This window comes from Bubalus kerabau, chromosome 2 (assembly GCF_029407905.1).
Source record: "Bubalus kerabau isolate K-KA32 ecotype Philippines breed swamp buffalo chromosome 2, PCC_UOA_SB_1v2, whole genome shotgun sequence".
NCBI lineage: Eukaryota > Metazoa > Chordata > Mammalia > Artiodactyla > Bovidae > Bubalus > Bubalus kerabau.
Genome location: NC_073625.1, coordinates 110,652,257 through 110,787,500, shown reverse-complemented (window position 1 = coordinate 110,787,500; position 135,244 = coordinate 110,652,257). Strand labels below are relative to the sequence as shown.

The window sequence follows — 135,244 nt, the reverse complement described above, 5'->3', positions numbered from 1 at the left end:
ACCACCCTGTTTGTTTAACCTATATGCTGAGCATATCATGAGAAAAGCTGGGCTGGATGAGTTACAATTTGGAATCAAGATAGGTGGGAGAAACATGAAAAACCTCAGACATGTGGATCATACCACTCTAATGGCAGAAAGCGAAGAGGAACTAAAGAGCCTCTCGATAAGGGTGAAGGAGGAATGTGAAAGAGCCAGCTTAAAACTAAATATTAAAAAAACTAAGATCATGGTGTCTGGCCCCATTACTTCATGGCAAATAGAAGGGGAAAGGGGGAAAGTTGTGACAGATTTCCTCTTCTTGGGCTCTAAAAATCCCTGTGGATGGTGCAGTCATGAAACAAGAGGCGATTGCTTCTTGGCAGGAAAGCTATGACAAACCTAGACAGTGCTTTGAAAAGCAGAGACGTAATGTCTCTGCCGATAAAGGTTTGTATAGTCAAGGCTTATTTATGGTCTTCCCAGTGGTCATGTACGGTTGTGAGAGCTGGATGGTAAAGAAGACAGAACACCAAAGAATTGATGCCTTCAAACTGTGGTGCTGGAGAAGACTTCTGAAAGTCCCTTGAACAGCAAGGAGATCAAACCAGTCAATCTTAGGTGAAATCAACGCTGGATATTCCTTGGAAGGACTGGTGATGAAGCTGAAGCTCCAGTATTTTGGTCATCTGATAAGAACAGCTGACTCATTGGACAAGTCCCTGATGCTGGGAAAGACTGAGGACAGAAGGAGAAGAGGGCATCAGAGGACGAGATGGCTGGATGGCATCACCTATGCAATGGACATGAACTTGGGCAAACTTTGGGAGATGGTGATGGACAGGGAGGCCTGGTATGCTGCAATCCATGGGGTCACAAAGAGTCAGACATGACTGGGCGACTGAACAACAACAACTCTGCATATAGGCACTTCCCAGGTGGCGCTAATGATAAAGAACCCGCCTGCCAAGGTAGGAAACTTAAGAGATGCAGGTTTGATCCCTGGGTGAGGACAATCCCCTGGAGGGCATGGCAACCCACTCCAGTATTCTTGCCTGGAGAGTCCCCATGGACAGTGGAGCTGGCAGGCTACAGTTAATAGGGTTGCAAAGAGTTGGACATGAGTGAAGTGACTTAGCACCCATGCACACTGCATATAAGTTAAATAAGCAAGGTGACAATATAGAGCCTTAATGAACTCCTTTCTCAATTTTGAACCAGTCTGTTGTTCCATATCTGGTTCTAACTGTTGCCTCCTGGCCTGTATATAGGTTTTTCAGGAGGCAGGTAACATGATCTGGTATTTCCATGTCTTTCAGAATTTTCCAGTTTGTTGTAATCCACACAGTCAAAGGGTTTAGCGTAGCAAATGAAACAGAAATAGATGCTTTTCTGGAATTCCCTTGCTTTTTCTATGATCCAGCGGATGTTGGCAATTTGATCTCTGGTTCGTCTGCCTTTTCAAATTCCAGCTTGTACATATGTAAGTTCTTGGTTCAGGTACTGCTGAAGCCTAGTTTGAAGGATTTTAAGTATTACCTTGCTAGCATGTGCAATAAGTGCAATTGTATGGTAGTTTGAACATTCTTCAGCATTGTCCTTCTTTGGGATTGGAATGAAAATTGACCTCTTTCAGTCCTGTGGCCACTGCTGAGTTTTCCAAATTTGCTGGCATATTGAGTGCAGCACTTTAATGGCATCATCTTTTAGGATTTGAAATAGGTCAGTTGGAATTCCGTCACCTCCAGTAGTTTTGTTCATAGTAATGCTCCCTACAGCCCACTTGACTTCACATTCCAGGATGTCTGGCTCTAGGTGAGTGACCACACTATCGCGGTTATTTGGGTCATTAAGACCTTTTTTTGTATAGTTCTTCTGTGTATTCTTGCCACTTCTTAATCTCTTCTGCTTCTCTCAGGTTCTTGCCATTTCTGTCCTTCACTGTGCCCATTCTTACATGAGATGTTCCCTTGGTATCTCAAATTTTCTTGAAGAGATCTCTAAAAGAATTCCTTAGAAGAAATGGAGTAGCCTTCATAGTCTACAAAAGAGTCTAAAAATGCAGTACTTGGGTGCAATCTCAAAAATTACCAAATGATCTTGGTTCATTTCCAAGGCAAATCATTCAACATCACAGTAGTCCAAGTCTATGCCCCAACCTCTGATGCCAAAAAACCTGAAGTTGAATGGTTTTATGAAGACCGACAAGACCTTCTAGAACTAACACCAAAAAACGATGTCCTTTTCATCATAGAGGATTGGAATGCAAAAGTAGGAAATCAAGAGATACCTGGAGTAACAGGCAAGTTTGGCCTTGGAGTACAAAATGAAGCAACGCAAAGGCTAACAGAGTTTTGTCAAGAGAATACACTGGTCACAGCATACACCCTCTTCTAACAATACAAGAGATGACTCCACACATGGGCATAACCAGATGGTCAATACCAAAATCAGATTGATTATATTCTCTTCAGCTGAAGATAGAGAAGTTCTATACAGTCAGCAAAAACAAGACCTGGAGCTGACTGTGGCTCAGATTATCAGCTCCTTATTGCAAAATTCAGGCTTAAATTGAAGAAAGTAGAGAAAACCACTAGGTCATTCAGGTACGACCTAAATCAACTCCCTTACAGTTATACAGTGGAAGTGACAGATTCAAGGGATTAGATCTGATAGACATAGTGCGTGAAGAACTATGCATGGAGGTTGGTAACACAGTACAGGAGGGCAGTGACCAAAATCATCTCCGAGAAAAACAAACGGCAAGAAGGCAACAACGTGGTTGTCAGAAGAAGCCTTACAAATAGCTGAGAAAAGAAGAGAAGCGAGAAGCAAAGGAGAAAAGGCAAGTATACCCAACGGAATGCAGAGTTCCAGAGAATAGGAAGGCGAGATAAGGAAGCCTTCTTAAGTGAACAACGCAAAGAAACAGAGGAAAATAATAGACTGGGAAAGACTAGAAGATCTCCTCCTTTGTGGGTCCTCCAGGTCGCTGCACTCTCGTCTCACTTCTCTGCTCTTGGACCAAAGAGACGTCCTCACATTAATACCTTCATTTTGACTCTTCTGCACAGCGCCTTTAAAAAAAAAAAAAAAATCTCCCCTTTCCCCTCTCTTCCCCCAATTGTGGAAGAGAGGCAGGACTTCCTGTTCTCTTCAGAGCGACTGCCGGAAGTGAATGCGCGCAAATCGGCTTCGCCAAGTTTGGAGAGTTCAGGCTGTCTGTGCTAGTTGCTGTTTTTGGGCACGAAAAATGCCAGGTCTGGTGGCCGCAAGCCCTGCCTCATCTGAGTCGCAGGAGAAGAAGCCGCTGAAGCCCTGCTGCGCCTGCCCGGAGACCAAGAAGGCGCGCGATGCGTGGTTAGTGCGCAGTCGGGGATGGGGCGGCCGGAGGCTCCGCGTCTGGCGTTCAGGCACTTGTGCCCTGCCTGGGGCTGGTGTTGGTCCTCGCTTAGGCGTGTGGTGCTCTTGAAGATTATAGAGTCCTATAGGCTTCGCTGTTGGCTGTCTGTAGACTGAGCCCTTACCCTTTAGCTCACCCTTGGGAAACAGATGAAGGGATTGGAAAGAGGTCAGGTTGACTCGAGTTTGCTTCGTCCACTCATTCCTTCCTACAAAGGGTTTCTGAACGTGGAAATGTTATGGGTCAAGCACTGCCTTAGGTTCAAAAACGTAGAAATGGGTAAAGATGCTGCTTGATTTAAAGGAACTTAAAGTTAATGATTGCTGTGTGAGGTTTGACAGTATCAAAGAGTACAATCTCTGGTGATTTCTCCCAAAATTTAGACATAGTAAGACACAGGGTACATTTCTGAACACTACAGAAAACCCTCTTATCCCCACGTCTTTTAGCTAGATGATTTAAAAATCAACCAGGCTATGACATAAATGACATTACAGTATTCAGAATAGTACAACTGGATTACCAGCAACTCGCATTCTTGTTTTTATTGTATACAGCCTCTGTTGTGAAACAAATATCTGAAGCAATCTTCAGATAATGTGAGTGTTACACCTCTCCCTCCAGTCCCTTTTTGTCCTCACATAGAAAGTAAAGAGAGCAAAAGTGACATTAACACTTAAGTATTTTGCAAGTAATACTGTGAAGGGAGAATTGAAGACTACAGTGGGATACTGTGCTTCCACAGTTAAAAACAGTAGGTGCTTATTGAACCTTCAGATAGTATTACATCATAATTAAGAGCCTGGGATCCAGTTTCAGTTTGAGTCCTGGTTCACCAACCAGCTTTGTGACCTTGAGCAAATTAACATCTCTGCCTCATGTCTGTAAAATGGGCCCAAGGTTTCTGCCTTCAGGATTACTGTGCTATAAGTCATATTTGGTGCCTAGCATAGTATTTTCAGTATTTAATAAATGATCAGGGTGAGCTAGCTGTAGCTATTATTTTCATAAGGAGCTTGCTATCCCATGCAGACAGCCATTAAAGCTAGTGAAAGATAAATTGTATTTAGAAGGAAGGAGAACCTACCTTTTTTAAAGATAACTTCTGCATCAGTTACCTTTGACCCCTATGGCGGCTCCCCAGATATCTAGAGTCAGGAGTCAGTTTTTTCATATAATTGATTTTTTTCGTGGTCCCAGTCTTTACTTTGTAATTTTACAAGTGAAAAGTTCTTTGATCATCATGAGTGGGGCTCCTCAGGCCGCCCTTGGCAGCCAGATGTTTTTTGCTGTTTGTGTTGGGTGTCTTGTGGCTAGAAGTAAATTTATTTAGAGGTATTTGAATATAGGGCGGAATCAAAAATGTAATTCCTCTGTGATAGGCAAAAAATTAAGCTCTTCTTTCTGTACATTTAACATTAACTTTTTACTCAGTTTATTTCATTACAGAGCAGTATTATTCCTTGGCTATTGTCTAGGGTCAATATTTAATATGCATAATTATTTCTTCTAATCAGATTCCTCTACCCCCCAAAACTAGTTATCTGTGGAACATTTTCATGGGCAAGGAAGTATCACAAGAGCCAGTAAAAACAACTTTGGTATAAAACCATTTGGTATAATACCGTTTTTAAAACTCCAGCTGTATCCTGTCAGATCCATGTTCTGCCTCACTCCTCATCACTTAGCTTACTTACCGCTAAATGTGCTTAATGCCTACTTTATTAACAAGTACATTTTGATTTATAGCATAATTGAGAAAGGAGAAGAGCAATGTGGACACCTAATTGAAGCCCACAAGGAGTGCATGAGAGCCCTGGGATTTAAGATATGAAATGGTGAGCATGGTACTTTCTTATTGGGAAGGTAATACATAGGCTGATTGCTTCCAATTTGTGTATTGCTTTACAGGTTTAGCAATCATTCGGCAGCATTCTTGGGGCTTCCCTCATAGTTCAGTGGGTAAAGAATCTGCCTGCAATGCAGGAGACCCAGGTTCAATTCCTGGGTCAGGAAGCTCCTCTGGAGAAGGAAATGGATTCTCACCTGGAGAATCGCATGGACAGAGGAGCCTGGTGGGCTACAGTCCATGGGATCCCAAGAGTCAGACACAACTTAGCAACTAAACCACCACTTGTCTGAAAGGTAGCTCACCTGGTTAATCTAACATGCCTAAGTATAACTAGAAAAATAGCTTTTCAGTTTCTAGTGTACAGAGTAAATGATGCTAATAAATTGAGAAATATGGGACTTCCCTGGTGGTCCAGTGGTTAAGACTTCCAGCTTCCACTGCAGGGTCCCTGGGCTCCATCTCTGGTTGGTCAGGATCCTGCATGCTGCATGTTGCCACCAGAAAAAAAGAAATTGAGAGGTGTTTTATGGATTTGGGAAGGGGAGAATTAAGCTTTCAAGTAAGGGCTTGACAAAAGCTTTTAGAGTTATGTTAGAGATAGGAGAATCATGGCTTAGGAAGTTCAGAATATCCAGACAAAATTCGGTTGTCTGATTAAAAGGGAAATATTCTCTGTTTTTTGTTTCTAATCTTGTGAGTTTTTAGGAAGAGCTTTTTTAAAAAAATCAATTTATATATTATAATTGGAGGCTAATTACTTTACAATATTGTGGTGGTTTTTCCCATTCATTAACATGAATCAGCCATGGGTGTACATGTGTCCCCGTGTCCTGAACGCCTCCGCCTTTCCCTCCCCATCCCATCCCTCTGGGTTATCCTAGTGCACTGGCTTTGAGTGCCCTGTTTCATGCATCAAACCTGGACTGGCGATCTGTTTCACATATGGTAATATACATGTTTCAATGCTATTCTCTCAAGTCATCCCACCCTCACCTTCTCCCACAGAGTCCAAAAGTCTGTTCTTTATATCTGTGTCTCTTTTGCTGTCTCACAGGGCCATTGTTTCCATCTTTCTAAAGTCCATATATATGCGTTAATATACTGTATTGGTGTTTTTCTTTCTGACTTAGGAAGAGCTTTTAAATATGGAGTAGGCCGCACATGGAAGCATTGCTTTCTGCAAAACAGAAATGGAATTGTTGCTGTTTCTTTCGTACCATGCTTTATTCTAATAAAACTAAAACCTTGGTTTTTTGTGTTTTTTGGCTGTGCTGGGTCTTCATTGCTGCATGGGCTTTTCTCTAGTTGCAGAGACTAGGGGTGCTCTCTAGTTGGGGTATGCCAACTTCTTATTGCGGAGGCTTCTCTTGCAGAGCACAGGCTCTAGGGCGCTCAGGCTTCACGTGGTCTCGGTAGTCGTGCCTTGCAGGCTCTAGAGCGCTGGTTCAGTAGTCATGGCGCATGGGCAGATTTGCCACGCGGCCTATGGGATCTTCCCAGATCAGGGTCAAACCCAAGTCTCCTGCATTGGCAGGTGGATTCTTTACCACTGAGCCACCTGGGGAAGCCCCTCTGGACATACCAAGTGTTCAATAGAAGATTCTTGATTAAATGAATGAATAAATGAGGAAACTAAGGCCCATATGTATGAAGTGACTACCTCTAGGCAGGGTCAGACCTGTAACCTCTCTCTCTAGACAGATTTCCTCTGCTTGGTGCCCTTACTCCCCCATAAGATCCACACCATACCACCATTTTAATAATAGCTGAGATAAAGCCAAAGCTACATACCACTATAAAAGTAATAGAAAGCCTGGCTTCTTTCCCTTTCACCTGTTTCCTGCCTCTTTGGAATTTTACATGTGACCAGCCTTCCTCATTGAGCTGTGAAAAAGAAGGGATAAGGAACCAGCTGATAAGAAGTATCACCAAGAGGTGGAAAACAGTCTAGACTGAAAGTCCTGAGGCTAAAGTTTGGTTCTCCTGTTCTTTAGCTTAGAGTGTGTTTTACTTGAACTAAATATATGTTCATTAAGATACTAATCTAATCATATCTGAGTTTTACTTTTTTGTTTGTAAAAAGAGAACCATAATATATTTTGTGATTTTTATGTATGGTATTATGAACCTGTGTATACAAGATACACATAAGTGACTTTTTAGAAATCTCATGGTGAATCATTTTGTAAAATAAGTAAATATGGTTGTGGGGAGCTTAAAAAGTATAACTTTTTAAAAATATACTATTTTTAAAAAGTATAACTTGATTACTTCAAAGACATGGAATCTCAACATTTGTACATGATTTCCTTGTCCCTTTCTTTCTAGTCAGTTGTGTAAGCTTAAGGTTAAGCCTGCCTTGATAAAAAGGATGATTTTTTTTTAAATGCTAATTTTAGGAGCATCAGAAGTTTCGCTTGGACTTCATGTGGATCTCAAAGGTGATACAGTTATTGCTATAAGTAGCATATATTCACAAGGACAAAAAGACATCATGGTTTTCTTTTTTATTGGGATGGAGAATGAGAGTGATTCCCATGGCTTCGTTTGTGTATAAAATAAAATGCAAGAGCTTTGGACTTAGAAAACAGTTGAACCAGTTGTGTTATTGAGCAAGTCCTTAATTTTCTGAGCCTTAGTTTTCTCATGTGTAAAGGAGAGAGAACAGTACATGACCAAACTACTTCTTAGAGTCATTGTGATAATTAAATGATATGTGTGTGAATAGGCTTTGTAAACTGTCAAAGAGAAACCAGATAGCCATATCTTGGAATTGTGGATAGCAGACATTCTATTGAGATCTGTTTAATATATGTCATGATTATGTAGTTTTGAATCCTGGTTATGAAAAGAATCTGAATCCACGTAGGGCCTTTCTTAGGATTGAGAATATGTTTTTTATTTTCAGCATAATACTACTTTTGGAAAAGGAACAGGTGTTTGGATCTACTTTGGTTCCAGGTACCCTATTTCCCTATCCCCCATGGGGAAATGGAGGGACTATGAAGTAAAAAAAAAAAAAAGGCTTGCTCAAGTTAGGAATGGATAGGTGGTGGGATTAAAACTAGAATCTTGATCTTGTTTTGTTTTGGCTGCTCTGGGCCTGCTGTGTGCAGGCTTTCCCCAGTTGCTCAGAGCAGGGGCTCCTCCTCTTCGTGGTGCCCGGGCTTCTTATTGTGATGGCTTCTTTTGTGAAGCACAGCTCAGTAGTTGTGGCTCTAGGGCCCTAGAGCATGGGCTCAGTAGTTGTGGAGTATGGGCTTAGTTGTCCCAAGGCATGTGGAATCTTCCTGGACCAGGGATCAGATCTGTGTCCCCTGCATTGGCAGGCAGATTCTTTACCACTAGACCACCAAGGAAGTCCAAATCTAGGTCTTTTTCACTCTCCAGATTGAGAGTACTTTATACTTCACTGCTTGCACTTAATGAGATTTTACTGCCAACGTATTCGTTTTTAGGTTTACCTAAAACTTTATTTTGAATGCTAGTTACAAAGACCTTTTGTTGAAATACAGAGGTGGATATAACTCAGCAACTGGGTCAGTAACTGGGTAAAATTCAACACTACTATCTGCTCTGTTATAAGATAAACTTAACTAAATTGGTGTCTCTTACACCATTAGACCACATTTTTCTGAAGATAGCTTCAAAGGAAAAATATTTTGCGATCTCAGATCTTCCCAGTAATGATCATGAAAGTTCCTTAATTCAAAAACCTTAGTAGATTTTATTTTCTAAATAAGATCTTAATTGTACCTTGAATCCAGAAAATTGAACTTAATGTGAAAGTAAGTACATTCAACCAGAAGTGTACCTTATAATCATCTGAGGAATGTTTTCCAAAATTCACAAGCTTGAGCCCTGATCTTCACCTGTTAACTGAAGCTCCTATATAATTTTCAGATGTTCCTCTCTAACTACCACTGGCTTAAGCTGAAGAAGTAGTAGGGATAATACTAAATATAAATTGTCTAAAGATTTAATAGCAGCAAAAACAGAGACTTGAAAACTACTCCTAAGAAAAAATAGGGTGTGGTTGTGGTGATTCTAGACATTTACAACTGCTTTTTTCTTTTTCTTTGGCTGCGCTAGGACTTGGTTGCTGTGTGAGGAATTTCTCTAGTTGCGGCATGCAAGGGCTGCTCACTGGTTGGGGTACACAGGCGTCTCATTGCGGTGGCTTCTCTTGGGGAGTGCCGGCGCTAGCACACGGGTTTCAGGAGTTGCAGCATTCAGGCTTTAGAGTGCCGGCTCAGTAGCTTTGGTGCACGGGCTTAGTTGCTCCATGGCATGTGGAATCTTCCCACACCAGGGATCCAGCCCATGTCCTCTACATTTGGCAGGTGGATTCCTATCCGCTGGGCCACCAGGGAAGTCCATGACTGCTGCTTTTACTGAAAGAGAAACTAGAGGAACCTAAAACCTGCTTAGAAATGGCAGCTGGCATCTTTCTGCATTTAAGACCCAGGAGGCACCTAGAGAACACAGTTTGGGGGCTAAAATCTTTGAAATAAATTAAAGGACCAGCACTGAGTGGTGGTGATACTCAGTATTTAAAGTTTGATTGACCTTAATATTTGGTTAACATATGCTTAAAATATGCTGATTTCACACACACAAAACAAACTCAGGGACAACTGATGATGTCTGAAAATATGATCCTGAGAATCAAGGAAGAGGGTCATTTTTGCTCTTTGAACATTTATTTATTCAATAGATATCTGTCTTCTGTCAAGGACTTTATACTCAGAGGCTTTCAGTGGGTAGCCCCCCTGATGATGAGAAGCTGATAACAAAAGAGGTAGCAATACTATACAGACTGCTGTCTCCTGAAATGATGAGTGACTTCATTTTTGCATACGTTTACACCTATTCTTCCTCTGAGCCTTTTAGAAAAGAGAGAATTTATATATTTATATTGTTGATAAGGCTTATCTTTTCTAAACCAAATGCAGGAATAGCTAGCTAGGTGAGGGAAGCACTTGAATTAGACTTGACGATTCGGCCAGTCCAATTACTTAGCTACCTTGTTAGCATTGTTCCTCTCTTCTGGGATAGGAGTGGGGGTGCAGAGACACCTGCTATGACCAGCAGCCCTATCCTCTGCTGCTCTCCCTTTTTGATCTTTCCAGATTCGTTTCAAAAGTGTTACCCTTACTTTGCCCTTGGGTTTGAGTGAGTAACTTTCCACAGGAAATGCCTTGTTTACAGAGCTGACTTGCCTTCCACTTCGTGGATCTTTGCCAAACATACTTGAGTCAGCAAGGAGGGGGGGTGCAAGTCTCTTCTCTTGAATATCTATAAAAATAAACCTCTTTGGGGAAGATGTTTTTGAGAAAATAAATGAACGTATAGTTTTTACTTCAACAAAGACTTTAAAGATTAAACCTTGTAATGAATTAAACAGTTTCCGTGATGTTTTTAAAGTTAAGCAAAACTAAAATTGTAAAGTGTGGATCTTTTGTGACTGGTTTAGAGTAATTGTGGCAGCTAGTTAATAGTCCTTGGCTGAAGCATATATTTCTAGCATCTTAATTCCTGACTCCATAGGTCTGGCATGATGTTTGAAATTTTAAACTTTCTAAAATACATTTTTTATCTGCAGGTGGTCTGCTCTGGGAGTGAATAGTTCCTGAAAAATGAAGAAGATTCAGTAACTTTGGGAGTTCCTTGCTGAAAATTGATAAATAAAAAATTATTTATAATTTATTAAAAAAAAAATCCCTGGTTAAAAGTCTTCAGGTGTGTTTCTTTTTATATTCCTCACATCCTCAAGTGGTATTTATTTTTCTTAAGGAATATCTATGGGTTTCTCATTTGTGGATTCAAACAAGCTTGGATCAAAAATATTGGGGGGTGGGGCGGGGGAATTCCAGAAAGTTGCAAAAAATAAAACATGAGTTTGTCATTTTTTTCAACTATTTACATAGTATTTACAACTGTTTACATTGTATTTACAACTATTTGCACAATATTTACATTTTATTAGGTATTATAAATAATCTAGAGATGTGTGTAGGAGGATGTGCTTAAGTTATATAGAAATACTACATCATTTTGTATAAGGGACTTGAGCAAACACAGGTTCTGATATCCACAGGAGGGTCCTGGAACCAATTGCCCCAGATCCTGAGGGACCGACTGTAGTATAAACAAATCCTATAACAAATTTCTTATGTTCTTGTCATTCTGGGAACTTTGGATATTTTTTGTCAAGAGAAAGCAGATACTGATCTTACCTAACGAAATCACAAAGATTAGTTATATAGACGTATTCAATTTATAATTGATCTGGTAGTCAAACCATCTCATTCAAGGTTTTGTTTTTTATTTTAACTTTTTAAAAGGTAAGAATTGGACAAATCTTCAGTCTTAATATTTTAAGTCATTATTGTTCTTTAGTAATTCTCTCTTTTGTGAAAGTAACTTGTTTAGATTTTGGACCACATCAGGGTGCGTTGGCTTGAAAGATCTCAACTGTTTGGCATAATTAAGTGTACATTTTTTACATTTTAGAATAGACTAGGATCATAAGTTTAATGCCTAGGGGCCAAACAGTTATCTCTTATTAATTGTAAGTTGGCCCAGGTCAGAGGCTGGATTTTTACAAATAAGTCACTAATGAAATAGCTCAGTCCTACACTGTAGAGATACAGAATATATGTTCTATTCACTATGTTTTATAGTTCTAACATATAGAACATAGTGAATAGAACATAAAGTGTGGATCACTATAGCAGCCCTGTGGTCCTATTAGCTGCTTTTGAGCAAATGAGGCAGTTGGTCATACTCTGTCTTTGAATTTTAAATCTTTTTTTTTTTTTTTAATTTTATTTTATTTTTAAACTTTACATAACTGTATTAGTTTTGCCAAATATCAAAATGAATCTGCCACAGGTATACATGTGTTCCCCATCCTGAACCCTCCTCCCTCCTCCCTCCCCATTCCATCCCTCTGGGTCGTCCCAGTGCACCAGCCCCTAGCATCCAGTATCGTGCATCGAACCTGGACTGGCAACTCATTTCATACATGATATTTTACATGTTTCAACAAAAGATACTGTGAAAACTAATGAGAATATGTAGGGTTCATGTGTCATATGATTGGAAGATTGCTTCTTAAAAAGGAACTGAACTAAATTGTTCCTAAGGATCCTTTCCTAGTTAAGGCATGGCTCTGGGGCTTCCCTGGCAGGCCAGTGGTTAAGACCCCACACTTCCAATGCAGGGGGTGCAGGTTCAATCTCTGGTGGGGTAACCAGAATCCCACATGCTGTACAGCTGGGGGAAGAAAAAAGCATAGCTTTGAAGTGTGACAGGCTTAAGTTCAACAGATGGCTACATGACCTCAAACAAGTCAGCCTCTTTGGGTCTGTTTTTCTCATCTGAAAGAAAAAATTGGGGATAGTAGTAATACAAGATTGAGTACTCATTAAAGTGGGGGTACATAAAGCATTTGGCGCAATATCTAGCATTTAATGTTACTGACATTCTCTGTATTCATGTTTTTACTTTAACATTCGCTTGGATATAGAGTTTTATTTAAGTGGACATTGTGTAGATTTCAGAGCATTCTTCTAGGGTGAAGAATAGAATCTTGGACTCCTAAGGGAGATGATGTGAATCAACTTCCCACCAATATAGATAGCTGGCAGATAGTTATCCATATTCTGCTTGAATATGTCCTGGAACTACAAAAAGAACAAGAAAATTCCTAACCTTATCTCCCAATGTTAATTTTTGCTGTTCCAAATTTTTCTTAATGCTTTTAATATATTTTTTAAAAACAAAAAATTTAGGTCATGTTTCTATGCTACTTTTCTTTTTTTGACTGTGCCGGGTCTTGTTGCAGCACACAGGATCTAGTTCGCTGACAAGAGATCAAACCCTTGTCCCCTGCACTGGAAGCATAGAGTCGTCGCCACTGGACCACCAGCAAGGTCCTTATGCTACATATTTTTAATGCAATCATAGTATTAACTTTTCTCCATAATTTATCACCTGTGAGTATAGTTCTGCAATATGGTTTCTATTAGCTATGTACAAATTACTCCAGGGCTTACCATAATTTAAACGGTTCTCTATCTGTACATTCATTTCATTAAACGTTTAATAGAATGCCTGTTGTATGTTAGATACCATTCTAGGAACTGGGTCTCAGTATTGAACAGGATACATACCAGATACCTAAATTATTTCTGATTTTAAAAATGTTTTGTTTTGTTGGTTTTGTGGAAACATAAGGAAGAAAGAAATCAGCTGAAATGCCACCAGTCTACAATAGACCACTTCTTGGTGACCTTGCCATTTATCTCTTTTTGCATGTATGCTTTTTTTTTTTTCCATTGGCTACTCCATTATAACACTACAATGGACGTTTCCAAAGGAAAGTACAAGTGTCATTTAACCAAAGATGGGCCAGAGGCTTTGGATGAGTCCTGCCTGACTGATCTCTAGAAAGGGGGTGCCCATTTGTACCTTAGTACTGAGGGTGACCTCTTAGCAAGATTAATTTTTTCAACCTTTGTCAATTTGATATGCTTACCTGATTGGTAAAGGAATTGAACGACCCTTCTTGACATCTGCCATACTTAAAAGTACATCTCACAGGACTGCCCATCATTCCCTAGTGCTTAAGCCTTCCCAAAGATTATGTGTAGCATTTTGTTACTAATAATAGTAACATGTTACCACAGTAATTTGAAAAAATGAAGAACTTAGCTTCCTAATAGGTTGTCACCATGTTCTGACATACCTCTTGGCTAAGCTCCTGCTAGTCATGATACTTCCCAAATTCTCAATACAGATACATTCATGCTATTCTCTAAAATTAGTTCCCTTTGTCTAACCTTGAAACATTTGACTTGAAGGTTAATGAGAACAGGACCATATACCTGTGCAAGGTCTGTTTTAGGATAATTATACAGGTCTGATGTGAGGAGAAACTATAATCCCCATTGCACAGGTGAGTACAGGCAGGCAGGTTAAAGAAATGGTTCTGGTCAAATATTTGGTGACCTGGGATGTGAGTCTTTGTCATTAGAGTTCAAGCCCAAAAACTCAATGCTCTTTCCTGTACCAGTTAACTAATAAAAAAAATAATGTATTCATAGTCATAAATTCATTTATTCATTCAGTACATATTTATTGAAGGCCTGTTACGTGCAAAGAACTGCCCTAAATGTTGAGTATGTGAATATGTGAATCATATGTATCCCTTGTTCTCGAAATGAGAGGATGCTTGAGTCAACATTTACTGAGGACATACTAAACACCAACTGTGTGCTAAGTAATGAACAAAGATTAGTAAGACATGGACTCTGCTCTCAAAAAGCTTATATTCTGGTGGATATATGTATATAAACTATAAAAATAAAAAGTTGAATATTCAGTGCTATGATAAATATTCCAAGATGTTTTCCTAAAAAGAGTACATGTGTGAATGTACCCAGTGTTTCTTTAGCTGTGATAAACTGCTAGATGGTGGTTCTGTGTTGATGATGGTGCTTTTGACAGTTAAGTTATACAAAATCTTCATCAAGGAAAATACACAACTGGAAGTCCAGGGTTAGGGCAAACTCTAGATGCAGTGATATCAGAGGCTCAGTGATGCCATCCAAGAATCAAGTTATCAATATTTTTCACCTCAGAGCTCTCCAGGAATTGATGAAGCTAATCATGTGTTTTCTTGTTTAAGTCCGGCAGAGGAGACAGAAACTATTCCTAAGGCATTGAAGTACCCTGCACCCCTACCTTTTTGACCTGATTGAGCCAAATTAGGTTTTGTGCAAGACTCCATGGACTGTAGCCTGCCAGGCTCTCCTGTCCATGGGATTTCCCAGGCAAGAATACTGGAGTGGGTTACCATTTCCTACTCCAGGGGATCTTCCTGACCCAGGGATCAAACCCGTGTCCCTTGCATCTCCTGGCAAGGGGATTCTTTACCATCTGTGCCATCTGGAGAGAGTATAATGATGATTGTCAACAGAACGCCTTATGCTGATTGGTTTAAACCAGGATCCCCTCCTTGGATCCATGTGTAGTTTAGATATCAGAACAAAACTGGAATTCTGTTATAAGGAGGAAGAGGTAAATGGTAAATAGATGTTGAACAGATGACTAACTTTGCACCAAATCATCTTGTTTATTAACCAACAAATTGTTCTAATGGTCAAATTGAGTTTAGAGGAGCATTTCTTCTCAGTTTACTCAAACTTTTAAGAGAAAGTTACTGATAGCACAGAACAAGTCATCTGATACTCAGTTTTCATAGAATATAGGAGTTGTTTAACAACTACTGGCTGAAGAGCAGTCCTAAGGAGATCCTTGCATGTGTGCATGCTAAGTTACTTCTGTCGTGTCCAACTCTTTGCAACCCTATGGACTGTAGCCCACCAGACTCCTCTCCATGGGATTCTCCAGGTGAGACTACTGGAGTAGGTTGCCATGCCCTCCTCCAGGGAATCTTCCTGACCCAGGGATCAAACCCACATCTCTTATGTCTCCGGCATTGGCAGATGGGTTCTTTACCACTAGTGCCACCTGGAAAGCCCATGGAGATCTTTAGGGAGATCTGCATCTGAGTGTATTCAACTGCAAGTACTAGAATACCCAAATAGAATGGCTTAAGTAATACATGTAATTTGTTTCCTGTTATAAAGTCTGGCAGTTGAAAGTTTCAGATTTGATACAATGCTCAGTGATACTTTGAAGAACCAAGGCTTGTTCTATTTTTCTCCTCTCTAACCTTCTCATCCTTAGGCCTATCCTATCTCATGGCTATGGTAGCGTCAAGCATTACACCATCATATAGCTGTATTCAAGCCAGAATTAAAGGTAACAGGCATCCTTACTGGCTCTATCAGGGAAAATACTTTTCCTTGGATGCTCCCACGTTCACAACCTCGTGTCTCATTGGTCACATGCCCACTCTTAAACCAGTTGCAGTAGAGAGGAATGGGATAGTGTGCTTGGCTTTGACCAGTCTTATTTCAGGCCCTGGCAACCCAGAGAGAAGCTCACCTGTCTTCATATATTGTCCAAGAAAATCAGAGTACCACAGATTGGGGGGAAAGGGGAAATGGGATAAGAAAGCAGTAGTGTCTGCCTGAGATCAGCTCAGCAGTATGTGTCCAATGCCTAAAATCACGCCTGTGTTCTATTTTAATAACTATATTAGCCAAGCGTTCATCTCAAACCCAATGTTTCTCAAACTATGTGAGGCGAAGGACTACAATTTTTTCCAATTCATAGGCTAATAAGTTTTCTGTCAAATTGTATAAAAATGTCTAACTTCTCTCAATTTCTGTCCATATCTCATCATGGACCAGTAACACGTCTCAGAGCAGCCGTGGTCTATGACCACTCTTGGAGAGGTGGTTCAGCTGGCTCACTTCATAATCTGGCCCCAGCTTGCTTCTGCCTCATGTCCTGTGCTCCCTTTGATTCACCTGTAACAAACTGTTCTCCATTACCAGAATACACCATGTATTTTCATTTTACTTCTGGATTTGACTTCACATTCTGTTCTCCCTTCCTGGCAGGCCCTTCCCTAGCTGGGGGAACACCTACTGAGCGTGTTTTTAGACCAGCTTAAATGTCACCTTCCCTGTGCTGTTTTTCCTGAATTCTTTGCTCCACCCATCAGTGAGTGCTTCCTTGAACCCCATCCTGTCTCACGGCTATGGTTGCATCAAGCATTACATATCACACTACTCAAACCAGGATGAAAGGTAGCAGGCCTCCTTACTGTCTCCACAAAGGAATGTACTTTTCCCAGAAGCTCCCTGACACGTGCCCTCTTATGTCTCATTGGCCACATACCTAATAAGTGTATTTGGGGGGTTGTACTTTTTTCTGGATCAGTCTCCCTCACTAGACCAAAAGTTCCTTGAAGGTGATCATTGTCTTACTCATCTTCTATCCCCAGTTCCCGGCACACTTACTTTGTACTAAGTAAATGCCTATTGAATAGAATTGATGCAAACTTCTGTGTCTTTCCTTTTATTCTCCCCAAATATTTTCTACGGTGTATTTGTAGGTTTCCATGTAAGAACATACCATTTTGGTACACACTTTTTTCTCTCTTCTTCTATCAAACCTAGTTTTAAAAATAAACAAGATACAGCTTTCCATTGTATTCCCATTATAGGTCCCTTCCCATAGACATCACCGTCACGATCACTGCAGGAGGCGGCATGTGGGGTTTATGCCACCCCAGTGGCATCCTCAAACCCCTGTAACAATGAATGAGCCTACACGTGGACATCTATAAACTTCCAAAAATAGCCGGCAAGGTGGTACAGCACAGAGAACATACAATTTAGAATCACAGTGACCTAAGCTTTAGCCTCTTTTCACATACTATCTCTATCACCTTGGGAATGTTCCTTAACCTTATTGAGTTCATTTCTTCCATTTAAAAAAAAAAGGTATCATGGGGAAATAATACCTGCTTGCTATATGTTAGTACCTTCTGCTCAGGTGAACACATTTGTGAATTGACAAAGAAGCTGGGCTGAGAGCAACAGTCAGTGGGTCTCCTGTCTCTTTAAGGGGTCAGGGCCAGCCACTGGTCAGGCTGACTGAGAAAGATGACCTGCTTTGAAATTCTATCTTGGGCAGAGCCTTGGTTGCTTCTGATTTCCTTGTTCACAGCTGGCAGAGACAGCCACTTTGACAGCTCAGGGGGGTGCATGACTAAGGTGGAGGGATGAGCAACTGTTGCTTGTTAAAGGGGTGGCTTGGCCGGGAGGCAGGCAGGTGACAGAAAAGCAGCATATGGAAATCCCCAACTCCACTACTCAAATGATATCACAGATCCAAATCATTGCTGTGGGAAAGGCTGGGGGTTGGGCTGGTGCGGCAGGGCACTGGAGGGGGAGTCCTTCTCCAGGCACTCTCTTTTTTCCTTTACCACTGATTTCCCACCTCAACTTTAGAAAAAAGGGAATAAGATGCACATTTGTTTGTCAGGCGATTGTAATTAAATAAGAAAAAGAACCAGCTTTTGACATGCTGTGCATTTTCACACCTCTCTGCCTATGAGTCTGCTGTTCTTACCAGTGGAAATCCTCTTCTCCGTCTATCTGGCTAATTCAGTCCTGGCCCCCAAATTCCTTGTTAGCCCTTGTGTCTTTCTTTCTTGATGCCATCTTCCTCTTAGGCTGCCACCTCTCCTTAACTCAACTCAGTTACTGTACTTCCCACACTGAATCGCCATTGTCTTCTGAGGCAGCTCTTGCTTGATAAGAGAGCTCGCTCTTGGGAAACTTTGATTCTCTTCAACGCTCGGTTCATAGCAGGCACTCAATGTGCGTTAAGCTGAAAATTTCCACTCCTCAGCATATCTGACAATTCCTAACTTCTCACTAATTTTAGTTAGGTTACCAGCAGTATAATAAAGGCCTCTATGGAGGGAATGCTTGAATAATTCTAGAAGGTTACCAGGTACCCCTCCACTTCCTCCATCCCTGCCCGCAGACCTCAGGGGCTATAGGAGTAACGGTAGTAAGGAAACAGAAGCAGGGAGTCATTCGGAGGCCAGAGGGACATTCCTTAGTTTAGTGTTTGCATATTCACAGATTTTAACTTGGTGACCCAAAGCAGACCACAGGGTCATCCAGAAGTTCCTGGACAACCTCAGACTTCCTGGGGGCAGTAGAGTTAGGAGTCATGGATCTAGTCTTGAATTTCCACTTCCTGGGCACACTACTTGGGACACAGCTGTAAGTCTGATAGACGAGATCAAATCCTGTCTCTGTCACTACGTGTGGGAATTTGTTACCTCTCTAAACCTCAGTTTCTTTCAGATCTAGGAGGACGACAATATTTATTTGGAATAAAATTGTGTGACGACTAAGTCATGTGCGTCTAGAATAACTAATCTAAATCTGGCACTTTGTAGGTGTTTAATAAGTGATGCTTATTATCATTTGTCAGTATTGGAGTGGGTGGGATGATGGTCTGAGCAATGTATCACCATTGTATAAACTATTACTAGATCCAGATACATGCAGAAGAAAGTCAGAATTCAAAAGTTGCTTTGTATAGCTATTTTTGTTTAATGAATGTCAAATAAATGCCTACGGATATTTCCAATATGACTTCATAAAGGCCTTCGAGGGGCTTTCCATTTCTCACTGTTAGGATTTTTTTCTGATAATAGTCCCCTACTTTCCAACCTTGATGTGTCCTCCTACCTCAGGAGAGCCCCGAGCCCTCCCCAGAGGGGGCTCTGGACAGTGTCCTACCTGAGGTGTGACAGTAAATTCTGTGCTCGCTTTCCCTTTGTCCACCCCCTTTGCCCCCTTCCTCTGACTTGCCTCTCTTGCCCAGGCCTTATCTTGTCCTCTGGGGAGGTATGTTAAGTGCTCTGCCAGCCTGCCTGTATGCCTGGCCTGTTTTTTCTCACTGCCAGTACCTCTTGGATTCCAATTCCAAACATGGTATCCGTCTGGGGTCACCCTTTCTTCCGGTGCCAAGAGAGACGCATTCCAAATGGAGCACAAATGTGCCTCCCATGCTGGGCGCTCTTCATTCTGTTTGGGAACAACAGGGAGCAGGATGTGGCTGCTTTATTATCCCTCACTGCTGAAGCTTTCAGCCCCATAGCCCTATCTCTTTCTCAGGAAGATTTAGGTTTCCTGCCAATGCCAAGAGTCCAATGTGAAGACTGTTCTAAGAAACCTGGAGCTGAGGACACTCACCAGAGCTTTGCCAGGAGGGCCAGAGCCTTGCTGAGGGAAAGAGAAAGAAAAGTTTTCAGTTCTCCATGAAGTATATGATGTTTTGCTATTCATTCCCAAAGCTGCTGGAAGCATTCCTCCCAAGAAAGGTGGAGTTGGCAGGGAGAAGCCAGAGGTGAGACGACAGTTGGGAGGACAGATTGACCCATTTCCTGAATTTCCCATGTGGGGACAGTCTTAGAGCCTGACAGGCTTTGAGACCCGAAGATGAGCAGCAACCGCAGCATGGAGGGTCAGCTCCTCTGGCACGGGCCACTGTGCATCGCCTGGAGGCAGGACCTGGAAGGGGCTATCTTCCACCTGGCCAACTGCTTCCTACTCCTGGGCTTCATGGGCGGCAGCGGGGTGTATGGGTGCTTCTACCTTTTTGGCTTCCTGGGCACAGGCTACCTGTGCTGTGTGCTATGGGGCTGGTTCGGTGCCTGCGGCCTGGACATTGTTCTCTGGAGCGTCCTGCTGGCCATGGCCTGCGTGGTCCAGCTGGCACACCTGGTGTACCGCCTGCGTGAGGACACCCTCCCCGAGGAGCTGGAGCTGCTCTACAAGACGCTGTGCCTGCCCCTGCAGGTGCCCCTGCCAGCGTACAAGGAGATCGTGCACTGCTGCGAGGAGCAGGTCTTGACTCTGGCCACGGAGCAGACCTATGCCGTGGAGGGCGAGACGCCCATTGACCGCCTGTCCCTGCTGCTCTCTGGCCGGTAAGCCACTCTGTCACTACCCAGCATTTCTTCCCCACGCCCATGCTTCTCGTTTCCCAGTGCCTCCCTTTCCATTTCGTATCTCTTCCATTGAGGAAGGATGTGGTGACTCAAACAAACCAAAATAGATTTTTCTAAGCATATACTTGCTTCCCCTTTCTTAATATTTTTCATGAGGAAACTAGCTCATGGTTGGCAGGAAGAATTGTGAATATAGTTGCTGCTGCGAAGTGTGGGGTGAATGTTTCTTGACCCTGGCTCTGAAATGACCACACCATGCCAGCATGTCATGCCTAAACTGCAGCAATATCTCTGTAAGCTTTGAAAAACTGAACATTTCAGCAAGATTAATTAGTTTCTTCCATATGCATTCAACCTTTGCTAAGTGCCAACTATGTGTAAGGAACAGTGCCAAAACAGGAGATTTTTTTGTAACCCCTGCTCCCGCCAGGACATCAGAGAAATTATGGGATATCTGTACAGATTCTATGGTAAAGCCATATATACCCAGGTATGGTGCAGGAGTGGGCTTCCCTGATGGCTCAGTGGTAAAGAACCTGCCTGCCAATGAAGTAGATGTAGATTTGATCCTTGGGTCGCGAAGATCCCCTGGAGAAGAAAATGGTTGCCCACTCCAATATTCTTGCCTGGGGAATTACATGGACAGAGGAGCCTGGCAGGCTACAGTTCATGCGGTTGTAAGAGAGTCAGACACACCTTAGTGACAACGACAACAATAACAACAATGAGGTTACCCTTGTCCACATTTCCATTCCAGATCGTTCTATTGAGATTCCTACAGACCAGGAATAAAGTGCTATAAATCTGAGGGCCAGACAGTGAGGGGAGAGTAGCGATGCCCATGTGTGTCTCTTTGAGGATATGGTGGAGACACCTGGCGGACACGTTTTAAGGAGGCTGACAGTCAGACCTTAGCAAAATGGGCTTTGTCTGGATTAGCCTGCATGTGAATGTTGGCCATTGACTGATCTCTTCTGAACAAATACTATGTAGCTCTGTGCTGCACATTTGGTAGGAAGTTGTGAATTCTTTGCAATATTGCCCTAGTGGGACTTGTATGTGGGAGCTAAGCATCTGACAGTAAGCATCTTCACCTGGGATATACTTGGACTGGGCTCTGTGGAAAACAAACAGAGTATTTAAAAACTTTGTCCTTAATTTCCTCTTTCCTCCTTTTTTGAGACCAGAAGAATGTGGTGATTCAAAGAAAAGAAAAGGGGAAAAGAAAAAAACTAGATAAGATTGCCAGTGGGGAAAAGACTTTGACATTGATGATGATGGTACTACCGCAACTACTGCTACTAGTAATGTTGACACCAGGCATTTATGGATTAATGTATAGAATCAAAGTATAATGTATACACGTTTTAATTTTGTTTGGACACTGAGGTCCTGGGTTGAATGAGCTATGAGGTTTTGTGATGTTTCATTTCATTTATGGTTGAAGCAACTTAGCAGCAGCAGAAGTATAAATAAATGAAATTATTTGTAAACAAATACACATGTAGATACAAATATATTACGACTATTGCCAAAATGTTTGCCACCTACAATTTCATGCTTAAAATAAGGACAGTTTAGGAAACATGCTCATTCATGAGACCCATGATATTGTTTGCATCTCCTAGAATCTCTGGTCAAAGGAGGGGATTAAGACAGGTAGGAGAAACACCCCCTGCACTGTATGGTGCTCATTTATAGAAGGACATAATAATTATTAGATGGCTCAGGTATCTTTTATATGATAGATTTATCATGAACTTGTAGACTGTGTTCCTGTGAAGAGGAAAGAGAGGCTTGGCCCCTCAGTGTGGTTTTTCGTAGTATGCACTGTGCTTAGTCACTCAGTTGTGTCCAACTCTTTGTGACCCCCTGGACTGTAGCCTGCCAGGCTCCTCTATCCACGGGGATTCTCCAGACAAGAATACTGGAGTGGGTTGCATGCCCTCCTTCAGGTTGCATCCCCAACCAGGGATCAAACCTCGGTCTGCTGCATTGCAGGCACATTCTTTACCAGCTGAGCAACCCGTGAAGCCCTTTTCCTAGTATGTGTGTGTGTGTGTTAGTTGCTTAGTTGTGTTCGACTCTTTGCAACCCCATAGACTGTAGCCCACCAGGCCCCTCCACCCGTGGGATTCTCCAGGCAAGAACACTGGAGTGGTTTGCCATTTCCTTCTCCAAAAGGAACTATAGGAAGAAAGAAAGTGAAGTTGCTCAATCATGTCCAACTCTTTGCGACCTCATGGACTGTAGCCTACCAGGCTCCTCCATCCATGGAATTTTCCAGGCAAGAGTCCTGGAGTGGGTTGCCATTTCCTAGTATACTTAGCATCAAAAATTCAAGTTAAAAATTTCAATATTTTTCTTGCTTTTCAAGATTTGAAGTAAGAGTTTTGTTTTGATATCTTTCAACATCATCCTGGCTCAACTTGGCTAAGTTGGAGCTGAGGAAAGGACTTCTAGTCTATAACCAGCCTCTGACTTTAAAGGAGAATCATCGTCATCTTTGGCTGGTGAGGTACCAAACACCTTGAAGCAGCAGAATATAACTCCATGCTGAGAAGTGGGGGCTTCTGATGGAGACCTCCCCAGCTCACATGCATACCTCATCCGGAGCCCTTTGCTACAACCTCAGACGTCCTTTTTGTTTTACTTTCATAATGCAATCAGTCCCTTTCAAGACTCAGAAAGGCAAAGTGACTTCTTCAAAGTCCATCACCCTGTTAAGCTGTGCTTACTGTTGGAGAGTTTCTCTCATATACAGTCCCAAGCATGAACTCCCACATGCACAGCCCCCTGAAGAGGCAGCCAGCTCTCCAACTTGTTCATGGAGGAGGAAATTACCTGTTGTCAGGAGATCAGGAGGAAGAAGAGACTCAAATGATAAAGGATATAGTATGCAATGTGAATGGCCTCAGGGAGCCAAGCAGGCTCATTAGATGTTGTTGTTTTAGTCGCTAAGTCATGTCCAACTCTTTTGCAACCCCATGGATTGTAGCCTGCTCTGGATCCTCCATGGATTATAGGTTCCTCTGTCCATGGGATTTCCCAGGCAAGAATACTGGAGTGGGTTGCCATTTTCTTCTCCAGGAGATCTTCCCAATCCAGGGATTAAAACTGCAAAATCTAAGGAAAACAAAACAAAACACCAAGGGATTGAACCCACATCTCCTGCATTGGCAGGTGGATTCTTTGCCACCTGGAAACCCCTCATTAGATGTTACTCACACTGTAAAGTCTTGTCCCTCCTCAGTGGCTTGCTTGGGTGGCCAGATTCCTTGCATGGAAAGAGGATGAAGGATGGGAGGATCTGATGTGTATGGCAGCAGCTTCATTCTCCCCGGTTGTCTTTCTTCCTTTGTTCGAGAAGCTTTTCCTTGAGGTTTTGGTCCCCTTTATGGTGATACAGTGAGTTCACTTGTTTGATCTTTCCATACCTCTTCCTTTCTTTTCTCCCTTCCTTCCTCCTTCCCCATTTCCAAAAATATTTATTAAGAGAGCTAAAGACTAGGGATCTCTTGTTAAAAAATGAAAAATATTTTCCTTGTACTCATGGAATTTACAGTCTATCAAAAGAGTCACAAATTCATGTCTCTAGTCACTAATTCCAAGGAGCAAGGCAAAGTGCAATGAGAGCATATAAGCAGTGGACCTAAATTTTCTGGAGGGCCAGATGAGGCTTCCCAGAGGAAGGAATGTGTAGGCTGAGGCCTGAGGAGAAGGTGCGGATTGGGAAGAGAGGCAGCTGGAGGGAACAGAATGTGAAGCCCATGAGGTAGGAGCACATGGCACTTCATTTTCTCTTGCACCCTTTCATTACTGAGGGAAGTTCTGGTGGCTAGCTACACATTTTGATGGGTCTTGTAGAAGCAAGAGTGTTTCTGCTATCAGAGAGTGTAGGCTGACACCACATTCTTAGCTTGGTTTGAGACCTACATCCCTTTCTGTTTTCCATCTCTAAGTTGTCAGATAATACATAAAGTTTGTTAATTGATAGTGGTCTTTGGTAATTTGCACACATACATATATATCTAGGCATTCACTGGGAGCAAGACATGGAGTGCTGATATCCCCTTGGCCAGAACTTAATCACATGGCTGTACTCAGCGGCAAGGGAAGTAGAGAAACATAGTTTAGCTGGGCAGTCATGAGTCCTGGCTAAAAAAGTTCCAGTACTATAGAGGAAGGGGAAAATCTGATATTGGAAATCAGAATTCCATACTGGATTTCTCAGATCCTCATTTGCATTCTGATCTGCTTCTCAATATCCTATACATCCTTCAGAAATCAGCTGAAATGTCATCTTTGAGAAGTCTGCCACTTGGAGAGAACTACGTTCTCTCTCCTCTAGTCTCCTGTCTCACAATAGCACATGTTGACTTACAGCTAGTTATTTATGTGCCTGTAACTTCCACTGAATCGTGAAATCCTGAAAGGTAAGGATCAGATTATTGGGTCTTCCCTGGTGGTCCAGCAGTTGCCACGCAGTGCAGCTAAAGAGTAAAAAAGAAAAAAAAAGGACCAGATCATCTCCAGGTTCCAGACTTCCAGGAACACAGAAGGTTCTCCATACATATTTTTTTAGACAATTAAGCTCCAGAAAAAGTGGAACAATAGCTCCTTCCAACTGGACAGGATGTACCTTAGAAAGTTTGTGGATCTGCCCCCTTTGTTCAATAAACACTGTCTTTCCCAGTACAACTGACTTTAGAAGAGAGGTTGAAACCGAGACTCTGGGTTTTCTAGGTAAAAGAGGAAAAAGCCCGTTCTGGATCCTAGTCATTTTCCACTCCTTTAACATGTAATTTAAACTCTGGAGCAGCTCTGGGTAACCACTTCTCTTTTCCCACACAGTCTCTTCTCTCCCTTTGCCAGGGTCCGTGTGAGCCAGGACGGGCAGTTTCTGCACTACATCTTTCCTTACCAGTTCATGGACTCTCCCGAGTGGGAATCGCTGCATCCCTCTGAGGAGGGGGTGTTTCAGGTAATAGGGAGCCCCATGGCAGCACTGCCGCAGCCCATCCCACTGCAACCCAGCAACATCCGTGCTTCCATCTTTGCTCTCTTTTGTCAGACCTTTGAACTACTGCCAATATGATGCTTGAGGTGGGAGCACTCTCCTCCAGTGGAAAAAGTGCCTGGCAGAGGAGGGGTAGGGTAGGGAGGTGCTGATCCCTGCAAGGGGGGCCATGTCACTCCTATGCTTAAAATTCTTCCAGAAGACCCCACTGACCACAGGATAAAAGCCCTCACTCCTTAGAGAGTGACTTAAGACCTTTAGTGACATCCTGGAGCCACATCTCCAGCCCTTTGCTTACACTTCCTGCTCACACCAGCCATGCTGAATTACTAGTACTTCCCCAAACATACTACCCTGTTTTACACGGCCGTGCCTTGCCCCCCTATTGTCACCTCTATCTGAAACGCACTTCCCTCATCAAGAGGAGGCTATGGCATCTCACTTCCTTTGAAGCCTGCCCAGACTGACCTCACCAGCTTCCACCCCCACACATTGCTTGCATGCCTCTTCTATTCCTTTCACTATGCTGACTGCGCACATGTACGATTTGGTTTTCTTTCTGTCTTTTGCATAGTAAATTCCTTGACGTAGAAATCTGGGCTTTTCCTCTCCATCTCCAGGCTCCAAAGGGCAATACTTGGTACACAGTAGTAGGTGTTCAGTAAAGTTTCACTGAGCTGCCTCGCCAGTAGGCCATTGGTGTCTCAGAGTGCTCCAGAGGGCATCACACACAGCCTAAGGTCAGGGCCTGGCTGCTCGAGCCCTCCTCTCTTCTCTGTCAATCCTTCAGATTTCAGTTACCTTTGTAGTTCTCACTTACTGTATGGCTAGCACGTGACAGGCAGTACCTATTTTACTGCCTTATTGATTCTCACAACAGTCCTCTGGATTGAATATTGTTATTAACCTGTTTAACAGATGAGGAAACTAAGGCTCAGAAACCTCAAGTAATTTGCCCCAAGCTCTTCATCTAGAAAGTGGCAAAACCGAGTTGCCTGACACCACTATTCTGTTCTTTTTTAAAATGGGGGGTTGCCAGGAGAGTGGAGGTTACACATGTACACCATTATAGGGACTCCGCTGTCCAGATAGTTGGCCAGTACTGGGTTCCCTCTGTCTCCTATCAGTTCTATCAGGAAGTTCCTCAGGCGAGCATTTATGCCAGCCCCAAAATAGACACATGCCAGGCGGTGCCACCTGGCTGGGCCTGCTTCCGCCCCACCCTGACTCTTGGCTCTGTGAGGACAGGGCCTGAGGGGTGATCCTAATCCCACTGCCTGGACCATCAGACACAGGGCCCCCTCTGAACATGTGCCTCCCCCAACACACACACACATCCTCTCCAAGCGGCTCAGCAGTCACCTTTGAGAACTCCCTCAGAGCCACAAGAACCTTCAGGAGGGCTGAGTCAGGTCCTGAGCCAGCCAGACCAGGCTCTGTTTCTGACACTGAAACCGAGAAACAGGTGGTGGATAAGCCGGGTGTCCTCCCCTTAGTTATGCTTGAAAGGAAGGGCTATGACCCCAGATAGCCTCTCAGCATCTGAGAGGGATGTAGGGACCGTCACATTTCTTCCATTTGTATTTTTAGTATGCACCTCCATTGGGAGCCTTAAGATCCCCACACTTGCTTTTGGCTCTGTGAAGTCCCATTTCCTCTTTGCAAATGTCAAGTGTTGTCTCCGGCTGTAGTTCATCTTGTCCTTGCCTTTGCATTTGCATAGTCTTTGTTGACTAATAGAGAATCCACAGTGATCAAATCATAATTCTTACTGAGTCTGGCACAAGAGATCAACATTCCATCACACCTCTCAAGAATTCAATTAAGAATTTATTGACTGTTAAACACTGAGACCCTCTTATCAGTCACCGAGAACATAGCATGGGAACGATCACATGGAAATCAGCATTATTTCTCTAATTAGCATCATGTTTTACTGGACTCAAGGTCTCTTTATGTACATCATCTCATTTAATCCATTCAACCAGCTTCAAAGGTGAAGGTTAAAGAAAAACCTGGTCAAACCAGTCAATCCATTGGTTTCTGAAGATATTTAGGGAGGATTTTATACTGGGCACGAGAAAACAACATCAAGTTATTTTGCAACAAACAAGATTAGTAGTTTTTACCTGATTCATTCACTCATTTCAGTAATATTTATTGAGCTGTTACAGTAACCTGGACACTACATGGTTTGTTTTTGTTTGGTTTTATTTTTGGCCACATCACATGGAATGTGGGATCTTAGTTCCCTGACCAGGAATTGAACTCATGGTTCCTGAATCCATGCCCCCTGCAGTGAAGTATCGAGTCTTAACCTCTGGATTGCTAGGGAATTCCCACCTGGGCACTATTAAAGGTGCTCAGAGTGTATTGGTCAACAGAACAGATGAAAGTCCCTGCCTTCATGCAATTCACATTCTAGTAGGTGAGACAAAAAATTAGCCATAGAAATTATGAATAAGTAAATTATGTAATATGTTAAAAATAATAAATTATAGTAAAAAAAATAGAATAGTATAAGGGAGAGATACAATTGACCCCTGAACAACACAGGAGGTAGGGGTACTTTCACACAGTAGAAAATCCATGTATGCTGCTAAGTCACTTCAGTCGTGTCCGACTCTGTGTGACCCCATAGACAGCAGCCCACAAGGCTCCCCCGTCCCTGGGATTCTCCAGGCAAGAATACTGGAGTGGGTTGCCGTTTCCTTCTCCAATGCATGAAAGTGAAAAGTGAAAGTCAAGTTGCTCAGTCGTAGCCAACTCTTAGCAACCCCATGGACTGCAGCCTACCAGGCTTCTCCATCCATAGGATTTTCCAGGCAAAAGTACTGGAGTGGGGTGCCATTGCCTTCTCCGAAATCCATGTATAACAATGGAGTATTACTCAGCCATTAAAAAGAATACATTTGAATCAGTTCTAATGAGGTGGATGAAACTGGAGCCTATTACACAGAGTGAAGTAAGCCAGAAAGAAAAACACCAATACAGTATACTAACGCATATATATGGAATTTAAAAGATGGTAACAATAACGCTGTATACAAGACAGCAAAAGAGACACTGATGTATAGAACAGTCTTTTGGACTCTGTGGGAGAGGGAGAGGGTGGGATGATTTGGGAGAATGGCATTGAAATATGTATAATATCATATATGAAATGAGTCGCCAGTCCAGGTTCAATGCACGATACTGGATGCTTGGGGCTGGTGCACTGGGACGACCCAGAGGGATGGTATGGGGAGGGAGGAGGGTTCGGGATGGGGAACACATGTATACCTGTGGCAGATTCATTTTGATATATGGCAAAACCAATACAATATTGTAAAATTAAATAAAATAAAATTTAAAAAAAGTAAAAAGTAAAAAAAGAGCGACACTACAAAAAAAGAAAGAAAGAAAATCCACGTATAATTTATAGTGAAAGTCGCTCAGTAGTGTCTGACTCTTTGAGACCACATGGACCATACAGTCCATGGACTTCTCCAGGCCAGAATACTGGAGTGGGTAGCCCTTCCCTTCTCCGGGACTCGAACCGGGGTCTCCTGCATTGCAGGCAGATTCTTTACCAGCTGAGCTACTAGGGAAGCCCATAATTTATAGTCCAACCTCCAAATATACGGTTCCCCCAGATCTGGGGTTCCACATCCTCAGACTTAACCAATCGGCCAATTGTGTAGCACTTCAGGTATTTACTATTGAAAAAAAAAATCCCCATTTAAATGGATCCACACAGTTCAAACCTGTGTTGCTCAAGGGTCAACTGTAGTTGCAATTGTAATTGGGGATTTCATGGAAGTCTTTGTTGAACTGCTGACATTTGAGAAAAGACCTGAGGTGATCGGCAGCGTGAGCTCTGAGAGCATCTGGGGGAATAGCATATTAGAGGGAAGAGCCAGTGCAAAAGCTGGGTGTGAGAGAGACCAGCATGTTTGAGGTCCAGAAAGAAGGTCAATGAGTCTGGAACAGGGAGAGGGAGGGGGATGAAGAGCAGGAGAGGAAGTCAGAGAGGTGGTAAGGAGACATGTCATCTAGGGCCCGAGTGTATATTTTCTAAATACAGCCAAAAGGATTTCCTAACACGTTGGATGTAGTATGTGAGAGAAAGAGGATCAAGAAAACTTCTAAGACTTCTGACCTGAGAAACGGAAGGATGGAGCTGCTATCAAATGCGATAAGGAAGGCTGCAGATAGTATTGGCTTTGGGAGAAGAGAGGGAAGTCCAGTTTGGGAGGTATTAGATTTGCGTCATCTATGGACATTTAAATACAGGCACTGCATAGGCAGTTGCATACTTGAGTCTGGAATTAAGGAACAAGGTCTGAGCTTGAGACTGAGTCATTAGCCTACAGATGATATTTAAAGCTGTTACATTGGACAAGATCACCAGTGAGTGTAGACAGAAAAGGGATTCAAGAATCCATTAACCCTGAGGTACTCTAGTGTTTAGAAGTTGAAGAGGGTAACAAGCAGCAAAAGAAGCTGAAAGGGACTAATCAGGAGGTTATACCAGGAGAGTGTGGCGTTCTGGGAGCCAAGTGAAGAATATCAAAGAGGAGGGACTGAATGCCGTCAAAACTGATCATCAGACTCAGCAATGTAGAAGTCATAGGCGACCTTGCCAGGAACAGTTTGTAGACCACTGGGGCAAAGTCTTGCTGGCTGAAGAGAGAGAGTGCAAGGAGAGGAATTGGTAACAGCCAAGTATAGACAACTTTTTCATGGAGTTTTGCTGAAAAGGAGAGCAAATCAATGGAGTGATAGCTAACCAAGGAACTAAAGTGAAGAAAAAAAGATTTTGATTTTAAAATTTTGATTTAAGATGGAAGAAGTGACAGTGTATTTGCAAGAATGCCCACAGTCTTTTCTGTTCAGCATTGAGGACACTTCTTGCGTCCTCATTAGCTCTCAGGCATACCCACTTCATGTGCAGCACCCTGATTTCTTGTTTGGGAATTGTTACTAAGTGCATTGAAAGTACAGGTTACAGTAGATGTGACAACTACTTGTTGAGTCAGATTAGTAACAGATGGATTGTGAGGACCAGTATTCTCATGAGGCAACAAGTCTGGAGAGATTAAGCAATTTATCTGATGTCACACAGCTGGTAAAGCTGGAACTTGAAACTCGCTTCTGGTCTTGATGAGGCAATTTAGGCCCTGACTTGACTGCTGACGACTGAGGGGTCGGGGAGGGAGAGGAGGAAATGAAAGAAGGGAACAGAAGAGGGGTACTGCAGATGGGAAGGGGAGGAGGGGAGCAGAGGGGCTGTTTTGGAGGCAATGAAATGAAAGGATTATATATATGATCTCTGATAAAGAACCCCACCTTTAATGAGACAACCCACATAAAGCACTTAACACGATGACTGGCACATGGTCACTCTCAGTAAATGTTAGCTGCTGTCCTCTTTCTCATTTCCACTGTCTCCATTCGTGAATCTTCATCTTAAGCTCTGCCAACCTGCTCACTTTTAAAGTACTTAGGACAGGGTATAAAGGATTGTGTGATTCTACGCACTTTTCCTTTACTATCCTAAGAATGTTTGCATTTGAAACCTATCTTTACCACTCATCATTGTTTTAACAAGATTTTTCAAGCACCTGCTCTGTGCTGCGCACACATTACTGACCCTGCAAGTGTGACTTAGCTGTGTATCATGGGCACATAGCCGAGTACACAGAAATTACTAGATGTCTATATAAATGGAGAGTGGGGTATCCTTCTACTTGATGTTCTTATGAGTGCCTCTTGGGACTTCCCTGGTGGTCCAGGGGCTAAGACTCTGTGCTCTTGAGGCAGGGGGCATGGGTTCTATCTCTGGTTAGGAAACTAAGATACCGTAAGCTGCAAGGCACCTCACCCCCCAAAAAAAAGAGTTCCTTTTCCTCTGTGCCCCTTTTCTGAATTTAGTCATCAGATCCATTTGGTTACTTGTAGGGCCCAAGTCAAGTGCAGCTCATGGGCCTGAAGACCAGGCCAGCATTCTGTCCGCTTGATGCAGCCTGGAATGCCTGATCAGAGGCTCTCTTCTCACTGAAATTCTTCCCAATTCTTCTTTGTGTCCCAACTCCAATATATTATCTTTTATCCTTAAAAACTGTCATCAGCATCCTGACCTTTCTTCTGAGCACCAAGAGGCCCCTTTTCTCTCCTGTGATCACAACAGGCTCAGAACCTTCTGCAGCCATTAGTGGGATCAGCCATGGAACATAGTGTATGAGAGCTGAAGAGACTGGAGGTGGACTGTGAGGTTCCAGAAGGTGATCTCAGGGCTCTTCACAAGACCAGCCCCCCACTCCATCCCTCCCACCATATCAGTGCACACAATAAAAGTCATTCATTGCATCTCTTCAAGGCAAGGCCCTGGAGAGGTACTTCCACAGCCTCTTCAGGAAAAGTGCAAAGTGCAGCGGTTTGCCAAGTAAACTGTATATATCTCTGTACTAAGCTTGGACACGTTTTTAAGTTTCAACCTTCACTTTCTGTCCCTGACCCCTCTCAGGTCACTCTGACAGCTGAGACTGAATGTAGCTACATTTCCTGGCCCCGGAAAAATCTCCACCTCCTTCTGACCAAAGAGCGATACATCTCTCGCCTCTTCTCGGTCCTGCTGGGCTATGACATCTCAGAGAAGCTCTACGCTCTCAATGACAAGCTCTTTGCTAAGTTCGGACTACGCTTTGACATCCGTCTCCCCAGCCTCTACCACGTCCTGGGTTCTGCTGCCCCGGATGCAGGACCAGAGTCTGAGAAGGATGACAAGGAAGCCTGTGAGCCAGCGGCATCCCCTCCTCAGGCCCTGGACACGTCTGTCCAGCAAACACCCCCTAGCTCCCCACCTCCACTGGTCACCAGCTCTCCTGCACCTCCTCCCTGGGTCAGAATGTCCAGGCCCGACAGCGGCGTCCTGGGTGAGGACTCCACCAGTCTGGTTCTGGAGGATTTTGAGGAGGTGTCGGGATCAGAATCATTCATGGATTATAAGAGTGATGGGGAGTACATGAGGTGAGGGGAGAACTAACATGGGCACAGCCACCCGGCTTGGGATCCTGTGTAAGTACTCAGAAGGCAGTTGCTGCAGTCTTGCCAATAGCTGGCCTTAACTTGGTTTATAAGGGCAAAAAATAATTTCATGGAGCCTGTTCTCTCAGAGGACTCCCAGAAAGTGGCATTAACCCAACCCTGCAGATAGCAACTCACTCCTGTTGCATGAAAGGCATGAGGGTTTTTTTAAAAAAACTCATCCCTTATTAATTGTAATTGCTTTCAAAAGTGGTCTGGCTGGCTGACATTTGATCAAGCGGATAGGTTGCTAATTATTTTTTTTTCAAAGTTGTGCTAATAACCAAGGTCACATTTAAGGCCAAAGGGTATTTTATTATGGCATGTATTTTAAAGAATACTTTAAAAAGCTGGCATGGCTCAAATTCCTAGTGATTCTTCTTGGCATATAGTCAGCTCCAGAAAGCAGTCATTATTTAGCCTGGATTGGACAGGCACTTCTGTTAAAATCGCCCCCATTTCAAAGAGGCTTGTGATTGGAGGCTAATGACACTGGGAGGAAAATGTGCCCACCTTGCTATCCTCTGGCCCAGTGGAGTGTTACTCAGGCACGGGACTGGACACTGCTGAGTGAATGTTACTACGATAGAGTGACTTTCCTAGACAATCATAACTGTGGGAGGTAGAGTGGGCGTGAATCTGACGTAGGAGAGTGTGTGTACAGCTCGGGAGAGTGTACATAAAAGGCTGTGCTGAGCAGTTCTGGGAAACTGTCTTCATGTTCCCTCTGACTGCTCTCATAATGCGGTGACATTTTCCTCTAGGACTCCACCCAACCATGGTGCAGGCCTGGCTTTTCCTGAGGAAAATACCACTGTTCTCAATTTGGAAGGCATTTCCAAGGTCAGGGAGGGGTGGTTAAGAGATTAATCATTCTTTAGGAAACACTGTTTTCCCAAGAAACTATTTCAGGTAGGAAGGCATCTAGGGTACTTTGAGGTTAAGTGAGTGAATGTTTGTACATTTTGAAAAGCAAATCATATAAATGATGAAAGAGGCAAGAGAGGTGAGTGCTAAAAGATGAGCTATTTGGTTTCACGGATATGGAATTAATAATCTATGGCATCAGTCCTTAGAAGCAGCATCTAGCAGATCACTTTCTTGACCTCCTCCACTTGTGTTGTTCTCCCCCGTTGTCCCTCCCCGCAGCTGACAGTCGCCTCCCTACTAGCCTACCCCCACCAGGGCTTGTGAATTCTGTCCCGTGAGCCCCGCTCTTTGTCCCCATTCCTACCCACCTGCACACACTCTGAACTTATACAGCTCCCTGTGTTCTCATGTTCTGCCTGCTTCTCTTTTCCTGGCTCTATTTGTTCTCCTCTTTTTCCCCTCCTTCCGATTTCTGCTCAGTCCTTGGCTTCCTCCGTGTGCTGCTTTTAAGAAGAAAAAGGCCCATTTCTGCTGCTTCTCCATTAATTTCCCCTCTCTACTTTTCCTCCACGTTGACCCCATTTGACTGTTTATGTATTTATCTCACTGTTGCCTTCTTCCTATCTCCTCCACTTCCTGCCTTGCTCTAGCTCTTCTTCCTAAACTGCCCTATATGCCCAACTTAATTTTTAATCCTGACTCTTCCAAAATCAGTACCTCTCCCTCTGCCTATGAAGAAAACCATTCAAGTAAGGATGTGAAAATTCTCTCTGATGGCTACACATTTCATGCATGAGTTTTCCCAAATGTTAACAGGCAGGTAGTGTTTTAGACAAGAGACCTGCCCCGGGAGCCCAAAGTCCCGGTTGCTATGTCTGGCTCTACTACTGTTTGCAAAGCACACAATCTCACTGAACCTTACTTTCTTCACATGAATGTGTTGACCCAGCTGGGCCCCCCAAGGCCCTCCTGGGTTTATGTGAGAAGGAAAAGGATGAACTGTTCAGAGGAAGAAAATGAATCAGGCAGGCCACCTTATAATGGACACAAGCCCCCGGACATCAGTGTGTCTCCAGCAAGAACTCGCTGCTGTATTTCACTCTGATTTCTCTTGTAGTCGACTTGGAGCTGTCCTCCTCTCTGCTGGGTACCAGGGTCCTGCTTGACTATGAGTAATCTCCATTCCGTACCTGTGAAGAATCTCACCTACCATGTGAGAGGCATGGTAGGTGAGATGTTCACTTGCAAGGTGGTCCCACCTCTGTCTCTCAGGTCCTCTACCTTTAATACTATTAAAAAAAGGCTTCTTCCCAAATTCAGCCTTTTCTGAGGTTCACAGTGAGAAAACTGCTAATATAACTCACTTTCTTTATACTTACTAGTATTTGGAGTATAAAGAGAGAAGGTATTAGAATCGTCTTTGGTTTAAGTAATAGAGAGAAAGGAAAAAACTGTGTTAACTGAGCGCTGAAGAATTGCTGTTTTTGAACTGTGGTGTTGGAGAAGACTCTTGAGAGTCCCTTGGACTGCAAGGAGATCCAACCAGTCCATCCTGAAAGAAATCAGTCCTGGGTGTTCATTGGGAGGTCTGATGTTGAAGCTGAAACTCCAGTACTTTGGCCACCTGATGAGAAGAGCTGACTCATTTGAAAAGACTCTGATGCTGGGAAAGATTGAGGGCAGGAGGAGAAGGGGACGACAGAGGATGAGATGGTTGGATGGCATCACCGACTCGATGGACATGAGTTTGGGTGGACTCCAGGAGTTGGTGATGGACAGGGAGGCCTGGTGTGCTGCGGTTCATGGAGTCACAAAGAGTTGGACACAACTGAGCGACTGAACTGAACTGAACTTCTACGGAGTTTTCAGAACAATTTGAAAATGTGATCAAATTGACCAAATTTCAGACAGCTTTAGTTTGTGATAATGGGATAATTTAGCCCAGAGACATTTTTCCCAAATTGTATTTTGGGATGTTTGGTTTGACTTCTCATCAAACTCCTTTTATGGTTATTACCGTAATGAATAAGCATAGTGCCTCGAGACTGATAGCAATTTACTTCTTTGCTTTCCAAAGCAGGGCACAATTCACCATCCAGTCCCTGGCTGTTCCGCAACCAAAACTGTAAGCTCATTGCTATTCATCCTGATCCAGAACTTAAGGGTCGTGAAGCTGAGTGGATTCTGCATTGTTGGGAATGACATAGCTTCATCACCCTGGCAGCAGTGCTTGTGCCTCACACCAAGACAGTTTAAAACCAACTGAAAACAGTCAGTGTTTCTACTGGAGCATTGTTTGTTTGTTTGTTTTGAAGAGCACAGTTTTCAGCCTGGTGGTACCCAGAACTGAGCCCAAACTGGCTGTTACTTTTTTAACATGCAAAGCAGTACTGTACGATAATGTATGCATGCAGGGTCTCACAATTAGACCTCACATTAACCCTGCCTTCACTAGAATCTTTCCCGTTAATTCTATGAACACACTCCACAATGTTTCATTTGATGTCTTACAGGAGATGCTCAATGAATACATCTCTGAAGTGGTCAGTTAAGTCAAGCTACTGAGTCTATTATCACAAATTAGCTGAAAGCTGTCTAAAATTTGGCCAGTTTAGCTTATGTTTTCAAATTGTTCTGAAGACTCTGTAGTTTGAAAGTAAAGACTGTATATTGCTTCCTTTTAATTATTTAAATAAATAAAGAAATGAGAAACACATTACAACATGGAGACTAATTGTGGTCAAGGAAAGAGGCCAGGACCAGGACATATTACCAAAGGCCAAAGAACCAATTCAACAAACATTCACTGAGTATCCACTATGTATTTCAGGCACTGTGCCAGGTAATCATATTAAGAGTGATCATGAGTAACAAATGAAAGACTGGAAGATGCTTAATCTGCAAGAGATGGACAAGAGTAATATCTTCAAATTTTGAAAAGATATCTTCACCTTAATTCGGTGACGTTCTTGAGGACAAAGATGAATTAAGGGCTGAAAGCTGTAAGGAGAATGGATTGCCTCAAGAAGTAGTAAGTTACTCGTTACTAGAAGAATTCAAATAGTAATCAGAAGAAATCTCAGAGGTTTTTTTAAGGTGATTCATGCTCCTAGAGAAGAATGCCTTATGTTATTGCTATTAAGGTGCCTTCTAACTCTGTGATGCTATGACTCAATGATTCTAAGATGTGAATCTTGTCCTGCCACATAATTACCTTCAAGAGCAGTTCCCTAGCTGCGGAACAGGGCTAATAGTCTCATAGATAATTAACACCTACTAGTAAGTAAATGGGATTCCCTGATAGCTCAGTTGGTAAAGAATCTGACTGCAATGCAGGAGACCCCAGTTTGATTCCTGGGTCCGGAAGAACCTCTGGAGAAGGTGGCTCAGCTGGTAAAGAATCTGCCTGTAATGCGAGAGACCTGGGTTCGATCCCTGAGTTGGGAAGATCTCCTGGAGAAGGGAAAGGCTACCCATTCCAGTATTCTGGCCTGGAGAATTCCATGTACCATATAGTCCATGGGGTCACAAAGAGTCAGACATGACTGAGCAACTTTCACTATTCAGCACTATTCAGAAGTAAGTAAATAGGTAGCCTCTGTTGATGTTGTCAGGTTGCTTGAGGAGTAATTGAGATAAAATATACAAAGGCAATTTGTTAAGGTGTAAAGCCCTAGTTTAATGTATAACATATTTTAAAATTCTATTCTGTGTACAGTTATTTTCAAATTCCTCCCCTTCTCTCTCACTTTCACTTCCCTCCCCAAGCCCTCCCCCTACTCCTTCTGAGACACATGATTTCCCCTTATTTCCTCCAGTCTGGTTTCCTAAGGGAGGTAATAACTGACAGGATCCCCTGACAACAAAAGGAACAGCAAAAAGTTGGAGGTCCAAAGAAAACACACACTAGCTCCTTGGCCCCTGAATAGCTAAGGGACGGTCAGACCTTCATCTGTTTTATTTGTCCAGGGGAGGCAGATCACCATCACACTATATTCAGGTCCCTTCCCTCAGAAGTCCCTATGGTGCTTGGTTAGCTGTCAGTGTTGTTAAATAGCACGTTTCTCCCAGAACCATTGGAACACCTCCTGGGGCAGAAGACTTGCCCTTGATGGTGGCCTGGCAGGAGCTGCCTGGGGTCTCCAGGTCTGGGTCTCTGGATAGAAGCTCTGCTTAACCTGCCAAGGTTCCATGTTCAAGTAGTTAAGTTAGAGGCAGCAGTTCCCTCCCCACTTAGGACCACAACAGCCTGTATTTGTTTTTCTTCTATTTGGTCTCATTTACCTACTTCTTGCTTTGTAAAAATAAAACACAAGGGTTTTATAAAACTCACTGGTTTTCTATGTGGATTTTTAAACTCATTCCATAGTGTTAGATAGGAAGCAACCGAAGTTGATCTCTTGGTCTCTTCTCCTATAAAATGAGAGAATTGAACTATATAACTTCAAAACTGACTCACCCTAATATTACAGAAGAAAATGATTCAACGATTCAACTGCTCCTATTGTGTTAAACATTGCATGCAGTTAAAATATTGGGAACTTGTAGAGGAAAAAAAGACCTGAACAGAACCCTCTGAAGTTATGTGAGCTATCCCAAGCCACAGTGCTGAAATCCTTCCTCTGTTTTTCCACAGCTTCCAGAACTCCTCTCCGGAGCTACTCTGAAGTTATGTCCAGGGGACAGGCGCCCTTGGCTCCAACCCAGACTCCTGAACTGTAAGGGTCAATGGACCATCCTTTACTCTGGCCACGTTAATCCTCACAGGATGGTCACTCGTGTGCACACCCCTCTCCTCACCCACTGGAAGGCCCGCAGGCAAGGCTGGAGCAGACACAGGATGCCAGCACTGCAACCACGCCAAGGCGCCTGGGTGACTTTTAGAAATTTACCTTCATCAGCCTTCCTTCCAAGAGAAGTCATCAAAAAATGCCAAAGCACAGATTCTATCCTTTACTAACTGCAGAATTTCAGGCAAGTCACATAGCCTCTCTGAGCATCATCTGTAAAGGGGTGATTATAAAACCCACTTCACAGGGTTGTAAGGATTCCATGAGTAGATTTCAATAAATCACCTAGGACATGCTGTGGCACCTAGTAGGCACTCAATAAATCACTCATTTCCTTTCCTTATGTTGTTTCCTTAACTTTCTGAAAGGATCAATGAAGTTAGCTATCCAAGCAGTTTTCAGTGTTTTTGTCTTGTTTTATTGAAAATATTTTTCTCAGTTAAGGTTCAACTTAGGTAAGTAGAAATTTTAGAATCTAGTTTGCCCTTAATCTTTTACATTCAACTTACAAGTCTTTCCCTTTATTTATGACCCTAATATTAAACAGTAGTTTTTAGAAGTAGTTTTACAAATCTCTTTTATTAAATTTCCTTAAACATTTTAAAGTAGACTTACAAATTTAACATATTCTGTTTTATTTTTTCCCCTAAATGCTTAGACGTCTATTCTGGTTACCTATTGCTGTGCAACATTCATCCCTAAAAGCAGTGAGTTAAAATCGCAATGATAATTTGTTTTGCTCACAAAAGTGGGGCTTGCTTGGGCTCAACTGGGCTGTCCCCACTCAGAGTTTCTTGTGCTGTTACATCGAGACAGTGGCTACAGCCAGGATCACCTCAAAGGCTTCTTGACCCATGTGTCCGGGGCCCAGGCTGGGAAGACTCAAACAGTTGAGGGCTGGGACAGCTGGGGATCCTCGGGCAATCCTTGCTCTTTCAAAATTTTGTTTATTTTGTTGCTGTATAATACTCTGTTGTAGGGCTTTCCTGATAGCTCAGCTGGTAAAGAATCTGCCTACAATGCAGGAGACCCTGGTTCCATTCCTGGGTTGGGAAGATCTGCTGGAGAAGGGATAGGCTACCCACTCCAGTGTTCTTGGGCTTCCCTTGTGGATCAGCTGGTAAAGAATCCGCCTGCTATGCAGGAGACCTAGGTTTGATCCCTGGGTTGGGAAGATCCCCTGGAGAAAGGAAAGGCTACCCACTCCAGTATTCTGGCCTGGAGAAATCCATGGACTATATAGTCCATGGGGTCACAAAGAGTTGGACACAACTGAGCAACTTTCACTTCACTTCACTCTGTTGTGTGAATATACCACAATCTATTTATCCATTCCACTACTGATGGGTGTTAGGGTAGTTTCTAGCTTGGGGCAATTAGGAATAGTGCTACTATGAACGTTCTTCACCTTATCTTTCGGTGCACATACATACACATTTGGTGGTATATGCTGGAATTACTGAGGCATATGTTCAACTATAGTAGATACTGCCAAACACCTCCCAGGTGATTGCACCAATTAATCTTCCCACTAACAGTTTATGAGTGTTCTGGTTGTTTCACATCCTCCCCAATAGTTGGCATCGTCTTTTTTTTTTTTTTTTTTTTAGCTACTTGGGTGTATGTAGCAGCATATCATTCTGGCTTTAACTTTTATTTTCCTGGTGAATGATAAGGGTGAGTATCTTTTCATGTTTTTCTTAGCCATGTGGATATCCTCTCTTGTGAAGTGTCTACTCCAGTTCTTGTCCATTTCTCTGTATGCTTTTCTCATTGACTTTAAGGAATTCTTTAAATATTCAAGTTAAAAGCCCTTTGTTGCTTAGATATTCAAGTGTATTCTTCCAATTTTTTTCTCTAAATAACGTCTTTTGATGAAAATAAGTTCTTAATTTCAATGTAGTAATTTATCAGTCTTTTCCTCCATCATTAATGCTTTCTGTGTCATGTTTAAGAAAACTTTTCCTGCCTTGGATTTATTTTTCTTTGTTACCTTCTAAATGTTTTATTGTTTTACATTTCACAGTTAGGTCTACAAGCAACCTGCATTTGATTTTTGTGTATGGTATAAAATAAGCATCAAATTTGTTATTGCCTTGTGGATATCCAATAGGCAGCAGTGCTTACTGAGTGGCTTATCCTACCTATACTCGTGTTCAGTGTCCTCTTTGCCATAAATCAAGTATCCATGTATTTGTAGGTCTCTATCTGGATCTTCTATTCTGTTCCATTAGTTTATTTTCCTACCTGTTGACAATACCATCTGGTTAATTATTGCAGCTTTATGTTTTGATATCTGGTGGTCTTCATTCTTATTCAAGTCTTGGTTATTCCCTTTGCATTTCCATATAAATTTTAGAACCAGCTTGTTATTAATAATTTCCACAAAAATATAGCTCTGCTTGAATTTTATTAGAATTACATTCACACTGTGGATTAGGTTGGTAAAGAGTTAATATCTTTATAATGATTTTTCAATATATGAGCATAGTATGCTTCATTAAAAATTTTTTTTCTTAATAGTGTTCTGTGGTTTTCCATACAAATATTCTTGCAAAAATTTTGTTACATTTATTTCTAGGTATTTGTTCAATTTAGTGCTATTTTTTTTATTATTTAATATTTATTATTTAATATTTTTACTTTCTTTTATCACTGGTATACAGAAATATAATGGATTTTTGTATCTTCAACCTCCATCCAGAGATCCTGATGAATCCATTTATCAATTCTAATTACCAATCCATGGAGTCTTCCAGATTTTCCATAGATACATTTGTGTCATTTGTAAATAATGACAGTTTTATTTCTTCCTTCTTGACCTCTACTTTCTTCCTCCACACTCCTCCCACTCTTCCTCCTTTCTTTTGGTGCCTTGCTGCACTGGGTTGGACCTCAAGTGCAGGGATGAACAGCAGGGATGAACAGCAAGGATGATGAGGACATTCTTCTCTCATACCTGACTGTAAGGAAAATACTTTCAGTATTTCACCATTAAGTATGACATATGCTATTGGGTTTTTATAGTATTCTGTCAGATTAAAGAAGTTCTAGTCTTAATTTTTAAAATCATGAATGAGTATGGAATTTTATCAAGTGATTTTTCTACATTGCTGCTGCTACTGCTGCTAAGTCGCTTCAGTCATGTCCGACCCTGTGCGACCCCATAGATGGCAGCCCACCAGGCTCCCCCATCCCTGGGATTCTCCAGGCAAGAATACTGGAGTGGGTTGCCATTTCCTCCTCCAATGCATGAAAGTGAGAAGTGAAAGTGAAGTCGCTCAGTTGTGTCTGACTCTTAGCGACCCCATGGACTGCAGCCTACCAGGCTCCTCCATCCATGGGATTCTCCAGGCAAGAGTACTGGAGTGGGGTGCCATTGCCTTCTCCTTTTCTGCATTAGTCAAGTTTATTTTTCTCTATTCTGTTAACAAACTCCAGATAAGTGAATGCTAAAACAAACTTGCATCCCTGGAACAAATCCAATTTTATTAGGATGTATTTTCCTCTTTATGTATATAGAACTTGGTTTATAAATACTTTGTTTAGGAGTTTTGCATCTATGAACCTTGTCAGGTTTTAATATCAAGGTTATGCTGACTCTGTGAAAGGAGTTGGGAAACATTTTCTCTCTCTCTTTCTCCTTGTCCTTTGAAAGAGATCTTTAAACCAGAACACGTGTTATAACTCTTTGTTCTCTCCCTATTCAGTTGCCCAGGCCCCAAACCTTGGAGTCTTTCCATCAGTTTTGTTAGGTTTTTTTGGCTGTGCTGCACAGATTGCAGGATCTTAGTTCCCCAGCCAGAGATTGAATCCTGGCCCCTGGTAGTGAATGCACTGAGTCCTAACTACTGGATTGCCAGGTAATTCTCTTGTCTTGTTAGTTCTTTCTTCAAAATATATCCCCAATTCAACTCACCATAGCCACTGCTACCACAAAATTCAAGCTACCATTATTTCATGGCTAGATGAACTTTAATAGATTTATAACTGGCTCCTGATTTCCGTCTGTCCTCCCCATAATCAGTTCTACACAAAGTGATCATATCAATGTATGTACGATGTCTTCACTCTCTTCCTAAAAATTTCAAATGACTTCCTAGAATAAAATCTAAACTTTTTACCATGTGTTATTAGTCAGAATCAGTCTATTATGACTTAATATCATACAGATTTATTGCTCTTAAAGTCTGCTGAGAATATGTATGACTCATCAGGGCAACTGTCTTCATATTGCAATTCAGTGATTCAACCTACTTAGACCTTCTGGCTCTGTCCATTGAATAAAGAAGCGGCTTGACGTTTCTGTACTGGCTCTTTGATGCTTTGGCCCCAAAAAGACACAAGTCCCTCTGCCCTCAGTCCATTGACTAGAGCTAGTCACATGGACCTACTTAATAATTAACTCTGTGCTTTGCTGATTAAAGGAACTGTGAAATATGGGAAAGCAAAAGAAATACCTGATGAATGCTACACTTTTAGCCACTTATGACCCATAAGGCCCCACCTGCCTGCCTGTCTCTCCAGCCATGCTTCTTTCCACTCTCTTTCTCACTCATGTTTCAGCCACAGTAGAGTTTTGGGTGCTCCTCACGCACATCCAGCTCCTTTCTACATGAGGATCTTTGCGGTTTTTCTTTCTCTCTGCAATGCTTTCAATCATAGATTCTCCTGGCTACTACTTCTGGTCATCCAGTTCTCAGCTCAATGTCATCATCCCAGCTAAGACCCCTGCCTCACCTCACCATAACCTTCTGTCCTCTTGCCTTGTCATCTTCAGAGCCCTATTTCCTCTTGCCTCACCTTTTAGGATTCCAATTATGTGCTTTGTAGAACATTTCAGTGTGTTCTATAGAGCTCTTCTTTTCTCATTTTTTTTCCTAAAATTATCCTGTGCATTTATTTTCTTTCCTGTTGGATTTATGTCTCTTCCATGTACATTTCACAATAGAAGCCTCTTGTAAGTCCTACAAATCCAACCGCTCTCTTGCCAATCCTTGATGGTTGTTTTAGGCAGTGAATGAGGCAATAAACAAACAACAGAAAAGCTCATTGTACACTGTAAATTGAGACTAAAACATGTCACCTGGAGGGTAGGGCCACCCCCTGCAAGCTGGGGGCCTGCCCAGGTAGGGCTATAGTTACACACATGTGGTACATAACAGAGGTTCCTCGGGATGGAGACCTCTTTAAAAAAAAAAAATTGTGACTGCGCTGGGTCTTCATTGCTTCTGCATGGGCTTTCTCTAATTGTGGCAAGTGGAGGCTACTCTTCACTCCTATGTGCAGGCTTCTCATTGTGGTGGCTTCTCTTGTTGCAGAGCACAGGCTCTAAGTGCACAGGCTTCAGCCATTCTGGTGCACAGACTTGTGGCATGTGGAATCTTCCCAGACCAGGGATTGAACCCATGTCTTTTGCATTGGCAGGCAGGTTCTTATCCACTATGCTACCAGGGAAGTCCTGGGGACCTCTTTTAATGTGTGTTTGTTTTTGAAAGGATCAGACTTGAATGTCATAGAAGTTGTGTTTTTATTATCTAATGTCATATGTAATGGCAAAAGACATTTGCATTCCAATAAGGGTTATAGATAAATTTATAGACTGAAAAAATTAACCAAAATAGTATCTTTATCTGTTTGAAACAGTGTTGCATACATGTATGTACAAAGCATTGTATTTATTCAGTCTCCATAAAATTATTGACATGATATAGATTTATGAACCTCTTACAATAAGCCCATACTAGAGATCCACACGTGTAAAAATAATCTCTGGATTACAACTTCATATACTCAGGAATAAAGCCTGACATACTCAGATTTGCTCTAAGGAGAGGATAGTAAGTATTCTTTTATCCCATTAACACTTACTAAATATCCACTGCTGTCAAACACTATTCTTGATACCACCTGCTTTACTGGATGAATCACTCATGGTCTCTGCCCTGAAGGAGCTCCAGATCTAGAAAAGAAGATACATGAGCTTTAGGCACCCTCCCCCATCTCTACCATAGCCTTACTAAGTCAAGCTCCCTGGGCCTGACTCCTTTGACGATTAATCTTCCCAGAAGATTCCTCAGTCCCTTGTATAAATAGGCTTCCTGTGACTCATAACTAGTGAAGGTGTTTTAATTGTTTGGTCTCGCTGTGTATCAAGGTGAAGCTAGAGCCCTGATACATATACAAATAAACACTATGCCAGTCCTTTGTGGAAAGCCTTAACATGAGTGGTTGAAACCACGACAAGAGCTGTTAACAGTTCAGCAGGTGTCACTTCCCATTTCTGGGATTGGGAAGGGTTCACAGCAAAGTTGATTTTAAGCTATGTCTTAAAAGCTAGAGAAAGGAAGGCAAAACAGAAGCAATTCGGGTAAAGGGTGCATGTAAGTCAAAGTCTGTGGGCTGGTGGTACAAGGAAGGCATGCTTGCAGAAGAGAAGCAATAGCTCCCAGTGACTGGCTGTGGAGTCCGAACTCCGCAAGGCAGTGGGACGTGAACCTGGACATGGTATTTTCAAAGCAGCATGGAGGGAGGTTGCGTTCAGTGCACACCATGGGGTCTGGCAGAGTGTAGCTGTTTCTCCAATATTCATGTTCTGAGGGACTTGAGAAAACAAAGCCAGGAGAATAGTCAAGGCCGCTGAAATGGTCACTGGGTTGTGAGGTACTGTTAGCAAATGCATGTCTGTGTGCTTGATACACAGCGAGACCAAACAATTAAAAAAAAAAGTTGGAGTTTGGAGTAGAGAAAGGTTTATTGAAGGGCCATACAAAGAGATGACGGTTGGATCATGCCTTAAAACCCCTAAACTCCCAGAAAGCTTTCAGCAAAGCCCTTTTCTAGGAAAGGTGAGGGGATGTGGTTAGTTGTTGCAAACTTCTTGGTGTCTGATCATTTGTTCTTGAGGTCAGGTCACAGTCAGATAATGATGTTTCTGTAAATCTCCACCAAACAAACATTACTTTCTGTTTTGACTAGAAAGAACAAGATCCCAAGGTTCAGCTTTTACCCTCTGAAGTCCAGGCCCTGGCTAAAAGCAGCAGGTCTCTGCAGGGCTAGTTACCTTGCTGGGAGCATTGGTCCAGCACCCAGTCTGGGTCCTCATGCCTGTTCCCAGGCCTGGCTGATGAGGCAGATCTCAGCTGGCAGCACCCTCAGGGCCAGGTCCCAGACCCTGCCCAGCCATCATCTCTGAGGAAACAAGGCACCCGGGTCCCAGCGAGTCCTCAGGCTTTTCATTTAAACTGGAGAGAATTACTTGCATAGGATCACTAGGAATATATATTGTAGCAAATACCAATCAGGTTAATTCCTAGCTCACAACAATGGCCCTTCTTTGAGAAGGGCAACCACAGAGGTGGAGCTGAAGTAATGATGTGCAGTGTCCTTGCAACTTAACCCTGGCCTCTGGCCACCTCCTAGCGGTAGACAGCTGATCTCAGCTATACCAATTTTTGAAACTTGGAGAGACTGATGTTGGTTGAAGCTGTTACCTTAATAGCAGTATCCTTATACTCCAGGTGCTGAGGCCTCCATAGACTGTGACCCATGGAGACTGTTGTCACCATTAGGTAATGGAGCTGGGTCTGGGCCTGGCCAGTGGCGACTATGGCGAGGGATCTAGAGCTCTGTAGAACACAGACCTCAGCCTGTTCCTGGGTCCCCCAGCTAAACCCACCCACCTAAGGCCTGGAGGGCTGCAGAGAAAAGGCTGAGAGCTACCTCCCACCACACTCTTTGCAGGGAGAGAACCACTGCAAGGCTGACTGTTGGTGGAGTGGGATCCCTAACTGTGGCACTAAGGGTCTCCCAATATTAGTCTCGAGCTAATAGCTGCACACCTGCTCCGCCCCTATTACAGTACCGGGGCCAGAGAATGTGATGGCCATGGGAAGAGATACCTGTGAGAGACCCTGGGGAGAACTTTCTGGGAGGGGAGTCGAGTCCACCTTAGAGATTCTGGGCCTTCTTCCCTGAATATTCTGAACACTCTGGTTTCCTGTAGATGCCCTCACAAATCCTGATGACTGAAGAAATGTGAGTAATGCCCTCAGCAGTTTCATTTCTAATTGTCATTGAATTTATACACTTACACGTGTCTTCTACTCAGAAATTTCCCTGGAGATCATGGGATTTTATTTCACTTTTGGTTCACTTCTCTGACGTGAGCCTTCCCACGAGCCCTCCTCTGCACAGCACATGATTGCCACTGTCAACGGACAGATGCTTAATGGCCTGGAATTGCCCTCTGTCGGCCCTGAACCCTATGCATCCCACATGGCTGGTGCAAACATCCCCTCCCTGCCCACTCTCCCACCATTTCCCTCCAGCTCTGTTAGTATCAGTCCCCACAGGACTTGAAGATCCTGTGGGGTTGCCTTGTTCAGCCCTCCTCTCTCCCTAGGCTTCCTCTGGAGGCACCAAAGGGCCATGCAGACTCTGACCTATGGCCATGGTCTCGCGGTGCACTGGTGTTTAAGTGGCACCAATTGGAGCTTTGTTAAGTTCAGCTGCTACTCATTTAAGCTTGGGTCAGATAAAACTCTTGGGATTTTAGCACTTCTAGTTCTGCTTTCCAGTTTCCTTTTGCTTCTGTCCACTATTCAAGCCAGAACACTTTCTCTTTGACTCATGTGTGGCTGAGGATGGAGGTCCTTTCTGTTTGGTGTCTTGGGGCTCAGGCCGGTGTCCCCATCTCCTGCCCTGGACAACTTGGCCTTCATCCTCCTCCCTGAAGTGTCTGAGAGGAAAACATTGGCGACTTCTCCATTCTCCAGTTTGGTTTCTTCTCTTCTGTGTTTCTTGTAACTTTTACTGAGCACAAGGTCTGTGTGCCTGCTGCACAGTGAGGCCAAATATACCAAAATGCCAGAATTTGGAGCAAATAAAGGTTTGTTGCAGGGCCCCGCAAGGAGATGGGTGGCTTATATCTTAAAAACCCCAAACTCCCCCAAAGCTTTCAGCAAAGCCCTTTTTCTAGGAAAGGAGAGGGAGGGGCATGGTTAGTTGTAGACTTGCGTCTTTGTACCCTGCCTGGGTCAGGAAGATCCCCTGGAGAAGGAAATGGCAACCCACTCCAGTACTCTTGCCTGGAAAATTCCATGGATGGAGGAGCCTGGTGGGGTACCGTCCATGGGGTCCCAAAGAGTCGGACATGACTGAGCAACTTCACTTTCACTTTTCACTTTATTTGTGTCAGATCCTTTATTCTGGAGATCAGTTACGGTCAGTTAATGATGTTCTTGTAAAACTCCACCAAACAGTCTGTTCTGAAAGGAAGGGCAAGGTCCCAAGACTCAAAGTTCACCTTCCAAGGTTCAGGCCCTGGCTAAGAGGAGGTGGGGGTGGGGGTGGGGGAGGTCGGGGGGGGTGGTCCCTGCACTGGCCGGTTACCCTGCCCAGGAACGTTAGTCCAGCACCCAGTCGGGGTCCTCCTCCCAGTGCTGAAGAAGCAGATCTCAACTGGTGGCTCCCTCAGGGCCAGGTCCCCAGACCCTGCCCAGCCATCATCGCTGAGGGAGCCAGGCGTCCAGGACCCAAATAGCCCTCAGCCTCCTCAGGCCACCCAAATAGCAGTTAGGGGGCCAGATCCCGCAGACTGCAGTCCATGCAGATGGCCGCTGATATTAGGTCACAGAGGCAGGAATGGGGGTGAGGTTCACTACTACCTCAAGGCCTGGGACCAGCCAGTGGAGGGCTCTAGAGCCCTGCAGGACACAGCTCCAAACCTGTTCCGCAGACCCCTCAGCTCACCCGATGGCCTAAGGCCGGGTGAGCTGGAGGGCCCCAGAGAGGCCAGGACCCACCTCTTACCTCACTTTCCTTTGGACAACCACCACCCCTCTGACCACTGGCAGAGCAGTGCTACTAACGGTTGCTCGCTCTGGGGAGGGATCTACTGCGACTCCGACCAGTGACCAAGTGGCACCGCTAACGGTTGCTCATTGACAGTTGCCGGTTGAGGGTGCAGTCTACTGCGGGTACCGACCAATGGCTAAGCGGGACTACTAATCACCGCTGGAATCTTCTGGCTTAGTGGTCTCACAGCAACCGTTGCCTGGTAACAGGTTGCTGGGTAAGGCCAGCCACAACAGCTGCGCGCTAGGGGCTGTGCACTGCCCCACTGTATTAGGTAACTTGATTCCTCACTATTCTCGGCTCCCCTCCTGTTTCTTTCCTTTCCCCCCTTCCTAATTGATTTCAACGTCTGTTTCCTTAGTCACAAACATAAACATTAGGAAAACAAAACAAAACAAGCACCCTGTTTATACTGTTATTTTATCTAACCTAGTAAACTCCACTTTAATGCAACTAAATATGGATATATATTTGAGAAGGCCTTTATTTTGTGGGTGTGTGAGCATGTGAGTCCAGCTTCCAGCCTGGGATCCTCAGGCCAAGCTAAAGAAGCAGCCCCTAGCAGAGTCTCAGACATCAGAGCTGCCAAGGGATGGTTTAGCCCTGGAAACCCTGAGATCCAGTGAGGAATTATGGAAACCCTAGCCCTTTTCCTTCATCATCCTGCTTCCACTATGTCTAATGCATGCTTCTTTGTTTGCAGTGATCGCACTTATTTGTTTGTTTAGAGCAATGATTACTTGTTTAGATCAATGATTCCCAAATCTGACTGCATATTAAAATAAACCGAGAAGTTTTTAAAAAACACCAATGCCATAGACAAAACAAGACAGCCCCAAGAGTTGTTAATTGTTGAAGCTGGATAGCAGGTATATGGAAATTCATTATTCTATATTTCTAATTTTATATGTGTTTGAAGTGTCTCATAACAAAAATGTTTGAAATATAAATATATAAAACAATATAAAACTGGGCCTATAGCAAACCAGTTACAATTGAATTTCGAGGGCCCCTGGGCTTAGTTAGAATCTGTAGTTCTAAATGCTTCCCAGGGGTTCTGAGGGTTGAGATGGGGCCATGGGGACATGAAGAGGATTGAAGGGATTATAGTAGCTGCCTCTGGACTGTGAGCTTAGGTGAAATGTCAGATGACTTCCCCTAAAGTATTTATTCCTGATTTAGATAATTGATCAAACATTCCTAGAATGGTGACTAAAGGTAACTCATGTATCACACTGTTTAGCTGAAGTGTTTTTTTAACTATTTTTAATTGTTTATTTTTATTTTTGGCTGTTGTGGGTCTTCACTGCTGCACGGGCTTTTCTCTAGTTGTGGCGAGTGGGACTACTCCCTAGCTGTGGTGCCCGGGTTTCTCATTGCAGTGGCTTCTCTTGATGAGGAACATGGGCTCTAGGGCACGTGGGCTTCAGTAGTTGCAGCTCATGGGCTCTAGAGCACAGGCCCAACAGTTGTGGTGCATGGGCTTGGTTGCTCCGCAGTACGTTGGATCCTTCCAGATCAGGATTGAACTCGTGTCTCCTACACTGGTAGGCGGATTCTTTACCAGAGCCCCCAGGGAAGCCCTAGCTGAAGTATTTTAAAGTAAATTATAGACCACCAACACTGGCACATGATGGCACTTATGAGCTAATGAGTGAGTGTCTGAAGAGAATAGTCCTTTCCATTTTATTTGTATTTGCATTCTCAGCGTCTAGCACATGGCCAGACATTTTGTCATTATAAGTAAATGTTAATTTTTTTTTAAGAAGATGAGAATGACATAAGTAGACATTGGGTTAAGACACCGTGTTAATGTAGGGGCAAGAATATGAAGCTCTGGGGCTGGATTGCCTGGTTTCAGATTTCAGCTCTGCCATTTAACCTGTTCATTCACTGTCTAGTAACTTTACTGCTCGGCCCCTTACCTTGTTCATATGTTAAATAGTAAAAAAAAAAAAAAAAAAAAAGAACCTATATCATATGCTTGTTGTAAGAGTTTAAGTATATATACTTAAACATGCCTGGGACATAGTAAGCATTCAGTTATGTTGTAGTTCTTAAGAAGAAGATTGCCCTCAGAATGGTGCCTGGTACATGGTACATCATTGGCTTATAGTAAACGTTTGCTGAATGAGTGAATATTCTGATTTTGTGATTATTTGTCTCCAGTTTTACCCATTTCACTGTACTCTCCAGTGAAACTGCTGTACGAAATACAGCAGAGGGTAACTTCTGAATTGAAGGTTGGGTTGAGAGTCAAAGGAAGTAATCCTGAGGTTGTGTAGTTTCAGTTTCAAGCCCAAACCAGGAGGGCTGAGTGAACACTGTGGGAGTTTTAAAGTTGAGAGGCCTGGTGATTGCAAGAGAGAAGGGATGTTTCTAGTTAAGTCAGTCTGATCCCAGTGCCTTGAAGAGGGGTACCATATATGAGGCTGCTCTTCATAGGGTATTTACCTAGATTTCTTCCCACCTCTCCACCTTCCAGCTCTGTCTAAACTAAGAATCTGTACTGGCTTAGGCCTGGATAAATGTTAGAGATCCACAGCTTCAAGGCAGCAGCAAGGATTTACTTCCGGTAAACAGTGTCCCTTGTTTATCTTCAAAATGTTATTAAAGCTCACACTCACATGTGATGAAGAGCCATTTAAATTTATCAAAACCCAATAGAAATGCCCAAGTTTGGAAGTACAATATAAATGGGAGAATTGCTATGCTTTCCTCTAGTGGCTAACAGTGTTGGGAAATTCCCTTAATCTTTTTGGATCTTGGTTTCCTCCTCTGACACTCTGTGGCTTGATGACTAATGTGAAAGGTTATTTAAAGAACATAATAATAATAATTATATTGAATCAACTCATCAGGGGCTAAGGATTTCTTTTGCTAAAGAGTAAGAAAGAAATCAAGGAAAAGAGATAAGAATTTAGCCACAAAGTTCCAAAAGTCTAGGTTAAGAAGTTAAGTGAAAGTGAAATGTGAAGTCGCTCAGTCGTGTCCAACTCTTTGCGACCCCATGGATGGTAGCCTACCAGGCTCTTCCCTTCATGGGATTCTCCAGGCAAGAGTACTGGAGTGGGTTGCCATTTCCTTCTCCAGGGTGTCTTCCCGACCCAGGGATTGAACCGGGGTCTCCCGCATTCCAGGCAGATGCTTTAACCTCTGAGCCACCAGAGAAGCCATGAAGCCCTTATTCTAAGGACATCAGTGAAAATTATGGAGCAGGAGACTGGTAAGTTTAAAAAGAGTTTGTAGGGTTATCTGGCCCAGGTAAATAGAATGGACTAGAGGAGAAAGAAGCTGGGGGAAAAGAGACTAGTTTGAGTTTGGTGTCAGATCCAGGTTCTTACCACATATCTGAGGGAACAGACAGGAGGGGACAGGTAACAGACAATTTTTTAAGAAACAGATTTTTTTTTTTTTTAATTTTAGCAAGCGCTCTGATGTTCTGAGTCAAAGATGACTCAGGCCTCAAGCCTGGAGATTGGATGATGGTGGTGGCTATTACACTAAGAGGAAGAATAACTTGGGGGAGATGTTGATTTGATTTTGCATGAATTGAGTTTGGGTTGCTGTCAATATACTGAATGGCCACAAAAATTAAACAGTATGGTTTCATAAATAAGAGGGTAAATACTGAGGATCAGGGAGGATTTTAAGGCCTTCAAACAGGCATGGAAAGACTCAGGTACAGCAATGTTCCCATCACCTCTAAACTCTCCTCTAGAAGGAGGAAGCCATGTCTTCTGGAGAAGAGGCAGGACTGAGATGATCACCACTGAGCTTGGGTGTGCTCAAAAGTGAGGTCAGAGGTGTGTTTAAGGCTAGGGAAAGCAGTACGTCACTTTCAGAATGTCACTTCAGTTCATTTCAGTTCAGTTCAGTCGCTCAGTCGTGTCCGACTCTTTGCAACCCCATGAATCGCAGCACGCCAGGCCTCCCTGTCCATCACCAACTCCCGGAGTTCACCCAAACTCATGTCCATCGAGTCAGTGATGCCATCCAGCCATCTCATCCTCTGTCGTCCCCTTCTCCTCCTGCCCCCAATCCCTCCCAGCATCAGAGTCTTTTCCAATGAGTCAACTCTTCACATGAGGTGGCCAAAGTACTGGAGTTTCAGCTTTAGCAGCATTCCTTCCAAAGAAATCCCAGGGCTCATCTCCTTCAGAATGGACTGGTTGGATCTCCTTGCAGTCCAAGGGACTCTCAGGAGTCTTCTCCAATACCACAGTTCAAAAGCATCAATTCTTCGGCACTCAGCCTTCTTCACAGTCCAACTCTCACATCCATACATGACCACAGGAAAAACCATAGCCTTGACTAGACGAACCTTTGTTGGCAAAGTAATCTCTCTGCTTTTGAATATGCTATCTAGGTTGGTCATAACTTTCCTTCCAAGGAGTAAGCGTCTTTTAATTTCATGGCTGCAGTCACCATCTGCAGTGATTTTGGAGCCCAGAAAAATAAAGTCTGACACTGTTTCCACTGTTTCCCCATCTATTTCCTGAACACTCAACAAGGAAATCAAGGACTGGATGAGAATGCAGCAATTTGGGAAGAGTTGTGTTTATATGCTGTGTCCTTTATATGCACAACCAGAGCTTTCCTCTGCAGAGATTTTTAAAGGTTAAAGTGTAACAATGGCAGGTGAAATTTTAAAACAAGTTGAATAAATGAAGGCCATGCCTAAAACTTATGAAAAGACACCAACCTTTAGAGTCAAGCCTCTCTGTGCCTTATCCTCTCTCTTTGTCTATATCCTTAGAGCATTATCTTTAATTAAAAGAGCTTTTATTGCATGCTTACGATGTGGAAGACACAGAGAAAGAGAAAACATAGCCTGATCAACATGGAATAAGCTATTCATCACCACTGCAAGGCTGCACAGATACCAACTGCAATGACCTGTGAGTGGCCAGGCTTCCCAGAGGAGCGAGCTGGAAGTGGACCCAGAACGACTGGCAGAGTCTGAATGGAGCTAGCAGCAGCTGCAAAGGCTTGGAGAAGGTCTTGTCCACAGTATCTTTTAGGGGATACTGGCTTAAGCACACTCGGGGAAATGGCAAGTAATTTTAGTTAAATAGAATGGGGCCAGATTGAGGAGATCTTTCTTTAGAGACATTGGTTAAGACATCTAAGTACTAGAAACCAACTGAGCAAGTTTATATGTACAACCGTATAATGTGGTGGTTAGAGCCCAGATGACAGAGTCAGACAGCTTGGTGTGAACCCTGAACCTAGTTGTCTAACCATTGGAAGGTTGTTTAAGTTTCCTGTCCCTCAGTTTTCTTATATGTAAAATGAAGTAATACATACAATTGTTGGGAGGATTATATAAGATAATTTATAAAAAGGGATTAGAATGCTAAATGCTCAGGAAGTTTTAGCTTTTCATTTTCTCTTTCATAACTTTTAATATTAGTTGAATTTTGGGACTTCCCTGGTGGTCCAGTGACTAAGACTCCATGTTCCCAATGCACAAGGCTTGGTCAGAGAAGTAGATCCCATATGCTGCATTGAAGATCAAAGATCCCACATACCTAAGACCTAGCACAGCCAAATAAATATTTTTTAAAATTAGTTGAATTTTATAATCATAAAAACAATAGCCTTCATTTTTAAAAGTTCATCGCAGCTCACCTACAGGAAATTTCACTGCTCTGAGGACTACTGTGTCTAAATGAATGTCATTTTTAAAAGGATAAAATTTCAGGCCCCTATTCTTCTGAAGGAAAGAGCATTATTTCAATTTCTTGGATGGCCAACTGGTTGGCCAACTTGGAAAGTGTTGAATACCACATGGTAACTCCAGAGGAGAAATTTGGGTTACTGATCTTAGGTGAAGCAATTACTTAAATAAGTAGTTGAAAAGAAGCTATTTCTTTCAACCATTGTCAGAATGTATATGAATTGATATGACAGTTTTGGAAAGTAATCCAGCACTACTAAGCTTTTTCTGTATCTGTTGACCCAGCTATTCTCACCAAAGAAATATATCTTATAGAAATAAATTTACAAAATACTTATTTCAGCATCATTTGTAATTGAAGAAAACTGGAAACAGCCTTAATATTCATCCCAAGAAAGTGGCTGGCTAAATTATAGTATGACCATGCTCTGGAATATATATATTCAGGGAATAAATTAAGTCTATGTATGGCCCAGGAGGAATATTCATGATATATTGTGAATAACAAAGGAAAATTACAGAATGATGTATGTGCTATGATTTCATCTTTGTTTAAAAACAAGCCCAAACAAAAAAAGTCCAACAATCGTGTGTGTATATATTTGTATTGATGTGGAAAGATGTATAGGACATACATCAAGCTATTGACACTCATTACCTTGGGGTCATGGAAACCATAAAGTGTGTCTACAATCTGACTTGTCAAAATGAACATGTATTGGTTTGGGGTGAACGTAACAGGGAGACCAAGGTTGAAAAGAAATCATTCAACTGCTTTAAATCAACCACAGTATTCAGACCTTGAATTATAATCTTGCTTTAGAAAGACTTCACTGGGTAACTGGGGTCTTTATTCAGTGATCACTAGATAATCCCAAAGAGAAGGTTAGAAGATGGTGGGTACATATATTCTCTCCAGTAACCAGAAAGCAGAGACTCTAAAATTAGAGATCAGGAAATTTGATGTTGATTCCCAGCAAAGAATAATTCACTAAAAAGTTTGCTGGGATGTATTTAGATAATAAAATAGTAATTATTAGGAGCCTGCATTTCCAGGAATTAAGTCATGGTAAAGTTAAATTAATCATATTTTATCAGGGTATTGTTGTATATATAATGAATTGAAACTTTTCTCATAATATGTAAGTACCAAGGTAAACATGAGTTAGAAATATATACGAAAGTCCAGAGTATTGATTGATCTTAATTACATTTGATTAAGATCAATCAATTTGTTGATTGCAATTTGTTATCTGTGCTTCCCTGGTGGTTCAGTTGGTAAAGGATCTGCCTGCAATGAAGGAGACCTGAGTTCAAACCCTGGGTTGGAAAGATCTCCTGGAGAAAGGAATGGCAACCCACTCCAGTATTCTTTCCTGGAGAATTCCATGGACAGGTGAGCCTAGGGAGCTACAGTTCATGGGGTCGCAAAGAATCAGAGACAACTGAGCAACTAACACAGAAGTAGGTCTCTACCCTTGGCCTCCTTAAAAGTTCTTAGCTATAGATATAGAAAATGAGTCTACAAAAAACATCATATATATCTACATATAGATATAGATTTAAATGACATAAAGCTTAGAGGGAGTGCTAAGTATTCCTTAAGATAAGATTAGGATGTGAAAAATTTCTGATGGGTTGGAGAGACTACAATAATAATATGTGAAGGAATTGTGTTACATGGAAAGTTCATTCAGGTTCAAAAAATTAACTCCACAAGAAAGCAAGCAATCTGGATCAATACAGATTTTTAAACTCTGAAGAACTATAGGTAACCCTAAAGCAACTCTTGGGTGACGCAATGAAGGATTAACAAAGAACAAATGAACCATGTGCCTCTGGTGTACCGTTGGGGGAAGAAGCCTAGTAAATGGAGCCCACTCTGGGGACTGCAGTACAAATTGAACATACTCAGAATAGTAGCCAGAGAGAAGAAGCCTCCAGAATTAATGTTTTTAGTGTCACATAAGTATAGGGGCCGATTCCTGAATTAAATAAAGGTCTGTATAATCAAAGTTATGGTTTTTCCAGTGGTCAAGTATGGATGTGAGAGTTGTACCATAAAGAAGGCTGAGTGCCAAGAATTGATGCTTTTGAACTGTGGTGTTGGAGAAGATGCTTGAGAGTCCCTTGGACTGCAAGGAGATCAAACCAGCCAATCCTAAATGAAATCAACCCTGAATATCCATTGGAAGGACTGATGCTGAAGCTGAAACTCCAATACTTTGGGCATCTGATTCGAAGAGCTGATTCATTGGAAAAGACCCCAATGCTGGGAAAGAGTCAAGGCAAAAGGAGAAGGGGGCGAAAGAGGATAAAATGGTTAGATAAGCATCACTGACTCAATGGACATGAATTTGAGCGAACTCTGGGAGACAGTGAAGGACAGGGAAGCCTGGCATGCTGTAGTTCACGGGGTCACAGAGTTGGATCCAACTTAGCAACTGAACAACAACAGTCTCTGTTCATGAAACCCCATCTCAGCGGGAGTTGGGGGTGACATGGGTGTGAATGAGAGACCCACACTCTGCCTTTGCCCTGCCATCAGGCAAGTTCTGTTACCGCTCCCCTTTTCTTAACTCCACACACATCCCACAGACGTAAAGGCAGGCTTCCTAGAGCATAGGCAGCGCAGCACATAGACCCAGCGTGAAATAACATCAGATCTCATGGTGAATTTGCTGGTCGTGCTCTAAATTTCTTTCAGTCCACTGACTGTATACACAGAAGAAAGTCTCTGTTTGGTGTTGATAAGTTTTTGACATTTCTCTCACACTTGCTAATTTTTTCTTTTTAATAAGAATAAAGCAGGCCTGGGGCATAGAGCCTTCAGCAAGCCACAGGAGCTAGTTGGAGTTTTTAAACACTGTTATGTTCTCGTATTTATTTTTATAAGGGAAACTGGCTTTCCATGTATGGTAATGATCTAGTTTCTATGGGGAGCAAAATAAAATGTGAGAGTCTAACAGTGCTTTAAAGTAAGAGAACAGGAAATTACAGCCTCATTCAGTTCAGGGTAGGTCTGTCTCTAGGGAGGTTTTTTTTTTTTCCCCTCCCTAAAACCTTATTTAATACACATGCAAAAAAGGATAGTCTTGTAAAACCTTTTTAAAATTAGAAATCAAGTTCCCTGTGATCACTTCTGGCCTTTACATTTCTAGGTTCAGCACAGGGCATTCGGGACGGTCCCTAAATTCAGCTTTCCATTCAGCCACACTGGCGTTTGCTCTGCTTTCTGCCTCCACCCTTTCCTCTAGGGAGGTTCTTGCTGGGAACCTGGATGGAGTTAAAAAAGGGAAGGATAAAAGGAAAGAAGGGTTTGGGTTTTGAGGGGAAAAAAAAACCTCTTAAGTCCATATATTGAAGATTTTTCAAGTTGTTCTACTGACTGGGGTGGACAGTGCTGAAAACAGAGTGTGTCTGTGAGCATTCACACTGTGTCACCTGGGCTTTGAACAAGGGCTGAAGCTCTCCCTCCTGATGACCTAGGTGACTCAGCCCGGATGCAGCTGCAGCCTGCTGCTTGCATCATTTGCCCAGCCTCTATTGTGGAGAGTGAATTGGCAAGTCAGCAGTTTCCTTTCAAAGCCCGTTTATTTAGGTTTTTTTTTTTCTTTTTGTCTCAAACACTGTATGTATGCCCACATTCTTCGCAGCATTATTCACAATAGCCAAAAGGTGGAAGCAATCCAAGTGTCCACTGATGGATGAAACAATAAACAAAATGTGGTTTATACACACAATAAAATATTATTCACCCTTGAGAAGGAAGCAAATTCTGACACATGCTGCAATATGGATGAACCAAGGAAACATAAGTAAAACAGGCCAGATACAAAGGTATAAACAGTGTATGATTGCATCAGGTATTCTAGAAGAGTAGAATTCATAGAGATAAACATTAGAATGGTAGTTACCAGCATTTGAGGGGAGCGGCAAATGGGGAGTTGTTGGTTAATGGGGACAAAGTTTCTGTCCTGGATGACGAAAAATTTCTGGAGATGGATAGTGGTAATGGCTGCACAACAATGAGGATGTGCTTAATACTACTTAAATTATACACTTAAAAATGGTCAAAATTATTGTTAAGACTTAAGCCAAACCCCGGTGGCTCAGTGGTTAAGAATCCGCCTGCCAGTGCAGGAGCCGCTGAAGGTGCAGTTCTGATCCCTGAGTTGGGAAGATCCCCTGCTCCTCCCACTCCGGTATTCTTGCCTGGAGAATCCCATGGACAAAGGAGCCTGGAGGGCTACAGTCCAGGGGGCCTCAAAGAGTTGAACAGCGACTGAGCACACACACAACACAGGCAAAACCATTCAGTGCAGAGGAATCCAGGAGTACCTGGCTATGGAGAAGGTAGTGAAGGTGTGCTCCATGTCTCTCTGTTCCCACAGCCATCCCAGCCATTCCTACCTTCTCTGCTGTGTTTTATACCCCACATCAACGCGCCTCTTGCCTTCCAGCTTCTGGCTGGAGTCACTCAGTGGGCGCACCAACAGGAGAATGAGGGAAGAAAGAAGACTGAGGATGGAGAATCTGTTTACTCGGTTCCCTCTCTGCAGGATTGCTGCCCCCTCTCTGTCCCTTGACCAGAGGTCCTGCAGATCTCTCTGTCTCCAGACTCTGGTGCTTCCTCCTCTGGCCTCTTCAGACACAGAGCACAGCAGCTCCCACTGCCCTCAGCCCCAGGGAACTTGCACTGTCCCTCGTGATTTCCTCACTTCCTGCCAACACCTTTGTAAACAGTCCTCTTAATAAACTCTCAAATCCGTTTCTTGTTGGCCTATGGCTTGATACGAGGTTATTTATAAAGATCAAAGTTTTAGAAACACTGACCCAAAGAAAATCCACCTATATTCCCCAAAGATTGCTCTGAGCTACCGAAACCTCCCAGATACTCAGAGAAGGCAATGGTAAGGGATGGTGAATGGTGTCATCTTCCTCCCCATCCTCCATTCCCTCTCTTATACCAAGTACTTCTTTTCAGTTGCTATTTTAATGCAGAGTATTCAGCATCTAATGTTTTCTCCAATCCTGTAGATTGTAAATCACATTTTTGTACATAACAGAATTTCATTCCAATAAAACAATTGAATGATTCAGATATTCCATAGTTTTATTTGAAAAAAAAAAAAAGTATTTCTCCTGTATATGTTTCTACTGAATCCTAGGTACAGTTGTCCAAGCATATGGGGCAATTGCAGTTAAGCATGAATAGGAAGGTTGAAATGATATCTTTGTAAAACTCTTTCAACTGACAATGGAGATAAAGCTCTGTAAAATGAGGCCCCTCTCTCCCCTCTAAGGTGGCTATTTATGGAGAAAGTAAACAAGACTTCTGCATTCTTTCTTAGTCTTAAATGGTTTAGAATAAGTTGAATGCCCATCATACCCCACTCCCAATCCAGGGGGCTGTATCCTGCCCATATACTATATACAGGTTATTTTCAGGTCATGAGACACAGTCTCACTTGCTTGTAAATTCACTGGCTCAGGTAAGCAGACCATCTTTTTGCTGCAAGAGAAGAGAAACAAGAGGGTGTGTGCTCAGGGCAGGTTCCTGGCTGGCCGGGAGAGAAGGTTCAGAATTGTGCGACCTTGTGTTTCACTGGTGTCAGGTCTACAATCATCTATGGGACGATTACTACAGGAGTCCACACCTGTCCTCCAAGGGCCAGGTGTGGTAAGACATACTCCAAATGCCTGCTAGAGGTGGTGCAAAGGGGATAGGAATTCCAGATTCACACCCATGACTGTGACCGGCAGAGGCTGAAGAAGAGGAAATATGCAATGAGCAATCTTTGTTTCAAAAAAATTTTACAGAGAAACTAAATAGAACAGATACATAAAACATATAGATAAAATGGAGTTTCTTATATTAAAGTGGGAATGGGGAATTAAAGTCCACCCTCTTTGGCTTCTTAGCATCCCAACCCAAGATGGCCCTGCAGGAGGTTCAGGACACCCTGGGTGTCTGTCATCTCCCCATCAAGGAAGCTTTTACCCTCATGATAAAACTGCACCTCAACAAGTGTCACATCTGAGGTCAGCCTTGGTCCTGGTGGCTGTGTTTGGGGTGGGGTGGATCTGGGGCTTACTTGTCATTGACAGGAAGAGGAGCAGTGCAGAACCTCCCGATGATGGTCGTCTGGTCTTTTTTCCAAACCCGGTGGGAAGCCTGAAGCTTGAGTTTCACCTGGTTTATCTGGCACTGAGGGCTGGGGTGAGCTAGGACTCCTTTCCCGACACGCTGGTGTCTAGGTCTGGAAGGGAAAGGGAAAGTAACTTACTGTCACATGTTTGACCTTGGCTTCCCCTTGGCTCCCATGGGCTCTGTGGGTAGCCTGGTCAGTTAGTTCCTGGGAGGTGGGCACACAGTCCTCTGCATCATCCTTACCAGCATCTCGCCCACAACCCACAGCTTTGAACATGAAGCAAAAAATAGGTGTTGATTTTGGAAAGTAAACAGGTGGACCCTGCAGCAAAGCAATAGGTCCTGGATTCACACATCAGGGTAAGGGTCCCAGTTAGTGATGATCTAAATTCAGGTTAGTGAAGATATTTACTCTCGGGTCCATCTAGCTGGAAGCAGAGGTCTCTTCTAGGATGTTGAGTTCCAAGAATTTTGCATGAAGACTACTCTTTCTATTCAGACTGAGTATGAATGTGTGAAAGTGTGAAAGTAAAGTCGCTCAGTCATGTCTGACTCTTTGCGACCCCGTGGACTGTAGCCAACCACGCTCCTCTGTCCATGGGATTTTCCAGCAAAGAGTAATAGGCCTTGAGGCCGATCAGAGCTGGGGTGGAGTCCAGGTGTGGTCTCCTTCCGGCTGCGGCTTTGGTGTCACCCAGCCCTAGGTCTGAGCCTCAGCCCCTGCTCCCTGTGCCCTGCCCTGAGCTGCCCCTCAGGGGCAGGCTCCTCTGGGCTCAGAAAGAGAGGCTGTGAGAAAGAGGGAGCTCCCGAGGGCGCTGCTTTGCCCTCAGAATGCCATCGGGTGTTGTCTAAGCCGAGCATGGTTTCCCTTTCCTTTTTGGCCTCTGTGTGCTAAGGAAATGTCTTGTGTGTGTACTTTCTAACCCAGGGTTAGTCATATAGTTTGTTTTGTCCTTTTGAGGAAGATCCCATAAAACTTTGTATAAAAGCTATTCCATTTTTTTTCTTTCGATTTCAAAAGTGTTTATTTCAGAGGAAAAATAACAAAACTGTTCACTTTAAGAGGCTGCTTGGATGGAAAGCTTGGAAACTAGAAGGACTATAAGGGACACTGTGAGTGGTGGCCTGGGGACTTAACCTGGGTCCATTTTCTAATTGGAAGGAAATCTTGGGGTTTCACAAATTTATAAAAAGTAGGGGAAAGACCACACATAAACCCCCTTCCCTTCTTTTCAATTTCTGTTCTGCAAGAGGAAACAAAACCCAAGGAATTGAAGTAATCATGTTCTTCAAAACAGTAATGCAAGTCTCTTTGGGGAGAAGAAGAAGAAATCTTGGGATATCCATTCCAATTACTCAGGAAGCTTCTCAAAGTGTAGGAGGTGAGGCCATGCCTGGAGATTCTACTGTGACTGGTCTGGGGCGGGGCTTACTGTCAGCAGTCTTTAAAGCCCTCCAGGTGAATCTAACAATCAGCCAGAGTCATTATCATGATTCCTGCAAGTATTGGCTCATCTACCCAACAGAGAGGTGGGCTGGAGAGGTGATAGAAACACACTTGTAGAAGTTAACATGACCTTGAACTGATCTAATGGAAATTACTCAGCTATAATCTGCAGGGCTTACGTGGGCACCCAGGGCTGTGTGGGGTCCTGACTGCCTGCTGTCTTGTGCTGTGTGGCCTGGGAGAGGTGGAACCCTGCCTGGTGGCAGAGTGTTTGGTAGTCCAGACGTGCACTCCTCCAAGAGGAAACTCATCTTCCCTGACAGCACAGTTAATGTGCATCCCTGAAGCCCGAGAAGTGTTTCCAAACCCAGATCTGATCCTGTCACTCTCCTGTTTAAAATTTCCAGCAGCTCTCCAAACTGCTCTCAGGATAAAACCCCAAGTCCCTCCCCTGTCCTCCAGGGGTGGCACGGTCTGGCCCTGACTAACCCCACCCCCCACCGACCCCAGCCCAGCCTTTTGTCCCCATGCCTGATACCACTGCTCCCAGGGTCACATCTCATGAACCCATGGTCTAGGGGGAAGGATCCTCCAAACCTTTGAGAACTCTACTCAAACATTATTTCTCCACACTTAGCCAGGCTCCATCTTCTTTGTTCTCATAGCTCCTGTCACTGCTGACAATTGTGCATTTGCACGTATAGGCACTAATCACACCCCTGTTTGCACTGCACCCCTCCTGCTGGAAGCTACATTCCTCAGGCTCCCAGGCATGAGTGGGAGGCTACTTCAGGCAGTGATTCTGAGCTCCTGCCAATCACTTACCCTTCCCACCCTGCATCCCTACTCGGTTCTCCCAACACCACCTGGCTTTGTCCCTGTAGCCCTGGAGTGAGAGTGCCTCCTATTGCTGAGCTCTGCATTGCTTCCCCATCCTTTGTTGGGTCTTCAGTTCTCCCAACATATTCGTAATTAGCTCCTTGTGTTAAATTCCTTCTGTTGGACTGCCTGGCTTGGGCTCTAATTTCCAGACTGAACCCTGAGGCAGAGATGTATCTGGTTAGTCTGCCTCCTGCTGCTTGTGAGTAACTAATCAATGGCTTTTTAAAGAAACATGCACCATGGCTGAGGTGCTGTCCCCTACTCTTGCCTGGAAAATCCCATGGACGGAGGAGCCTGGTAGGCTGCAGTCCATGGGGTCGCTAAGAGTCGGGCATGACTGAGCGACTTCACTTTCACTTTTCACTTTCATCCATTGGAGAAGGAAATGGCAACCCACTCCAGTGTTGTTGCCTGGAGAATTCCAGGGACAGAGGAGCCTAGTGGGCTGCCGTCTATGGGGTCGCACAGAGTCGGACACGACTGAAGTGACTTAGTAGCAGCAGCAGCAGCCAGGCTTGCAGCTCCCTACAGTTGAGGCTCTCTGCCCTCTCGCCTCAAGCCTGGTCCCACCAGCTGCTTGGCTCAAGTGTGACTCCACAAAGGAAGGAAATCAGCCCCAGTTCCAGGGACTGGCACCACTGGGCATCAACCCCGCTGGCCCTCACCTGGCACTCCCTGGCTAAGTTACCCTCTGCTTGGGAGTCTGCTCTGGTAACCCCCTCTGATAGCCCCCCTCCCCACTCCCCCATCCCTCTGCCCAGGAATAGGGGCTTCCCAGGTTCTCACCAGCCCTGCCTGGGCCAATGGCCGAGGTCCTCCTACTTGCTGGCATCTCTGATGCCCCTGCCTGGATTCCTGACACAACGTCCTGTCAGGGGCCTAGTCCCCACATTCTCACCCCTCTGTTGGGATGTTCCCTTACTACTGCCTGCCTGCTATTGTCTGAATACACTCTGCTTGGGCCCAGTACTCATCCTGAACCTGGAACAGTTGCCTGGCATGTGTCTGCGGGTCCATCTGTGGTAGGTGGCACTCTCACCCCAACCCCTGGCCCAGTTGGCCCCACCCACCCATCAGTGACCACACAGAGCATGTCCTGGGATGTCTGTGCATGTATGTAAACAGGAGAGAAACCAGCCACGCAGGACACTTACGTACATGGTGATCTTGACCGAGGAGGTGACATCGCTGCTAAGGAAAGTGGCTGTGATGCAGGTGGCCTTGTTTCTTGGCTCCTGCAGGTGAAACTCCACGAGGCTGTGATGCACTGGGAAACCAAAGCAGAGCAGACAACAGGGCCAGATGTCGGTGGGTGCAATGCATAAAAAATCCCAGAGAGCAGCTCAGCAGTTAGAAATCTCACTCTAACACTTAGCAGCTGTGTGACTGGGCACAGTCAATCACAGGTTCTCAGCTTCCTCAAGTCTAAATTGTGTTCAGCTGCTCAGCTGTGCTCTACCCTTTGAGACCCCATGGATTGCAGCACACCAGGCTTCCCTGTCCTTCAATCTCCTGGAGTTTGCTTAAATTCTTGTCCTTTGAGTCGGTGATGCTATCTTAACTATGTCATCCTCTGTTGCCAAGTGTAAATTGGGATAACAAAATTACATACCTCACAGTTCTGAATGAGAATTAAATGAGTTAATACATATAAAGTCCTTAGACAGTGTCTGTGCCTAGGAATCATTCAATACGTGATAGTTTTTATTATTACTTGTACTCCTAGAATGTGCCTCTCCCCTCTGTTTGGCAACATTATCCTGATGGTGTGATTCTGAAAACCAAACAGTGTCTATCTTATACTAAATAATTAACTCATAAAATATAGCAGCACCCCTCCCCACTAGCATGCACACAGTGTCAGGAAATACACCATGTGTGCAGGAGACGACTGTGGCCCTCCCTGTGGTGGCTGGGGGCCTGTGTGCCATCTCCTCCCTACTGGGCAGCACTGAAACTGGGGCTCTCAAAGCTGGTATTGTCCGCACAGACTGGGTGAGCAGCCTGGTTCATGGTGATACCCCTTGTCTGCGGTCCCTCTGTCAAGAGAGGTTAAGAAGGATTGCAGCTTCCCCAACACCCTAGCCCTTCCTCAATAAGGGGTAAGCCCATCTGGTGGCACCTGGCTGTGACTTTGGTCTCTGAGCATTTTCACAGACTCCTTTGGTGGTTGGGACATAGCTAGAGAGGTAGTCCTTCACCTCTCCCCCACCTGTACTTTTTCATTTGTTATGTTTTATGGGTGAATATTGGGAGGATTTAGGGAGACAGCCCAAGTTGAAGTAATGATGTGATCCATATAGGGGTTAGCAACTGGACTCCTGCCAAGAACCCACAAGAAGACAGGAGAGCACTGCACTCTGCCCCTCCACAGAGGAGAACATCAGCTGCCACGTCCCCCCTGTCTCTCTTTCTTGGTTGTTTACTGTGGATGCAGAGTGTTATGTTGATGGGCAAGGGCTGAACAGGAGTGGATAATCACAATGTGGAAAAAAAAAAGTCTACCTTACATAGCTCTAGGAATCTAATTCTCTGTGCTGAGTTGGATATATCACTTTACCAGCAGGTATCAGTGATCAAGACAGTTTCCTAAGGTTCTGCTTATCTCTTCTCTGATTACTCTGGAAGCCTAGGAGGGCCAGGTCTGCTAACATTGGTGGATGGGAACTGGTAGTGGAATTCCTACCTGCTCTGGGTGTGACAAGGGCACATGAGCCCTGGATGGTTTGCCAGGAGAACTGGATCCAAGGTGAGGCCCTGCCGCTTACCAGTTGTGTTGTCTTGCCTAAGTCACCAAACCTCTCTGTGCCTCACTTCCTTCATGTGGAATCAGTAACCCCCAACATCACCTCATAGTACACTGTGAGGAACGGGGTGATGGAGGGAAAACACTTTGGGTGAAATGTTGCTCTACAAGAGGAAAATAGTATCTTTGGAAAAATGATTTTGTGGGAGCAGATTCTCTGTCCATGCTGGCACCTTCCTGGCAGAAGCCAAGGGTGACAACTGCCCCAGTGAGCAGTGCTGAGGCCGAGGTAGGTCAAGAGTGCTGGGCAGTGGGAGCTCGGTGCCACAGTGACCTGGGAGTGGGTGAGATGGATGTCAGGTGGGGTACCAGGTGGGCGACCCATACCCTCCCACCAACTCTGATGCTCAGAATGGAAGGCTCAGAGGATGCAGGCCCCTCTGAGGTCTTTGAACAGACATAACCATACTTCTGGGGCAATGGGGAGGGGATCTCACGACAAATATGAAACAGAAAAAGTCTGGTTCAGTGAATTCCCCTCAGTAGGGATCTAAAAATGCCTTCAACCTTCAGGTGTGCCTCAGGCTCCCTGGCTGTCTAGAAGGGGAGGAGGCACCACAAAGCTGCCCTGGAGAAATGGGAAGTCGGGTCCCTGTAGCCCTGCCTCTGACCCAGACAAAGCATCCTGCCTCAGGCTGACCTCTGAGCGGCGGCAAGGACCCAAGAGTAACTGAGAAAGATGACAGAAAAGAGCAGGTTCTCGGAAGAGGGGGCAGAGATACGAGTGTGGAGGCAAGCGATGATGGCGTGGAAAGGGTAAAGATTTTGAAGTCAGAAGACCGGAGTTGAATCCTGACTTCTTCACCCTCCCATGGAGCCTTGGGCACATCACTGCTCGGGGCTGGGTTGTCAGAGGAGAGGATGGATGTGAAAAGCCCACAGCTGACCCACTTTATTCTTAAAAAGTAGCCATGAATTCTCTCGAATGAAGTTACAAACACCCTCATCTCAGCTTCCAAATTCTCCCATTGTCAGAGGGAAGGGAATTATTCTTACTGAATCCAGTCACTGTGCAGTGTTTGCCTCTGTAGTATGTATTTTATTTTATCCTCACAATTAATTCTTTGAAATAAGGACTGTTTTCCACATAAGTATGTAGAAGTTCAGAAAGATTAAGGAACTTGCTGCTCCTGACCACACAGCAGGTAAACGGAGAATTCGAGAACAATTCAGGTTTGGGTGACCACAGAGCCTGAACTTCAGGCTCTACCAGGAAGGTATGGCCACAAAGATCCCTCCAACAACCAGCCAGACACCAGTGATCAAAAAATCATTTAGAATTAGGGTGGTCATATCATTTCCCACCCAAACCAGCATACTTCTATTCTGAACACACAATAAAGCAGACAGGACTCCAGGATAAAAAAAAAATTAGGAAGTATAGCCAACCTAGATAAGATGCAAATACCATAGGAAGGAGGATGGTTCGGCCCTTAATTTATGTTATAGATTCTAAGACACCCTTTTCTCTCACATTAGTCATCATTCACGATCACCAGCATCTTAGCTTCAGTGAAATGCAGTGGTTAGGAGCCATAGTAAACAGATGAAATATATATGTGAGGGTTCAGTATTCCTCATGAACCCTGACGTAGGAGGGCTGCTAGAGTGGAGACACGCCGGGTGGGCAATGAGGAGGGGGAAATGTGTGCAGGAAGAAGAAACCCAAAAGGTTCTCCCAAATACCACCCTAGAGGGAGAGCCCACACTGGAGGGCAGGATTCCATGGTGGGGTGGGAGGAATGAAGGTCAGTATACTGACTGAAAGATAAGATGCCCCCAGGTTCTTATCCATAGAGCAATGATTTGGGCTGGCTTTGATGAGTTTGGGTTCTATCTAAGCCCAGGAGATGCTGCCCTCCACCTCTCACTTTCCATGACCTTTTTGCCCCCGTTCTTCACTTCCCACTTTGGCTGCCACACTGGGCTGGACATAGCCCAAGATGGAGCCCTGGACTCAGCAGGTCAGCAAACTGGCAGAGCTGAGCAGGGCGTTCCTCCCTACTCACCACAATACGGAGCCATGGAAGTGGTCAGCAGGTAGACCTTCACCTCCTTGGGAAGTGGCTCTATCTTGACACCACCTTGTTCCACCAGCCCTGGAGATAAAGAAGCAAAGACAGCAGGGCCCTGAGGAGGCCATTTCAGGGTTCAGTGGCACCCAGCCTTTCAGTGATTAATTCATACACCCGTTCATTCTATAAACAACTGTGGTGAGTCCTGGAATACAGCAACTCCATCCAGACAGGGATAAACACACAAGCAGACAGCAAATACATTCTTCAGATTATCTGGCCCACTCCCAAGGGGTATGTATACGAAATTATGAAATGATGTCTCCAACTTGCAAAACAATCTATATGACAGTTCTTTTAGTGGTATTTGTATCCTGTGCATTGGAGCAGGAAGTGTTTGAGCTTAAGAAAATGGTTGATAAGTTGGAGAAGGGCTTTCCAAGCAGAAAGTATAGTCTGGGCAAAGGGATATTGGGTGAGGAAACATGAAAAATATTCTTGGAAGTATGAGTAGTTAGCATCCCTGAGGTGTTTAGGAAAAAGGGAAAATCTCGTGGGAGATGAGGCTGAGCAGAGAGTGTAAAGGGATTGTTAACCATCTGGTCCGTCACATGCGTGGGAAACAGTGACATATGCCTGATGAGCAGGAAGTAATGTTGTGTTGCTTTATTATGGGAAACCACACCTACTTTAACATTTTGTCAAGCTGATATTCATTTCATTCATATAAGCAATGGCAGGATGCTGCAGTTCTGAGTGGCAGCTGGGGGGTGGGAAGTGGGAGAGTGAAGGAGGGGGAGGAACCACACATTACCCAGGAGTTTTTCTTGGAACCCTTCAGGCTGGATAACCCCAGGATATTCACAACAATGATCTGCACAGGGTGAGCTGAGGCTGGATCCCTCAGCCTTCCCGAGCCATTCTCTCCAGACTAGCCTGGATCCTCCAGGAATGTGTCCACGTCAATCAGCAATTAGGAACCCCTCCAGCTGGCACATGGCCTCACACCTCTAAGGCAGGCAATGTGTGCCAGTCTTAGGGATTTCCCCATAGCACTTGGATTTCAAGCCTATCAGGAACTGGAGAACGGCTGGCCTAGCACGGAAGACCATGGTGCACAAAGACTATGGTGTGCATCAGGTGCAAGAATGGGTGCAGGGGATCTGGACCACACTGATGCTTCTGGAGAGCATCCTGAGGTGGACTTGCGGGTCAGAGTCTCGGTGTGTGTGAAGGGTGTGCACAGAGTGCATACGGCATCAGGAAGCACTACAGAGGGCGGGGGGTGGGACACAGCAAGCTAAAGGCCACCTTCAAGGTGAGAACACCTTCTAGCTGAATTTTGAACATTACTTAAAATTTCTTTATCCCACTCGAATGGACTTTTTGACCATGGGAGATCAGGACTTGAAGAGGTGACAAGGCTTGAACTCTCCCCAAGTTGTCAGAGGGAGTCAAAAGAGGAGCATTTACCGATTCTTGGACAGGAAAGAAGAAAAGGGTTGAAACAATCCAGACACTGTCCAGCAAGGAAGTCCTTGTAGTTTGTACAAGGGAAGGCCACCAGTGGACAGGAGTTCTCCAGGGCGCTGATGTAGAGGTGTACAGCCCTCATATGATCGCAGATCAGATAACTGTAGCCTGAACAAGGCCAAAAGACACAACCAAGGTTTCAGTTCAAGACACATGGAAACTCCCTCCATGCTACTTACTGTAACTCTATTACAGGCTATAAATACATGGGATATCCCCCCGAGCCACATTTTTGAAATATTGATGAACATGGTTACTATACTCTCGTTTTTCTTTTTAATTTTTTTTGAATCGATTCTTTTTTTTTCTTTTAACTAAGCTTAATTTACCAATAAAATTGCTTACTTAGAGACCCATTCTTCCATGATCATGCAGATTCTCTTTTGGAAAATCGGAGCATATGAAGAGTTGGCGATCCTGACCCTACTTCTCAAAATGGATATTGGTCTGCACATTTTTGCCTTCTTCAGCATCACCCACACAACCAATTTTATTCAACCTCCTTAAACCCAATCCAATAAAGAGACAATCGAGGGAGTCAGCAGCAGCTCATGGTCCATCTATGAAAGCCAACCCAATGACTGACACATTGAATCTGCCAAATGTCCCAACACAACAAGCACTTGGTTTCTCGTTATTATTGTTGCTGACTATTTTAAAATTTGTGATAATTCACACTGAATGAATTTGCTGGGGCTAGGAGGTCCGTAGTGAGCCATAACTCCAGCATTTAAGGTCTTCATACTCTCCCTTCACCTTGTGACCCCCTCACCGGGACCAGAACCAAGCCTGAGCCGTGTGCGGATTTTCCCTTCCCCCATAGTTGGGACACTGTCCGTGGCCAACCCCCTTCTAGCTACAACAGGGAGCTGGAAGACACAAACTAAACCCTTCTCAAATTGTGTTATGAAGAAAAAAATTGAAAGTGACCAACTAAAATGCAAAGAAATTTTCAAAAGCCATTAAAATCAAACCATCCAATCTGATCAGAATTGCTGAAAAAATTATGAATTATTAAAAGAAACATGATTTGGAAAGTCAGTGAATTTGATAAGTTGGATTAGTGGTTACTCAACATGATTGTCAAAAGAATCTTTAAAATGATAAAATTTTGGTAAAGCAGGGAAAGGTTAAAAACATAGTATTCAGAAATCAAAAAAAAAAAAAGAAAGAAATCAAAACTCCCGTATGACATGTTGATAGGTTAGCTGCATTCATGAGAAGAATATAAGAAGACTAAACCACCCTTAATGCTTAGCTTTTGATAAATTTAAAATTGTTTAAAATTATGCTAAGAACATAATCAATACATCCAAAAAGAACATTCCAGAAGAGAAAACTTAGAAGAGAAGATATGTATATTCATTGAATATATTCAAGAAGATTATCTTGAAAGCAATTTTGGAGAACTTAAATTTAGTTAGCTTGGGGAAATGGTCGTGCAGTGAATTGAACCTTCAGCTAGCTAGCCTTGGGTGCATCAGCCTGGTTCTGACACAACGTGGCACTGCGAAGGATGTAGCTAGTGTGGACTCTGCCACAAAGTGGGCCAGGAAGAAGAGAGGTCATTGGTTGAGGGATGGTGGATGATGGTAGGGCCTAAGACGTAGGGAGGGAACCTAAATATGGAGCAGTCTTTTCATTTCAGGCAGTCCTCCCCTAGAACTCCTTGTCTCCATAGACATCCATTCAATAAGTGCTGAGTAAGCTTGATGGGACATAGCAAGGACACTGTCAGGAAGACTCCTGTGGCTCACACTGGCTGACTCAACACGAAACCTGTTGATAAAGTCCAGTCTCTGGAGCAGCCAAACACTGAGTATTTCTGGCTTTCTGACCTGCATAAATGGAAGTGGGACAGCCAGGCTGGTCTTGGCCCCCATTGATGAAGTAGTCCACGTGTCCGACAGGAATCCGAATGCCCAAATCTGCAAGAAGGCAGAACTTTGTTACCGTCTTCCTTCAGGGGCCATTTTCCAGGTCCCCATAGCAGGGTTTACTGGCCACAGAGCCTGAAGTCTGACCTTGGGCACCCACCCCTTCTCTGTGCTGAATGGGGACCCACTTATTCCTAAATGCTAGAAGATGACAGATCTAACTAGCCCTTAGATGGTTTTCTAAGAGGTTTTGTCATGCTGAAAGGAAGCTAAGAATAAATTCATAAGAAGATACTCATAAAAAAAAAAGAAGATACTCATATTTGCCTAATAAAATCAAGAAAAATATCCCTTAAGTTTTTATGAATCAGTAAATGTTATAACAAGCTTGGTAAATTTCCTTGTTGAGTAGTTTCTATTTTAAGTAACAGTTCAGATATATATGTGTGAGACCACATTTCCAGTCTCTTACATGCTTTTGTGCTTCTGTGACTGAGAAGAAATATAATCTGACTACAAAGAGATGAGTCTGTGCCGTAGTGGCCTTTATCCCATCAGTGTGGCGATATCTGACCCCTCAAAATCAGTCCAATTCAGCTGCCAAAAACCATGACTTTCTCCGTCATATTATCTGTCACAATTGTAAGCAGTGGAGTGTGTGTTACTGTTTAAACGTCATCTATCCAGGGTTTAAGTGATGACCTAGAATGCCTCCTTGCCCATCATCTGTCAGGTCAGTTCTACCTTCATAATATATTTTGAATCCTTCTGCTTCTCTCCATCTCTACTCCCACCACCTTTGCTTCAGCCACTATTGCCCCCTCATCCAGGCCACCACTGCAAACACCTTCCAGAGGGCCTTCCTTTACTGCCCACCTCCAGTCCATGCTCTGCCCAGCAGAATCATCTTTTAAAGGAATTCAAATCGCTGCCCTATTCTCATTGATCAGAGAATAAGATGTAAACTCCCCGCCATGTCCAGTCTGGTCCTGCTCCATTTTCTCATCACATGACTCACTGCGTGCTAGCTACATGGTTCTCCTTCCCGCCCTCACCCACCATAAGGCTTTCGTTTTGGCTGTCCTCCCCATCTATAATGGTCTTCTCCCAGCTCTTTCCAGTGCTGGCTCTTTCTCATCCATGAAATCTCACCTCAGACATCACCTCCTTGGACAGATTTTCCTCAATAATCCTATCTGAAGTAGACCCCACACCCCCTGCCAAGTCACATATGCTTCTCCCATATCCCTCATTATCATAATCATGAAGTAGAATTATCTTGTCTATTGACTTGTATGTAAGCTCCACTAAGGCAGGGCCTTTACCCGTCTTCTCCCTACTCTACGGTACCTAGCCTATGTTAGTACCAAATACTTATTTATTGAACAAATCAGTGAACAAATGTTTTCCCTATTAGCCTGCAAGTTCCATGTGGTGCCCTGTGTATTGCAGTATTCTTAGTGCCTGCTACATAGATCAATCAAGACTAACTGAATAAATGGAAGTTATTTTTTTATCAAAGAAAGAAAAACTTCTTCTTTTATCATATCAGGTAGTGGCTACAACTTTGAAGGGGACTGAGAGGCCTAGGACAAGTAAATAGGGACCAATGGGTCACCTATTTAGCAAATTTAGGAACATAAAGGGCTAACATTGTTAATTAATATGGTTAATTAACTTAATAACTAAGCAGAGGGCTATGGACTTTGTTTTCTTATCTGTGAAATGGAGGTGGAAGAGAGGGTTGCGTTATATGACTACATGAACTTCTTCTAGAATCATGAATCTGTGAGTTTAGATGCTAAAAAGGCTTCTAGCCAAATGAGACATGGTTGTTTCTCAGTTGAATTGCAAACTCTCGTGGTCAGAGACAGATGTAATTTCTTCTTGTACCCAACACCCTGAGCACAGGGCCTGGCACTAGACCCTGTGGGCATTTGACATTGAGTAGAAATGAGGAGAAGGCAATGGCACCCCACTCCAGTACTCTTGCCTGGAATATCCCATGGACGGAGGAGCCTGGTGGGCTGCAGTCCATGGGGTCGCTAAGAGTCAGACACGACTGAAGCAACTTAGCAGCAGCAGCAGAAATGAGGAGGAGTGCCTGCTGGTTATGACAGATTCAGAACTGGGGGTTCTTGCCTGTGCCTGTCATTATTGGAGGCGGCAATTCTCACTCTTCACTGGACTGAGGGCTGGCCTCATCTCCTGGGAAGGATAGAAGTTCTGACAGGCTTGAGCATCTGCCCCAGGAGTGGAATGCCCCAGTGTCCCCGGGGCAAGGCATGTTCACCCTGAAAAAGCAGCCTGACTTTCCCGTGTACCTGCCAGGCAGAAGTGCCCTCCAAACACTACCTCAGATGTGGCTTAGTGTTGAATCAGAGTGAGACTCATGACTAAACAGTTTTGGTCCACAAATGAGAATCCTCTGTCTCATGCTGGCTAAAAATAAAATCATTTCATCTCAGTCCCAGAGCAAGATAGGGCTGGAAGAGACTTTGGAGATCATGCTGATAAACTCCTCACTGCAATAGAAACTCAGAGGGGAAGAAGTCTCCTCCTAGGGCCACTCTGATAAATGCCCGCCTCTTAGCCTCTGCCCTGTGCTCATTCCCCCCCGCCCCCCAGGCTCACTGTCTGTGTCTGTGTGGATGGCTTCCACGAAGAGGGCATCCCCAGGGTCCAGACGCTCCTCCAGGCTGGCTCTGGTGTACTCTGGTCCAGCGGGGTCCAGGCCTGCAAGGACAGACATGTGAGGGGCCCTGTCATCTCAGCCACAAGAACTCTCGTGGATCCACTGCACACCTACATGGGCAACCCTTATAGTTCAGATCAGAATCCCCCAACAAGGACCCAAAGGTGAGAGAACTAGCTCAGGACTACCTTTCCCAGGGAACCCTAATCTGTTGAGTAGAGAGAACTCTAACTTCTTCATGACCCAGCTCCTCTGGCTCTGAAATGAACTTGCTAACCCCGACCATTTGGTAAGGGTTAATGTCAGTAATATCTATCCTCATGTAGTAATAACAATGGCTGTAATGTTTTGAGTAGTTACTATGTGCCAGGCCTTGTGCTGGGCAACTTCACACATTCTAGTCCTTACAACGTGTGTGCATGCATGCTAAGTTGCTTCTGTTGTGTCTAACTTATTGTGATCCCATGGACTGTAGCCTGTCAGGCTCCTCTGTCCATGGGATTCTCTAGGCAAAAATACTGGAATGAGTTGCCAAGCCCTCCTCCAAAGGTATCTTCCTGATACAGGAATCAAACCCACATCTCTTACATCTCCTGCATTGGCAGGAGGGTTCGTTACCTCTAATGCCACCTGGGAAGCCCCTTTACAATGATAGAGTGAAGTAAATATTACTCTCTCCTAGCCTTACCTTGGATCCCTCCCTATTCCACCCCAAAAGCAGACTGTGAGACAAGTACGTAAAGTGCAAGTAGCTTATTTGGGAGAAAATCACCAAAAGCATGGACTTCCCAGCTGGTGCTAGTGGTAAAGAACTTGCCTGTAAATGCAGGAGACGTAAGAATCACAGGTTCAATCCCTGGATAGGGAAGGTCTCCTGGAGAAGGGAATGGCAACCCACTCCAGTATTCTTGCTGGGATAATCCCATTGACAGAGGAGTCTGGCGGGCTACAGTCCACGGGGTCACAAAGAGTCAGACATGACTGAAGCCACTTAGCATGCACACACAGGAAGGATCATGAAGGAGTGGAAAAAAGTCAGAGAATGAAAGACAATTTAAATGAATAGACTATCACTTTGAGTCTCATCCCACTGGGGTCCCCCTGCAGGACTCTGCAAAACACAACTCAGAATTGTCCCACTGAAGTGCCAGGAAGCCAGAGTATTTACCATACAGCTCTGGCTCCTTACTGATTGAGGGTAGTTCCTGAAGCATAAAATTCCGGCACTGTGCAACTATTTAGAAACACTGTGTAAAGGTGATTTCCACAGTGGCCAAGGAGATAGGAGCTGTTACAACCCATTTTAGAGTTGTAGAAACTGAGGCTCAGAAAGAAATAGGTGGCCTCTAACACTGACACTAGAGATCATGCAATAACAACACAATACCATCTTATCCAAAATGGCCACAATAGGTAAATTTTAGTGGTGATCAATGACTTGATCATAAGAACAAAGGCCCAACACACTTCCCTCTGCCTGCCTTAGCAAACGCTCTTCCAGGCATGTTCTCTCTCTCTAAACCAGAGAATGGTCAGGGAAGAATGTTACCTGTGATCCGTCCCAGCTGTCCATTGTAGAAATGTCCTACCATGCCCCCTACGTGGGCCCCCAGGCTGATGCCGATGATGTGGATTGAGGACTCGGACACACCCAGCGCCTAGAACAGGCATTTACAGTGAGTTACATTTGGGCCACCCCAGCCCCTGACCTTACAGGGGTAACAATTTTCTCCGAGGCCTCAGAAGCAGAGGGTCTTGGGCACGACATACCAGCCACACATGCTCTGGGGAGAAAGTGCAGAATCTCACCGTGTTAATCACTTGCCCTCTCCCTGGGCTCCCCACCTGGACAACCCATTCACTTTCCTTTTGGTGCCCAAGGTGTGTGAGACATGACCACAGCCATTTCCTCCTGAAAGCATAGAAGGGCCAGCTATCGGCACCCGCTATGTAAGGTGCAGTGGCGCATCTCACAGAGGAGCAGCAAGAGGCTCAGAGAGGTTCAAAGCCCCCCTGAGGTCAGCACAGTAAGTGGTAAAGGTGAGATCTGAACCAAAGACCCACAGACTACCGGTGGCTCTGCTTCCTCTCTAAAGCTCCTCCTCATGTGTTCTTTCTTTCTTTCTGAGCTCTCGCTCCCCCATAAGCAGCCAGAGCTCGCCCTAAGCTCGTCTACACCTACCAGGAGTTTACGGAGGAAACGAGAGATCTCGAGTCCCAGCTTAATCACATTTTCCACGGCTGAGAAATAGGCAGCTGTGGAGCCATACACCCAGTCCACAGCAATCACGTTAGCATCTGCTGCCCGCAGAAGGGCACCGATGAATCTATCAATCCAGGAAGGCTTTGTTCCTAAAGCCCTAGATGTGGGGCCAAGAAAGGATAGGAAAATTATTTTCCAAGTCAGTATTCATCATCATGGAAATTACATTGACGTTTCTATAAACAGAACAAATCCAGAGGAAAAAAGTCATGTGTGTGTGTGTGTGGTGGGGGTGGAGGGGAGGATGAGCACTAAATCCTGCAGCGCTTTGAGCATAAGGAGGACATAATCCTGAAGTTAGCAGGGCTCCTGCTTGCACATGTGGAGCCTGTGGGTAAACTGTAAAGAGGTTCCTTTGTTCCAGGTGGATGTAGACTTGGGCCAGGGCTCAGAGCTCAGGTCAGAGTTCAGCCCCACTGGCCTCAGTCAGGTACCCTTGTGCAATGCATAAATCACATGGACCATATGTGCTGACCCTGCTTGTGTCACTCATGGGAAAGAAAAGACAGCTTTGTGTATTACAGTTCAAGATTTGCAATCTTAATTCTCACTCTATAATACAGACACCTTCCTTGGGGATGTTCCCATTTACTTGCTCATGCATTCACTCTTCATGCAACAAATGGACCAGGCAATGTGTTAGGTGCTTTCTGAGAAATAAAGAAAAATGAGATATATTTTTATTATTCTAGAACTTAGAGTATAATAGGACTTTTCTAGGAAAAGAAGAAGAGGAAAAATTTCAGAAAGCTTTCCTAAGAGATTAGGAATGGGAAAGAAGTCTTCTCCATGGCACAGAGCTTGCTCATGTGGACCCAGGAGCCCAGCCCGGGTGTACACCAGGGAATATGGCCTGGGGGCATCTGGAACAGACAGCATAGCAAGGCTTCAGAGCGCTCCAGTCCATCAGCTATCTCCAGGTCGCAGGTGTCTCTGTTTGGGCCTCTGATGGTGGCAGAATGCAGGATTTGCCAGAGGCGAGACTTTGGCCCAAGAGTGGGAAGGAATGCCTAAGGGAGGATGTGGCTGGGACCCTGGGATCAGGGGTTTGAGAGGCAGGGAGAACCCAGCCAGAGATGAGGAAGCAATTATCCTTTGTGCAGTGCCTCACTGTCCACCTCTTCACTGGGTCTCCCCCCAGTTTCAGTTGTTCTAGCTACTGTTTCACCATATTCTCTCCCTTTCTCTTCCCAGCAACTTTTTACTGTTTTTGGCATTGTCAGTGAATTTTGGAGAGAAGATGTTGGAAGGAAGGATGGTGATTGATTTGGGAGTCAGAGACTATATATTACAACAAAAGTTGGACTGTGGATCATCAAAGAAATTGAAGTGTGTAGTACCTGAGAAACACTAATCTCTGGGAATGATGGAAGTTTCTTGGGTTGTAAAACCCAGGTAGAAGTGAAGAAGAGGAAATAAAACCCTGGATAAAAACACCATAATGTTACCCCTGAACAATTGCACAAAGCCTGTGACCTCATTGGCTGAAATGAATCATGCAACCCACACTTGAGGGAGGAAAGGATCACTGAGACCATTTTTACAACCTCCCTTTTATTCAGGCATGGAAATCGAGGCTTCATGTGCTACTTATCCAGAGTCATTCTTATTTACTGTTTGAGAGTATATAGATGAGACTTAGCAGAGGAATAACATATGTGACCAATAAGAAAGAGCAACACATTGTGTGTTCGTGTTGCTATGAGACCTCTTCAAGGCCAGCAGAAGGTGAGCAAGGGGACCTGTGACAGGCAGTGAATCCATTTCTCCTCTTGCTCCCCACTAACTTCCTGTGGCATGAGGGTCATTTTCTAGTTCCTAGCAGAGGTGATCCTACTGGTTGGTTGGCTCCCACCTGAATCCATGGATAACTAGCTTGGTTCCTAGAGTGACATTGAAACCAGAGTTTTGGATGTCACTACTTTCTTCCACTAGCTGCCCACAGCTGGGATCCGAAGGAGTGAAGAGGAGAAACTGGACTTTGAGATTGGTGCCTCGGAGGAGATTGGCATTCTGGAAGTCAGTGCAATTCGTCTGTGGGGTAGGAGGTGCATCCCCTAGAAGAAAAAACAAATAAAACCCAAGAAACTTCAAAGGTGAGGTCATCTGTTCTTAAAAAGAAGAAAAGTGCTTTTGAAAGGAAGAAAGAAAGAAACAGGGGCTTTCAGGGATTGATCATAAATCAGCAAGTGTAATGACTTATTTATTAAAGGCATCACTTCTAGAACCAAAATCTGTGACTATTTTTCACAGATTTTTTTCTTATCTTGTGTAAAGATAAGATACCAGAGAAGAATAAAATATTGCTCAACTAAAGAAGATTAAAGGCCATGGTGAAATGGATATTGTCATGAGCTAAATTGAGTCCCCTTCCCCCCATAAATTCATGTGTTGAACTAACTAATCCTTAAAACCTCAGAATGTGACTGTATTTGGAGACAGAGTCCCTACAGAGGTAATTACACTGAATGAAGCCATTGCGTGTGTGCTCAGTCATGTCCAACATGGACTGTAGCTCGCCAGGCTCCTCTGACCATGGAATTTTCCAGGCAAGAATACTGGAGTGGGCTGCCATTTCCTTCTCCAGGGGATCTTCCTGACCCAGGGTTGGAACTGGCGTCTCCTGCCAGGCAGATTCTTTACCACTGAGCCACCTGGGAAGGCCATGAAACCAATAGGGTGGGCCCTTATCTGATATGACTGATGTCCTTAGGTGAAGAGGCAATTTGGTCACAAAGAAGAAAGATGACCTGAAGACATGTGGAGTAGACAGCCATCTCCAAGCCAATCAGAGAGGCCTGGAATGGATCCTTCGCTCAGAACCCTCAGGAGGAACAAACCCCACCACCACCTTAATCTCAGACTTGCAGCCTCCAGAAGTGTGAGAGGATAACTTCTGTTGTTTAAGCCACCTGTCTCTGGCACTTTCTTACAACAGTCCTGGATAAATAATACAGTTTTCTGAAAAGAACCCTGGGCTATAAAATAAGCAGTTGCCCTGGGGACTAGGCTTATTCTGGTCTGTTCATCCCATCCCAGAGTGATCACTTCTCACTAATCACCTTTTGTCCTTAGGAGCAGTCCGGAGCCACTCCAGAACCTGCAGTGCCCAGCACGTGGCTGCCCAGATGATAGAGAAAGCCTTTAATGCCTTGTATTGTATTGTATTGTATTGGACTTCCGACAGATACCTTTAAATAGGATATTTTATAGTCAAGGTCACTGAAGGGCCTTCTACAGTACTGAACTGAAATGGCAGCATACTGTAACTCCTGCATCCCAGGGAGCTGAAAATCTGACCTATCTTTAAGACCCAAGAGCCCGCTCTCGTGCCTGTGATAAAGAGGGGGACCTCCAACGCCCAGCTGTCTTACAGAAAGAGATTGGCAGGAGCCGCAGTGCATGTACTGATGCCCACAGGGCCCCAGTCCTGGTGCTGTTAGCAGTGACCTCACATTCCTACCACAGGACAAAGCCATGTGCAACATCAGAAGGCAGGTCTAGGTTGCAAACTGATTTGCACAGCCCTCTTCACAAGGAAGACAGCTCTCTCAGGTTTCTGGAATAGTTCTCTGCCTTCAGAGGTAACTGGGGAGCATGTACAGAAGGCCTGTGGATCTGCAGTGCACTGGGCATTGGTACTGTGAGCAGAATGTGGACGCCCCACCTTACAGCATGCCAGCAGTAGTTTCCTCACCTCTGCATCTGAGCCCCACCCAGGCCTGGTCCCCGAGTCCCCTTGCATCTCCCTTCTCACCAGCCAGATCTCGGACACCCCTGCAGTGAAGCCCACTCGGACAGTGCAGGCCCCCAGGCTCCTCTGCCTGTGGCAACTTGTGCTCCTATGACCCAAGATAGACTTGTCATGACTTGACCACCTCATCTGCCTCCCCTACTTTTGGAAGAAAAGATGAAAAGCCTCCTCTTGAACGGGAGACCTGAACCACATACATGACTGCATTGCTCTATTGGTCATGTAGTAAACATAGTTTGTCACAGAGCAAGGCCCAATAAGCATCACAGAATCAATATATTCCAGACAATGTTATCTAAATAAGCAGCAATAAAAATTAGAAATCAATAACAAAATTATTTAAAGATACATTTGGAAATTTTAAGTTTAATTCCCTTTTAAGTAATGAATGAGTTGAATAATCACAATAGAAATTAGAGAATATTAAAAGCTAAAGACAATAAAACCAATACAATATTAAAACTTGAGTTAAAGTAGCTAAAACAGTACTAGGCTGATAGCTATTAATGTAACCTTAAATGCAAATATGAGAGGGAAATGGGGAAAGATACAGATCATGTAAGTTAATCTTGTAAGTCAGAAAATTGAGAAAGAATACTACAGTAATTCCAAATAAAATGTAGGGAAATAAATACAAAGGAAGTAATTAAAATTAAAGAAAACAATGAATAAGAATGTCATCAAGAGCAATTCAGCCCATGCAGTTGCTCAGGTCCACCTTCCTGGAGAGATCTGACACTTTGCTGTCTCCTACCCCCAGACAAATGGTAAGTCAATCCTCAGAACAAAATATTCAGAATTAAACCATTCTCACTACCTACACTGCTGCCACTTTGGTTTAAACCACCATCATTTCTCAAAATTATGTGGCCTGCAATGCTTTTCCTGCCTTCATCCTCTTCAGCCTATTTGCAGCACAGTTGCCTGGAAAATCCCATGGATGGAGGAGCCTGGTAGGCTGCAGTCCATGGGGTCGCTAAGAGTCAGAGACGACCGAGCGTCTTCACTTTCACTTTTCACTTTCATGCATTGGAGAGGGAAATGGCAACCCACTCCAGTGTTCTTGCCTGGAGAATCCCAGGGACAGGGGAGCCTAGTGGGCTGCCGTCTCTGGGGTCACACAGAGTCAGACACAGCTGAAGCAACTTAGCAGCAGCGGCGGCAGCAGCTAGAAAAGTAAACTAAATCATGTCACATCTCTGTGTAAAAGCCACCAAGGCATTTCACTCAGAATAAAATCCAAAGTCCTAACAGTGGAAGAAAGCCCTAAATATCTAGACCATCCTCCTGAGGAGCCTTCTCCTGCCCCACTATTGCTTCCTCTTCCAGCCACTGTCCTCCTAGCTCTTCCTCACTCTACACAGGTTCCTGTTGGAGGTTCTATGCGCTGGGCATTCGTTCTGCCTGGCATGTCTTTCTCCAGACATCCACGTGGCTAATTCCCACTTCTGCTTTAAGTCTTTGCTTGTCAAATGTCATCTCCTTTCCTCTAACCCCCATTTAAATTGCCATCTGCCTATGTTCCTGAAACAAATGGCTCAGCTGGTAGAGAATCTGTCTACATACAGGAGACACAGGAGACGCAGGTTTGAGCCCTGAGTCAGAAAGATCCCTTGGAGGAGGAAATTGCATCCCACTCCAGTATTCTTGCCTGAAAAATCCCACGTACAGAGGAGCTTGGTGGGCTGCAGTCCATGGGGTCACAAAGAGTCAGACATGACTGAACAGAACACACAAACTAAGTGCCTCACCTCCATTCTCTGAATCTTCTTTATCCTGATTTATTTTTATAGCAATTATCACCTAATCAAGTTTTTATTTACCAGCTTATTATTAAATGTATTGCTTATTAATTTTCCCACATTAGAAGATACGTTCAAAGAAGGAAGAGATTTTATCTATTTTGTTCACTCTACTGCCTAGAATAGTACTTGCCACACGCAATAAATACCAAAAAGTAGTTCTTTGAACAGGATAATAAACTAGATGTTCTTAAAAAAATAAGATGTACTTTTGATGCTGCTGCTGCTGCTAAGTCACTTCAGTTGTGTCCGACTCTGTGCAACCCTATAGACGGCAGCCCACCAGGCTCCTCTGTCCCTGGGATTCTCCAGGCAAGAATATTAGTGTGGGTTGCCAACTCCTTCTCCAAAGTATGCATGCATGCTAAGTCGCTTCAGTCATGTCCGACTCTGTGTGACCCCATAGATGGCAGCCCACCAGGCTCCTCCATCCACAGCACTCTCTATAAGACATAGTAAAAAGAGGGAAGTCACAAATAAATAATATAGAGAATTAAAAGGGGATGTAAACACAGCAAATTTTTTTAAACCACAAAGGAGCGTATTTACACCCATCCAACAGTTTAAAAATACAGATGTTTTCCTAAATTGATAATTTCCTAGAAAAGTAGCTTACTAAAACTTAGTTAAGAAAGAAAAAACAGAAAACCAAATCTAAAGCTACAGCATAAAGGAATTGAAACTGTAGTTTTAAATCTATTCATCAAAAAACTATATTAGGACAGATTTCACATAGAAATTCCACCAACAGGTCAATTCCTATCTTACTATTTCAGAGAATAGAAAAGGAGAGAAAGAATCCAAACTCATTCTATGAAAATAGCCAAAATGTCAAAACTGGACAAATAAAGAAGGAGAAAGGAAAACTAAAGGCCAGTTTCACTATTGTACATAGACATAAAAACCCTAGATAAAATATCAAATCCTAGATAAAATATCAAAATATAACCTTGACCCATGTATAACAAGAACTAAAAATACATCATGGCCAAGCAGTGTTTAGTCTAAGAAATGAAAAGATGGCTTAACATTAGAAAATGTACTAATGTAATTCACATGTGAACACATTAAAGAAAAAAAAAAATATGCTCAACTCAATAGATGTAGGGGGAAAAATAATAAAATTTAGTACCCAATACTCCTTAACATAAGAAAGGAAGGCTATCTACCAAAATCCTATAGCAATGATTATACTCACTGGTGAAATGTTAGAAGCATTCCATTTGGAACTGGGAACATGAGAATGTATGCTATCAGGGCTTCTATTAAATATTGGACTGGAAGTTCTAGTCCTAGCTAGTAAAACAAGATAATAAAATAGGATAAAAGTTATGATGTTTGAAAAAGGGGAGAAAAATTGCCAATATTTGCAGATGATAGAATGAAACTATTCAGGGACTTCCCTGGTGGTCCAGTGGCTAAGACTCCACACTCCCAGTGTAGGGGGCTGGGTTCAATCCCTGGTGTGGGAACTGTATCCCATATGTCACAATTAAGAGTTCACATGCCACAGCTGAGACTCAGCACAGTGAAATAAATTAATAAAAATAATTTTTTTTTTAAGGAATGAAACTGTCCATCATTCAAGACTATGGAGCATGGCCCAATGAATCATGCTTAGATACCCTCTCCCTGCATGCACCAAAGTGTAGTCACAGATGAATACCCAAAAGAGACAGAGAGAAAGAGACATATCTCAAATGTAAAAATAATATCTCCACGAACAAGAACAGAATTGCAAAATGGTTCTGGGTTTCAGGTCTGGGAGAAGGCAATGTTTGTAAGCATTCAGGTTTGTGAGGTTTGAGGGGTCCAAAGTGCTCTGGCAGGTGTAGAGAAGACCCATCTGTGGCCAGCAATGGAGAGAAGGACTCCCCAGCCCGGGAAAGGAAACTAAACCCAACACACACAGAAACTTTTTACTGGGGCAATAGCTTTATTGAGGAAGATAGATGGAAAGACAAAGCCTTACTAACAGAAGCTGAAACAACCCCGCTCCCACCCCCAAAGGAGAGAGGGCAAAGATGGGAGCTCAGGAAGGAAGACACAGAGACGAAGAGAGACTGAAAATTAAAATTAAACTAATCTATTGTGTTAGAAGTCAAGGTAATAGTTACTTTTGGAGCAGTTGTGATAAAGATGGGATACAGGGAATGGATTTTAAGAAACGGGTGATGTTTTCTTTCTTGATCTGGATGATCATTCTAAAAACTCATTAATATGTGTTTTAATAATCTGTATTTTTTTGTATATATGTTGTACTTCAATAACAAATTTATTTTTAAAAAAGCTTGCAAACAAATATATAAAGACATCAAACATTTACAAAGATTGTCAATGAGTGAATCATTGATTCAATCCAGGTGAAATAAAGTTTAAAAAATTGTTGACAAAGGTTTAAAATGAGTAAGCTGAGATTATATACAAGGATAAACATAAAAACAGAGCATAGGAAATTATTGAATAAAATAGGCATAAGTGATAAGATATACAGTAAAAAAAAAAAGCTAATTAGAAATTGGAAATGAAAAGGTCATTGAAATAAAAATATAATCAGTGCACTATTGTCTAGTACAGAAGAAGTCAAAGAAGCTTTTTAATATGAAAGTGCAGTTAAAAAGTACAGGCAACACATGGAGAGGCTCCATCATTTATCTAGGGCTGTTCTCTAAGGCAAGAGGATGGGAAAAGAAGCTGTGCTGCAAATAATTTTTTATAACTAAAAAGATATATGATTTCTCTAATCAAAAGTTATACTCAGGGCAATGAGCAAGATTAAAAAAAAATGCATCTATACTAGACAGGTGATAGTAAAACTGCAGAACATTAGGTATAACAGATATTCTTAAACATTCCCAGACAAATGCATTGGAAAACTTAACAGCAATGAAAAATATAATTTCCTGAAACTGAATCAGAAAGAAATAAAAATCCTAATAAACCTATTAGAACCAAAAAAAAAAAATTGAATTGGTAATCAAGAGTCTTCTCTCACCATAAATTGTGCTAGAGCCAGATGGTTTTATTTGAAAAGTCCACAAAACCTATAAATCATAAATAACCTTTATCTTATATTGGGTTGGCCAAAAGTTCATTTGGATTTTTCTGGAGGCTAGAATAAAAAAACCCAAAGAACTTTTGGCCAACCCAATATAAAACTGTTTCATAGAACAAACTTATTTCCTGCAGTTATAATCATCTTGGAAAAGGAAATGGCAACCCACTCCAGTATTCTTGCCTGGAAAATCCCATGGAGAGAGGAGCCTGATGGGTTATCGTCTACAGGGTTGCAAAGAGTCAGATATGACTGAAGCAACTTACTAGCAGCACCATCACGACCAAAGAAAGGCGATAAAAGAAAAGAAAATGATAGATAAGTTTCTTTTATGAATAAACATACAAAATAATAAATATATGCAAAAATTAAAATAAATGTTGGCAAATAAAATTCAACATCATATTTAAAAATACCCCATGGGAATAGGAAAAAAATACCCCATGACTAAAAGATTTGCCCCTGGTGATCTTCATTTAAATACATAGAGTTTAGAAGAAAATATGAAAGATTATAAGAAGATTGCTTAAACAAGACATCAGAGACACAAATTGTAATAAGAAATAAAAATTAAGGCAATAATGTTATACTGCTTTTCCTATGAGATTGACAATACGAGAAACATTTGATAACGTTAACAAAGTGTTGGTGGAGAGATGGGGAAACAAACATGCCCACATACTAATCAACAGTTATAACTTCCTTACAAGGCACTTTTTCTCACATTCATCAAAAAGGTATAAGATATACATCCTTTTAGATCTAGTGTTAAACAGCCACACAATACAAGATACATGATCACTTTATACACACACACACACTCACACACACAAATATATGACTGAGTTAGGAAAAAAGCACACATATAGCTGGCTTCCCTGGTGGCTCAGATGGTGAAGAATCCACCTGCAGTGCAGGGGATCTGGGTTCTATCTCTGGGTCGGGAAGATCCCCTGGAGAAGAAACTGTATTCTTTCTTGGAGAATCCCATAGACAGTCCATAGGGTTGCAAAAAGTCAGACACAACTGAGTGATTAACACACACACACACACACACATACACACACATAAAAGTAAGTAGACCTTTTCAACATCACCCATTGAGGCAGGGAAGGGGTAAGCAGTGCTGCAAGGGTGGTATCAATCATGGAAGCTTTCCTGGAAGATGTGAAGAGCAGAAAAGGTAGTATGAGCAACTGCAGGCAGAAGGCAGACAGACATGTTGTAAAGCTGGGGAATGAGAACTAAATGTCCTGTGGAGGTGACAGAAAAGCAGTCAGCTGTTGAGGGCAGGGGAAAGGGAGCTTCCTAAGGGTGATGCCACTGCTGGTCAGAGAAGGGGATCTTCACTCTTCCCGGAATGTCTACGCCATAGGAGAGTTTAGATTTGCTATATTAAGCAAGGGAGAGTGGTGGGTGGGGTTTTCACATCGGAGGGAAATTGTACTAAAGGTTGCAGGCCATCTGTGGCTTAACAGACTAATTATCATAGTCCTACCAGGTGGGATAACAAACCTGAACTTGAGTTGGGTCAGCAAGATTAGAAAAAACCTCTAACAATCTCAATGAAAAAACCATTGTTAGTTTGGAAAATTTTGATTTTAAAATTAAATACATCTTGGAACAGTGAATATGTATAGTGCGAAAATGAATTATATTTTGGAGTTAATTGCACTTATTTCCTTAAACTCTTCTTGTCTTGCGCAAGGTGAAAAGGAGTAATGTAGATTTTAGAAAAATGAGTAAAACAGCTTGAAGAAGTTTAGTTTTTATGACTTAAGGACGTGCCATCATTCCCCTTATGATTGAAGGTTTTTTCCTCCCTCTTTTAAATTCATCTCAGGAGAGGACTTACAGGGGACCTTCCAAAGGTTAGTGCTGCATAAATAGATGGCATGAAAAAAGCAGAATTATTGACTGAAAGAAGTTTCACCCAAGGACCCGTTCCCCAACTTACCTGTACTTCCAACACTGAGCCACAAAAGGAGGCCCCACAACCAGAAACATCTCTCCCAGAAGTCTGGGGGCATCACTGAGCTAGACGTCTCAGAGCTGGGGTAGAACTGACCTCTAATGACAAAGAGATCGCATAACCCAGCCTCTCGCCAAACACCCTCTTGGGTCTCACTAATCATTAACTGGCGTCATGACCTGTAAAAGAAAACTTTCCCTCTTTGTTTAACTTACCCAGTTTTTCTGTTTCTTCTCAATGAAAATAAATAGTTTTTTTTTTTTGTTTTGTTTTTTTTTTAAGGCAAGGGACATTGAAACACACTATCCTTCCTCTCTGAACCAAACATCATCAGGAAACAATTTCCTGCACCTCTCCCACTTCCCATTATAAAATGTTAGTAAGACCCAAGGCAGAAGTCTTTCATCTCTAAGCAATCACAAACCCTCATTGTCCTGGAGTCATCTGTGGATATGTTTATTCCCCTAGAAGGACTCTGAACAGCTTGAGGGCAAAGACCTTCTGTTTTCATTTTTCAGTCCCCAGTGCCCAGCACGGAGCTGAGTCAACAATATGTGTTTAGTGTACATTTACCAGAAAGAATGAAAGAAGATGAAACTGGCCTCGTAGAGTACTATCCTTAACAGAATCTTGAGGCCAAAAGTAAGTCCAACTTTTAAGAAGAGATGTTCAGCTTCTTAAATTCACAGATAAAGGAACCAAGAAATAGAGAATGAAAATGCCCTATGGAGAGGAGATGGTGCTGCTGGAAGTGGCAGAGCTGGCCTGGAACCAGGGTGTTTCCAGTGTACTGCTTGGCCTCTTCATCCAGAGGAGCAGCAGAAACCACAGAGTGCTCGCTCTGGACAGCTCAGGGAAATGGGAGGCACGGTGCTTGCACAGCACTGCTGAAACTGCAGCTCGCTGCTCTGAGGCTGAGAACCCGCCAACAGGGCAGCACGGAACGATCTGGACCACAGTTCTGTGAGGGGACTACTATCTACCTATAACTTCAGGGCACAGAGGGCTTATACCCTGCAGAAGCTCATGCAGAGTTGGGATTTGAAGCAGGACAAGCTGGCACGAGGCCATGCCCTGAACCTCTGCACCAACAGGCTGCACCTGGGCCACCCAAGACGGGAATAAAATGATTTTGGAGGAGCCAGCCTTCGCTTCCCCTCCTGTGCATGATCCCAGTGCTCAGGTGCTGCAACCATCGGGAAGCAGAGTGGCAGCAGACAGGGCAATACTGGTGTCAGAGACCAAGCCAGGTGTAGAGGTCTAGGTCCACAGAGACAAAAAGCCAGGGTGGGACTAGATGTGTAAGAGATTTATCGGGGGTAACATTTGTGAAAAATAGAAGACGGCAGGGAGGACCTGGAGACCCTGCAGGTGATGGAGGGCTGGCATCTGTGAAGAAAGAGGACTGCTCAGGAAGTCCTGGAATACTGCCGCTAGAATGTCCTGGTCAAGGCCACGGGGAAGCCTCAGCTGAAGTCTCAGGCTAAATAGCAGCCTGTCTCTTATGAGAAGGAGCTATGTTAGCAGCCCCGCCTGGCTCAGTCACCAGTTGGGGATGGTCTCTGCACAAAGACGAGGGGAGATTCAGAAGGGCAGCAACTGGGACCATGAATCGGTTAGGTTCCCCAGAGCAGGAGATGGAGGACGGCATTCTAGTGGACACCCCAGCACGATCAGAGCTGGCTCACCAGGCCAGTGATCCTAGTTACTCCAGCACAGTGTTCCCTGTGCAGCATCAGCGCAGCTCACATGCAGAGAGCACCCTCCCCTCACACTCATCATCTGGTCAATGCTCTCCATGTGCAGTTGCTCAGAATCACCCAGGGGACTGAGGGCAGACTGCTGGGCCCAACCCAGACACGCTGACTGAGAATCTCTGGGGCTGTGCCCAGGACTCTGCAGTTCTCATGCCAGAGCCACTAGTCTTCTGTTAATTCTTACCAAGGCCGTCTCCATGTGACCAGTGAGGAAACGAATGCTCACAGAGACCAGTGGCCTAGAAGCCCTGTTTCACGGCACCAAGAAAGCGGGGTACCCCTGGAAAGTGCAGTGACGTGTTTTAGAAGGTGAGGATAGAGATTTTTCTACAGGAGACTCTGGTGGGGACCAGCTTATAATCAGTGTATATGGCCCATCTCCCCCAGGGAGAATATGAGCCTTCAGAGGGCAAAATTCTGGTCTCTTTTGTTCACGAGGTGTCCCCAAGCACCTGGCACAGCACCTGCCACTCAGCCAGTGCTCAGTATTTGCTAAGGGGAGGGGGTGGGGAGGGATGGTACCCTGCAGGGGCTGCTCATTTAGAGAAGGGCCATGGGAAGGGGCCTGATCTTGAGACCACGTGGAGGCCTCCTAGAGTGGAATTGGATGGTTTTACTTGCCTAGGATCTGGGAACACGCGGAGGCAAATGAGAGATCAAGGATGCCGGGTTCAATATCCAGAGCTCATTGCTCAGGCTCCCTGCTGTGTGCTTGCTACCTAGAACATCGCCAGGCACATAGGAGGTGCTCATTAAACACTTGTTTTGAGAGAAAGAGAGGGGAGGAAGAGATGGGGTGTGGAAGGGAAGAGAGAAAGAGAGGAAATTATAGGCTTCAATCCCTGGAATCCATGGAATCCCTTCCAGCCTTTCCTGCCTGCCTGTTCCCAACTCAGACACCCAGCTTCCTCATCTTCCTTCAGGATCCCAGGCCTTCAGTTTAGGGGTGGGGTTGGAAGTGGGGGGAATATAAACAAACATACTAATATAAAACAAATTTTATTATTCTAATTAACAAATTTAATTAATTCTGGGCCTCACCTGTTTATGACTACAAAATGAGGTCACATTAACTTTTTCAAGTGTGGTTTTTAATAGTTCTACATGCATATGATTTTTTTTAATTAAGAAGTACAAAAGCACAACGTGCATCTCAAATCCACCACTCACTTCCCTTTTGACGTCACCTTATAGCTGTAGGAAGGTGAAGAGAGGGCACCAGCTGCTGCCACCAACATCTCAGTCCTGGGTTTCATTCTGGCTTTGATTAAGGAAACCCTTTCTAATTATAGCAAACAATTAGGGTATAGTAGGACAGAGAAGACAATGGCACCCCACTCCAGTTCTCTTGCCTGGAAAATCCCATGGATGGAGGAGCCTGGTTAGGCTGCAGTCCATGGGGTCGCTAGGAGTCGGACACGACTGAGCGACTTCACTTTCACTTTTCACTTTCATGCATTGGAGAAGGAAATGGCAACCTACTCCAGTGTTCTTGCCTGGAGAATCCCAGGGACAGGGGAGCCTGGTGGGCTGCCGTCTCTGGGGTTGCACAAAGTCGGACACGACTGAAGCGACTTAGCAGCAGCAGAGCTGAAGACAAGCAGACCTGGGTTTAAGTCCCAGCTCCATCTAATCGCTTAGCAACTTTTCTTCCTGCTCTTGTCTTTCCTTCCCCAAAGGAAGGTCTCACCAACTCCCTAGGTGTCAGTTTCCTCAAACCCAAACCCCAAGGATGAAAAAATGATGGCAAGACTGCCCCCTCTATGGTGTCTGGATGACCCCTGGTCCTTAATTTGACCCTATTCCTTGAGGAGGTGATCCATGGGGAAGGCTGACTGAAATAACGCTCCCAGGAGCTCTGGCTGTTTTACAAAGATACACATTACCTCGCCCTGCAGGGGTGGAGACAGAAGAGGAAATGGAGAATATTTCATTCTCCACTGAGAATGGAGAATGGTGGTTGAGATGAGACCAATGCTAATTTTGCAGATTAAAAAGTACTCATTGCCAAGACTTCTAGAGAACATCTGCTGCTGCTGCTGCTAAGTCGCTTCAGTCGTGTCCAACTCTGTGCAACCCCAGAGATGGCAGCCCACCAGGCTCCCTGTCCCTGGGATTCTCCAGGCAAGAACACTGGACTGGATTGCCATTTCCTTCTCCAATGCATGAAAGTGAAAAGTGAAAGTGAAGTCGCTCAGTCGTGTCCGACTCTTAGCGACCCCATGGACTGCAGCCTACCAGGCTCCTCCGCCCACGGGATTTTCCAGTCAAGAGCACTGGAGTGGGGTGCCATTGCCTTCTCCAGAGAACATCTAGCCATCATGTAACAAAGCAAGTGAAGTGCCATCATTTAGCAGGTCAAAAAAATACCATCAATCCCTGTTAACGTTACTCATGATCTTTTCTCTTCTCCAGGACACACATATTAACCTGATTAGCCTGGTGGTCTGCCATCTATGCGGTCACACAGAGTTGGACACGACTGAAGTGACTTAGCAGCAGCAGCAGCAGCATGAGAAGTTTATATTGTGGTTCAGGTCATCTTCTCAATTTATTCTAACATTATGCATATAATTAAGTCTGTTATCTCTTTCCTCTGTTCATTCTGGTTCTTCCTCCTCTTTCTCTTTCTCTCTCCCTCTCTTACACACACACACACATACACACACACACACACCAACATTCACAGGTCGGGAGAGAAGGCAGAGCCCAGGTGTGGGTGGGCGGAGGCAGAGGTGATGGGTGTAACAGTTGTTCTCTTCCCACTGCTTCTATTTTCTCAGAGAAATAGGAAGCAAAGCTGCCAACTGAGAGTCAAGTTTGGAGAGGAGGTTTTGAGAAAAAGCAATCTGAGAGTCTGATCTCATTCTGAATTGTGCCTGCTGTGAAGAGTGAGAATTTGCAGAGCAAATAGAACAGGCTCTTAAAGAGATGCTCGCTCTTGTCTCCAATTGCAGCTGAAGTGTGACCAGAAAACAAAAAATGATAAGTTCCCACCCTCTTCCTCTGCCGTGACCCCCTTCCCCACATGCACATACTTCCACCGCCACGTGCTAAGGAGACTGCAACGACAAATCCCTGAGGACTTAATGGGAGGCAGCTGAACTGCTCTAGGAGACCTCCCTTCCCCACTTCCCTCTGCAGGAAATCAGCAGTTTGGAGGAGAAATCACGAGACTCCTAAATTCTACGGGTTTCCCCTTCCTTCCTGAAAGGGGAGGAAGGCAGTGCTGTGCTTCACAACAAGCTGAGTGAGGGGGGGTACCGGCCGAGAGTGAGGCGACCACACGAAGGTGACAGCGGCAGCTGCTCCTGAGTCGGCCGTGTGCTGGGCAACCTCCCGGCCTCCAGATCTGTCCTCCTGGAGAGGGACAGGCGGAGTGTAGAGAGCAGCAGGGGGCCAGCGGGGCACAGCCCGCACCCCTCTGCTGTGACCAGGATGAGGAGAACCTTCAGGAGAGAAACTGACTCTTTTCCCTCAGGGCTCCCCTGGTGAGGCTGGTCTAGGGCAACCCTGGAGACAGGGAACCCCGAAAGAGGAAGGCGAGGAATGAGAGAGGCATCCATGTCCCCTTTTCTCCTCTAAGCCCTTTGGGCTCAGGACTGACTGTGGTCGGGAGGAAGGAGGACATGACTTTAAAGTCTTAGAACTGATCAAATTGGATGGGGCTTCCTACCTCTGGGTATATATCCAAAGGAAATGAAAACAGGGCATCAAAGAGGTATCTCTGCCCCATGTTCACTGCAGCTTTATTCATAATAGTCAAGATAAGGAAACAACTCAAGTATCTGTCAATTGATGAATGGATAAAGAGGATGTAGTACATATATACAATAGAATACTATTCGGCTATGCGAAAGAAGGAAATCCTGATGTTTGCGACAGTATCAATGCACCTTAGGGCATTATGCTAACTAAAATAAACCAGAGAGAGGAAGATAAATATTATATGATACAACTTATATGTGGAATCTTAAAAAAAAAAAAGTCAAATCCATATTAATAGAAACAGAGAGTAGAAAAGTGGTTGCCAGGGGCTGGTTAGGGGGCAGTGGTGGTGAGGGAAATAAGGGGAGGTTGGTAAAAGGGTATAAATTTTTATGATGAATAAGGTCTGAAGATCTGATGGAAAACATGGTGACCATGGTTGATAACACTATACTGTGAAATTGAAATTTACTAGGAGAGTAGAACTTAAATGTTCTCACCAAAAAAAGGTAAACATGTGAGATGATGGATATGCTCATTAACAAGATGAAGGGAAACCTTTCACCATGTATATGTATATTAAATCACCACAATGTACACTTTAAATATCTTACAATTTTACATTCATTCATATCTCAGTAAAGCTGAAATTTAAAAAAATCTGGACTGGGATGGACTGGATTGGATTTTTAATACCCTTCACCACCCCCCTCTCCACACAAAACTAAAAAGATGACACTAAGCAGCAGAGAAAGCAGCTTATACAAAGGCAGTGGCTGGAGAAAAAGAAAATCATTCCATGTTTGCTTCCACTAAATTCAGACAATTCATCAAACCAGTTATAGAGGTAAAACAGGTCATGCCTCAGAATCCACTGGCTAAAATGCTCTTCTTCCCTTTTCTATATTACAAGGTTTAAGCCTCTCAGTTTTGCCACTTGGTGAGTGCTAACTGAATTCTAGTGCTCCACCCTAAAACTGCAGGTAGAGGACTTCCCTGGTGGTCCAGTGGCTAAGACTCTGCTCCCAATACAGGGGGCCTGGGTTTGATCCCTGGTCAGGGAACAGCTCCCATATGCCACAACTAAGAGTTTGCATGCCGCAACTGAAGATCCCACAGGCTGCAAGACCCGGTGCAGCCAAATAAATAAATACTGCAAGCTCTCCTGACAGAAAGACACAGAAAAAATGTTTCCTTTTTTTCCTACAGCTGCAGAAAAGTACAGGCTATTCTGTACTGTCACTTTTTATCAAGTGGGAAATTGAAAAACAGTCATAAAAGTCTCCATCTTAATCTTCTGTTCAAGAATCCTGTGTAAATATGTATTTATTGTTTTCTATTATTCTAATACTGTCTTCAAAATATTTCTACAGAGGAGTCTTCTTGTGCACCTGGATTTAAGACACCTGCATTTAAGAGGTTATTACCATGTTCTGTAAATGGTAAATCCCCACCCCTAAAAGTCTGCAATTTCTGATTGTCCTGCTGAAGAATCTACTGTACTAGTTTCATTATTTAAAACACATCTGTTTTCTGAAATATATAAATACCTGAGAGCTTTTGAACCAGAAAAAGAGCTTTGGAATTTTCTTCTCCCTTTACATACAAAAGAATGATAAATTTGATGCCTTTGCTGCAGTCCTGCTTCAGATACAGAGTTGAGATCTCTGTCTCACTGAAGTCAGCACACAGGCCTGGTTAAAGCCTCAAATCCTTCATCTCTCTCAGGCTAGCACAGGTCACTCCTAATAGTTATGAAGTAGAGGGCATTTGAAACACAAGAGACAGTGCATGTTCAAAGCATTCACATCAAAACCAACTGATGAACCTCCACAGTAAACACTGAGTGTCTCCGGTAGGCTAGACAGGAAGACCACAAAGAGGGTGAGACACGAGCCTTCACAAGCAGCCTCAGAGGGTCCTCAGAAGACCCACAGTCACCGCACAACACACTCAGTATGGTGACAGAGCTGGAGACAGAAGGCTGTGGGTGTTTTGAAGAGAGAGGGCCAAGAGCCTGAACAGTCGGAGTGGGTTTTCATCAAGGAGATGCTACTTGAGCTGGAACTTGAAGGTAAAAGAGGAGAAGGAAGAGCTCCCGGAAATGAAGAAGCAGGGGGTAAGTATTCATTGTACATGATTACAAGTGCAGTATGATCGACTTGTTATGTATTTGTAAAGATCTCTCTGGAGGGCAATGCGGAAGGCAGTACTGGAATTAGAGGCACCAGACAGGAGGCTAATAAACAACATTCATTTAATATATGTTGATGAAGCATCTCTTGTGCACCTGGGCACCATGCTAGATTCTGTCTAGAGGAGAATAAAGACTGTCAAATACGTGACAACGAGCTGGCACCATGTCAAGTGCCATACCTAGGAAATTAGAGGGTGCAGCTGTTAATAGGAGCAGAATCTCTTCACTTAAATAGTTTGCAATACAGAAATCCAGCTGAAAAATATGTGGTGCCATAAGGTAAAAGAATGACAGATCTGAAGGATATTCAGGATGTAGAACCATCTAGCAGACACTGTGGGGACCCCCACATACACAACTCACTGTTCCCATGCACCCTACAGCCTGCCACTGCAAACATCTGAGTCTTAACCTGGAGACACTCATGTTTGGCTTTACAAGAGGCAGGCTAGGAAGCACCAGGGAGTTAGCACCCATAAGAGTGGTCCTCCACCAACATCAGATGGAAGACAGTGGGACAACTCTGAGTGCCGTATGCAAAGGACCCAGATGGACTGCATTTCAAGTGCCTACAGTGGGAACCTGCTCATCAACACACCTTGTCCTGGCTCCTCTCCCTTCCCTGTTTCATTTCCCTATTCTCCTAACAGTCCTTCCTGGAATCACCTCCCAAGAAAACTACTTGCACTCAGATCTTTGTCTTAGAATCCACTTTTGGTAACCCAACCTGAAACAAACAGAAAGAAAAAAAAAACAAAAACAACTTAGTGAAAGATCAGATGGTAAAAATGGAAACCCAAATATGAGGCTATATGATTTCTAATTTGGGAAATGCTGATCCCATTAACTGAGAAATAGACTCTTCAGGATAGGAAGAGGGGTACATTTGGGGCAGGGGCTGGTGAAGACAGGATAAGTTTGGAAACATTGAGCTTCAATGTTCCCTTGGGTAACAGGTGCCCAAGGGACTGTTACCTCAAAATTCCCTGAGTACAAGGTTAAGACTCTTGACTTTGAAAAAAGTGAAACAGTAGAAAAGGGACTACACAAGAGGAGAAACCACCAGAAATGAATGTCACTTCTCCCTAGGGTAATTACCTAAGAGAATACAAAGCCCTAGCTGTCTCTTCCAGCCGGTTTCTGTATTCTAGCTTCTCATAGTTGGAGGGACTCACTCCTTTAAAACCATACATCACTCCCCACCAACAGCCAGCAATTGCAGCGGTAGAATCACTGTCTCCACCGTGGAAAAATGCTCGGTGGGCAAGCTCCTTCCAGGAGTCTCCTGCAGCCAGGATGGCATCATAGGCAATCATGGGGGCATCGTGTCCACTGCTGCCGCCCCAACCAGAGTAGCTCACAGAAGTGTAGAACTGATCCCTTTCCTTCACATCAAAGGGCTTGGGGAAGGTAGGGGCTGATTTGCCATCCCAAATTCCTCTGAGTTTTAGGTACTTTTCCCACTGGTCTTGGAAGTAAGACCTGTAGGAAGAAAAAAAGACTACAGTCAATTGAAAAAATAAAGTCAAAAGCCATCAGGAAAGGTATCAGATAGACATGTGAACAGGGAGAGTTCCAACATGACTTCAACCTCTAGAACTAATATGATATGATATAAAAAATCAAAATGAATGTTAAGTGACCTTCATTCAATACATTTTTGCTAAGGAGTGATATAAATAAGGCATCGATATCTGTTGCTATTAATACATAAAGAAGATATACAGCAAGTTAAAGGTGAGAAATGTAGGTTTTGTTTTTCCTGAGTTGAGAATTAGGTCAAGTGTCAACTTTCAAGGGTGAACGTTATTTATTTAGTCTGTCATCATATATTTTATTATTTTATATTACTTTCTTAACAAAATTGTACACATTTAAGGTGTATGACATGATGATTTGGTATACATATGCATAATGAAATGATCACTATCATCAACCTAATTAACACATCATCTCCTTATACAGCTACTTTTTTTTTTTAAGAGGGAACTTCAGAACATCATGACCGTGGATGATTTCAGTAGAAAGCCTCTGGACATTTTTATTCTAAGAAAGGCAATGTGAAGTGAATTCAAAAAAGGGGAAGATGCGGTCTTACCACTTATTAATTAGCTAGTGGAAAAACCTATCTTTAGGTCATTTTAACCAAGGATTTCACAATATTATTTGTTTGTCAAGACAACAATGAAAAAACAAGTTCCAGGAAATAATCAGGAAAATTTATCTCAGTAAAGAATAGCCACAGGGACTTTTCCCTGGCAGTCCAGTGGTTAAGACACTGCTCTTCCACTGGAGAGGGCACGAGTTCAATCCCTGGGCGGGGAACGAAGATCCCACATGCTGTGTGGCATGGCCAGGAAAAAAAAAAAGAGAGAAAAGGAAGAGCCACAAAACTCTGGAGAACAGGATCCGTACACATGAGGGAAGCAGTGCAGCCGCCCTACTCACTGAGGTCTTCACTTGGCTCCTTGGTGGCCATCACAGCTGGGACTGTATTTAGAATCCTTAGCAGGAGGGTGGGGAGGGGGCTGGATGCAGTGGATGATGAAATTGGATGGGAGACCGATGATGGTTGCTAAAAGTCTGAGTTTTAGGCATACACATGCATGCAGGTGTGCACACAGACTCAACCATTTTCTAGCAGGAGTGTGCACCTGTAAACTCACCAGTGTTGAAGATTCTGCTCCACAAAGTAGCCTGATTGGAAAATGTACTTTTTAGCTTCCGGAAGTACCTCCATCAGTCCTCTTCCCCACTGCTGGGGAGGCTTGCCGTTCACAGCATAGGCTGTAAAAAGAGCAGACACAAGGGCTCCCAGGTAGCCTGTGGGATGGTGATGGGTCATCCGGCCGCTCTCGATGCTCACTTGGATCAGTGAGTCCAGCTGACTGCTGTGAGGGAACCGGAGACCAATGCACATGGCCCTCATGGCGGCCCCGCAGCCACCCTCATGACTGTTAAAGGGAATCCTCCAGCCATCGGCTTTGTCTGGCTCCAGCAGCATGGCGTTCTGCACTGAGGCACCCCCTGGGAAGAGTCGGGTAGAGAATGGGGTCAGGGTAACGAAAGCAAAGGCCTGGCAGGAGGAGAGAACCAAGCCCTGCCTCCAACTTTCCTGGGTGGAAAGGAAAGCCAAAACGTGTGATGATGAAGGCCCCCAACTCCAAACCCCAGGTCAGCACTGTGCCTTACTTACACAAGGGTACTTAGACGCTGTTGGGTTTGTGGGAGGGGCTTTTCATCAGGAAATGTTATGAGCTGAACTGTATTGATGATAAGCTGAATTGTATTCCCCAAAATTCATATGTTGAAGAGCTAATCCCTAGAACTTCGGAATGTGACTGTATTTGGAGATGGGCCTTTTACAGAGGTGATGACTTTAAAATGAGAATGTTAGGATGGGCCCTGATTCAGTCTAATCAGTGTCCTAATAAGAAGAGGAAACCTGGACACACAAAAAGACACTAGGAATGTGTGCTCTGAGAGGGCACAGCATGGTCTGCAAGCCAAAGAGAAAGGATTCCTTCAGAAGAAATGAAACCAACACCCTGATCTCAGGCTTCTAGCTTCCCAAACAGTGAGAAAATGATACCTGTTGTTTAAGCCCAGCCAATCTGTGGTATTTTGTTATGGCAGGTCAAGCTAACTAATACAAGAGCCAGGGAAAAGGTGGTTCACATCAGCTGTTGGCCAAGTGACTATAAACACGTGAGCAAGAACCACTTGTGAGCAGACCTGGAACCAGAAAAAGAGTCTCTACAAAACCGTTTCCAGTCTTCTTTAAAAAGAAAAAATTTTTCTTCATAGATATTAAAGAAAACTTAGAAACTACGAATAAGTGAAAGGAAACTAGGAAACTATACTCTTATCACCCAGATCTTTCCCAACAGATATACATACATACTGTTAATGAGAATGGGTTCATAAGATACATAGTGTTTCATAATCTACTTTACTTCATATATGTCTTTCCATATCAGTAAACACTTATCTGTATCATTTTAAATGGCTGCAGATGTGTCACCATAATTAAATAAATGACAGAACATTTAGCTGGTTTCTATTTTTATCATAACTAAGAAAACTCATGTCCCAGGACTTCCCCTGTGGTCCAGAGGTTATGACTGCTTTGCATTGCAGGGGGCATGCATTTGATCCCTCGTCGGCGAACTAAGGTCCCACAGGCTCTGGGTGTGGCAAAAAAATTAATTAAAAAATAAAAAACTAGTATCTTTTATAGTTAAACCCCAATCAACATTTTAAATGACTTCCTTGGGTCTGTTTTAATTCTCCACCTGCCCAGGACCTCCACCAGCTGCTCTCACCTGGTGCCCGGCCATCCATGTCTCCCATGCAGTCCTGGTAATGCTTAGCAAGGAGGGAATACAAGTGAGTCAAGTCTGAGACTTTGCCGGCTTCCAGGAGTGCTTCTGCTGTGGCCAGGTGCATCACGGTGTCATCGCTGACTCTCCACCTCTCCACATCTATGGCATCCAAGCCACCAAGCTGGGCCAGCTGCCTGTGAATTTTCTCCCCATTCTGGAGGAACTCCCACTTTCCATTGAAGTATCCCAAGGCATCTCCAGCTGCACTCAGCACCATGGCTGCCACATACCTCTCCATCAGGGCCCCACTCATGGTGAAGCTGTCTCTGGGGGAACATAAAGACACACAGAGGATGCGGAGGAAAAAAAATTAGAAAAAATAACAGCCCTATCAGCATTATACTGGGGCTTCCCTGGTGGCTTAGCGGTAAGGAATCCATCTACCAATGGAGGAGACAGGTTCAATCCCTGGGTCCGGAAGATCAACTGGAGGAGGAAATGGTAACCCACTCCGGTATTCTTGCCTGGGAAATCCCATGGACAGAGGAGCCAGGTGGGCTACACTCCAAAGTGTCACAAAGCGTAAGACACGACTGAGAGACAGAGCACACACATCACATTTTACTGATTACTCACTCCTTGAAGGCACAGTATTAAGGGCATATCATTTAATCCTCACAACAGCTCTATGGGAAGTGGAATAAGCCCATTTTGTTATGTTGTTGTTGTTGTTTAGTCACTAAGCTAAGTCGTGTCCAAGTCTTTTTCAGCCTTGACTAGCCCACCAGGCTCCTCTGTCTGTGGGATTTCCCAGGCAAGATCAGAACTTTGTCTTGTCTATCTTTGCCTCTCTGTGAGTGGCAAGCCCATTAAATTCTGCAAATCAACCATTTTCTCTTTTTGGTTGAATTTGGCCCTGGAATGCATCCCTCCTTTTCGTAAATGTTAACTTTCCACTGGTAACACGAGGCACTGTTCGCAAAGCACCTGCACCTTCAGTCTCATCAGAGGGCCTGGATGACAGTCTGCATGTCAGAGATGAGAAAACGGAGGGCCAGAGAGGGTAACTTCATGCAAGCAACAGATGGAGGCACTGGGATCCAAGTCTTCTGTTTCTGGGCCATTCACACAGACCTACTTACCTTGAGCAACCTCTTTGTGCATTACCCTTCATACCTGTAAGGCAGTGGCACAAACAGTAATAACCTCATAGGTTGGTCATTAGTAGTAAATGAATTAATTTAAAAAATAACTTCAGTTATTCTTTTTAAACATATTTATTTGGCTGTGCCAGGTCTTGGCTGTGGCAAGTGGGATCTTCCGTCTTTGTTGCTACATGCAGGTTCTTTTAGTTGCAGCACAGAGGAACTTCAGTTGCAGCATATGGGACCTTTCTGTCACAGCATGCTGAATCTTTAGTTGCAGCATGCAAACTCAGTTGCAGCATGTGAGATCTAGTTCCCTAACCAGGGAAGTTCTAGTGAATTAATCTTTATAAAGTACCTAGAACAGTGTTTAGCACATAATAAGTAGTATTTTTTATTATTCATACACAACCAAGGGAAATGATTTTTCCATTAATTGAACTAGAACACTGTACTTTCTCCCCACAATCTTCCTTTGAACAGCAGTATTTAAATTTTGTGTTCCTTCTAAATGTTTGACTTGTAGAGTCTTGGGGTCTCAGCTAACACTCTCTCTCTCCATGAATCTCAGTTCAGTTCAGTTCAGTTCAGTCACTCAGTCATACCTGACTCTTTGCAACCCCATGGCCTGCAGCATGCCAGGCTTCCCTGTCCATCACCAACTCCCAGAGCTTGCTCAAATTCATGTCCATTGAGTCGGTGATGCCATCCAACCATCTTATCCTCTGTCATCCCCTTCTCCTGCCTTCAAACTTTCCCAGCATCAGGGTCTTTTCCAATGAGTCAGTTCTTCCCATCAGGTGGCCAAACCACTGAGGCTTCAGCATCAGTCCTTCCAATGAATATTCAGGACTGACTTCCTTTAGGACTGACTGGTTGGATCTCCTTGCAGTCCAAGGGACTCTCAAGAGTCTTCTCCAACCTAACCAAACCAGTAAAGTCCTGGTTTCCCATTGTGCCCTACAGCTTGTAGCATTCACCGGCAGAGCCTTCCACTATGTGTCCTCAGTCTATCATCCACTCCACTTCACCAGGCCAGGAAAACACTTTGAAATGCTGGTGGAGTAGCTCGTTCTCTTCTCAGCTCAAGCTCTTTCCCCATCCAAGATGTCTCACTCTCCTCCTCTTACCTAAAACCTATTTGCTCAGGGTTAAGTTCAAATCCTTGGGCTTCCCAAGGGAGTCCTGCTCCAGCTCCACTGCTGTAGCCCAGGGAACGCAGGTGCAGGTTGGCAAGCTCCTGAGAAAAATGATGAGGACAGACTGAGCAGCCCATTCCCGAGTTACTGATCATGTTGAATTTCCTGGCCCAGAAACGGTATCTGTAAAAAATTGACTTACATATTTTAATGTTTATAAATGATGCTTAGGAACTGGAGTTCTGGGCTAACAGTCCGGGCTCTGCTCAGAATCAGGTGTGTGATGATGGACAAGCTACCTCCTTCCAGGACCTCAATTTTCCCACGGTAAATCGTATTGCAGGGATGGGTGCGGAGGTAGTGGGGAGCTATAGATGCAACCTGGGCTCCCTTCCTGCGCTGAGAGCTTCAGAGACCAAGCTTAGTTCTAGACTTCTGAGGACGGATCTTTAAGCCCCTGTACCCTCTTCTAAGGAGCTCCCCTTGGAGCTTAGTTGGTAAAGAGTCCATTTACAATGCAGAAGACCCAGGTTCGATTCCTGTGTTGGGAAGATCCCCTGGAGAAGGAAATGGCAACCCACTCCAGTATTCTTGCCTGGAGAATCTCAGGGACTGTAGTCTGCCAGGCTCCTCTGTCCATGAAATCGCACGAGTCGGACACGACTTAGCGACTAAACCACCACCACCACCACCACCCTCTTCTGAAGTCCTCAGCTTCCTGTCTGTAATTCCTCCTGGCTCCACCCGAATGTGTTTCTGTGGCTTTCAAGTGAGGCTGGGGGGTGGTGGGCGACGACCACCTCACCCTGTAAGAAATTTTCTTTTGAGTTTTTACACCGTGCTGTGGCCTCCCGCTTTCCAGAACGCTGTTATTCTTAACACGCTTAAATTTTCCAGTTGACAGTCTCGTCCCCGAACTTTACATTCAAAACGGAGATCTGGGCAGCTGATTCACCGCAGTCTTCTGCGGTTTTTTGTTTTGTTTTGTTTTGAGCGGGGGAGGGTACAGGTTCAGCCCCGACAGGGGTGGAGGGTGGCCCCTAAGTCACCGCGGGAGAGGGGCGCGAGGGACGGGACGCGATGCGGGCGGGGAGGGTGGGGGAAGGAAGGGCGGGCGGGACCGGTCGCCGCCGGGAGAGGAGCGCGGGTGTGGGGGCCTAGCGCGGGGAGGGGTACCTGGTGGCCGGGAGGGGTGTCACGCTCGTGAGCCCAGGGCGGGGCCGGGCGCCGGGAAGTCAGGGTGCGAGGAGGCCCAGCGCGGACCCCGGCGCGAGCCGAGAGCTGAGCACCAAGCTGGGTGGAGCGCCGCGTCCGCGGATCGCGCTCAGGTTCCACAGGCCCGGACCGGTGCCCGGCGCTTGCAGTTGCTCGAGCGTCCGCTGCCCGCTGAGTCAACCGTCCCCTCGGCTCGGGGGGAGGGGGGAGGGGGTGGGGACGCCGCGGAGCAAGGACGAAGGGAAGTGGCGCCGCTCCGCCACCAACACCCCACCCCACCCGCACCCCTGTCGAGGACTCAGGAGTGACCCCAGCGTGAAGCCTCGGCCTTTCCTCCAGTCCAGCTCCCCTGGGCAGTGAATAGTGTGTGGCCCCGATCTCGGAAAACGGTGCTGATTGCGTGAGTGGCCTTTGTAACGGTTCTGGGCCCCTCATCCATAAAATGGGGCAATAATAGTACCGACCTCTTTAGGGTGGTTGGTAGGATTAATTTTAACTCTTGTCATTTATTTGGTCGCAGAATAGAATATTTTCATGCTGATAATAAATAAAAGCAAAGGAAAACTAAGAGTATTTTTGCCTGAATAAATTCTTGAAAAGAATTAGAAACACTATCTGCAGGTATTCTATGCAGATATTCTAAACACTATATGCAGGTATTCTGCAGACTTCTCTGTATCTCTGTATCTCTGTATGCTTGCTACAGGCATTAAACACCTGCTGTTTATCACGTGGATGCTAGGCCCTAACACAACCCCGCTCTCATAAGAGTGGACCCATGCAAGGAGTCCCATCTTAGGCTGTTGATTTACATTTTTTGTTTTTAAATAAAAAGTTCTTTTTATGATTTAAAAAAATAATGCATACTTCCAGTAGAAAAACTGAGAAACCTTTTAGAACTATCTCTTAAAAATATATCTCTCATGTGTTCACAAAGAAAAATGTTTCTGGATTTCTTTGCAGAATTGTTTCTCAGCAGAAAATTGGAAATAACCTCTATTTAGAGAGAATGTGTTTCCTTCTCCTAAATTAGGGCATAATTATGAAACTTTCCCAAAAAGATAGACATTTAAATCAGTAGATTTGGGGTAAATAATTAGGTTCACAGGGGAAGAAACTGGAGACATTTTGTTAATCAAAAAATCAGCTTTTAGAGTGAGGGATATACATGGTCTTATTTATGTAAAAAAAAAAAAGAGCTCTGTGTGTGTGTGCATGCCTGTGTGTGAAATGACTGAAAGGATACATGTTACATTGTTATTAATGATTATATAATTATCTCTCAGGTGGCTAAGGGGAGAGTTTGCAGGGAGTAGGGGGAGAGAGAAGGAGAAACTTTTAATCTTTCATATTAAGAATTTTTACATAGTACGTGTAGAAAGAAATTTTAGAAAGCATAGAAAAAAAAGCCCACATTCTACCACTCAAACTGTAAAGACTGATACAGTCTTTATGCACATTTTTTTTAAATGGGGTCATTTTGTATATACAATATTATATCCTATTTTTAATCACTAAGCTTTACATTGTAAGCATTTCTGTCATTTGTAATAGTGTCATTACTACAACTGGATCCAAATGTTCAAATAAGGTAATGCCTCTAAAATAAACCCCCTTTCATGTTGATTAATAGGAGGCCCTGATGGTCAGTTCCTCTGCAGCCACACCATGGCCAGGTCTAGTTCAACAGAAAGAAAACAGAAGTATAAATAGTTGAAAAACAGGAGATTAAACAAATCTTCATCACTTTAGGGGCCTGAATGTATTATACCATGCCACCATGCCTCGTGAAATCTTGAGAGCTAAAAAAAATTTTAATGAGAGAGAGAGAGAAAGATAGAGCTAACAGGAAATGGTTAATAGGGCCCCTGACCTGTGCAGCAAATGCAAAATAACAAAAAGTTTCAGAGAAAAATGTACCACAGAATAGGACACAATTTAACACAATTTTTTTTAAATGATTTAAAGTGATAAAAAATGAAGTAGAGGCTTTTTAGAAGAAAACAGAAGAAAGCTAGGCCAGGAGAAATAGGAAGCCAAAAACGGCTGGTCACATATCCTGCAGCATCAACTCACTTCAGAAGATTCAGTGAGCATCTGTGGTGGTTAATTTTAGGTATTCACCTGGCTAGGAAAAAGTACCCAGATATTTGGTCAAACATTTTTCTAGATGTTTCTGTGAAGGTATTTTTAAGATGAGATTAACATGGAAATCAGCAGCTAATTTTCTTCCATGGTAAGTGGGCCTTACCCATTCAGTTGAAGGCCTTAATAGAAAAAAGACTGATCTCACACAAGGAAGAAGGAATTCTGCCAGCAGACTATCTTCACATGGAGCTGCTACATCACCTCAACCTGGGTCTTCAGCCTGCTAGCCTATCGTGCAGATTTTGGACTTGGTAACCTCCACAATCACATGAGCCAGTTCCTTAAAATAAATCTCTCTCTCCATGTATGTATTGGTTTTGTTTCTCTGGAGAACCCTATTACAGCATATAAAGTATGCTAGATACTTTGCTAGGCACTTACTGCAGTTACTGAGGTAGAGCAAGAATCACAGGGATAGAGGAGATTTTTGAGGCACAAGCACTGTGACCAAGGAGAATGTTCAAGGTACCAGCTCAGCAAATAGGAGGGAGACATTATCAGCTTAGAGGGTTCACAGAAGGGGGCATCTAGAGAAAATTATATCTGGGCTTATTTTTTAAAAGAATAAGAAGATAAACTAAAATTTCCAGAAGCCCAGAAATAACCCAAACAGCTAGTTCAGAGGAGAAGCAAAGATTTAAAAAAAGTAAAAGTAAAAACAAAGATGCAGACTTAGGTTGATATTTCCTCCCCAGTGATGCACGGTTGCTCAGCCCGACCTCATTGTTGAGGCGTGAGTTAGTTTCCAGTCTGGCCTGTCGCTGGGTTAGAAGACTGGTCACGGTCTTAAGCTTTCTCCTTTTCTGTCTTACTGAATCATTTCCAAACACTTCATCGTAAGACTGAGTACTAGATTTGCACAATGGAAATCAAGTGTCCTCCTGGAGGATTTTAAAGAAGGCTGGAGAAGAATTTGAAGATGTTTATCAAAGAAAACAGGCTCTCTGGCCACTGGTCCCAAAGTACTTTTTAAAAATAGAATCCATATGTACATAAGAGCAAAGTTTACATCATAGCATGTCAGAGTCAGAAGGGATATTTGCATACCTGTAACTTTATAGTGAGGAAAGTGAGGCCCAACTAAGTAAAGAGAGTTCCTTTGAGTCACACGCAGAGAGAAGTAGCCTTCTCTGAACTCTTCTCTAAAGGAGGCCATGGTCTTGGAGCTCTCAGTCCAGGGCTTCTTCCATTCCCTGTACTGCCACTTACACAAACTTTGAAATGATATGATAGACTAAACACTGAGTTCATTAACGCTCTGAACCTGCTGAGCCTGATTTTTTAAAATATTTCATACTCCTTCCACAAGAGTACTCCATTTGATGACAGTGTAAAAGTCATATTTACTGTTATACAGAGTGAAGTAAGCCACAAGGAAAAACACCAATACAGTATACTAACGCATATATATGGAATTTAGAAAGCTAGTAAAGATAACCCTGTATGCGAGACAGCAAAAGAGACACAGATGTATAGAACAGTCTTCTGGACTCTGTGGGAGAGGGCGAGGGTGGGATGGTTTGGGAGAATAGCATTGAAACATGTAAATTATCACATGTGAAATGGATCGCCAGTCCAGGTTTGATGCATGATACAGGGTGCTCAGGGCTGGTGCACTGGGATGACCCAGAGGGATGGGATGGGGAGGGAGGTGGGAGCAGGGTTCAGGATGGGGAACACATGTATACCCATGGCGGATTCATGTCAATGTATGACAAAACCAATACAATATTGTATAGTAATTAGCCTCCAAAAAAAAAGTGAAAGAAAAATACAAAAAAAATATTCTGATGCTTAAAAAGGAGAAAAAATAAATAAATAAAAGTCATATTTAAAAAAGATCCAAGATATGTGCTGTAATTCTAATAAGCAGGCAGTAATCAAATATGGCAGAAAGTGGGGATGGGGACACTGAATGGAGAGATAAGTGGATAAAAATTGGTGTTTTAAAAGCAGGCAGTGGCTTCTCTCCTAAGCAGAACAGAAAGAGACCTGGGGGAAGTCCACATTCCTGCCCACTCCTCTTTTCCCCGTGTCTCTGGAGTGCTCTCGTTTGCTTCTGTAAGTTGTTTTTTCCCAACCTTTGATCTGGAGATCCACGTAGATTTTGAAACCTTCTTTGGTACATTTTCTACCAGATGGCCCCCGCCACTCTGCCTCTCCCAGTTCTGTGGGGATTTCCCACAGTCGGTCAGCTGAGTCCCCACAATCCCCTTCCTGAGTTTGCAATGGACTTTTGGTGCTCCTGACCACAGGCTCATCCTAAGCACTTCACTGCCCACAAGTCTGGCTCTCAGTGGGTGAAAATATAGCTTCCAGGAAATGGAAAGTAACTACTGAAGCCAAACACCTGGGTAGCCTTGCTTAAGTTCCCTCCCCACTCTCCCATCCTCTGCTCCACCATCCCTCCATCAGCATCAGACTAGGCTAACCTACCTGAGTCTGCTCATTTTGCTTCGAGAAGAATCCTCGGGACTATAGGTAAAGGAAAACCTCATCAAGGGACATCTTTCAGCCCTCTCCTCCTATCCTCTGATGAGGTGTCAGTTCCCTCACCCTTTGTCTCTGGCATTCATTCCTAAAACTGCTCTTTGGAGAGAGCTCAAGTTTGGGGGTGGGAAGTCTAAAAAGTGAGAGTGAAACCAAGACTTCACAAAGGAAGCTGGTTTAGGCAGGTTTCCTAGTGGTAACAGCCGCTGGAGAGTCCCTCAGCCTCCCCCTGTGGATGCCAGTGAAGTCAGCTCCAGAATCAGGAGGGAATCAATGTGAGGATGTGCTTTGGCTCTTCATGCATCAAATAAATTCTGCTCTTCTCCGGCATGGGGCCACAAGTGGCCAGATTTCCTCTATTCAAATAGTAGGTAAATGTGTCTGTGCAAGGTGTACTTTAAATGTTGTCCTTTCTAGGGAGAGTTGACGAGAGATAAATCTCCTCTTTCCAGTCAAGCCATGCAATTTCTCTTTAATTTAATTAATGCATAGAATTAGACGACTCCCCTCCCTGCAACCGCTCCCCACAACCCCTCCCCCTTCTTTTGAAATAGGAGACCATGACCTTTGGTTACAGATTGTTTTTCCCCTAGATTACTGTGTCACTAAGAAACAGAGGGCAGCTATCTATTTCACTTTTCAAGAAAATATGCCAGAAAGAAGAAAGAGGAGGAAAGGGAAGAAGCTGAGGAGGAAGGAGAAGAAGGGGAGGGTAAAGGAAGGTGGTTACTTCCTCCTGTTGTTTAGCTGGTAAGTCCTGTCCAACTCTTTGTGCCTCTTAGGGTGGTTAAATAGTTTAGTGTGTTTAAGAAGTAAATGCCCTATTGTTCAGTCTCTTTAATGGGCTCAGCCTGGCACTCAGTGATGACCTAGAAGGGTGGGATAGGGGAAGGAGAGGAAGGCTCAGGAGAGAAGGGACATATATATATATATACACATATATATGTGTGTATATATATATATATATATATATATATAAATTCTGACTGAATCTAGTTGTCGTATGACAGAAACCAACACAAAATTGTAAAGCTATTTTCTACCAATTAAATAAAAAAATCTTTTTTTTTTTTAGTTTTATTTTATTTTTAAACTTTACAATATTGTATTGGTTTTGCCAAATATCGAAATGAATCTGCCACAGGTATACATGTGTTCCCCATCCTGAACCCTCCTCCCTCCTCCCTCCCCATCCCATCCCTCTGGGTCATCCCAGTGCACCAGCCCCCAAAAATCTTTAATGGGCTGACTTGACTCTTCAGCGTTCATTTATTCGAGCTTGATATCATGACAGCTACATGTCCCATTATGAGAGCATCAAAATCGTCTCCGTCCTCTCCTTCAACAGCCTTTGGATGGCGCCTTTCTATGTTTCTGGGGGAGCAAGGAAAGGGAAGCACAAACTGAGAACAGGGCAGCTGTGCCGACTCTGCCAGCAGCTCTAATGGACAGTGTGGGCAGGAGGACTGCAGCCAGTGTCTGTGGCGACTCTTCATCCCCAGAGTCCTATCATCACAGAGTGGCCAGGATTCAAGAGCAGGCCCCTACCCTCAGGCAGAGAACTCGCGTGGACACAGGGTCTGTCTCTTCTCTTAAAGGATCAAGTAATAAGCATGGCAGCCCACTCCAGTATTCTTGCCTGGAAAATCCCACGGACAGAGGAGCGTGGTGCATTACAGTCCATAGGGTGGCAAAGAGTCTGACACAGACTGAAGTGACTGAAAAGGCAGTACAATACTACACTCCCAGTGCCTTTGAAAGCTGCCCTTTCCAGTTTCATCTCACACACACACACACAAACCAAGTCTTCCTTAAATACAACAAAATCACCAGCTTTAATTTAAGATTATTTTCTCTAATTTGGTCATCCACAGAAGTGAAGTTCATTTACATTCATTAAAAGCTCAAAGCAAATAAACAGGAACACCTCAAGGCAGTGAAAGATAATTATCAAGAACCCCCAATCCCCTTGGCCAATCTTAAAAATATCTCAGCTCTCCTCTGTTTGCTCTTTTCTCTGAATTGCCCAGTTTAACATTCTTCTTATTATTGTTTGTTACTTTTTTTCTGGATCCATTTCTACATTTAGTTTGAAACAGAATGTAGTATTTCAATAAAGGTCTGGGCTCATGTGCAAAGATAATGAAGATAATTCCTGGCCGTGGCATGTCATTTTTCCACTCATACCTCCCTAATATTTTGTTGGCATTTTCACCATCTTGCGGCCTTAGAATGCCCTGGGTCTTTTTCTGTGATTGTTTGTTTCTTTTTCTTAGGGTCTGTCCATCTTGTTCTTATCTCTCTCCCATTCTGTTCACCTTTGCATCCACAGCACGTGATACAGTTCTAGGCATACAGTAGGCACTCAGTAAATTTGGGGGGACTGGCTTGATGTGGCAAAGGAGTGGTACAGACATTAGGAGCTCAGAGGAGGGAAAGAGCAGATAGGGATTAGAAGAGCCAAAGAGAGATTCTTGAGGAAGTGATTTTTGGAATACCCCTTTAGGGAAGGAAGATGTTTGGATGGGCAGAGAGGATGGGAAAGGTGGTGCAGGGGGTTATGGTGAAGTTAAGATTTTCAGGCAGAGAGTAGAGCCCCAAATGCAGAAGGGAGAGGGGCAGTGGGCAACAGGGAAAGAGCCCTCAGTTTAGATCAGAGTTAGCGTTGAATGTCCACTTCTCTTTTCATTTAAAGAACTCTGGTGATTTCCATCTCCGTGAATCAGAAAGAATGTGACAGCGTACAAAGAAGAGATTACCACTCTCACACCGATGGCCTTTACCACCAGCTTTAGCAGAGTGTGGCACCACTCGGGAGCACCATAGTCTTAAAGCCCAGGTCTGGCCACCCCATTCTGAGTGCAGGCTATACAGATGGATTTAAATGAAGCTGAGAATGGGAGTCAGAGAGGCTCCACAGAGAGGCTGAAATTCATTGCAACCACAGTCCAGGGCAGAAATCAGGGTGCTGGTTGCCAGGTAGTTGCCCAGGGGAACTGACCTGAAACAGAGGTCAGAGAGCTTCTTATGACTCTTCATTGCTGAGATTGCAACCAGTCCTGTTAGAAAAACCAAAGATACAACTTCCTGAAAATTTTTGTTAATGCAAAAATGGGTTTGTTTCTTTGGCAACAGAAGAGTCCACTGTGGGTAAGGTTTTCTCAGCACCTAAGCTGTCCTAAATAACAACAACAAAAGCTGTCCTAGCACCTTGGACCCTGAGTACTCAATATGCAAAGACTTTGCAGTAGCCCTAGTTGGCCCAGCCCAACCCTGCCTGTGTTAACGTTTTTGCTCAGCCTGGCTTTTATCTGCATGAGAGGTGAAACAGTTCTAAGGTTGAGAGAGGCTAGACTGAATCTCCATTTTAGAGAGATCACTTTCTTCAGGGGCAAAGCCAAGTGCATTTATCACATTCATATATCAGTCACATCTCCTATCATTTTCTTTTCCTCTAAATGGAGTCACCTTTCTATTTTACTCAGTTATTTTAGATGGGAAGCCATTGTGTGTCTACCACATGAAGTCCCTCCTGCCTTAAGCCTAGTTTCTCCAGAAAGCAAAGCTAGTTACAAAGCCCTAGATGACTGAGGATGTGAGTCTGGTGGTATAAGACAGGGCGATTTGACACAGGGAAGAAAGAAAGGCCAATACAAGTGTGCCTCACCATGCTGGCCTCTGCTTCAGGCAACTGGTACTCCATCTCACTGGGACCTTCTGGAAAGCCTCGTAAAATGTCTCTCTCAATTCCCCATCTGGGTGATGAAAATGGAAAGCAGTTATCCATCATCTTCCAGCCCCTTTGGATCAAGAGTAGCCCCACTGGTTCTAAGTCCCTCATATTTCCAAGTTGCACATGCTTGAGTGTAGACTTTCCCAGAGAATCTGATGTGAAGGCAACAGAGAGGCCTCAAGTGCCAGAAGCAAACAGAGAAAGGTATGGGCCAGATAAAGTGCTATCAGGTTCCACGGGTGCAAAAGGGATCCACTGGACCAGTGTGGGTTGGCTGCCTTCCCATGAAATGCTCTAGAACTCTTCACAGGAGTAGCAGGCTGGTTGGAAATTGGCGGGGGAGGACTAAAATCTTCCTCACCTCACCCTCTGGTTCCATCACTGTGTTCACCTGAGGGTTACTGTACCAGGCTAGGGTGGCTGGGGTTACTCTCCCACTTGGCTAGTAGGATACACTGTCCAGCCACTCTGTAGAGATGGTGGGGGTAGGGGGCAGTGTAGGTAAGAGTGGTCTTGTAAGCTGGGCACTCCCCCAAAGTTTCCACTACCCATGAGATGGATGGCCCACTCCTGCTATGGCATGACTGTAACTAGGGAGGGGTAATTCTGGGTGCTAAAACAAAACTTGAAAAAGCACAGAAGCAGCCAGCCTTATGGCTCAAATACTGTCTACCTCCAAAGTTGATGGGTCGGCCCCTCCCACTATGGGGCACCTTTTTAACCTCTCCCCCAGGTGGCCCAGTGCAGTTTCCTCTCCCCCTTGACCCTGGGGCAGGTGAGGGAGAGTGGCTGTGCAGTCTGCGATACCATCTCAAGGGAACTGACAAAACAGGACAGCAGAGGGATCTTCCTCAAATTGCACAGAAAGAACACTATGCTCTTCCCCTGGTTGGACTTAAACATTTCTGAACATCAGAGTTCTCTATCAAGTAAAAGGAAGTTGGGAGGGGAAATGCCACCTCTGTGAAATATCACCCAAAGAAAAACCGAGTGACTTGCCATTAGTTTGAAGACGGCAAGAAAGGAACATCTCAGAAGTGGAGCCTCATACTTCGGTTTTTAATACAAGAGGAATTGTTCTTTGGCAAGTAAGTACATTTATTATTAGCTTAATATGGGGATAGCTTGGTGGATCTAGTTACCAACAACCTGACTGCTTTTTAAACAAACATACCTCCAAGATGCATCCTTTCCCCCCAGAGGGCCTTCTGGGGGTCTCTTATTCCTACATATTAGAGAATCATTATCAGAGTTATGACTCTAGAAAGTGGAAAGGAAAGTGGAAACTGTTAGTTGCTCAGTCGTGTCTGACTCTTTGTGACCCCATGGACTATAACCTGCCAGGCTCCTCTGTCCAAGGGATTCGCCAGGCAAGAATACTGGAGTGGGTTGCCATTTCCTTCTCCACGGGATCTTTCTGACTCAGAGGTTGAACCTGGGTCTGCTGCACTGTAGGCAGATTCTTTACTGCCAGCACAGACTGGGCATCAGTTATGACCCTAGATGGTAGAAAATATTAATTTTTCAGGCTGAATCTGAGTTTTCCAAAACCAGTAAAATTCTGGTGAATAAGTGAATCCAGGCTAATTCTGATTAAAATACAGTGTGGCTGATAAGACAATCTGGTGTGGCTGACAGACTAGCCCTGGGGTGGTTCTCCAAGACGGGTCCCAAACATCTGGGTAGCACCCAGACTGGGTGTCTGCTGGAATCTGAGAGGATCACATCAAAGCACAGCTTTCATTTTTATTCCTAATGTTTAATATATTTGCTACAAAAAAAAAATCAGCTTTCTCACATTGTAGTACATAATATAACCAAGTAATGATTTCCGTATGTCTTTTCTCTTCCCCTTTTACTGATGCTCTTCCACTGATTGAAATCCTCTACTGCTTTAAGGCACAGTCTTTATGTAGAAGCATTTAAAAACAGAAACATTTGTTTTTCTGTGTTAATATAGTAAGAAAGAAGTAGTTTCATGACTTAAGTACTGCCTTGGACAAAATACGCCCTCCCTGGTTCTTTGTGTCTCTCTATATGTTCTGAAGAGGGTCTGAGCTTTCATGCGTTGGCTGGCTGGTGTCCAGGGGCTTTAGTTCTCGTTGTTTTTAACAACCTTCAACATCTCCCAGCAGTAGGAGAGCAGGGGTTGGTTCTCGGAACATGTGCAAGGCAGGGTCACTTCCTCAAATGTCTGTCAAGTCTTGCTTTCCCCTCAAGATTGTGCTGTGATTTAGAGGTTGCTCAGATTACGGTCCCTGACTCATTTTAGGCAGTAAACGAAGAGGTTTTACAACCCAGGGTGGGCCAATCTTCCTTCCTGGATGACCTTTTTTTTTTTTTTTTTCCTTTTCAGGTTGTGAAGATAAATCCTGTCTTTTAATTTTAGGAGTCTGGATACCCAGGTACTCCAACCAGCATCTCTTCAGTGTGTTTTGCAAACATCACAGGCGAACCCTCTGTGCGGGGGGAAAACTGAATTGTCTCCAGCCCTGCCTGGTGTAAACTGTGAGGTGCCAGCTCTCACGTGGCTTGAAACCGTTTGCTTTTGTTTTCCATCCTCACCAGCAGAAGCCATGGGTCACACAATGAAGTGGGGAACACTACCACCCAAGCGCCCATACCTCTGGCTCTCTCAGCTCTTGGTGCTCGCTGGTCTTTTTCACTTCTGTTCAGGTAAGCAACTTCCAGGAACTTGACTGAGTCCACCACCTCGGGGTTTGGAAGAGAAAGGGCATGGTGTTCTCTGTGCTGTCTCCTTCTGCCGCCCTGCAAGAGGGAAGGGACATTCAGGGTATTTCAGTCCATTTTAGGGATGAGAAAACAGGTCCAGAAAGGTTAAACGACCTGTCCTCGATCACACAACAAGCCAGTGGCCAAGCTAGCTCAGGAACACAGACCTTAAAGGAAAGGCGGGGCCGTGTTATTTTAACAAAACCAAAAGCCAATTCAGAAGGACAGCTTAGAATTGTGATCTCCTCCACTAGATGCTCATTTACGTGTTGTGACTCACCGAGGGCACACTGGCCTTGGGCTCTGCTTCCCAAGCTACATTTCCATGAGACAGCACAGCATCTTCTGCTTCTAAAACTGAACAGTGATGATCTTTCCAGGTTGAAGGGGGAAAAGAAAGTAGTGGTGACATACAATCTTTTTCATATTAAAATTTTCTCTTAATATTTACTTTTATGCTTTAGGTGCCAATGCCCTTTGTCAATGCTGGCATCTGACATTTGGTAGTATCAGATTTAGTGCAAATCATATTTTGAGTTACTTTTAACTTACTACAGAGGTATTTCAAGTGCGTCCTACAAAGAGTATTTTGACTTCTGGAGACTTTTTCCAGCTCAGGTGCTGAATCTGGGGGGCTGTTGGGAAGGGTGGTGCTGATTCTGCTGACAGGGTGGCTCTGACTTTTTTTAGAAGGCAGAACAAATAAAAGATCTGCTTTTCTGCTGAGCAGCATACCACCTGGTTTCCTCAAAATAAAGAGGAGGTTTTGCCTCCTGCACGGTTTCATAGTCTTCAAAGAACCAAATATCAAAGGATCTTGTCTTAAGCTCTGCTTGCTTAAGCTGCAGCCATCACCCAGAATGACTTCGCGGGTTGGGTGGGGGCGGTGGCGGGGACACAGGGGTGTGGGCACAGTCGCAAAAAGATGACTGTAATGCAGGTATTTATACATTTTCTGTCCTGAAATTGCTATTTTACACTGTTGCTGAAGCAAGAGAACCATGATTCAAGTTTTGCAATTTATACATCAGATTTTGCATATATTTGACAGTAATATTTCCAACGGTTACAATTTTTTTCCTGGGTAGCTGAAGGCAGCATTTCCAATCTAGAGTCTTCTGGGGAGTCTAAATGACCTTTAAAAGATTTAAAAGTAAATTTACAGGCTTCCTAGAAATGTGGTGTGTGTGCAAGCGTGTGTGTGTGTGTGTGTGTCTGTGAGAGGAGAGAGAGAGAGGTGGGGGAGGGGTGAGGAGAAAGAAAAACAATAAAAAAGAGAGAAAGCATAAAAAGAAAATTAAAACCAAGACTTTAACAATTATACCACAAAAATTAGAGGCAAATAGAAGGAAATGAACTTCGAGCTAAAGAAAGGTATTCTGGAAAGCACCTTGTTGTACAGTTATATCCAGATTTTATTGTTGCTATACTGAGTCAACAAAGGAATCTGAGCTTCTTTTGTCTGAACACCTACTGTGTAAAAGATGGACCTTGAAAAACTGAGCCTCAGATTCCTGCTCTCAAAGAGAGATGTGAGTATGTTAGCTGGAGAAGGCAAAAGTAATTAATCCACAAACAAGTGAAAAGCAGAGAAGTGCCTGGCTCTGCCTGTAAGCGCCCCTGACCTGGGAAAGGTGGGCAGGCTTTATGGTGGAGGATGGGGGTTGCAGCAGCAGAATTTGGGCAGAGACTAGCCCAGACAAATGCAGAAAGATGAGGCTGAGTCAGCGGGCGGGGGACTCATTTTCTGGTTTAATCATTTGTGTATTCAACAAACACTGAGCTTTTCTTATGTACAAGACACTTTTCTTGGTCCTGGGGACAAGCTGTTAGCAAAATTGACTTGGCTTTTGCCTTCATGGAATTTACAGTCATTAGCATGAAGACGAAGATGAATCAATCACTTGAATGTATGACCAAGAAACATGATGTTTCCCTGCCAGAGGGGAGGGTGGTGAGAGGGAGCTGGGTGAAGGTGGAAAGAGCAGCATGCGAGGGACATGGAGGAGCAAAGAAGTGAAGGTGGGCAGTGTTGGGGCAGCAGGGAGACAGAGACCAGACTCTATGGGCTCGGGCTCAAAGGCCAGGGATCTGGAAGATATTTGGAGGACTGGAAGGCCATGGAAGGATTTTAAGCAGGGGAGTGACACAGTCTCTGCCAGGGCTGCTCACACTTTTATTATACATACCAGTCTCCTGGAGGACTGTTTAAAAAGCAGCTTCTAGAACAGGGGACTTTTTTTTTAACTTTTATTTTATATTGGAGTATAGTTGATTAACAATATTGTGTTAGTTTCAGGTGTACAGCAGAGTGATTCAGTTATATATATACACACGTGTCTATTCTTTTTCAAATCCTTTTGCCATTTAGGTTATTACAGAATATTGAGCAGAGTTCCCTGTAGCACAGGGGATGTTTAGAGCAGTGAAAAGACTGGGTATGATACTGTAATGGTAGATGCATGTCATTATCCAGTTGTCAAAACCCATAGAATGTACAGCATCAAGAATGATGTATGATGTAAACTGTGGACTTTGGGTGATAGCGATGTGTCAGTGTAGCTTCACTGATTGTCACAAAGGTACCACTCTGGTGTGGGATGTTAATAGTGGGGGAGGCTGCACCCATGCGAGCTGGGGTACATGGGTACTGTGAACCTAAAACTGCTGTGAAAGATAAAGGCCATATATGTAGTTTTAAAAATGCAGTTTCTGCTTAGATGGGCTTTGGGGAGGGGCCAGCAAATCTGTATTTCTAACAATCAGCCAGGTGATATTGATGCTACTGGTCCACAGTCCTTTAGGTTTAGTAGTAAAAGATACATTATACAAAAAAAGAAAAAGCCAGTGTTGCTAAAGCATGAAGAATGGCTTTTAGAGCAGCCAGTGCAATCAGGGAGGACTTTGTTCAGGGCTGGGGATTTGCCCCCCACCTCCTCCCCTGTGCAGGAAAGCTACACTTGCATCTGTCCCCCCACGCTGTTACCCAGGACAGGGGGACCTCTTTCCTGCACAGGGCAGCACCAGCAGGCCTCCTGTTTCACTTCTGGTTTGGTCTGCAGAGGGAGAAGCACTGGACTCGTCTCCAGAAACTGGTGGTCGTCTAATATGGGCACCTTTTCCTCAGAGCTAGGGTCCTCTCAGGGAGACACAGCCCTAAGGAGAGGAGAGAGACCTTAGGTAGGAGTAGGCCAGGAATTCAGGAAAGGTGTTGGCCTGGAAGTCTATAGCACGAGGAACACTGAGCTAGAGGAAAAGAGCGCCCCAGAGTGCCACCGTAAACAGGGCCTCTCCCCCGTCGCCATGTTCTGTCTGCATGCCGCTGGCCAAGGTGTCCCCAAACCACGCTTCTTGCTATGACTATCGTGGTACCAGCTGTTCAAGTCCCCGAGCATTTTGGAGAGAGACACACAAGTAAGGATCATATTTGCAAAGAGCATATAGTCTGGGCCTGTAGAGGAAGGTTGGGAGCAGTGCATAAATCAGGTCACCAGTGTAAATTTGTCAGTTGCTGGACAGCAGATACCTGTAGCCCCCTCGTGTGCCCAGCACCTAGCCCAGGGCCCACACCAGCCCTGTGGATGCTGGATCACTTAATTAAAAGCACTTAGAAGGGTCCCAAAAGGTCACTTCCATTGTGTTAAAGGTCACACAGACCATTAAATCTCCAGATGGTGAGATTATAGGTGATTATTATGTTTTTCTTTATTTTTCATTCTTTCCAAATGTAATGTGTGTTTCTTTTAGAGTCAGGGAAAGCCTTTATTTAAAAAGCACACCACATTCCTCAGCGAGATACACAACAGCACACGGTGATCTAAGCTGCTGTGGGCACCTGGTTTTTTCTCCGTTAGAAGTGTTGGAGCAGCCCTGCTGACCGCTGCTGGGGTTCACCTATGGGGAAGGGGTGCTGTGGCCAGCCCACTGTCCACACTGCCTTCCCCTTCTTTGGAGGGACTAGGGGAGACTCATGGCTTCCTAGACTGGGTTCTTATTTCTTTAAAGCTAAACATTAAATTTTATTGTCATATCTCCCAACTGTCCCGCATGCGTTTATTGTTGTTTTTCTTGCAAAGACATAAAATTTACCATTTTAAAGTGTGTGATTCAGTGGTTTTTAGTATAATCACAAAGAAGTGAATCCATCACCACTATAATTTTGGAACATTTCTATCACTCTAAAATGAAACTCCAAACCCATTAGCTATCCCTCTCCATTCCCTCTACCCCACCTCTTGGTAGCCATTAATCTAATTTGTCTCCATGAATTTGCCTATTCTGGACATTTCTTTTAAATGGAGCTATATAATATGTGGCCTTTGTGTCTGGCTTCTTTCATTTAGCACAATGTTTTTAAGGTTCATCTATGTTGTAGTAACAGTGTCTCACACCTGTTCTGGTTAAATAATATTCCATTGTGTTTTGAGTTCTGAGAGGTACATTATTTTTCTAAAACTAGTGTACTCTGCACTTGCTGGCAGAAAGCTCCCTCTCTTGGGGAGTTATCAGTGGGGAGCTGCTGTGATCGGGGCAGGAAGCAGGCAGAGGGGTCAGGAAAGGCAGGGGTTCTAAAGTGCACCCAGAGTGCCCTGCGGGTGGGGCGGGCTGCACACAGACTTGTGAGAGATGAGCGAGGTTGCCTTCCATCTCTGCTGTCCCTCCTCCTCCTCCTCACAGATGGGCAAGGTGACAATGGGCACCATGTGCCAGATGGGGGCAGTGACTCAGTGCAAGTGTCAGCCAGTTACACAGTGATTCTGGCCCCATCCTGGGCGTGACTCAACACAGGAGGCACAGGAGGTGCTATGCATGAGAAACAACCCCATGGGGGAGAAAAACAACTGTATAGCTTTTACGGTTCAAAAAACACTTTACATTTGGGTGTCATGTGACCTGTGGTAATTACGGGAAGTAAGTTGGAGAGATAGTATTATGACCATTTTGTATAAATTATACCTGAGGCCCAAGGAGGTTAATCAAAGGTTATGAGTCTAATACACAGCAGGTAGAATCAGAGCCCATCTCCTAAGGCCTACCCAGGCATTCAGCAAGTACTTAGGGAGCACCTGCTCTGGGCCAGGCCCGAGTTCTGCAGGTATGACAACAAACAAAACAGAAAAAGTCCCTGCTCTCATGGCCCCCAAAGTAACTCCAGCTGATATGTAGCAGCTAGACAAGCTCAAGAGAGAAATAAATCAGGGCAAGTGGCTCAAAAGGGGCATGAAGATGGTGCTGGTTGGGGAGAGTCAGAGAAGGCTCACCACAAGGGGACATCTTCCCTGAAGGCAGCAAGGGACGGAGCTGTGTGGAAGTCTGGGAAAGGCAACGGTCCTGATCGTGTGCCTGGTACTGGGTCAGGTTTTACCTACATTCCCTCACAGAAACCTCAACCCACATTATCAGGTAGGTGCTGCTAGGCCATTTGTAAGACGGCAACCAAAGCTCAGAATCCAACAGTGCAGGCAGTAATGCTGAGACCTGCCTCTCCCCTCCAGAACCAGTGAAGCAGACACAACCCTTCAGAATCTTTCAACTGTTTTCTTGTAACCATGAGTAGCAGAGTCCCTGAGTATGAAAGCCAGGTCCTGGTGGGAATTGCCCAGAAGATTTTTGGTTCCTCTTTTCAGTCTGGTTCTTCCTCAGCACCAGAGTCTGGTGAGGGGATCTCACATAGGAACATCAAAGAGTCCATTGATGGTTTGCTGTTGACCTTTACACAAACACCCACACTTCTCCTCAGATGGCTGGACAAAAACTCCTTAAGAACCATCATTGAAATTTTCAGTGAAGAAAACTTTCAGATCAGTTTCAGTTAAGATTTCTTTTTGCTAATGTCACCACATGTCAAAATTAGAAATTCTGGATTCTTTTTGGGTGGGAACCAACAGAGCATAGGAAACACTCAGTTATTTAGGACCCCAGATGACTGAGTTGCTTTCTGTCATGGGGTCTGTCTGGCCCATAGCAAGACTAGTGTTCCATGTGCCTGTCATAACCCCAGAGTGAAAGAGACCAGAGGGTACGAGTTAGGGATGAGAGGAAGGAAAAAGAGGAAAGGAAACCCTTATGGAAGACCTGCTAGGTACTAGGGACTTTTCCGCTTACACCATTTAATTTGAATTTAAGTTTTCAATCATCCTGAGAGGTTGGCATCATACCATTTTACAGATGAGGAAACAGGTTAATCAGTAAGTAGCTGAGCTGGGACTAGAACCCAAGTGAATAGGAATCCTTCTACATACCATTTTTAGTCGTATCTTTTTTAAAAAGAGAGTTTGGATTATTTAGCTATTTTATGCTCTCCTAAAATATAAAGGGACTCCTGAAAGTCCCTTGGAGTTCAAACCAGTCAATCTTAAGGGACATCAACCCTGAGTACACTTTGGAAGGACTGATGCTGAAGCTGAAGCTCCGGTATTTTGGTCATCTGATGTGAACAGCCCACTCACTGGAAAAGTCCCTAATGCTGGGAAAGATTAAGGGCAGAGAGAGAAGAGGGAGAAGAGCAGTCAGAGCATGAGATGGCTGGATGGCATCACTGATGCAATGGACATGAACTTGGAGAAACTTTGGGAGATGGTGAGGGACAGGGAGGCCCGGCACGTTGCAGTCCATGGGGTCACTAAGAGTCGGACACAACTGGGCAACTGAACAACAACAACAAAGTATACCTTTTCATTTATTTCCTTTTTTCAGTTATTCTCCCTAAATCTAGGGCTGGCAATGTTCAGCACAATTGCTGAAAGAAGTGCCCTGGATCAATCGAAGGTACCTCCCACTGCTGTGTAAATACCTGCAATCACAAAACTCTTCCGAAATGCTGCGGTGGGGCCACATCCAGTCTGATGTCAGCCGGGAGGATGGCTGGGGAGGTGGAGACGGGCTAGTGTCCCGTGACCCTGCTGTCCAGGGAGAGCAGGCCTGGAAATGAGATCCCTCTCCTAGTGAGATGGGGGCCTCCCTGGGGTTCTGTGTGGCTCTGGAGGATACAGAAGGGAAGATGTCAGCACTGGGGGGCCTTCGGGGCTGGCCAGTTGTGAAACTGCTGGGGTTTTGGAGGGACTCTGCTTTTAGGTCAAGCACAGCATGGGAAAATTTACTATGCCTTCTAAGCAAAAAACCAGAAAATATAGTCTTTCAGGGATTTTGGTGCTACTGATGAGTGCTTGCTGCTGCTGCTGCTAAGTCGCTTCAGTCGTGTCCGACTCTGTGCGACCCCACAGACAGCAGCCCACCAGGCTCCCCCGTCCCTGGGATTCTCCAGGCAAGAACACTGGAGTGGGTTGACATTTCCTTCTCCCATGCATGAAAGTGAAGAGTGAAAGATGAGTGCTTAGGAGCTAACAAAACTATGAAGTTTGGATGCTGAAATTTCTGTGATATGCTGATGGGAAATGGGCAAATGTTTTAAATGGGGACCTTCTTGCTAAGTTAGGTTGTAGGGGACCGGCTATTTGGATTGCAGATAGCCAAGGAAGATAAAGACGGGGTAGCCATATGTTTCGGTAGATAGAGAGGGCAGAAATGGTCCGGAGGTGTAACTGAGGTCTTGTCACATGGAGATGAGGACAGGCATTTCAGTCTGAAGTCACAGGTCAAGCTGGGCCTGGAAGATGGGACCCGGCTCGGAGCAGGCAATGCTGGCTTACCTATCCTAGAAGTGGGTCTCAAATGAGGGAAACAAATAAATAAGGAGAGTGGTCCAAAAAGTTCTCTGCAAAACTGGGGCAGTTTCCTTTCCTGTGCTTAGTTTTCTTGTCTATAAAATAAGACCACCAAAATGAATGACCAGGGAAATTCCTTCAAAACCTCATATTCCTTAACTATGACTTCTCTGTCCCCATGGGACTGAGAAAACTGTCTCACCAATAGCTGGCATTCATGTGCTGGGGTCTCCTAAAGTCCTTCTTCTTTTGCGACTAGTATAACTTCTCTCTCGTTGTCCATGGACAGACAAATGGATAAAGGAAGTGTGGCATATATTAATACATACAGTAGAATATTTAGTTATTAACACCATTATCACTCCTTAAAAAGGAAAGGAATTCTGACACATGTAGAACATGGAGGAACCTTGAGGGCATTATGCCTAGTGGAATAAACCAGTCACAAAAAGACAAATACTGTATGATTCGGAATCTAAAGTAGTAAAATTCATAGAAACATAAAGTTGAGTGGTGGTTACCAGGGGGCTGAAGGGAGGGACAAGGGGGAGCAGTTTAATGCATACAGCATGGAAAATCTGTTTCACAAAAACTGTGAAGATACTGGATGCTACTGCGCTGTACATTTTAAAATGGTTAAGATGGTAAAATCTATGTTATTGTTTTAATCATGATTATTTAAATGGAGAAAAAAATGCACTGGGGACCAAAAGAAAAAAAAAAAATCAAACTGAACACTCTGTCCAATCCTGCTTAGACACTAAATACAACACTCTGAAAATTCTGTTACTGCCAACTCTGAATTCCTGCTTGTGCAGGTATCTTAACATTTAATAGATACAAGATCTTGTTTTGTTTGCCTCTCCATAGGCATCACCCCAAAGAGTGTGACCAAAAGAGTGAAAGAAACAGTAATGCTATCCTGTGATTACAACACATCCACTGAAGAACTGACAAGCCTTCGGATCTATTGGCAAAAGGATAGTAAAATGGTGCTGGCCATCCTGCTTGGAAAAGTGCAGGTGTGGCCTGAATACGAGAACCGCACCATCACTGACATGAACGATAACCCCCGCATTGTGATCCTGGCTCTGCGCCTGTCAGACAGTGGCACCTACACCTGTGTTATTCAGAAGCCTGATCTGAAAGGGACTTATAAACTGGAGCACCTGACTTCGGTGAGGTTAATGATCAGAGGTCAGTGGAACTTTCTGATTTTCAATAAGCCATCAACAGGAGTATGTCTTTGATGTCCTTAAAGACACACTCCTATTGGTTTAAGTGGAAATTTTACCAGAGGGGTCTATCTCACTTCATTTCTTAGGTTTGAGTCTCTAGTTTTACAGTAAATCCTAATTTGTTTTCTCAGGATGTCCTAGAAATATTTGTTAGTTGCATTTCTTGCACTTTGACAGTCCAAGCTCATGACAGCCACCCTGGAGCACTATCATGACCTGAAGCACCTTCTGAATCATAAAGGGACACATTTGATTTGATGTAGTTGTACTGATTTTGATTTGATGTAGTTGTACTGATCAACTACATCAGTACAATTGATGTAGTTGTACTGAGTTGTACTGACCACTCCAGTAGTCTTGCCTGGAGAATCCCATGGACAAAGGAGCTTGGCGGGCTACAGTCCATGGGGTCGCTAAGAGTCAGCCACGATTGAGGTACTAACACACAGCATAGTTGTTCTGTTACCTGCACTTGATCCAGTAACATATTCTCGTAAAGTATATTGACGGGCATAAAAGCTGCACAGGCATAAATATTTTTCAAGTAGTATTTGAATGTCTTTTACTATTATATTTATTGCATATTTGAAGCTCTCATCTAATGGTCATTCCTACAAAGTTAGATGTTAGAAAACTATAAAAGGCAGGGTAGGAACCAGCCTTGACTCAATCACAGGTAATCCTGCTAGAGGACACTGATATGTCCTGAACCCTCATTGAGAAGTGGCAGCCCCAGGCCATTCCTTCATACTTGAAATTCAAACACATTTCTTTTTTCTTTCTGGGCACTTGAGCCTTTAGTGGAAACAAAACCTTTTAACATAAGGTAAGAAATAACCTTGATAACAGTTAGCTTAAGAGGATCCTTAGTGAGTTCTTCACTGTTCTTCCCTGCTTTTGGTCTTCAGCTATATTGAATTTTTAGTTGTGTAACACCCAGATCATACCTAAAGCTTAGGAAGTAAGCCAAATTTACACAGGATTATCTTAAACTTCACTCTGTGTACTCCCTACCCATGGAGAGAACAAGTATCCATGATCATGTGGTGGGTTGTGAGGGGCTCTGAGAAGCCTATCTCCTCCAAAATTTAGATCTCCATGGATTCCTCCAATTCCCACTATTATAGCCTCTCCTGCTAGTTTCAGCACTATTCTCCCCTCATGTATGTGTCCTCAGCTGCTAAGTCATGTCTGACTCTTTGCAACCCCATGGACAGTAGCCCACCAGGCTCCTCTGTCCATGGCATTTCCCAGGCAAGAATACTGGAGTGGGTTGCCATTTCCTTCTTCAGGGATCTTCCTAACCCAGAGACTGAATCCACGTCTCCTGCTGGCAGATTCTTTACCACTGAGCCACCTGGGAAGCCCTCCCCCTCCCTCCAGGATCCCTGTTAAAGATGAAAATCTGTTACCTGGGTGGAGATGTCATCACAGACATATTAGCCTGTATCAGTTAATTACGTTAGATACATAGTCGGTCCTTTAACAGAATATCCAGAGAGAAACAGACTCAGGACATGTACATTTTGACAGAAAGATAAAGAAGAAGATCCAAGAAGGAGAGAAGAGACAGAGTTTCAGGGAGGGCAGGCCTTAGTAGCAGGTTACAGTTGGAGACCAACGCAGCTAAAAGGCTAACAGGGGGAGTGCTGTTTGAGGCTAACACGGCCTCAAACGGGGATGCGGTGCCAAAATCAGACAAGGGACACAAAGGGGAAATACTGCTTAATTAGACCCAGAGCCAATTCTGGTATTCCCAGTTGAATCAATTAGAACAGTGCTTCTCAAATGATAAGATGCCTATGACCTGGGGACCTTGTTCAGTAGGTCTGGCACTTCTGACAAGCTCCCTGGTGATGCCTGTACTGCTGCTAAGGATTATAGTCTGAGAAGCAAGAAATTAAGTAAACGTTCATTTGGCCAAGGTGACCAACTGTCCCAGTCTGCCAAGGACTGAGGGGTTTCATTGGATATGAGACTTCGGGTGTTAATACTGGGAAAGTCTCAGGCTAACTGGGACAGGATGATTTCTCTACATTGCCAAAGGATACAATAACAGCATAGTATCATGAAGTAGGATAGCTAGTTCCTCAAATGTGCTGCACGATGGATGTTTTTAAAACCTGCATTAAGCAGCACATTTCAGGAACTAGCTATACTAGTTAACATATTAACTGCTGCTGCTGCTAAGTCACTTCAGTCGTGTCCAACTCTGTGCAATCCCATAGACGGCAGCTGAACTATCGTCTATGGGGTCTATGAACTATCCCAGTCTCTCCCGTCCCTGGGATTCTCCAGGCAAGAACACTGGAGTGGGTTGCCATTTCCTTCTCCAATGCATGAAACTGAAAAGTGAAAGTGAAGGCGCTCAGTCGTGTCCGACTCTTAGCAACCCCATGGACTGCAGCCCACCAGGCTCCTCTGTCCATGGGATTTTCCAGGCAAGAGTACTGGAGTGGGGTGCCATGGCCTTTTCCCAACATATTAACTAGGTTAACAAATTTTTACCTTTCTAAAACATATGTACCTTTTCCTTTCCTAGTAGGATATTCTTACTCTACCCATTAAGAGTGGTGAAAACTTGGGCTAAGATTGAAATGAGATACAAAACAGTAATTCTTCGATAGTTCAGTCTTGCAAAACCTTTGGAGCTGCTACTCGGAACAGATCATCTTACAGAAGGAATAGAAGACAGAGCTTAGGCTGTTCTAAGTCCAGGCAGACCTTGAAAAGATGATTTTCAATATGATCCTTGGTGTTAGTGGCATTCTTGTGATTAAATATTTCTTAGAAAAGCAAAGTCCAGAAATGAACATGAATCATAATTTGGATATGTGTTACTTGGATTTGTTATTCCAAGTTATAACATGACATACTGATATTATAAGAAACAAAAGGAGTATTCTTGTTAGCTACCATTGCAATGATTTGATCTTATAGGATAAATTAAAGGAGTAGAAAATAATGTCAACTAAAAATGGCTCAAGAAAATGTCAAACAATTTAGGAACAGGACTAATTCAAAAAAGAAAGGTGACTCTATCTGTATCTAGATCCAAGTTTTTCCTTTCCTTGGCAATTATAATCACTTGTCATAACTTCTCCTCTCCCAGTCCTGGAAGCTTTCACCCAGCAACTTGATTTACATGAAGGAACTCCTCTAAGAGAGGACATATTTAAGACTCACATTAGTCTAACTAACTTCCTGTATGTCAGTCTCTGGTCTACATGATTTATGTTAATGATACCATTTAACTCTTACAACACTGGGAAGGAGGTATTATAATCCCTTTCTTACAATGAGCAAACTAAGACTGAAAGTGGTTAAGGAATTGGCCCAGGATTAAAGGCAAAACTGGTTTTAAAACCTGCCCTTGATGACCAATGTGTATTATACTACATCTCTCTGTGAGGCTCTGAACTCTGAAAAGAAAACTAACATATGAGATGACGTACAAGGGGATTAGTCCTGTGTGTGTGCTCAGTTGGCTCTGACTCTTGGAGACCCCATGGACTATATAGCCCATCAGGCTCCTCTGTCCATGGAATTTTCCAGGCAAGAATACTGGAGTGGGTTACCATTCCCTTTTCCAGGGGATCTTCCCAACGCAGGGACAGAACCCACCGTCTCCTGCATCTCCTGCATTGGTGGGCAGATTATATACCACTGCACCACCCACCACCCAGGAAGTCCACATTTGGATTGATTCCCCACACTTATGCTAAAGAAATATAAATTCTTTAAGCCTCACAATAAGTGAGAAGAGTTGAGTGGAGTTTTTTCCTGTTTCCTCTGTAGTCATTTCACTATGCTTTGCTTTGTGTATATTGTACTATGTTATTAGGGGTCAAAAACACAAATGAAAGAGTGCCTCAAGTACTTTGGAGGAATATTAGGAAGGCCTCTCTGTCCTTGTTAGGCGTATCAAAACAGCAAGGGGATCAGTAAAGTATGGTGGTTGAGATTATAGGCTCAACAGTATAAAATTGGAACAGAGGTCTATCTGATTAAAGACTACTTTTAAAAATGTAAAGGTAATGCCAAACAAACTTTAGAGTAGTGTTACTCCAGGTGTGGGAACTAGTAGACCAGCAAAGTTAAGACCATACAAGTAGATTTACGTAAGTTATTGTCAATGCTCTGGTTCTCAAGTTGGGTGGTGGGCTCCCAGGTGTATAGAATAGTATGAATTAATAAATAGATACATAAAAGAGGGTCAGTTTGTATACCTCAAAAATTAGGTAGAAAGGGAAGAAAAAGAAGTAAAATAAAGGAAGGAAAGGAAAGGAAAAGAAGGCAAACATATTTAAATCTGCCTGTTTATAACTATCTCTAATACCATGCCATTGGTATTTTTCTGAGGCTACTTTTTTTCAATATAATCTTATTTAATGTTTTAATAAGACAGCAAAGTTTAAAGCTCTAAAAAAAAAAAAAAAGGAAAAGAAATCAGGAGAAGGGAAGGCTCTGGTATCAGAAAAACTTGAATTCAGTTCTTCCACTTATTGGTTGTGATTTCTCTAGACTTCAATTTGATTATTCATAAAATGGAAACATTGTATTAGGATAAATAATACAAAATTACTGATATTTGACCTTTTTGTATCTACAACCTACCTCCTAGGGTTGTTATAAAGACAAAATGAGATAACCTCCACACCTAAGAAATATTAACAGCTCAATAAATGTTGTTTTTAAATGCAAGCACTATGTCAATATTTATTCACATGAATTTAGTTCTTTAATAAGTGCCCTCCTACCTCCATTCCATCAAAAGTAATGAATTGATATAACCAACTCAAACTAAAGTTAGTCTTTGGGTTATACATAATTACTAATACTTATGGGAAGTTGAAAATTATATTTTATTATTCTATTAAAGCTATGTATTAAAAATATAATTACACACAAACATGTAATGATATGTACTTACATTCTTGTTCTTTCTTCAGCTGACTTCCCTGTCCCTACCATAAATGATCTTGGAAATCCATCTCCTAATATCAGAAGGGTAATTTGCTCAACCTCTGGAGGTTTTCCGAGGCCTCACCTCTACTGGTTGGAAAATGGAGAAGAATTAAATGCTACCAACACAACACTGTCCCAAGATCCTGAAACCAAGCTCTACATGATTAGCAGTGAACTGGATTTCAACATGACAAGCAATCACAGCTTCTTGTGTCTTGTCAAGTATGGAGACTTAACAGTGTCACAGACCTTCTATTGGCAAGAATGTAAGTGATTGTCCTGGGGAGTTTCTGCTGTGTAGAATCTAAAAAGAAAATAACTCAGCCAGATACATTACACAATTATGCATATTTGACTCTGATACTATTACTTGCAGTATTTTTTAGACATGCAAATAAAATAACAATAAAAGTGTTAGTATGACTTATTAAGGTCACTGTACAAGGTTTGACTATAATGGTACTAATTTTATTTTCTTTAATAAACATTCTAAAATTTAGATATCCAAGTAAGTTCTGTCAAGTCAATATCTTAGGAAGTTATTATAATAATAATGTTGTTATAGAAAGCACTAAAATGTGCCTTTCTTTGAAATTGCTCTCTAGGCTTTGGCACTTTCATTTTTTTAAAAATTTATTTTAATTGGAGGCTAATTACTTTACAATATTGTGGTGGTTTTTGCTATATATTCACATGAATCAGCTATGGGTGTACATGTGTTCCCCATCCTGACCCTCATGCATCGAACCTGGACTGGTGATCTAGTTCATATATGATAATATACATGTTTCAATGCTATTCTCCCAAATCATCCCACCCTTGCCTTCTCCCACAGAGTCCAAAAGTCTGTTCTTTACATCTGTGTCTCTTTTGCTGCCTTGCATATAGGGTCATCATTACCATCTTTCTAAATTCCATATATATGCGTTAATATACTGTATTGGTGCTTTTCTTTCTGGCTTACTTCACTCTGTATAATAGGCTCCAGTTTCATCCACCTCATTAGAACTGATTCAAATGTATTCTTTTTAATAGCTGAGTAATATTCCATTGTGTATATGTACCACAGCTTTCTTATCCATTTGTCTGCCGCTGGACATTCAGGTTGCTTCCATGTTCTGGCTATTGTAAACAGTGCTGCGATGAACACTGGGGTACACGTGTCTCTTTCAATTCTGGTTTCCTTGGTGTTTATGCCCAGCAGTGGGATTGCTGGGTCAAAAGGCAGTTCTATTTCCAGTTTTTCAAGGAATCTCCACACTGTTCTCCATAGTGGCTGTACTAGTTTGCATTCCCACCAACAGTGTAAGAGGGTTCCCTTTCCTCCACACCCTCTCCAGCATTTATTGCTTGTAGACTTTTGGATCGCAGCCATTCTGACCGGCGTGAAATGGTATCTCATTGTGGTTTTGATTTGCATTTCTCTGATAATGAGTGATGCTGAGCATCTTTTCATGTGTTTGTTAGCCATCTGTATGTCTTCTTTGGAGAAATGTCTGTTTAGTTCTTTGGCCCACTTTTTGATTGGGTCATTTATTTTTCTGGAATTGAGCTGCAGGAGTTGCTTGTATATTTTTGAGATTAATTCTTTATCAGTTGCTTCATTTGCTATTATTTTCTCCCATTCTGAAGGCTGTCTTTTCACCTTGCTTATAGTTTCCCTCATTGTGTGAAAGCTTTTAAGTTTAATCAGGACCCATTTGTTTATTCTTGCTTTTATTTCCATTACTCTGGTAGGTGGGTCATAGAGGATCCTGCTATGATTTATGTCAGAGAGTGTTTTTCCTATGTTTTCCTCTAGGAGTTTTATAGTTTTTGGTCTTACATTTAGATCTTTAATCCATTTTATTTTTGTGTATGGTGTTAGAAAGTGTTCTAGTTTCATTCTTTTACAAGTGGTTGACCAGTTTTCCCAGCACCACTTGTTAAAGAGATTGTCTTTTCTCCATTGTATATTCTTGCCTCCTTTGTCAAAGATAAGGTGTCCATATGTGCGTGGATTTATCTCTGGGCTTTCCATTTTGTTCCATTGATCTATGTTTCTCTTTGTGGCACTTTCATTTTGGGAGCCCCCTTCCCATGATGGTCCCATAATGTCAAATCATTGTCCTTTGAGGGTGAATGTGCTTTTTAAGAAATACTTGTTCACTCAGAACCAAGCCTGGCAAAGAAAGTGAATGACAAACTACTAGAGGACAATGCTTGAAAAAAGTGGTCATTTTGGCCAAAACCATGCCCAAATATTTGCCCCACATGTAGTAAACTTATAAAATTTTCTTTCCCCAAGAGGTGAAATCATATGAAAATATAAAATGGAAAAAGTAGGGCTTACATAAATGTATGCATATTAAATCCACAATGGGTTATTACAGAAGAACTCATGTACTTGACATACATTTCTAGCATATTTGACTGATTATATGGAGCATCACCAGGCCTCTGCCCACCCCCCAACCCCTTATAACAATATGTTTTGTGGCTGCACAGTAAAAAACAATACATTGTGTATAATATATTGATCTTATGTATAGTATATCTTATATTGTCCACTTATCTTTGCTTGTAGTAGAGGAGATATTTTAGATGGTCTACTAGTTCATCTTAGGTAAGATTAACTCTAGGTCTTTCCATCTTGAGTGGATTGTTTTCCTTAATAAGTAATGAGATAAAATTTGGGGCAAAAATTAGTTCAGATACAAACCAAATTTTATTGATATGATTTTATTAATTGTCCAAACTCATCTCTATCATATTTCATGTATCTGAAAAAAGCTTATAAAAATTAAGTTTGAATCATATAGTTTATTAATTCAGCATTCTTGTCATTTTATTGATATATAATTAATCAATTTTAGATCATCATGATTAAGGTAGAAGTTAATAAGTACAGACTCAATTATATTTTATTTGGGACATCATTTATATTTGGAATATGAGTATGTATGATATTCTGAGGCAACGGTTAACAAAAATTTTCAGAAAAGGGCCAGATAGCAAATATTCTTTACAGGTCATAGTCTCTAGCAACAACTTAGTTCTGTTATAACATGAAAACAGCCATAGACAAGACATAAATGAAGGACATAGCTGTGTTCCAACAAAATTTTATTTAAAAAAATAGGTGGTAAGCCAGATTTGGCCTATGCATGTTCATTAACTTAAAGGAAATAGAATGTAGTCCTTTAAATAAAAGGATGGATCTATTCTTTAAAAATGATTTAGACTGCCCAGCTTTATCATCTTTTCTCTGATTTGTCTTTTCTCAACTCTTTCTTCATGCTAAAGATGAGCAGTATCCCTTTCCAGAATAATTAAAAATACTAGCTCTTTGTCCTCTTTGGTCTACATTCACAATGACTTGTGGAGACAGGATTAACTGTTTAATCATTCCTTCTTGCAATCTTTTTTTTTTTTTTTAATTCAGTCTTCATTAAGTAGTTGTCACAAAGCAAGCATCTTGCTAGGTGCCAGTGTTGTCTTTATGGTCAGACAGCTTTAAATACTTCGACTGGACTGCAAATGCCATTCAGAGTCAGAAGCAAATAAAGCATTTGTGGGGTGTCAAGGGGTGACTGCATAAACAAATGTAAATTAGCATATATAGTGAAAGAAAGTGAAGTCGCTCAGTCGTGTCCGGACTCTGCGACCCTGTGGGCTGTAGCCTACCAGGCTCTTCCATCCATGGAATTTTCCAGGCAAGAGTACTAGAGTGGGTTGCCATTTCCTTCTCCAGAGGATCTTTCCGACCCAGGGATTGAACCCGGGTCTCCTGCATTGTAGGCAGATGCTTTACCATCTGAGCCACCAGGGAAGTCAAATTAGTGTATAGTTGATAGCAATTTTGAATGGATGTGAGCAAAGCTCTACTATTTAAATACCATTAACCCCAAATTTATTAATTAAGCAGATTGTGTCTGTGACTCTTTTAGCCTGAGCCCACCCAGTTTGTTAACCCTTATGTACTGGAACGTATAGGGGTGTGTGTGTGTGTATAAGGGGTGAATCAGGGAGACCTACTCAGGATGTCTTATGAACTATATGTGCAAATGTCCTCACACAACTATATATCTGGGATTTTGGGTCTTCCCCATGGAGTACTGCCAGGTTCCTAATAGGCATCATGAGAGAGTGGGATTGCTGTTACTGATTCCTCCTTTTTCTTAAACACTTACCTTCTTCTAGGCTGAGTGAGGCTTGAGAATGGATGAGGAGTGACCTCTGAGAGGAAGCCTGTGAAACATCTAGACTCCCAGGATAACAGCAAGAGCTTCTTTGTTATTTTGGGTGTCATTTTGGTCTGCAGAGGCCAACTCTGGTAACCACTGGATGTCTCTATGCAATTGGGTATTTTAGAGAAAAATAGAAAAACAAATTACCCTAGTTTTCAAGTAGTGGGTGCTCTATGGTCAAATGTACATTTTATAATGATCACTGTGGCAGAATGCATAGGAATTATTTGAGCCTAGAACACCAGAGGCAAAGAGACCATAAAGGCTACTTGGTTGAAGATCAGAAAAACCCAAACTAATTCCTGCAAGAGATTTGGAGAAAAGGAATCAGTTGCAGAGATAGTCTCAGTACAGAACAGAAAGTCAGTGGGAGCTACTGAGCAGTGAGCACGAAGGCAAGCCTTCCCTTGGTCACTGATGGTGTTGCCATTAACTGAAATGGGAGAATGCAGGTGGTAGATACACTTTAGAAAGAATACATATGCTGAGTTCAATTTTAATCAAATGGAGAGGCTGGCATCCAACCATCTAGTTAGCAGTTGGAAATACAAATTTGGAGCTCAGAAGTGAGATCAGAAATATGATATACAGACTTAGAAATCAGCTGGTGTTTCCAACCTCAGGTGTGGCTAAGATCGCCCATGATTACCAGGGCTAGTGAGAGAATGGGACCACAGATGGAACCATGGGGACAAGTTAAAGAATAAAAAGAGGAAGAAGAGCTGATGAACAAAACTGAGTCACAACAAACAGAAACAGACGAATGTGGTGTCACAGAAGTCCCAGGAGGAAAAGTGTCAACGGGACTGAATGCTGATGAGAAGTCCAATAAGCTAAAGACCAAAATTTATCCCCAAGGCGTATAATCAGAAAAATGAGAATCAAGTATGCTAAGTCACTTCAGTCGTGTCCGACTCTGTGCAACCCCGTAGACAGCAGCCCACCAGGCTCCCACCATCCCTGGGATTCCCCAGGCAAGAACACTGGAATGGGTTGCCATTTCCTTCTCCAATGCATGAAAGTGAAAAGTGAAAGTGAAGTCGCTCAGTCATATCTGACTCTTAGCGACCCATGGACTGCAGCCTACCAGGCTCCTCTGTCCATGGGATTTTCCAGGCAAGAGTACTGGAGTGGGTTGCCATTGCCTTCTCCGGAGAATCAAGTACTTTAGTATTAATAAATGTTCAGTATTTATTGATGAGCCATTCCGGGGAAATCAGAGGAGGATGAGCTGCTAGTATTCCTTTAGTGTCTCTGTCCTTTGTCCAGATGTTGGTGCTAACTATTCCTTAAAGGAGTTGAAGAATAAATGGTGTAGCTGCTGCTCCTGAGTGGAGGACTGACACATACACCTTTCTCCTCCCACCCACATCCTTCCTCGTGTGCCCCCTCTTCTTTCTGTTCCCTGTGTTCTACAGATGAGAGCCAGCTTGCAGAGCTCTCCTCCAGGATGATCCTACCTACCACCAAGCGACAGCCATGCTTGGTTCTTTGCTAGGTCTCTTCTATTCTTCCAGAAGCTCTAGGCTGAATGATGAAAAAGGTGTTATCTGAAAATGAATGCAAAGTGACTTCTGTAGTTTTAGGCAGCTATTGTGAGGTGTGTATGTGTATGTGTGTGTGCGTTAAAGAGGACACCCTAAAAGAGAGCAGGCGTGACAGAGCTGGAGAAGGAAAATCTAGAAGGTACATCTAGAACACAACATCAACTATTAGTAGCAGTACATAGTAATATCAGCTATAGAAATACTTCTATTTATTTTTCTACTTTTATTTATTTAAAAAAATTGCTTATTAAGCTCTGATATTTGTTTATTTGGCTACAACACACAGCATGCACGATTAGTTCCCTGACCAGGGATTGAACCCACACCCCCAGCTTTGGAAGCGCAAAGTCTTAACCACTTGGCATCCAGGGGAGTCCCTAAAATAGCTTTTAAAGGCTCTCCTGAGAATCTTTTCTTTGTGCCAACTTAATTCAATAAATGCAAACATTTAAATTTTCTTTTTCACATTCAATATCTATATCTGACATCTGATATTAGTTGCCCATAAGTATGTGTCTGATTAGAGTTATGCAAGAAAAATGACAGAAGCTGCATTTTGGAGAGCTGACCAGGCAAAGTAGTGAAAAATGCTTTACAGTTGTGTCATTATAAGGGGCATGAAGGGTATCAGTTGGACACATTAGAGCAGTTGGAAACACATTAGAGCTGACACTGTTCTTTTCCCTCAACAGCCAAACCAACCCCTTCTGCTAATCAGCACCTGGCCTGGACCATTATTATCCCAGTCTCAGCATTTGGGATTTCTGTGATCATTGCAGTTATACTAACATGGCTGACCTGCAGTAAGTAATATTGTACTCTGGTAATGATCTCAATTCTGGACACCCAACCTCTTCTCAGGACGGGTCAGCATCTCTCTGAACTTTTAAGCCTATTTTATTCTTTTTGGAGCAAATCTATGGAAACTTTAGTGTCTCCTTTACTTGTCTCAGCAAGTTCTGTTCATTCCCTGCACAGATATTTCTTGGACACCTACTATGTGCCTGGCACTCTACTAGGCACTAGAGTTACACAGATGAGAAATCACTTACCTCAAGCACATTCTAGCTTAGTCCTTTTATCTTCCCCCAACTCTGTATTTTCTTAGAGATACTGAGGCTTGCTAACTAAATTGATAACATATCTGATGCAAAGTGATAGTCTAATCTTTGATTTGCAATTGGAGGAAAGGCAAGGATGACAAGGTTTAGGGGCAAGAATCATTTTCATGGAGGAGGGTAAGATGCACTAATGAGATGTATTTGAGTAATTATATCACTACAGGTGATTTTACCAACTCTCAGTTCTTCAGAATTTATTTTTTGATGAAAGATCAGGAGTGGTTGAGGAAAGAAGAGATATTTGGGATATCTTTTTCCTATGAATCTAAATCTTTGGCCTTACACATATGCTATACTCAATCTCTGTAATTAAATGAAGAGGAACTGCTAGGCCAGTGTTAAGGCTATAACCCCATGAAGGAACACCAAGCTTTCTTGGAGCACAAATTTTATACACTGAGCAAACTGGAAAATCAACATCTGCTGACTTTTCCAACTTCCAGCACACAAAAAAATCAAGGCTCGAGGAAGTCACTAGAGACTTTTTGTTATGAACAACTTATGCCACGGGTAGGATAAAGAGGTCTGGTGGGCTCAAGGAAGTTTCTAATATGTTTCCAGCCCTAGCCTCTAGTTTATAGCTTTTCATCCTTAGTACATTGACTTTGAGGGCTGGATAACTGTTTGTTCTGTGCATTGCGATGTTTAGCAACATCCCTGGCCTCCTCTCACTATATTACAATAGCACCTCTTGGCCCAGTTGTGACAACCAAAGATGTCTCGAAGCATTGCACATGTCCCCCAGTGGGGGTGCGGGTGGAAACCCGGGGTTGAGAACCACTGCTATAGTTCTAAGCCAGCTGAAGTTTTGCCAAAATACATAGGCGTGATTTAAGGAAAGATTACCTATCTAGATTTTTATTGCTTGCACTTGTCTTCAAGGAAATGCTGCAATACGCAGACAGAGAAGGAGGAATGAAATGGAAATGGAAAGTTACTCTCAGTCTCCATAGAATCTGTGGAAGGATCAAGCTGACCAAAATGCCTGGAGGTACCTTCTCTGCCAATGTGGGATGTGTGAGATCTTGTGGCTTGTGAACACAGGATTTTCTTCCTCTCAGGACCAAACCTGAGATCCTTTACCGACTATCACATTCTCAAAATCCTCCGAGTACTCTCAACAGGTGGTTGGCACATCTCTCCTTTCTCCTCACATAAAATTTGGTTAGTGTAACCTTTTCCTTTGTCGTGCCATTCTGCCATCTTAAAATGTTCCCCTCTTTTCAGTCAACTCAGTGTCTTTTAGTATTTGTCAAACACATGTACTATTTCTGGGCTAACTCCTTATTCTCATCTTTCCTTTTTCCCTGTATCCCTCAGCACTGGGACACAGAGTGGGGTAGCTTTGTACTAATTCAGTAACATCTCACTGGTCTGTCTGCCTCTTACTAAGAGAGTCATCCCACTGATCCAAGCATAGTGTCATTTTCATAAAGAATTACCTCTTTGGGTCATTTTCTCACTTAAAAACAGAAGAGACCCCAGTGTCTACAGGCAAGGCTTCAGAGCTTACTTTCCATATTCCAGTTATCTCCTCATGTAAACATCCTCAGTTGTTTCTATCGTCCTTCACATGGCAGTCTCCAGGAGCACACGTGGACACACTAAATGTCAATAAATGGTGTCCAAGACTTTAGATTTGA

At 43.5% G+C, this 135,244-nt stretch overlaps 5 protein-coding genes across 8 annotated transcripts; 3 read left to right on the top strand and 2 right to left on the bottom strand.

The window, feature by feature from the left end:
* Nucleotides 1-3,116: 3,116 nt before the first annotated feature.
* On the top strand, nucleotides 3,117-10,970 carry LOC129643570 (cytochrome c oxidase copper chaperone). Its single transcript, XM_055568293.1, has 3 exons — nucleotides 3,117-3,339; nucleotides 5,132-5,220; nucleotides 10,840-10,970. The coding sequence occupies exons 1-2, from the start codon at nucleotides 3,158-3,160 to the stop codon at nucleotides 5,214-5,216; spliced, it is 267 nt and encodes an 88-aa protein (XP_055424268.1). The 5' UTR covers nucleotides 3,117-3,157; the 3' UTR covers nucleotides 5,217-5,220; nucleotides 10,840-10,970.
* Nucleotides 10,971-19,787: 8,817 nt separating this feature from the next.
* Nucleotides 19,788-38,771, top strand: POPDC2 (popeye domain containing 2). 4 transcript variants are annotated; one of them, XM_055568291.1, is made up of 4 exons: nucleotides 19,788-20,679; nucleotides 25,576-25,684; nucleotides 32,229-32,637; nucleotides 38,295-38,519. In XM_055568291.1, the coding sequence occupies exons 1-4, from the start codon at nucleotides 20,189-20,191 to the stop codon at nucleotides 38,378-38,380; spliced, it is 1,095 nt and encodes a 364-aa protein (XP_055424266.1). In that variant the 5' UTR covers nucleotides 19,788-20,188; the 3' UTR covers nucleotides 38,381-38,519. The 4 variants fall into 4 exon arrangements, with proteins under 4 accessions (XP_055424266.1, XP_055424264.1, XP_055424265.1 ...); XM_055568289.1 differs by having other exon boundaries at nucleotides 32,229-32,731; nucleotides 38,295-38,471; XM_055568290.1 differs by having other exon boundaries at nucleotides 32,229-32,779; nucleotides 38,295-38,431.
* Nucleotides 38,772-59,089: 20,318 nt separating this feature from the next.
* Nucleotides 59,090-86,330, bottom strand: PLA1A (phospholipase A1 member A). Its single transcript, XM_055568288.1, has 11 exons — nucleotides 86,230-86,330; nucleotides 77,517-77,718; nucleotides 75,581-75,758; nucleotides 74,948-75,056; nucleotides 73,338-73,439; nucleotides 70,665-70,754; nucleotides 68,767-68,934; nucleotides 67,288-67,377; nucleotides 63,631-63,739; nucleotides 60,088-60,252; nucleotides 59,090-59,504 (listed from the first exon to the last, which is right to left on the bottom strand). The coding sequence occupies exons 1-11, from the start codon at nucleotides 86,300-86,302 to the stop codon at nucleotides 59,420-59,422; spliced, it is 1,371 nt and encodes a 456-aa protein (XP_055424263.1). The 5' UTR covers nucleotides 86,303-86,330; the 3' UTR covers nucleotides 59,090-59,419.
* A 3,887-nt stretch (nucleotides 86,331-90,217) lies between these two features.
* Nucleotides 90,218-101,931, bottom strand: ADPRH (ADP-ribosylarginine hydrolase). Its single transcript, XM_055568287.1, has 4 exons — nucleotides 101,692-101,931; nucleotides 98,232-98,557; nucleotides 96,573-96,933; nucleotides 90,218-95,388 (listed from the first exon to the last, which is right to left on the bottom strand). Exons 2-4 carry the CDS (start codon nucleotides 98,542-98,544, stop codon nucleotides 95,001-95,003), a joined length of 1,062 nt encoding a protein of 353 aa, XP_055424262.1. The 5' UTR covers nucleotides 98,545-98,557; nucleotides 101,692-101,931; the 3' UTR covers nucleotides 90,218-95,000.
* Nucleotides 101,932-111,114: 9,183 nt separating this feature from the next.
* On the top strand, nucleotides 111,115-134,554 carry CD80 (CD80 molecule). The gene is made up of 6 exons (XM_055570284.1): nucleotides 111,115-111,189; nucleotides 112,458-112,777; nucleotides 121,369-121,695; nucleotides 126,689-126,970; nucleotides 133,173-133,283; nucleotides 134,484-134,554. Exons 2-6 carry the CDS (start codon nucleotides 112,678-112,680, stop codon nucleotides 134,552-134,554), a joined length of 891 nt encoding a protein of 296 aa, XP_055426259.1. The 5' UTR covers nucleotides 111,115-111,189; nucleotides 112,458-112,677.
* Nucleotides 134,555-135,244: the final 690 nt, after the last annotated feature.

Excerpts from the sequence above, each read along its gene's own strand:
- LOC129643570 (XM_055568293.1), top strand. The coding sequence starts at position 3,158 with ATGCGCGCAAATCGGCTTCGCCAAGTTTGGAGAGTTCAGGCTGTCTGT. Across the intron at positions 3,340-5,131 it reads AAGAAGGCGCGCGATGCGTG|CATAATTGAGAAAGGAGAAG; the intron begins GTTAGTGCGCAG and ends TTTGATTTATAG.
- CD80 (XM_055570284.1), top strand. The coding sequence starts at position 112,678 with ATGGGTCACACAATGAAGTGGGGAACACTACCACCCAAGCGCCCATAC. Across the intron at positions 126,971-133,172 it reads GACCTTCTATTGGCAAGAAT|CCAAACCAACCCCTTCTGCT; the intron begins GTAAGTGATTGT and ends TTCCCTCAACAG. Across the intron at positions 133,284-134,483 it reads ACTAACATGGCTGACCTGCA|GAAATGCTGCAATACGCAGA; the intron begins GTAAGTAATATT and ends CTTGTCTTCAAG.
- POPDC2 (XM_055568289.1), top strand. The coding sequence starts at position 20,189 with ATGAGCAGCAACCGCAGCATGGAGGGTCAGCTCCTCTGGCACGGGCCA. Across the intron at positions 20,680-25,575 it reads TCCCTGCTGCTCTCTGGCCG|GGTCCGTGTGAGCCAGGACG; the intron begins GTAAGCCACTCT and ends TCCCTTTGCCAG. Across the intron at positions 32,732-38,294 it reads AGTGATGGGGAGTACATGAG|CTTCCAGAACTCCTCTCCGG; the intron begins GTGAGGGGAGAA and ends GTTTTTCCACAG.
- PLA1A (XM_055568288.1), bottom strand. The coding sequence starts at position 86,302 with ATGCCCCCAGACTTCTGGGAGAGATGTTTCTGGTTGTGGGGCCTCCTT. Across the intron at positions 75,759-77,516 it reads CTAGTTATCCATGGATTCAG|GGCTTTAGGAACAAAGCCTT; the intron begins GTGGGAGCCAAC and ends CCCCACATCTAG. Across the intron at positions 67,378-68,766 it reads TCTTTCCTGTCCAAGAATCG|GGCTGGTGGAACAAGGTGGT; the intron begins GTAAATGCTCCT and ends CTTTATCTCCAG.
- ADPRH (XM_055568287.1), bottom strand. The coding sequence starts at position 98,544 with ATGAGTGGGGCCCTGATGGAGAGGTATGTGGCAGCCATGGTGCTGAGT. Across the intron at positions 96,934-98,231 it reads CATGGATGGCCGGGCACCAG|GGGGTGCCTCAGTGCAGAAC; the intron begins GTGAGAGCAGCT and ends GACTCTTCCCAG. Across the intron at positions 95,389-96,572 it reads GAGCAGAATCTTCAACACTG|GTCTTACTTCCAAGACCAGT; the intron begins GTGAGTTTACAG and ends TTCTTCCTACAG.